Source organism: Scyliorhinus torazame, chromosome 1 (assembly GCF_047496885.1).
Source record: "Scyliorhinus torazame isolate Kashiwa2021f chromosome 1, sScyTor2.1, whole genome shotgun sequence".
In the NCBI taxonomy this organism is placed as follows: domain Eukaryota; kingdom Metazoa; phylum Chordata; class Chondrichthyes; order Carcharhiniformes; family Scyliorhinidae; genus Scyliorhinus; species Scyliorhinus torazame.
The window spans coordinates 102,856,869-102,970,896 of NC_092707.1; the positions used below are offsets into that span (position 1 = coordinate 102,856,869).

General features: G+C 50.1%; 1 protein-coding gene across 1 annotated transcript; it reads left to right on the forward strand.

The window, feature by feature from the left end:
* The first annotated feature begins 12,217 nt into the window (after positions 1-12,217).
* Positions 12,218-80,110, forward strand: LOC140410684 (protein PML-like). Its single transcript, XM_072499088.1, has 7 exons — positions 12,218-12,373; positions 22,175-22,671; positions 26,971-27,548; positions 34,635-34,708; positions 38,293-38,331; positions 47,922-48,021; positions 79,317-80,110. The coding sequence occupies exons 2-7, from the start codon at positions 22,178-22,180 to the stop codon at positions 79,352-79,354; spliced, it is 1,323 nt and encodes a 440-aa protein (XP_072355189.1). The 5' UTR covers positions 12,218-12,373; positions 22,175-22,177; the 3' UTR covers positions 79,355-80,110.
* The last annotated feature ends 33,918 nt before the right edge of the window (positions 80,111-114,028 follow it).

Sequence of the window (114,028 nt, forward strand, 5' to 3'; positions counted from 1 at the left end):
TTGAGAAACCCTGCCATATCATTTATCCAGGCTTCCACACTGGGGGGCTTCGCATCCTTCCACACTAACAAGATCCTTCGCCGGGCTACCAGGGACGCAAAGGCCAGAATGCCGGCCTCTTTCACCTCCTGCACTCCCGGCTCGTCCGCTACTCCAAATAGTGCTAGCCCCCAACTTGGCTTGACCTGGACTTTCACCACCTTAGATACTGTTCTCGCAACTCCCTTCCAGAGCCCATCCAGTGCCGGGCATGACCAAAACATGGACATGGTTCGCCGGGCTTCCTGAGCACCTCCCACATCTGTCCTCCACCCCAAAGAATCTACTCAGCCTCGCCCCCGTCATATGCACTCTGTGAACAACCTTAAATTGTATCAGGCTAAGCCTGGCACACGAGGAAGAGGAATTAACCCTACTTAGGGCATCAGCCCACAGCCCCTCCTCAATCTCCTCCCCCAACTCCTCTTCCCATTTACCCTTCAGCTCCTCTACCAAAGCCTCCCCCTCTTCTTTGATCTCCTGGTATATCGCCGACACCTTGCCCTCTCCGACCCACATGCCCAAAATCACCCTGTCTTGAATCCCCTGTGCCGGGTGCAGCGGGAATTCCCTCACCTGCCGCCTCACAAATGCCCTCACTTGCATGTACCTGAAGGCATTTCCCGGGGGTAGTCCAAATTTCTCCTCCAGTGCCCCTAAGCTCGCAAACGTCCCATCGATGAACAGGTCCCCCATCCTTCTAATCCCTCCCCGATGCCAGCTCTGAAACCCCCCGTCCATCCTTCCTGGGACAAACCGGTGGTTATCTCTGATCGGGGACCACACCGAGGCTCCCATCGCACCCCTGTGTCGTCTCCACTGCCCCCAGATCTTTAACGTTGCTGCCACCACCGGACTCGTGGTGTACCTTGTCGGCGAGAGCGGCAGCGGTGCCGTCACCAGTGCCCCCAGGCTCAAAGAACAAAGAACAAAGAAATGTACAGCACAGGAACAGGCCCTTCGGCCCTCCAAGCCCGTGCCGACCATACTGCCCGACTAAACTACAATCTTCTACACTTCCTGGGTCCGTATCCTTCTATTCCCATCCTATTCATATATTTGTCAAGATGCCCCTTAAATGTCCCTATCGTCCCTGCTTCCACTACCTCCTCCGGTAGTGAGTTCCAGGCACCCACTACCCTCTGCGTAAAAAACTTGCCTCGTACATCTACTCTAAACTTTGCCCCTCTCACCTTAAACCTATGCCCCCTAGTAATTGACCCCTCTACCCTGGGGAAAAGCCTCTGACTATCCACTCTGTCTATGCCCCTCATAATTTTGTGTACCTCTATCAGGTCGCCCCTCAACCTCCTTCGTTCCAGTGAGAACAAACCGAGTTTATTCAATCGCTCCTCATAGCTTATGCCCTCCATACCAGGCAACATTCTGGTAAATCTCTTCTGCACCCTCTCTAAAGCCTCCACATCCTTCTGGTAGTGTGGCGACCAGAATTGAACACTATACTCCAAGTGTGGCCTAACTAAGGTTCTATACAGCTGCAACATGACTTGCCAATTCTTATACTCAATGCCCCGGCCAATGAAGGCAAGCATGCCGTATGCCTTCTTGACTACCTTCTCCACCTGTGTTGCCCCTTTCAATGACCTGTGGACCTGTACTCCTAGATCTCTTTGACTTTCAATACTCTTGAGGGTTCTACCATTCACTGTATATTCCCTACCTGCATTAGCCCTTCCAAAATGCATTACCTCACATTTGTCCGGATTAAACTCCATCTGCCATCTCTCCGCCCAAGTCTCCAGACAATCTAAATCCTGCTGTATCCTCAGACAGTCCTCATCGCTATCCGCAATTCCACCAACCTTTGTGTCGTCTGCAAACTTACTAATCAGACCAGTTACATTTTCCTCCAAATCATTTATATATACTACAAAGAGCAAAGGTCCCAGCACTGATCCCTGTGGAACACCACTGGTCACAGCCCTCCAATTAGAAAAGCATCCCTCCATTGCTACCCTCTGCCTTCTATGGCCTAGCCAGTTCAGTATCCACCTTGCCAGTTCACCCCTGATCCCGTGTGACTTCACCTTTTGTACTAGTCTACCATGAGGGACCTTGTCAAAGGCCTTACTGAAGTCCATATAGACAACATCTACTGCCCTACCTGCATCAATCATCTTAGTGACCTCCTCGAAAAACTCTATCAAGTTAGTGAGACACGACCTCCCCTTCACAAAACCGTGCTGCCTCTCACTAATACGTCCATTTGCTTCCAAATGGGAGTAGATCCTGTCTCGAAGAATTCTCTCCAGTAATTTCCCTACCACTGAAGTAAGGCTCACCGGCCTGTAGTTCCCGGGATTATCCTTGCTACCCTTCTTAAACAGAGGAACAACATTGGCTATTCTCCAGTCCTCCGGGACATCCCCTGAAGACAGCGAGGATCCAAAGATTTCTGTCAAGGCCTCAGCAATTTACTCTCCAGCCTCCTTCTGGGGTAGATCCCATCAGGCCCTGGGGACTTATCTACCTTAATATTTTTTAAGACACCCAACACCTCGTCTTTTTGGATCACAATGTGACCCAGGCTATCTACACCCCCTTCTCCAGACTCAACATCTACCAATTCCTTCTCTTTGGTGAATACTGATGCAAAGTATTCATTTAGTACCTCGCCCATTTCCTCTGGCTCCACACATAGATTCCCTTGCCTATCCTTCAGTGGGCCAACCCTTTCCCTGGCTACCCTCTTGCTTTTTATGTACGTGTAAAAAGCCTTGGGATTTTCCTTAACCCTATTTGCCAATGACTTTTCATGACCCCTTCTAGCCCTCCTGACTCCTTGCTTAAGTTCCTTCCTACTTTCCTTATATGCCACACAGGCTTCGTCTGTTCCCAGCCTTTTAGCCCTGACAAATGCCTCCTTTTTCTTTTTGACGAGGCCTACAATATCACTCGTCATCCAAGGTTCCCGAAAATTGCCGTATTTATCTTTCTTCCTCACAGGAACATGCCTGTCCTGTATTCCTTTCAACTGACACTTGAAAGCCTCCCACATGTCAGATGTTGATTTGCCCTCAAACATCCGCCCCCAATCTATGTTCTTCAGTTCCCGCCTAATATTGTTATAATTAGCCTTCCCCCAATTTAGCACATTCATCCTCGGACCACTCTTATCCTTGTCCACCAGTACTTTAAAACTTACTGAATTGTGGTCACTGTTACCGAAATGCTCCCCTACTGAAACATCTACCACCTGGCCGGGCTCATTCCCCAATACCAGGTCCAGTACCGCCCCTTCCCTAGTTGGACTGTTTACATATTGTTTTAAGAAGCCCTCCTGGATGCTCCTTACAAACTCCGCCCCGTCTAAGCCCCTGGCACTAAGTGAGTCCCAGTCAATATTGGGGAAGTTGAAGTCTCCCATCACCACAACCCTGTTGTTTTTACTCTTTTCCAAAATCTGTCTACCTATCTGCTCCTCTATCTCCCGCTGGCTGTTGGGAGGCCTGTAGTATACCCCCAACATTGTGACTGCACCCTTCTTATTCCTGATCTCTACCCATATAGCCTCACTGCCCTCTGAGGTGTCCTCTCGCAGTATAGCTGTGATATTCTCCCGAACAAGTAGCGCAACTCCGCCTCCCCTTTTACATCCCCCTCTATCCCGCCTGAAACATCTAAATCCTGGAACGTTTAGCTGCCAATCCTGCCCTTCCCTCAACCAGGTCTCTGTAATGGCAACAACATCATAGTTCCAAGTAGTAATCCAAGCTCTAAGTTCATCTGCCTTACCCGTAATGCTCCTTGCATTAAAACATATGCACTTCAGGCCACCAGACCCACTGTGTTCAGCAACTTCTCCCCGTCTGCTCTGCCTCAGAGCCACACTGTCCCTATTCCCTAGTTCTCCCTCAATGCTCTCACCTTCTGACCTATTGCTCCCGTGCCCACCCCCCTGCCATACTAGTTTAAACCCTCCCGTGTGACACTAGCAAACCTCGCGGCCAGGATATTTATGCCTTTCCGGTTTAGATGCAACCCGTCCATCTTATACAGGTCACACCTGCCCCGGAAGAGCTCCCAGTGGTCCAGATAACGGAAACCCTCCCTCCTACACCAGCTGTTTAGCCACGTGTTTGTCTGCTCTATCTTCCTATTTCTAGCCTCACTGGCACGTGGCACAGGGAGTAATCCCGAGATTACAACCCTCGAGGTCCTGTCTTTTAACTTTCTGCCTAGCTCCCTGAACTCCTGCTGCAGGACCTCATGCCCCTTCCTGCCTATGTCGTTAGTACCAATATGTACAACGACCTCTGCCTGTTTGCCCTCCCCCTTCAGGATTCCCTCTACCCGTTCGGAGACATCCTGGACCCTGGCACCAGGGAGGCAACATACCATCCTGGAGTCTCTTTCACGTCCACAGAAGCGCCTATCTGTGCCCCTGACTATAGAGTCCCCTATTACTATTACTCTTCTGCGCTTTGACCCTCCCTTCTGAACATCAGAGCCAGCCGTGGTGCCACTGCTCTGGCTGCTGCTGTTTTCCCCTGATAGGCTATCCCCCCCGACAGTATCCAAAGGGGTATATCTGTTCGAGAGGGGGACAACCACAGGGGATTCCTGCACTGACTGCCTGCCCTTTCTGGTGGTCACCCATTTCTCTGCCTGCACCTTGGGTGTGACCACATTTACATAACTGCGATCTATGACGCTTTCCGCCACCTGCATGCTCCTAAGTGCATCCAATTGCTGCTCCAACCGAACCATGCGGTCTGTGAGGAGCTGCAGTTGGGTGCACTTTCTGCAGATGAAGCCATCCGGGACGCTGGAAGCCTCCCGGACCTGCCACATCTCACAGTCAGAGCACAGCACCCCTCTAACTGACATTGCGTCAATTAATTAAAATTAAAATTTGTCTTTTTTTTTTAAATACTTTTTTTTTAAATTGCAAAGTTACTGTCAACTGTCTGTTTCCTAGCACTAGATTTCTAATAGAAATGCGATAGCTAACTATAATATTCTCCGATCTCTGGCTTAGATATCCTCTAAATTATAATTAAGTTATTATGTTTAATTAGTTCCCAAATACTCAAATTTTTTATTTTTTTAAAATTTAGGTTAGAATCCCAACACACCCCGACCACACAATTTGAAAAAAGGTATAAAAGTAAAAATCACTTACTTACCTTCTTACCTTCTGAGTGTCTGAGATGTTCTCAGGTTCTCTCGCTGACAGAGACTGCTCCTCCACCTCCGATCCTTGACCTGCACAATGCTAATAATATAATATGGCACTTACCTTACACCAATGGGTCTCGGGTTTCCTCTCCACCAGAATTTATTGGTTGGGGGGGGGGGGGGGGGGGGGGGGGGGGGACTTGCCAGAGGTCGAACTTCCGGTTCCCGCCTTATATAAAAACAAATAAAACAGAAAAGAAGAACAGACACGGGACCAGGCAAGGCTTTTTAAATTCACTACTCACCTCCCAGAAGGCCCCTGCGCACCGCTGCCGCCGAAATCCAAAGGGCTGCTCCTGTAAAGGTAAGAGCTTTTAAACTCACTACTCACCTCCCAGAAGGCCCCTGCGCACCGCTGCCGCCGAAATCCAAAGGGCTGCTCCTGTAAAGGCAAGAGCTTTTAAATTCACTACTCACCTCCCAGAAGGCCCCTGCGCACCGCTGCCGCCGAAATCCAAAGGGCTGCTCCTGTAAAGGTAAGAGCTTTTAAATTCACTACTCACCTCCCAGAAGGCCCCTGCGCACCGCTGCCGCCGAAATCCAAAGGGCTGCTCCTGTAAAGGTAAGTGCTTTTAAACTCACTACTCACCTCCAAAAAGGCCCCTGCGCACCGCTGCCGCCGAAATCCAAAGGTCCTTTGCAGGACGCCATCTCCAATCTCTTCCATGCCGCCCCCTCTCCCTCCATCACCCACTTACGGATCATCGTCACATTGGCTGCCCAGTAGTAGCCACCCAGATTCGGCAATGCCAGTCCTCCTTTATCTCTGCTACGCTCCAGGAACCCCCTCCTTACCCTCGGGGTCTTACTCGCCCACACAAATCCCATAATGCTCCTGCTTACCCTCTTGAAGAAGGCCTTGGTAATCATAATTGGGAGGCATTGGAATACAAAAAGAAACCTCGGGAGGACCACCATTTTAATCGACTACCCTACCAGCTAGCGAGAGTGGCACCATGTCCCACCTTTTAAAGTCCTCCTCCATCTGTTCCACCAGCGGCGTCAAATTAAGTTTGTGCAGTGCCCCCCAGCTCCTAGCTACCTGGATCCCCAAGTATCGAAAGCTTCTTTCCGCCCTTCTCAACGGTAGGTCATCTATCCCTCTTCCCTGATCCCCCGGATGCACCACAAAGAGCTCACTCTTTCCCACGTTGAGCTTATAGCCCGAGAAGTCTCCAAACTCCCTTAGGATCTGCATAACCTCAACCATCCCCTCCACTGGATCCGCCACATACAGCAAAAGGTTGTCTGCGTACAGCGACACTCGATGCTCCTCTCCCCCTCAGACCACCCCCCTCCATTTCCCCGACTCCCTTAACGCCATGGCCAAATGCCACCGGGGCTTTATACAGGAGCTTAACCCAACTAATAAACTCTCCCCCAAACCTCTTCAACACTTCCCAGAGATACTCCCACTCTACTCGGTCAAAGGCCTTCTCCGCGTCCATAGCTGCCACTATCTCCGCCTCTCCCTCCACCGATGGCATCATAATCACATTCAGCAGCCTTTGCACATTGGTATTTTGCTGCCTGCCCTTTACAAACCCCGTCTGGTCCTCGTGAATCACCCCCGGGACACAGTCCTCAATCCTCGTAGCTAACATTTTTGCCAGCAACTTAGCATCTACGTTGAGGAGCGAGATCGGCCTATTCGACCCGCACTGCAGTGGGTCCTTATCCCGCTTCAGGATCAAAGAGATCGTCGCCTCCGACATTGTCGGGGGCAGGGTCCCCCCCTCCCTTGCTTCATTGAAGGTCCTTACCAGCAACGGGGTTAACAGGGCTACAGACTTTCTATAGAACTCCACCGGGAACCCATCCGGTCCCGGGGCCTTCCCTGCCTGCATGCTCCCCAGTCCTGTAACCAGCTCCTCTACCCCAATTGGCACCCCCAAACCAGCCACCTCCTGCTCCTCCATCCTCGGGAACCTCAGTTGGTCCAAGAATCGTCGCATCCCCTCTTTTCCCCCAGGGGGCTGGGACCTATACAGCTCCTCGTAGAAGGCCTTGAATGCCTCATTCACTTTCACCGCACTCCGCACCGTAGTTCCCCTTCCATCCTTGACTCCACCTATTTCCCTCTCTGCCATCCTCTTACGGAGCTGATGTGCCAGCATCCGGCTCGCCTTCTCCCCATATTCATACATCGCCCCCTGTGCCTTTCTCCACTGTGCCTCTGCCTTCCCTGTGGTCAACAGGTCGAACTCCGTCTGGAGACTTCGCCTCTCCCTGAGTAGTCCCTCATCAGGGGCCTCTGCATATCTCCTGTCCACTCTTAAAATCTCCCCCACTAACCACTCCCTTTCCCTGCCCTCTCTCTTCTCCCTATGAGCCCTGATGGAGATTAACTCTCCCCTGATCACCGCCTTCAGCGCCTCCCATACTACTCCCACCTGCACCTCCCCGTTGGCCTCCAGATACCTTTCAATGCACCCCCGCACCCTCCCACACACTTCCTCGTCTGCCAACAGTCCCACATCCAACTGCCACAGCGGGCGTTGGTCCCTCTCCTCCCCCAGCTCTAATTCCACCCAGTGCGGGGTGTGGTCCGAGACGGCTATGGCCGAATATTCCGTTCCCTCCACTTTCGAGATCAATGCCCTGCCCAGAACAAAAAAATCTATCCGGGAGTAGGCCTTGTGTACATGGGAGAAAAAAGAAAATTCCCTGGCCAAAGGCCTGGCAAATCTCCACGGGTCTACTCCCCCCATCTGGTCCATAAACCCCCTGAGCACCTTGGCCGCAGCCGGCCTCTTTCCGGTCCTGGATCTGGAGCGATCCAGCGCTGGGTCCAGCACCGTGTTGAAGTCCCCCCCCATTATCAAACTTCCTACCTCCAAGTCCGGGATGCGCCCCAACATACGTTTCATGAATCCAGCGTCGTCCCAGTTCGGGGCGTATACATTTATCAATACCACCCCCGTCCCCTGCAACCTACCACTCACCATCATGTACCGGCCTCCGTTATCCACCACTATGGTCTTGGCCTCAAATGACAGCCGCTTCCCCACCAGTATTGCCACCCCTCTATTCTTCGCATCCAGCCCCGAATGGACCACCTGTCCTACCCATCCCTTTCTTAACCTGACCTGATCTGCCACCTTCAGATGTGTCTCCTGAAGCATGACCACGTCTGCCTTCAGTCCCTTCAAGTGCGTGAGCACTCGGGCCCTCTTAATCGGCCCATTTAGGCCTCTCACATTCCACGTGATCAGCCGGATTGGGGGGCTATCCACTCCCCCCCCCTTGCCGACTAGCCATCTCCTATTTTAAGCCAGTCGCGTGCCTGCGTCTCCCGCACTCTCCAGTCCCCCAGACGGGGAACCCCCGCCCCGACCACCTCTTCCATTTTCAGTTCCCCATCAGCCATTGCAGCAGCAACCCTATTGTCCCCCCCTCTCCCCCCTCCCCACCCCCCCCTCCCCGCTAGATCCAAATCTAGCTCTTTTGCTCCCCCCATAATACTTCCGTAAGTCAGCTGTTCCGTCGACTTCTTGACGAGATGGCGGAGGGCCATGGTATGGGATGCCATATTGGGAATGAATTTCCCGAGGAAGTTGACCATCCCGAGGAAGCGGAGGACCGCCTTCTTGTCCTCCGAAGTCTTCATGGCGTTGATCGCCGAGACCTTGTCGGCATCTGGCAGCATGCCCTGCTGCGAGATGTGGTCACCCAGGAACTTAATGATTGACCAAATGAGCACTTGGCTCCGTTGAGCTGGAGACCATGTTCATGAATTCTCTGGAATACCTTCTTGAGGCGAACGATGTGTTCCTGGAGCGTTGTGGACCAGATAATTATGTCGTCAACGTATACTCGCACCCCTTCGATGCCCTCCATCATCTGCTCCATGATGCGGTAAAATAATTTGGAGGCAGATAAGATCCCAAAAGGCATCCGGTTGTAGCAGTAGCGACCGAACGGGGTGTTGAACGTGCACAGCTTGCGACTGGATGCGTCCCGCTGTATTTGCCAAAAACCTTTGGAGGCGTCCAGCTTAGTAAAGAATTTGGCATGAGCCATCTCACTGGTCAACTCTTCACATTTTGGTATCGGGTAATGCTCCCGCATGATGTTGCGGTTTAGATCCTTAGAGTCAATGCAAATGTGAAGCTCCCCTGACGGCTTCTTTACGCAGACCATGGAGCTGACCCAGTCTGTTGGCTCCGTGACCTTCGATATGATGCCCTGTTCTTGGAGGTCCTGTAATTGCTTCTTCAGACGATCCTTGAGGGGTGCCGGCACCCGGCGTGGTGCATGAATTACAGGGGTGGCGTTCGGCTTGAGCAGGATTTTATATCGGTATGGGAGCGTGCCCATTCCATCAAATACGCTGTGGTACTGCATGATAATGTCATCTACATTGGCTTGCAAGTTTCCATCAGGCGAGGCCGTCGCCAGTGATGATGACATGATGTGGACTCGCTGAACCAGATTCAGGAGCTTGCAGGCTCGAGCACCGAGCAGGGACCCTCTGTCAGGCCCGACGATTTCAAACCGCAGTGTTGCCTTGATCGCCTTGTTGGATACCCCTAGTTGACAGGAGCCACTGGCAGCTATGGCATTGTAGTCAAGGAGCTGGCAGGCCGGTGGAAGAATGCTTGGTGTGGCGCGGATGGTGTCGAGGTCGGATTTTGAGATGAGGTTCGCTGATGCGCCGGTGTCCAGTTTAAATCGGATGCGGGCCTTGTTAACTGTGAGGATAGCAGACTACTCATTGTCGGGATCCACTCTGAGGATCGAGAGGCGTTGTGTAGGTGTGGTGGAAGGCAGCGCATGTGTGGTTATGATGCCCATCCGGTATGTGGACTTGAGGCACTCAGCATCAGGGTCTGTTGGGCTGTCGGGATCGGAATCTAGCATGCCTTGTTGTATTGAGCGGACACTTCTGCGCCGCAGCTGGGATCGCTGGCTGCTGAGCGGTGGAGCAGATCTGCAAAGGGCTGCGTAGTGGTCAAGCTTGCCACACTGTAGACACCGGCGTCCTTTTGCCGGACATTGCCACTTTAAATGGGCGGAGTCACAATTCGGACACGTCATGACGCCAACGTCAGTGCGTTCCATGCGCCATCGCGCATGCCCAGTGCGGTCGGTCGATGTACGCACCTGCGCAGTCGGGTTGTCGGGCTCGTCGTCCACTCGGTCATGGCTTGCATGCGCAGGGACCCGGTAAAAGCGCGCGAAAGGGCCACTCTCCTTGTTGCTCAGGCCCTGCATTTGTGCAATGGCCTGCACCCGTTCCGCCTCGTGGGAGGCCAGCTTTGCAGTTTCTGCCGCCCTGATGTGGGATTGACGATTCTTAGCATGCTCATGGACAACGCACGTCTCGATAGCGACAGAGAGGGTCAACTGTTTGACTTTCAGGAGCTGCTGCCGAAGAGAGTCGGAGTGGACCCCGAAAACGATCCGATCCCGGATCATGGAATCAGCCATCGAGTCATAGTTACATGACTGCGCGAGGATGCGGAGATGGGTCACGAAGGACTGAAAAGGTTCATCCTTACCATGAAGCCCCTGCTGGAAAACGTACCTTTCAAAGCTCTCAATCACCTCAATGTCGCAGTGGCTGTCAAACTTCAGCAGGACTGTTTTGAATTTTGTTTTATCTTCGCCGTCAGCGAACGTGAGGGAGTTGTAGATGTGGATGGAGTGGTCCCCCGCGGTGGAGAGAAATATCGCGATCTTCCTGGCATCCGATGCTGCTTCGAGGTCGGAGGCCTCGATGTGCAAGAGGAACTTTTGCTTGAAGATTTTTCAATTGGCGCCGAGGCTGCCAGAGATGCGGAGGAGGCTGGATATTTTCCATTTCACCGGATGGCTGCTTGCTGGTCAATGCTGATTCACTCGAGGTAGGTCCATCAAGATCAGTATCACTCTGGTACCATGACAGGTTGGGCAGGTAGGTTCGATGTGGACTGCACTAGATGCAGGGAAGCTAGAAACAGACGCTAGAAACACCGGAGAAGATCCAACACTGTTTTATTCAATGATAGAACTGATATACATATTCAGCTGTGGGTCAACACTATACTGAACTGACTGGAGACCTTGTAGTAGCCTGACCAGACTTACTAGCTACCGCATGGTGTTTGCACTTGCTAGCTCGTGGACTCTGTCTCAGTGGCTGGGTCCAGAGAGAGCGGGAAACCTAGTGCCCTCTGGCTTTATAGTGGGAGTGTCCTGTCTGGTGATTGACTGCACTGTGCTGTGTGCTTACTGGTCATCCTGTGTGTCAATCACTGCCTGTCTGCATCTCATTATATACATGCGTGGATATTATGACAAGAGGTAGAAGTTCTGGACAGGAATTCCAGAATGATGGGAATTTCGATAAGGCAGGGAGTCAGAGAGATCGCAGGGGTGTCTGTCGGGAGAGAGCACAGGGGGCAGCCAAGATTGGAGGTGGGGAGCGTTTGTAGGGAAGTAAGTTGTGGTCAGGAGAGATGGCTGGATCGTGGGGGTGGGAGGTGTGGGTATAGGTTACCTTCCTGAGCTGTGAGGGGAAACCTCCTGTATCGCCCGAGTACCTTGGAAGGGGCCTGCAGAATAAATGATCAGTGCTGTTTCAAGTTAAACCTCAGACAGCCCAGTGCCAGTGCTGGATGTGGTCGGCAGTGTATCCTTCACAAGAAAATACGTCTCCGGGACTGCTTTACTCAGTGAATCCTAGTCCAACGGCGGACAGTAGCGTTGTTGGTATGACAATGAACCTGCAAAACGGAGGTCTGAGAGAGCTCATCAGAGATCATTAATTAATTCAAATCCTACTGTGAGAACTTGGAGCTTTGAATTCACTTGCCAGTCGTGCACCTATCCTGAAAATAAATAAAAATAATACGTCCCTTCATTCTGCCTGCATTACAGTTTCAGGGTGTATCACACTCCCCCTCCCCCTTTATTAATATCGGAAAGTGAAACTCATCCACAACTGCCACTGAATCTAATGCTTTGTTTGCTTTGCGATTTACAGGATTGGGCCCTGGTCAGGCGCACAGTGGGCTGTGCCAATCAGCAGCCAGTTTTCTGTACAGTCACCGAGTCCTACCCCTTGTCTAGTTTCACCCAGCTAAGTTTCACTTCTCCGGGCTGCAGCGAGGAACAGTCGCAGGGACCGTCAGCCACTAATCCAACTGCAAGTATTCCCAGCTAAATAGCGCTCTGGGTTTGTCTGGGCACTGCTTCAGAGATCTGAGAGATCAGGGCACCTTTTCAAACACAGAAGCAGCCACACTGCCGATTGAGAATCCTTTCCATTGCAGAAAGACGGACAGGAGAGTTTTTGGGGGGTTTGGGGTGGGATGTTCAAGTGTTAAAAATCTGATTGGGAATGCCAGTCGCTTCTGGATTTAGCTGTTGGCCAAATCACTCACAGGAAGCAGTTCGGCAATTTATATATTCTAACTAAGCTGCATGTCTCATATGAAGAAACGTTGAACGGTCGGGCCTACATTCATGGGAGTTCAGTAGAGTGAGATGAGATCTTATTGAAACATAAAAGATTCCGAGGGTGGCTTGACAGAGTAGATACTGACATATTTCTTCACGTGGAGACGTTTAGACTGAGGGGCTGTTTCAAGGTCAGGGGTTTCCTCTTTAAAACAGAGATGAAGAGGAATTTCTTCTCAGAGGGTCGTTAGTCTTAGGAATTCTCTCCTAGCAAGAAATTAAGGCTGGGTTATTGAATATATTCAAAGCTGAATTGGACAGATTTTTGCCAGTGAGTCAAGGGCTGTGGGGTTCAGGAAGGAAAATGGAGTTAAGGCCACTTCAGATCAGCCATGATCTTATGGAGCAGGCCTGATGGGATGAATGGCGTACTCACAGCCTATTTCTTATAATTCTTATGTTCTATGTCCCCATAATTAACAAGTATTATGGGGAATTGGTGGAGAGAGTTGGCACAGAGACAGTAGGCCAAATGGACCCCTTCTGTGGTGGAATAATTCCATGGTTTAAACTTAGCCCTCGCTGGCCAAATTTTCCAGGCCTTGATAAATCTGGCAGCTAACGGTAAGTGAGTAGGTAGCTGGTGGCTTCAGTGGTCAGGGCACCCGGCCATGGGGGCCAGATGGGTGCCAGCATGTGGTGCAGGTTGGGGGTTTGTCTGCCCTCCGGGTGTGGGTGGGGTTACGGGTTTGTGGGACGGGGGTTGGTGCCAGGGGCACAGTGCTGCCTATTCACCCTGGCCGCCCTGAGGAAGTTGTGCAGTTTCTTCCCGCGCAGCTGGATTGCCCATGGCGCTGACCATCTCGGTCCAGGCACGCCGAACGGCTGGCAGCCTCCTTCCCGGGCCGACGCACAGAGTCGCCCGCCTCTCCTCCACTAGTCTAGCAGGGTCTCGAGCTCAGTGTCCGTGAAATGGGGTGCCTCGCTGCCGTCTTGTTGGCTGGGATGGTGTGTGAGGGAAGTGAAGTATGTATATGCCGCTGCAGCTTGTCAGCCTCCTGAGTGTCAATCACAAACCTGCCAAATCTATGTCCTCAAAGAACTCAAGCAAGTTTCTCAAGCATGACTTACCCTTCATAAAACTATGCTGACAATGGTGGATTGTACTTTGTCTTTTCTAATGTTCAGTCATCTCCTCCTTAATGATTGACCCAGCTACTTCCGCACAACAGAGGTCAAGCTAACTGGTTTCCTACATTTTGCCTTTCTCCCTTTTTGAATAAGGAGTTACATTAGTGTGTTTCCAGTCCACCTGGGCCTTTCCAGAATCCAGTGAATTTTGAAATATCATAACCAATGCATCCACTATCTCTGCTGCCACCTCCTTTAATACCCTAGGTTGCAGGCCATCAGGTCCCGGAGACTTATCTGCCTCTAGTCCCATTAGTTTATTCAATACCCTCTCCCTAGTGATGGGTATTGCACTAAGTTCCTTTGCATTAACTGAAGTTCTTGGAACATTTTTATTATCCTCCTCTACCGTGAAGACAGAGATCTAGGGCAGCACGGTAGCATTGTGGATAGCACAATTGCTTCACAGCTCCAGGGTCCCAGGTTTGATTCCGGCTTGGGTCACTGTCTGTGCGGAGTCTGCACATCCTCCCCGTGTGTGCGTGGGTTTCCCCCGGGTGCTCCGGTTTCCTCTCACAGTCCAAAGATGTGCAGGTTAGGTGGATTGGCCATGCTAAAATTGCCCTTAGTGTCCAAAATTGCCCTTAAGTGTTGGGTGGGGTTACTGGGTTATGGGGATAGGGTGGCGGTGTGGACCTTGGGTAGGGTGCTCTTTCCAAGAGCCGGTGCAGACTCGATGGGCCGAATGGCCTCCTTTTGCACTGTAAATTCTATGATAAAAAAAATATTGGTTCAGTGCCTCCGCCATTATTACCTTGCCAGTATTGTCCTCTAAAGGGCCAACATTTACTTTAGCTATTCACTTCCTCTTTATATACTTATCAAAGCTCTTGGTGTCCTTTCATATTTCATCTTAGCCTTTTTGATTCTATTTTTAGTAGCTTTTTGCTGACCCCTAATGTTCTCACAATCGTCCAGCTTACCACTAGCTTTTGCAGTATGGTATGCCCTAATTTTTGCCTTTATGTCCTCCATGACTGCCTTGTTTGCCATGGAACATCTTTTTCCTTTTTACAATTCCTCTTCCTCTCAGAAATATACTTTAATCGAGAGGTGTTTAATATTTCCCTGAACATCTGTCATTGTTCCTCAACTGTCCGACCCTCAATTATGAGCACTGCTGCCTCACGGTGCTGAGGTCCCAGGTTCGATTCTGGCTCTGGGTCATTGTCCATGTGGAGTTTACACATTCTCCTTGTGCTTGCATGGGTTTCACCCTCACAACCCAGAGATGTGCAGGATAGGTGGATTGGCTACGCTAAATTGCCCCTTAATTGGAAAAAATGAATTGGGTACTCTAAATTTATTTTAAAAATAAAACCATGCTCTGTCCTCTCTTGCTCAATGTGAATTTGAAATTCTAGCATGCTGTGATCACTCCCCCCAAGAGGATCCTCAATGTCAAGACTATTTATCAACCCTTCTTTGTTACGTAATACTAAATCTAAAATAACCAGCTCCCTGGTTGGCTCCATTACATATTGCTCTAAGAAACAATCCCTCATGCACTCTATGAAATCTCAATCGAGGCTACCCTTGCCAATTTGATTAATCCAGTGAATATGCATGGTATAATCACCCATGATTACCGTTGTGCCTTTCTCACAAGCCCTCATTATTTCTTGCTTTGGAAGTATTGCTGTAAATTACTCCTAGCAAGGAGTTTTTCCCCTTGTTTTTATTTCCACCCTTGTTGATTCAACATCTTGGTCCTTAGTGCCAATATCATTTCTTAATGCAGCCTTGATGTAATCTTTTTAAAAATATATTTTATTCAAATTTTTTTCCGGCCAAACAAACAGTACAAAACCTTTTCCCTTTTTACAACAATAAAACAATATAAATAATAGTGACCGTTTTTTAAACAAATAAATAAATAAATAATATATAAACTAAATGGCAACTGCCAGAACAAAATATTAACTCTCCCAAATAATAAAGTCAAACAAGCCAATATACATATCCAAGTAAAAATATCCAGACAAAACCCCCCCCCCCCGGGTTGCTGCTGCTACTTTCCCAGTTCCTTTATCGTTCTGCGAGATAGTCAATGAACGGTTGCCACCGCCTGGTGAACCCTTGAGCCGAACCTCTTAGTGCAAACTTTATCCGTTCTAGTTTTATAAACCCTGCCACGTCATTTATCCAGGCCTCCACGTCTGGGGGTTTAGCTTCCTTCCACATTACCAATATCCTTCGCCGGGCTACTAGGGACGCAAAGGCCAAAACATCAGCCTCTCTCGCCTCCTGCACTCCCGGCTCTTCTGCAACCCCGAATATAGCCAACCCCCAGCTTGGCTCGACCCAGACCCCCACCACCTTCGAAAGCACATTTGCCACCCCCACCCAGAACCCATGCAGTGCCGAGCATGACCAAAACATGTGGGTGTGGTTCGCTGGGCTTCTCGCACATCTCCCGCACCTATCCTCTACCCCGAAACATTTACTGAGCCTTGCTCCGGTCATGTGCGCCCTGTGCAAGACCTTGAATTGTATCAGGCTAAGCCTGACACACGAGGACGAAGAGTTTACCCTGCGTAGGGCATCTGCCCACAGCCCCTCTTCGATCTCTTCCCCCAGCTCTTCTTCCCATTTCCCCTTCAGCTCATCCACCATGATCTCCCCCTCGTCTCTCATTTCCCTGTATATATCTGACACCCTACCATCCCCCACCCATGTCCCCGAAATCACTCTATCCTGAATCTCCTGCGTCGGGAGCTGCGGAAATTCCCTCACCTGTTGCCTCGCAAAAGCCCTCAGTTGCATGTACCGAAATGCATTCCCCTGGGGCAACCCGTATTTTTCCGTCAGCGCTCCCAGACTCGCAAACGTCCCGTCTAGGAACAGATCCCTCAGTTGCACAATCCCTGCTCTCTGCCATGTTCTAAATCCCCCATCTATTCTCCCCGGGACAAACCTATGATTATTCCTTATCGGGGACCGCACTGAGGCACCCGCCGTTCCCTTATGCCGTCTCCACTGCCCCCAAATTTTCAGCGTTGCCACCACCACTGGACCTGTGGTGTATTTCTTCGGGGAGAACGGCAACGGCACCGTCGCCAATGCTTGTAGGCTGGTTCCTTTACAGGACGCCATTTCCAGTCTCCCATCCACTTACACACCATTGAGATATTGGCGGCCCAATAATAATCACTTAGGCTCGGCAGTGCCAGTCCCCCCCCCTATCCCTGCTACGCTGCAAAAAAACCCTCCTCACTCTCGGGGTCTTCCCAGCCCACACAAAGCCCTCGTAACCATCACCGGGAGGCACTGGAACACAAAAAGAAATCTCGGGAGGACTACCATTTTGACCGCCTGCACCCTACCCACCAGTGACAGGGACACCATGTCCCATCTCTTAAAATCCTTCTCCATCTGTTCCACCAATCGTGTTAAATTAAGCCTATGTAGGGTTCCCCAGCTCCTGGCTATCTGGATCCCTAAGTACCGGAAATCTCTTATTACCCTCCTCAGCGGTAAATCATCTATTCCCCTGCTCTGCTCCCCCGGATGCACCACGAACAACTCACTCTTCCCCATATTCAATTTGTACCCTGAAAATTCCCCAAACTCCCTGAGTGTCCGCATTATCTCAGGCATCCCCTCCACTGGGTCCGCAACATACAGCAATAGATCATCTGCATATAATGATACCCGGTGTTCTTCTCCTCCCATGAGTACTCCCCTCCACTTCCTAGAGCCCCTCAGTGCTATGGCCAGCGGCTCAATTGCCAATGCAAACAGTAACGGGGACAGGAGACACCCCTGTCTTGTCCCTCTATAAAGACGGAAGTAGTCGGACCTCTGCCTGTTCGTGATCACACTTGCCACCGGGGCCCTATACAGCAGCTGTACCCATCCAATAAACCCCTCTCCAAAACCAAATCTCCTCAACACTTCCCATAAGTAGCCCCACTCCACTCTGTCAAATGCTTTCTCAGCGTCCATCGCCACCACTATCTCCGCCTCCCCCTCCGGCGGGGGCATCATCATTACCCCTAGCAGCCTCCGTATATTCGTGTTCAGCTGTTTCCCCTTAACGAACCCAGTTTGATCCTCGTGGACCACCCCCGGGACACAATCCTCTATCCTTGTCGCCATCACCTTGGCCAGGAGCTTAGCATCCACATTCAGGAGGGAAATAGGCCTGTAAGACCCGCACTGCAGCGGGTCTTTTTCCTTCTTTAAGAGTAACGATATCGTCGCCTCCGACATAGTCGGGGGCAACTTCCCCCTTTCCCTGGCCTCATTAAAGGTTCTCGTCAAAAGCGGGGCCAGTAGGTCCAAGTATTTCCTATAAAATTCCACCGGGAACCCATCTGGTCCCGGGGCCTTCCCCGCCTGCATGCTCCCAATCCCCTTTACCACCTCCTCCTCCACCTCAATCCGTGCTCCCAGTCCCGCCCTCTCCTGCTCCTCCACCTTCGGGAATTCCAGCCGATCTAGGAAATGCATCATTCCCTCCTTCCCTTCCGGGGGCTGAGCCTTATACAGCCTCTCGTAGAATGCCTTAAACACCCCGTTCACCCTCTCCGCTCCCCGTTCCATCTCACCTTCCTCATCCCTCACCCCACCTATCTCCCTCGCCGCTCCCCTCTTCCTCAGTTGTTGGGCCAGTAACCGGCTCGCCTTCTCTCCATACTCATATTGTACTCCCTGTGCCCTCCTCCACTGTGCTTCTGCCTTGCCCGTGGTCAGCAGGTCAAATTCCATATGTAGCCTTTGTCTTTCCCTGTACAGTCCCTCCTCCGGAGCCTCTGCATATTGCCTGTCCACCCTCAAAAGTTCTTTCAGCAATCGCTCCCTTTCTTTACCCTCTTGCTTCCCTTTATGTGCCCTTATGGATATCAGTTTCCCTCTAACCACTGCCTTCAACGCCTCCCAGACCACTCCCACCTGGACCTCTCCGTTATCATTAAGCTCCAGGTACCTTTTGATACACCCCCTCACCCTTAGACATACCCCCTCATCCGCCAACATCCCCATATCCAATCTCCAGAGTGGGTGCTGTTCCTTTTCCTCTCCTATCTCCAGATCTACCCAATGTGGAGCGTGGTCCGAAATGGCTATGGCCATGTACTCCGTCCCTGTCACCTTCAGAATCAGTGCCCTTCCCAGGACAAAAAAGTCTATCCATGAATACACCTTGTGAACATGGGGGAAAAATGAAAACTCCTTACTCCTAGGCCTAATAAATCTCCAGGGGTCTACCCCTCCCATCTGCTCCATGAAGTCCTTAAGCACCTTGGCCGCTGCCAGCCTCCTCCCGGTCTTAGACTTAGACCGGTCCAGCCTTGGATCAAGCACCGTATTGAAGTCTCCCCCCATTACCAGCTTTCCCGCCTCCAGGTCCGGGATACGCCCCAGCATGCTCTTAATGAAGTTTGCATCATCCCAGTTCGGGGCGTAGACGTTCACCAGAACCACCGCCTCCCCTTGCAATCTGCCACTCACCATCACATATCTACCCCCACTGTCCGCCACTATGGTCTTTGCCTCAAACTGTACCCGTTTCCCCACTAAGATAGCCACCCCCCTATTCTTCGCATCTAAGCCCGAATGGAACACCTGCCCCACCCATCCTTTACGTAGTCTGACCTGATCTACCAGTTGCAAGTGCGTCTCCTGCAACATGACCACGCCTGCCTTTAAGTTCTTTAGGTGTGCGAGTACCCGTGCCCTTTTAATCGGCCCATTCAGCCCTCTCACGTTGCACGTGATCAGCCGGGTTGGGGGGCTCTTTACCCCCCCCCCCATGTCGATTAGCCATCCCCTTTTCGAACCCAGCTCCTCACCCGGTTCCCACGTACCCGTATATCCCACCGACGGTGCTCTCCCGTCCCGACCACCCCGCCCCATAACAGCTCCCCCTTCCCCTTAGCAGCAGCAACCCAGTTAACTCCCCCCCCCCCAACTAGATCCCTTTCTAGCGTAGTTGCACCCCCCATATTGCTCCCAGAAGTCAGCAAACTCTGGCTGACCTCGGCTTCCCCCGTTTGTCCTCGGCCCCTCATTGTGCGAGGCCCCCTCCTTCCTGCGTCCCCGTTCCCGCCACAATTACCATAGCGCGGGAGCAAAGCCCGCGTTTCCCACTCGGCCCCGTCCCTGATGGCGCAGTTCCCTTCTCCTCCCCCTTTCCTTCCCACCGGCGCCCACAGTTCCCCATACTCCCCCCACCCCCCACGAGGGGAAAAGAGAAAAGTTACTAAATTGAAAAAATTCCCCCCCCCCCCTTTCCCTTCCTCGTCCCACATAATCACCCCACCACTTTATTACAGAAGCTTTTTCTCTCGCCAGACTATTCCAGCTTCTCGTCCACAATGAATGTCCACGCCTCTTCTGCCGTCTCAAAGTAGTGGTGCTTCCCTTGATGTGTGACCCACAGTCTCGCCGGCTGCAACATTCCAAATTTAACCTTCTTTTTATGGAGCACCGCCTTGGCCCGGTTGAAACTTGCCCTCCTTCTCGCCACCTCCGCACTCCAATCCTGGTACACGCGGATCACCGCGTTCTCCCACCTGCAGCTCCGAGTTTTCTTCGCCCATCTTAGAACCATCTCTCTGTCATTGTAGCGGTGAAACCTCACCACTATGGCTCGAGGTATTTCTCCTGCCTTTGGTCTTCGCGCCAGAACTCGGTAAGCTCCCTCCACCTCCAAAGGGCCCATCGGGGCCTCCGATTCCATTAGCGAGTGAAGCATCGTGCTCACATATGCCCCGACGTCTGCCCCCTCTATGCCTTCGGGAAGACCCAAGACTCTTAAATTCTTCCTCCTCGAGTTATTCTCCAGGGCTTCCAACCTCTCCACACACCTTTTGTGCTGTGCCTCGTGCGTCTCTGTCTTACCACCAGGCCCTGTATTTCATCCTCATTCTCCGCAGCCTTTGCCTTCACGACCCGAAGCTCCAACTCCTGGGTCCGCTGCGCCTCCTTTAGCCCTTCAATTGCCTGTAGCATCGGGGCCAACACCTCCTTCTTCAGCTCTTCCACACAGCGCTGCAGGAACTCTTGTTGCTCTGGGCCCCATACCGAACAGCCACCTTCCAACGCCATCTTGCTTTGAGCTTCCCTTCCTTGCCGCTGCTCCAGTGGCTCCACTGCAATCCGGCCGCTATCCCCTCCTTTATCCATATTTATACGGGGGGATTCCCTCCTATCTCACCGCACAATGATTTTGGCCGTTAAAAATTGCCGTTGGGGCTCTTAATAAGAGCCCAAAAGTCCGTTTCAACAGGAGGTGCCGAAACGTGCGACTTAGCTGGTCATCGCCGCACCCGGAAGTCTTCCCTTGATGTAATCTTTAACCAATAAAACAACTTCACCTTCTGTTCCATTCTGCCCTTCCTTTTGGAATACTGATTACCCTTGACATTTACCTCCCAGTCCCGGTCCTCCTGCAACCGTGTTTCAGTGATCCCCACAAAGTCATACCCATTTGTCTCTATTTGTGCCATCAGCCCTTATTCTGAATACTGCATGCATTTAGGTACAAGGTTTTTAAATATGTCTTACTGATTTGTCTTTCTCTTGCAGAATTTTATTGTGCACTACACTTTTCACACATTCTGATCTCCTTCAATCTCTGATAACACTCAGCCTCATTCCCAACTTTCATTCCCCAGTCACCTTACATTTACATTTTTAATGTTTTCTTACCCCTCCATAGTCGTTAGACTGGCCCTGTCTGTTCATTCTTTAACCTCTACCTTCTCCTCATATGATGACCTGCTGCTCTGGTTGCCATTCCCCCCCCCCCCCCCAAATTTGCTGGTTTAAAGTTCTTGTGACCACCCTGTTTATCCTTTCCGCTAGAACATTGGTCCCAAATCGGTTCAGGTGGAGACCGTCCCAACAGTACAGATTCCTCCCGACCCTATACTGGGCTAGTGCCCCATGAAATGGATCCTCTCTTCCCGCACCACTCCTTTAGCCACGTGTTTATTTCCCAGTTTTCTCATTCCTATACCAATTTGCACGTGGCTCGGGCAGTAATCCAGAGATTATAATCCTTGAGGACCTGTTCTTTAATTTGTTCCTAGGTCCTGATAATCCCCAAACTGGTCCTCTTTCCAATAGCACATTATTCTCTGACTAGCTATTAGTGTAATGAACTGAAAATGAAATGAAAATCGCTTATTGTTACAAGTAGGCTTCAAATGAAAAGCCCCTAGTCGCCACATTCCGGCACCTGTTCGGGGAGGCCGGTACAGGAATTGAACCGTGCTGCTGGCCTGCCTTGGTCTGCTTTCAAAGCCAGTGATTTAGCCCTGTTCTAAACCAGCCCCTGAACCAGCCATGTCACAGGCCACAAATCTTTAAACATAGATTTGTTTTACGAGGTTATTTCTTGTTTCAGATTATGGCAACTGGATCAGAACTTAAAGTGGAGGAATATTTTCAGTGTTTGATTTGCAACCAGCCGGTCACAAAACCAAAGCTGCTCCTATGTCTTCACACCTTTTGTGAAGGTTGTGTACAGAAAGAATATCACGGGAAAGGTGTCGAATGTCCCATTTGTGGGATGATGACCAATGGAGATCTCAATTCCCTGCCGGACAACGTATTTGCGGCAAATTTACAGGAAAAAGTGAAAAAACAGCAGCAAATCCTGGCAAGCAATGAGTTGTGCTGTGTCTCCTGTGAGGACAGTGCTACTCCTGAGTTCATGTGCTTGGAGTGTGATAAGCTCCTGTGTACAAAGTGCCTCCATACACATCAGGTGCTAATGACGGATCATAAGAAGTATGTTCAGACCTTGGGCACATTGAGGAAATTGGATTCTGATGAGTTCTTGAAGATCCTTAGAAGACCAAAGCATCTATTTTGCAGTACTCATGATGACCAGCAACTCAGGTAATACTGCTTCTTGAAGGATGGCCTCAATGTTTCCTTTAAAGGTTATTTTATTATCTTCTCCATGCTTTTGTCTCATTGACCTTCACTCAGAGAGTGTGTGTTAGGGAGTCACTCTGACTCTCACTCGGAGAGTGTGGGTGTGAGGGAGTCACTCTGACTCTCACTCAGAGAGTGTGGGTGATAGGGAGTCACTCTGACTCTCACTCAGAGGGTTTGGGTGTTCGGGAGTCAATCTGACCTTCACTCGGTGAGTGTGGGTGTTCGGGAGTCAATCTGACCTTCACTCGGTGAGTGTGGGTGTTAGGGAGTCACTCTGACTCTCACTCAGAGAGTGTGGGTGTGAGGGAGTCACTCTGACTCTCACTCAGAGAGTGTGGGTGTGAGGGAGTCACCCTGACCTTCACTCACAGAGTGTGGGTGTTAGGGAGTCACACTGACCTTCACTCGGAGAGTGTGGGTGTGAGGGAGTCACTCTGACTCTCACTCAGAGAGTGTGGGTGTTAGGGAATCACACTGACCTTCACCCGGAGTGTGTGGGTGTTAGGGAGTCACTCTGACCCTGACTCGGAGTGTGTGGGTGTTAGAGAGTCACTCTGACTCTCACTCAGAGAGTGTGGGTGTTAGGGAGTCACTCTGACTCTCACTCGGAGTGTGTGGGTGTTAGAGAGTCACTCTGACTCTCACTCAGAGAGTGTGGGTGTGAGGGAGTCACTCTGACTCTCACTCAGAGAGTGTGGGTGTTAGGGAGTCACTCTGACTCTCACTCAGCGAGAGTGGGTGGTAGGGAGTCACTCTGACCTTCACTCGGAGAGTTTGGGTGTTCGGGAGTCACTCTGACTCTCACTCAGAGAGTGTGGGTGATAGGGAGTCACTCTGACTCTCACTCAGAGAGTGTGGGTGTTCGGGAGTCACTCTGACCTTCACTCGGTGAGTGTGGGTGTTAGGGAGTCACTCTGACTCTCACTCAGAGAGTGTGGGTGTGAGGGAGTCACTCTGACTCTCACTCAGAGAGTGTGGGTGTGAGGGAGTCACCCTGACCTTCACTCACAGAGTGTGGGTGTTAGGGAGTCACACTGACCTTCACTCGGAGAGTGTGGGTGTGAGGGAGTCACTCTGACTCTCACTCAGAGAGTGTGGGTGTTAGGGAATCACACTGACCTTCACCCGGAGTGTGTGGGTGTTAGGGAGTCACTCTGACCCTGACTCGGAGTGTGTGGGTGTTAGAGAGTCACTCTGACTCTCACTCAGAGAGTGTGGGTGTTAGGGAGTCACTCTGACTCTCACTCGGAGTGTGTGGGTGTTAGAGAGTCACTCTGACTCTCACTCAGAGAGTGTGGGTGTTCGGGAGTCACTCTGACTCTCACTCAGAGAGTGTGGGTGTTAGGGAGTCACTCTGACTCTCACTCAGCGAGAGTGGGTGGTAGGGAGTCACTCTGACCTTCACTCGGAGAGTTTGGGTGTTCGGGAGTCACTCTGACTCTCACTCAGAGAGTGTGGGTGATAGGGAGTCACTCTGACTCTCACTTAGAGAGTGTGTGTGTTAGGGAGTCACTCTGACTCTCACTCAGAGAGTTTGGGTGTTCGGGAGTCACTCTGACGTTCACTCGGAGAGTGTGGGTGTTAGGGAGTCACTCTGACCCTCACTCAGAGAGTGTGGGTGATAGGGAGTCACTCTGACTCTCACTCAGAGAGTATGGGTGTTCGGGAGTCACACTGACCTTCACTCGGAGAGTGTGGGTGTGAGGGAGTCACTCTGACTCTCACTCAGAGAGTGTGGGTGTTAGGGAATCACACTGACCTTCACCCGGAGTGTGTGGGTGTTAGGGAGTCACTCTGACCCTGACTCGGAGTGTGTGGGTGTTAGAGAGTCACTCTGACTCTCACTCAGAGAGTGTGGGTGTTAGGGAGTCACTCTGACTCTCACTCGGAGTGTGTGGGTGTTAGAGAGTCACTCTGACTCTCACTCAGAGAGTGTGGGTGTGAGGGAGTCACTCTGACTCTCACTCAGAGAGTGTGGGTGTGAGGGAGTCACCCTGACCTTCACTCACAGAGTGTGGGTGTTAGGGAGTCACACTGACCTTCACTCGGAGAGTGTGGGTGTGAGGGAGTCACTCTGACTCTCACTCAGAGAGTGTGGGTGTTAGGGAATCACACTGACCTTCACCCGGAGTGTGTGGGTGTTAGGGAGTCACTCTGACCCTGACTCGGAGTGTGTGGGTGTTAGAGAGTCACTCTGACTCTCACTCAGAGAGTGTGGGTGATAGGGAGTCACTCTGACTCTCACTCAGAGAGTGTGGGTGTTCGGGAGTCACACTGACCTTCACTCGGAGAGTGTGGGTGTGAGGGAGTCACTCTGACTCTCACTCAGAGAGTGTGGGTGTTAGGGAATCACACTGACCTTCACCCGGAGTGTGTGGGTGCTAGGGAGTCACTCTGACCCTGACTCGGAGTGTGTGGGTGTTAGAGAGTCACTCTGACTCTCACTCAGAGAGTGTGGGTGTTAGGGAGTCACTCTGACTCTCACTTGGAGTGTGTGGGTGTTAGAGAGTCACTCTGACTCTCACTCAGAGAGTGTGGGTGTGAGGGAGTCACTCTGACTCTCACTCAGAGAGTGTGGGTGTTAGGGAATCACACTGACCTTCACCCGGAGTGTGTGGGTGTTAGGGAGTCACTCTGACCCTGACTCGGAGTGTGTGGGTGTTAGAGAGTCACTCTGACTCTCACTCAGAGAGTGTGGGTGTTCGGGAGTCACTCTGACTCTCACTCAGAGAGTGTGGGTGTTAGGGAGTCACTCTGACTCTCACTCGGAGTGTGTGGGTGTTAGAGAGTCACTCTGACCTTCACTCGGAGAGTGTGGGTGTTAGGGAGTCACTCTGACTCTCACTCAGAGAGTGTGGGTGTGAGGGAGTCACTCTGACTCTCACTCAGAGAGTGTGGGTGTGAGGGAGTCACTCTGACTCTCACTCAGAGAGTGTGTGTGTTAGGGAGTCACTCTGACTCTCACTCAGAGAGTTTGGGTGTTCGGGAGTCACTCTGACGTTCACTCGGAGAGTGTGGGTGTTAGGGAGTCACTCTGACTCTCACTCAGAGAGCGTGGGTGATAGGGAGTCACTCTGACTCTCACTCAGAGAGTGTGGGTGTTCGGGAATCACTCTGACCTTCACTCGGAGAGTGTGGGTGTTAGGGAGTCACTCTGACTCTCACTCAGAGAGTGTGGGTGTGAGGGAGTCACTCTGACTCTCACTCAGAGAGTGTGGGTGTGAGGGAGTCACTCTGACTCTCACTCAGAGAGTGTGTGTGTTAGGGAGTCACTCTGACTCTCACTCAGAGAGTGTGGGTGTGAGGGAGTCACTCTGTCTCTCACTCAGAGAGCGTGGGTGATAGGGAGTCACTCTGACTCTCACTCAGAGAGTGTGGGTGTTCGGGAGTCACTCTGACCTTCACTCGGAGAGTGTGGGTGTTAGGGAGTCACTCTGACTCTCACTCAGAGAGTGTGGGTGTGAGGGAGTCACTCTGACTCTCACTCAGAGAGTGTGGGTGTTAGGGAGTCACTCTGACTCTCACTCAGAGAGTGTGTGTGTTAGGGAGTCACTCTGACTCTCACTCAGAGAGTGTGTGTGTTAGGGAGTCACTCTGACTCTCACTCAGAGAGTGTGTGTGTTAGGGAGTCACTCTGACTCTCACTCTGAGAGTTTGGGTGTTCGGGTGTCACTCTGACTCTCAGTCTAAGTTTGGGTGTTGAGGAATCACACTGACCTTCATTCGGAGAGTTTGGGTGTTCGGTGGTCTGACTCATTTGGGGAATGTGAACTCCTGTGAGTGACTACCTGTATCCTTTTGTAGAATTATCCTTCAACATAGTCAAGTCATGAGTGGCGGCACGGTGACACAGTGGTTAGCACTGATGCCTCACGGCGCCGAGGACTCGGGTTCGATCCCAGTCGCAGGTCACTGTCCGTGTGGAATTTGCACATTCTCTCCCTGTCTGCGTAGGTCTCACCCCCGCAACCTGAAGATGTGCAGGGTAGGTGGATTGATTGGCCATGATAAATTGCCCCTTAATTCAAAAAAAAAAAATAATTTGGTACTCATAATCAATTAAAAGAAACATAGACCTGACTATGTGTTCCTAGCTGAGGGAATGTGCCTGGCTGAGGGCATACCAGCTCGTCACTGAGGGAACGTATGTAATGTAGAGTACCAAAGCTCAGGACAGTGATAGCAGACAAACGTTGAATTGATCTTTTGTTTGGATGCAATTGTCTGAATGACCTTTTAATTTTACTTTCTGTTCAGTCTCTACTGCACCACCTGCTCAGTGTGGTTGTGTGTCCTGTGTCTGGTGCTGGAACACAAGGACCACAATTGCTGTGGCATCAGGAAACAGATTGCCACACAGAAGAATGAGTTCCGAGAGATGCTGGGTACAGTGGAAGAGAATGAAAGAAAGTTCAGCAAAACACAGGGAGACCTGGAGTTGCTCATAGACAAGCTGAACAGTGGCAAGTATAACATGGAAGAACTGATCAGAGCAAGAGTTACTGCTGCCATTGAAAAGGTGAAGGAGGAGGAGGACAGGCTACTGAATGAGCTGAAGGAACTTCACTCAGCCAGAATCCAGAAGCTGCAGGAAGATTTGATGAGAACTGAAAATGTGTTAAAAAGAATGTCTGCGAGCAAAAGCCTTGTGTCCCAGCTGCTTCGCTATGCTACAGAGCAGGAGGTCTTGGAGCTGCAAGGATCAATTAAATCAGCACTCAACAGCCTCCGGGAAGAGAAACCCCTGAATGTACAAATGGCGAACACGGTGATAGATTTTCAGGAGTGTTGGGTTTATCCAGAGAAGTTGCTGGGCAACCTGATCATCACGAAATGTGAGTAATCCCCTGAATTGCCCATGTGTCTCCTGTTTTCTTTCATTGGAAATTTGTTAAAGGTAGTTATATCCCTGAATTCAAACAGAGTATTTGCTGAGGATGCTGGTCCAAAACACTTTTGGTTTTGAGTCTCCCACCATGTCACCAACAGGAAGAGTCAGTAGGATGCTCCCTTAGGTCACATGGCTATAGTATCATCCAACAGCCAGTCATGACTGAGCCTGATGCCCCTTTGAGGAGCATTTACCTCAATCTGTGCAGCTTCAGTAAGTGACCCAGACACCCTCTCCGTCCATTCCAGTAAGTGACCCAGACAACCCCCTGTCCATCCGTGTAAGTGACCCTGACACCTCCTTGTCCATTTAGTAAATTACCCCACTATCCATTCCAGTGAGTGACCCAGACAGTCACTCCTGTCCATTCCAGTAAGTGACCCAGACACCTCTGCCCTGTCCATTTCTGTAAGTGACCCACATTCCCCCCATCCATTCCAGTAAGTGACACAGATACTCATTCCCGCCATTCCAGTAAGTGACACAGATACTCATTCCCGCCATTCCAGTAAGTGACACAGATACTCATTCCCGCCATTCCAGTAAGTGACACAGATACTCACTCCCGTCCATTCCAGTAAGTGACACAGATACTCACTCCCGTCCATTCCAGTAAGTGACACAGATACTCACTCCCGTCCATTCCAGTAAGTGACACAGATACTCATTCCCGTCCATTCCAGTAAGTGACACAGATACTCATTCCCGTCCATTCCAGTAAGTGACACAGATACTCACTCCCGTCCATTCCAGTAAGTGACACAGATACTCATTCCCGCCATTCCAGTAAGTGACACAGATACTCATTCCCGTCCATTCCAGTAAGTGACACAGATACTCACTCCCGTCCATTCCAGTAAGTGACACAGATACTCACTCCCGTCCATTCCAGTAAGTGACACAGATACTCATCCCCGTCCATTCCAGTAAGTGACACAGATACTCACTCCCGTCCATTCCAGTAAGTGACACAGATACTCATTCCCGCCATTCCAGTAAGTGACACAGATACTCATTCCCGCCATTCCAGTAAGTGACACAGATACTCATTCCCGTCCATTCCAGTAAGTGACACAGATACTCATTCCCGTCCATTCCAGTAAGTGACACAGATACTCACTCCCGTCCATTCCAGTAAGTGACACAGATACTCATTCCCGCCATTCCAGTAAGTGACACAGATACTCATTCCCGCCATTCCAGTAAGTGACACAGATACTCATTCCCGTCCATTCCAGTAAGTGACACAGATACTCATTCCCGTCCATTCCAGTAAGTAACACAGATACTCATTCCCGTCCATTCCAGTAAGTGACACAGATACTCATTCCCGCCATTCCAGTAAGTGACACAGATACTCATTCCCGCCATTCCAGTAAGTGACACAGATACTCATTCCCGTCCATTCCAGTAAGTGACACAGATACTCATTCCCGCCATTCCAGTAAGTGACACAGATACTCACTCCCGTCCATTCCAGTAAGTGACACAGATACTCACTCCCGTCCATTCCAGTAAGTGACACAGATACTCATTCCCGCCATTCCAGTAAGTGACACAGATACTCATTCCCGTCCATTCCAGTAAGTGACACAGATACTCACTCCCGTCCATTCCAGTAAGTGACACAGATACTCATTCCCGTCCATTCCAGTAAGTGACACAGATACTCATTCCCGTCCATTCCAGTAAGTGACACAGATACTCACTCCCGTCCATTCCAGTAAGTGACACAGATACTCATTCCCGTCCATTCCAGTAAGTGACACAGATACTCATTCCCGTCCATTCCAGTAAGTGACACAGATACTCATTCCCGTCCATTCCAGTAAGTGACACAGATACTCATTCCCGCCATTCCAGTAAGTGACACAGATACTCATTCCCGCCATTCCAGTAAGTGACACAGATACTCATTCCCGTCCATTCCAGTAAGTGACACAGATACTCATTCCCGCCATTCCAGTAAGTGACACAGATACTCACTCCCGTCCATTCCAGTAAGTGACACAGATACTCACTCCCGTCCATTCCAGTAAGTGACACAGATACTCATTCCCGCCATTCCAGTAAGTGACACAGATACTCATTCCCGTCCATTCCAGTAAGTGACACAGATACTCACTCCCGTCCATTCCAGTAAGTGACACAGATACTCATTCCCGTCCATTCCAGTAAGTGACACAGATACTCATTCCCGTCCATTCCAGTAAGTGACACAGATACTCACTCCCGTCCATTCCAGTAAGTGACACAGATACTCATTCCCGTCCATTCCAGTAAGTGACACAGATACTCATTCCCGTCCATTCCAGTAAGTGACACAGATACTCATTCCCGTCCATTCCAGTAAGTGACACAGATACTCATTCCCGCCATTCCAGTAAGTGACACAGATACTCATTCCCGTCCCTTCCAGTAAGTGACACAGATACTCATTCCCGTCCATTCCAGTAAGTGACACAGATACTCATTCCCGTCCATTCCAGTAAGTGACACAGATACTCATTCCCGCCATTCCAGTAAGTGACACAGATACTCACTCCCGTCCATTCCAATAAGTGACACAGATACTCATTCCCACCATTCCAGTAAGTGACACAGATACTCATTCCCGTCCATTCCAGTAAGTGATACAGATACTCATTCCCACCATTCCAGTAAGTGACACAGATACTCACTCCCGTCCATTCCAATAAGTGACACAGATACTCATTCCCGCCATTCCAGTAAGTGACACAGATACTCATTCCCGTCCATTCCAGTAAGTGACACAGATACTCATTCCCGCCATTCCAGTAAGTGACACAGATACTCATTCCCGTCCATTCCAGTAAGTGACACAGATACTCATTCCCGTCCATTCCAGTAAGTGACACAGATACTCATTCCCGCCATTCCAGTAAGTGACACAGATACTCATTCCCGCCATTCCAGTAAGTGACACAGATACTCACTCCCGTCCATTCCAGTAAGTGACACAGATACTCATTCCCGCCATTCCAGTAAGTGACACAGATACTCATTCCCGTCCATTCCAGTAAGTGACACAGATACTCATTCCCGCCATTCCAGTAAGTGACACAGATACTCATTCCCGTCCATTCCAGTAAGTGACACAGATACTCATTCCCGTCCATTCCAATAAGTGACACAGATACTCATTCCCGTCCATTCCAGTAAGTGACACAGATACTCATTCCCGCCATTCCAGTAAGTGACACAGGTACTCACTCCCGTCCATTCCAGTAAGTGACACAGATACTCACTCCCGTCCATTCCAGTAAGTGACACAGATACTCATTCCCGCCATTCCAGTCAGTGACACAGATACTCACTCCCGTCCATTCCAGTAAGTGACACAGATACTCATTCCCGCCATTCCAGTAAGTGACACAGATACTCATTCCCGTCCATTCCAGTAAATGACACAGATACTCATTCCCGTCCATTCCAGTAAGTGACACAGATACTCACTCCCGTCCATTCCAGTAAGTGACACAGATACTCACTCCCGTCCATTCCAGTAAGTGACACAGATACTCACTCCCGTCCATTCCAGTAAGTGACACAGATACTCAGTCCCGTCCATTCCAATAAGTGACACAGATACTCATTCCCGTCCATTCCAGTAAGTGACACAGATACTCATTCCCGCCATTCCAGTAAGTGACACAGATACTCATTCCCGTCCATTCCAGTAAGTGACACAGATACTCATTCCCGTCCATTCCAGTAAGTGACACAGATACTCACTCCCGTCCATTCCAGTAAGTGACACAGATACTCATTCCCGCCCATTCCAGTAAGTGACACAGATACTCATTCCCGTCCATTCCAGTAAGTGACACAGATACTCATTCCCGCCATTCCAGTAAGTGACACAGATACTCATTCCCGCCATTCCAGTAAGTGACACAGATACTCACTCCCGTCCATTCCAGTAAGTGACACAGATACTCACTCCCGTCCATTCCAGTAAGTGACACAGATACTCATTCCCGCCATTCCAATAAGTGACACAGATACTCATTCCCGTCCATTCCAGTAAGTGACACAGATACTCATTCCCGTCCATTCCAGTAAGTGACACAGATACTCATTCCCGCCATTCCAGTAAGTGACACAGATACTCATTCCCGCCATTCCAGTAAGTGACACAGATACTCATTCCCGTCCATTCCAGTAAGTGACACAGATACTCATTCCCGTCCATTCCAGTAAGTGACACAGATACTCACTCCCGTCCATTCCAGTAAGTGACACAGATACTCACTCCCGTCCATTCCAGTAAGTGACACAGATACTCATTCCCGTCCATTCCAGTAAGTGACACAGATACTCACTCCCGTCCATTCCAGTAAGTGACACAGATACTCATTCCCGTCCATTCCAGTAAGTGACACAGATACTCACTCCCGTCCATTCCAGTAAGTGACACAGATACTCACTCCCGTCCATTCCAGTAAGTGACACAGATACTCATTCCCGTCCATTCCAGTAAGTGACACAGATACTCTCTCCCGTCCATTCCAGTAAGTGACACAGATACTCACTCCCGTCCATTCCAGTAAGTGACACAGATACTCACTCCCGTCCATTCCAGTAAGTGACACAGATACTCATTCCCACCATTCCAGTAAGTGACACAGATACTCATTCCCGTCCATTCCAGTCAGTGACACAGATACTCACTCCCGTCCATTCCAGTAAGTGACACAGATACTCATTCCCGCCATTCCAGTAAGTGACACAGATACTCATTCCCGCCCATTCCAGTAAGTGACACAGATACTCATTCCCGCCATTCCAGTAAGTGACACAGATACTCATTCCCGCCATTCCAGTAAGTGACACAGATACTCATTCCCGTCCATTCCAGTAAGTGACACAGATACTCACTCCCGTCCATTCCAATAAGTGACACAGATACTCACTCCCGCCATTCCAGTAAGTGACACAGATACTCATTCCCGTCCATTCCAGTAAGTGACACAGATACTCATTCCCGCCATTCCAGTAAGTGACACAGATACTCATTCCCGCCATTCCAGTAAGTGACACAGATACTCATTCCCGCCATTCCAGTAAGTGACACAGATACTCATTCCCGCCATTCCAGTAAGTGACACAGATACTCACTCCCGTCCATTCCAGTAAGTGACACAGATACTCATTCCCGCCATTCCAGTAAGTGACACAGATACTCACTCCCGTCCATTCCAGTAAGTGACACAGATACTCATTCCCGCCATTCCAGTAAGTGACACAGATACTCATTCCCGCCATTCCAGTAAGTGACACAGATACTCATTCCCGTCCATTCCAGTAAGTGACACAGATACTCATTCCCGCCATTCCAGTAAGTGACACAGATACTCATTCCCGCCATTCCAGTAAGTGACACAGATACTCATTCCCGCCATTCCAGTAAGTGACACAGATACTCATTCCCGCCATTCCAGTAAGTGACACAGATACTCACTCCCGTCCATTCCAGTAAGTGACACAGATACTCATTCCCGTCCATTCCAGTAAGTGACACAGATACTCATTCCCGCCATTCCAGTAAGTGACACAGATACTCATTCCCGTCCATTCCAGTAAGTGACACAGATACTCATTACCGCCATTCCAGTAAGTGACACAGATACTCATTCCCGCCATTCCAGTAAGTGACACAGATACTCATTCCCGCCATTCCAGTAAGTGACACAGATACTCACTCCCGTCCATTCCAGTAAGTGACACAGATACTCATTCCCGCCATTCCAGTAAGTGACACAGATACTCATTCCCGTCCATTCCAGTAAGTGACACAGATACTCATTACCGCCATTCCAGTAAGTGACACAGATACTCATTCCCGCCATTCCAGTAAGTGACACAGATACTCATTCCCGCCATTCCAGTAAGTGACACAGATACTCATTCCCGTCCATTCCAGTAAGTGACACAGATACTCATTCCCGCCATTCCAGTAAGTGACACAGATACTCACTCCCGTCCATTCCAGTAAGTGACACAGATACTCATTCCCGCCATTCCAGTAAGTGACACAGATACTCATTCCCGTCCATTCCAGTAAGTGACACAGATACTCATTACCACCATTCCAGTAAGTGACACAGATACTCATTCCCGCCATTCCAGTAAGTGACACAGATACTCACTCCCGTCCATTCCAGTAAGTGACACAGATACTCATTACCGCCATTCCAGTAAGTGACACAGATACTCATTCCCGTCCATTCCAGTAAGTGACACAGATACTCATTACCGCCATTCCAGTAAGTGACACAGATACTCATTCCCGCCATTCCAGTAAGTGACACAGATACTCATTCCCGCCATTCCAGTAAGTGACACAGATACTCACTCCCGTCCATTCCAGTAAGTGACACAGATACTCATTCCCGCCATTCCAGTAAGTGACACAGATACTCATTCCCGTCCATTCCAGTAAGTGACACAGATACTCATTCCCGTCCATTCCAGTAAGTGACACAGATACTCATTCCCGCCATTCCAGTAAGTGACACAGATACTCACTCCCGTCCATTCCAGTAAATGGCCCAGACATCTCCATGTCCATTCCAGCAAAAAATGACCCAGATATCATCCGTCCATTGCGGTGATGACTCAGACACCCACCCTGTACAGGGGTGAGCAGTGTCTCTCAGCAACCTCTCACCTCTTATCCATAGTGTTTGGCTTTCAATGAAGGCTACAGTCTGAAGGTAACATAAACACTTAAGAGTAAGATATCTGTTGGTGAAAAAAATCTAATGCTAAATTGAGAACAGTACAGACGTGTACATACATTCTCAATCTATAGTTATTGTGTAAGAAACTTTGTACTCCCTATGTTTGTGTGTTTCTACTTTGTGCTTCAGTTAGGTAACATGGTCCACTGCAAGAACAGTTTTGAATGAATTATATAATTAAATAGATATTAATCAGTTTGTTGATGTGTTTGTCTTGATTTATTAATATCATTGATACATCTGTTTAAACTATTCCTTTCCAGTGAGACCAGAAGCAGTTCCAGATGGGAAGTTAAGATTGTCTGGACACAAGACACCGAACCTGTATGTTAAAGAGGTGAATATATATCATTATTACAGAGTTTGGAAAGAGGTGAATATTATTATTAGAGAGTTTGGTAAAGAGGTGAATATCATTATTAAAGAGTTTGGTGAAGAGGTGAATATCATTATTACAGAGTTTGGTGAAGAGGTGAATATCATTATTACAGAGTTTGGTGAAGAGGTGAGTCTCATTATTACAGAGTTTGGTAAAGAGGTGAATATCATTATTACAGAGTTTGGTAAAGAGGTGAATATCATTATTACAGAGTTTGGTAAAGAGGTGAATATCATTATTAAAGAGTTTGGTGAAGAGGTGAGTCTCATTATTGAAGAGTTTGGTGAAGAGGTGAGTCATTATTACAGAGTTTGGTAAAGAGGTGAGTCTCATTATTACAGAGTTTGGTAAAGAGGTGAATATCATTATTACAGAGTTTGGTAAAGAGGTGAATATCATTATTACAGAGTTTGGTAAAGAGGTGAATATCATTATTACAGAGTTTGGTAAAGAGGTGAATATTAAAGAGGTGTTTACTGTGTTCATTGTGTTTATTACGTTTGGGGAATGTTCTTTTGGTTTGAGTGCTGGGTGGCGATGGGTGAATGGATTTGATGTGGGGGCTGTGGGAGAGTGTGGGCATCGGTGTTGGAGGGACAGGCCCCCACGGAGGAAGAGGGGGAGTGGAGGCCCGGGGATGGGGAGTTGGGGTAAGGCCGCAAAAAGGAGCTGTGCCAGAGGGGGCGGGGCCGGCTCAGGAAAGCGCGGGCTTTTTCCCGCGTTAGGGAAGGTGGGGGTGGGGCTGGGGGGGGGGAGGGCGGTGCTGGAGAGGAGACACGCTGACTGCCAAGGGGAGGGGGGATTCTCACACTGGGGGTCGATGGAATGGCGGGATGGCCGGGGTCAGCAGGAGTCAGCTGACTTACGGGAGTGTCATGGGGGGAGCAAAATGGCTAGATGTGGATCTATCAGGGGGGAGGGGGGAGGGGGGGGAACAGGGTTGCTGCTGCATTGGCCAAAGGGGAGCTGGAGTAGGAGAGGTAGTCGGGGCGGGGGTCCGCTGCCTGGGGGACTGAAGGGTGCAGAAGGCGCGGGCACGTGGCTGGCCTAGAAAAGGAGATGGCTAGTCGGCAGGGGAGGGGGGCGGTGAGTAGCCCCCCAATCCGGCTGATAACTTGGAATGTGAGGGGCTTGAACGGGCCGGTCAAGAGGGCCCAGGTGTTCGCGCACTTAAAGGGACTGAAGGCAGACGTGGTTATGCTCCAGGAGACACATCTGAAGGTGGCAGATCAGGTTGGGCTGAGAAAGGGATGGGTAGGGCAGGTCTTTCATTCAGGGCAGTATGCGAAGAACAGAGGGGTTGCAATACTGGTGGGGAAGCGAGTGTCGTTTGAGGCAATGAATATTGTAGTGGATAATGGAGGTTGATATGTGATGGTGAGCGGTAGGTTGCAGGGGGTGCGGGTGGTACTAGTGAACGTATATGCCCCGAATTGGGATGATGCCGGATTTATGAAACGCATGCTGGGTCGGATTCCGGATCTGGAGGTAGGAAGCTTGATAATAGGGGGGGACTTCAACATGGTGCTGGACCCAGCACTGGACCGCTCTAGGTCCAGGACGGGTAAGAGGCCGGCTGCGGCCAAGGTGCTCAGGGGGTTTATGGACCAGATGGGGGGGAGTGGATCCATGGAGGCTTGTCAAGCCGCTGGCCAGGGAGTTTTCCTTCTCCTCCCACGTCCATAGAGCCTACTCCCGGATAGATTTTTTCATTTTGAGTAGGGCGCTAATCCCGAAAGTGGAGGGAACGGAATATTCGGCCATAGCCATCTCGGAACACGCCCCGCATTGGGTGGAGCTGGAGTTGGGGAGGAGAGGGACCAGCGCCCGCTGTGGCGCCTTGATGTGGGACGATTGGCGGATGAGGAGGTGTGCGGGCGGGTGCGGGGGTGCATTGAAACATATTTGGAGGCCAACGACAACGGGGAGGTGCAGGTGGGGTTAGTTTGTGAGGCGGTGGTCAGGAGAGAGCTAATCTCCATTAGGGCCCACAGGGAGAAGAGAGAGGGGAGGGAGAGGTTGGTGGGGGAGATTTTAAGGGTGGATAGGAGGTATGCAGAGGCCCCCGAGGAGGGGATACTCAGGGAGCGACGGAACCTCCAGACGGAGTTCGACCTGTTGACCACAGGGAAAGCAGAGGCACAGTGGAGGAAAACGCAGGGGGCGACGTATGAGTATGGGGAGAAGGCGAGTCGGATGCTGGCACACCAGCTTCGTAAGAGGGAGACAGTGAGGGAGATTGGTGGAGTTAAGGAAAGAGGGGGGAATACGGTGCGGAGTGTGGTGAGAATAAACAAGGTATTTAGGGACTTCTATGGGGATCTGTACAGGTCTGAGCCCCCAGCGGGGGAAGGAGGGGATGCGACGATTCTTAGATCAGCTGAGGTTCCCGAGGGTAGAGGAGGAGGAGGTGGCTGGTCTGGGGGCGCCGGTTGGGCTGGAGGAGCTGGTTAAAGGATTGGGGAGCATGCAGGCGGGGAAGGCCCCGGGGCCGGATGGGTTCCCGGTTGAATTCTACAGGAAATACGTGGACCTGCTGGGCCCGTTGCTAGTGAGGACTTTCAATAAGGTGAGGGAGGGGGGGACCTTGCCCCCAACAATGTCTAGGGCACTGATCTCTTTGATCCTGAAGCAGGACAAGGATCCACTGCAATGTGGGTCGTATAGACCGATCTCGCTCCTCAATGCTGATGCTAAGTTGCTGGCAAAGGTGCTGGCTACGGGAATTGAGGACTGTGACCCAGGGGTGATCCATGAGGAGCAGACGGGATTTGTGAAGGTAGGCAATTAAATACAAATGTGCGGAGGCTCCTCAATGTGATTATGATGCCCCCGGTGAAGGGGGAAGCGGAGGTAGTGGCAGCTATGGACACGGAGAAGGCCTTGGACTGGGTGGAGTGGGAGTATCTTTGGGAAGTGTTGCGGAGGTTTGGGTTCGGGGAGGGGTTTAGCAGCTGGGTCAGGCTGCTATATAGAGCCCCGGTGGCGAGTGTGGCTATGAATCGGCGGAGGTCAGAGTACTTTCGACTGTACCGGGGGACGAGGCAGGGGTGCCCCCTGTCCCCCTTGTTGTTTGCACTGGCAATTGAGCCTCTGGCCATGGCACTAAGGGAGTCCAGGAAATGGTGGGGACTGGTCCGGGGGGGAGAGGAACACCGGATGTCGTTGTATGCTGACGACCTGTTGCTGTATGTGGCAGATCCAGTGGAGGGGATGGCGGAGGTCATGCGGATTCTAAGAGAGTTTGTGGACTTTTCGGGGTATAAACTCAACGTGGGAAAGATGAGCTCTTCGTGGTGCATTCAGGGGACCGGGGAAGGGGGATAGACGAGCTACCGCTGAAGAGGGCGGAAAGGAGCTTTCGGTACCTAGGGATCCAAGTAGCTAGGAGTTGGGGGGCCCTGCACAAGCTCAATCTGACGCGGTTGGTGGAGCAGATGGAGGAGGATTTTAAAAGATGGGATATGCTGCCACTCTCACTAGCGGGTAGGGTGCAGTCGGTCAAAATGACGGTCCTCCCGAGGTTTCTCTTTGTGTTCCAGTGCCTTCCTATTATGATCCCCAAGGCCTTTTTCAAACGGGTAAGTAGGAGCATCATGAGTTTTGTGTGGACGAATAAGACCCCGAGGGTGAAGAGAGTGTTTCTGGAGCGTAGCAGGGACAGGGGGAGGGCTGGCGCTGCCAAATTTGTGCGGCTATTATTGGGCAGCCAATGTGGCGATGATCCATAAGTGGGTAATGGAGGAAGAGGGGGCGGCGTGGAAGAGGTTAGAGATGGCGTCCTGTGTGGGCACGAGCCTGAGGGCGCTGGCGACGGCACCGCTGCCATTCTCGCCGACAAGGTACACCACAAGTCCGGTGGTGGCAGCGACGTTGAAGATCTGGGGAGAGTGGAGGCGACACAGGGGCGAGGTGGGAGCCTCGGTTTGGTCCCCGATTCGGGAGAATCATCGGTTCGTCCCGGGAATGATGGATGGGGGGTTTCGGAGCTGGCATCGGGCAGGGATTAGAAGAATGGTGGACCTGTTCATCGATGGGACGTTTGCAAGCCTAGGGGCGCTGGAGGAGAAGTTTGGGCTACCCCCGGGAAACGCTTTCAGGTACATGCAAGTGAGGGCTTTTGTGAGGCGGCAGGTGAGGGAATTCCCGCTGCTTCCGGCACAGGGGATTCAGGACAGGGTGATTTTGGGTGTATGGGTTGGAGAAGGCAAAGTTTCGGCGATTTACCAGGAGCTGAAGGAAGAGGAGGAGGCCTCGGTGGAGGAGTTAAAGGGCAAATGGGAGGAGGAGCTTGGGGAGGAGATAGATGAGGGTTTGTGGGCTGATGCCCTAAGTAGGGTTAATTCTTCCTCCTCTTGCGCCAGGCTCAGCCTAATCCAGTTCAAAGTGGAGGACAGGTGTGGGAGGTGCTCGGGAAGCCCGGCAAATCACGTCCATATGTTCTGGTCGTGCCCGGCACTGGATGGGTTTTGGAGGGGTTTTACGAGGACTATGTCCAAGGTGGTGAAAGGCCGGGTCAAGCCGAGCTGGGGGTTGGCATTACTTGGGGCAACGGACGAGCCGGGAGTGCAGGAGGCGAAAGAGGCCGGTATTCTGGCCTTTGTGTCCCTGGTAGCCCGGCGGAGGATTTTGCTATTATGGAAAGATGCGAAGCCCCCTAGTGTGGAAGCTTGGATCAATGACATGGCAGGGTTCATCGAACTGGAGAGGACAAAGTTTGCCTTGCGAGGGTCTGTGCAGGGGTTCCTCAGGCGGTGGCAACCGCTCCTAAACTATCTCGCGGAGCATTAGGAGGAGGTCAGCAGCTGCGCGGGGGAGGGGGGGTGGGTTCTTTTGGGGGGCGTTTGGGTGGGTGGGGGGGGGGCTTCCCTATTGGTGCTTTTAAATGTCATATGGGGGGTTATTGTATATGGGGGAAATCCAATGTATAATTTTTGTATAATTTTTGATTGTTGTGTTCTTGTTTTTTTCTTTTTGTTGGGGGGGGGTCTGTTGAAAATCTGTTGAAAAATATGAATAAATATATATTTTTAAAAAAGTTACAGAGTATGTTAAAGAGGGGAATGTGGTATCAATGTTACACAATATGGTAAAGAGATGATTATATATCATTATTAGAATATATTATGTTATTTTGCAATATGATCTTATAAAATAGATTTAAGAGTAGCAAAATTGGTGATTGCTCTAACAGCAAAAAACAAGATGATGACATCGTGGCACTGTCACTGAAATAGTAATCCACAGGCTCTTTCTGAGACACGAGTCCAAATCCCACTGTGGTGGAGTTTAAATTCAATTAACAAATAAAATCTGCTATTGAAAGCTAGTCTCAGTAATAGTGACCATATCATCAATTGTCATAAAAACCTACTTGGTTCACGAATGCAATTTAGAGAAGGAAATCTGCCATCTTTTATAGGGTGTTGGCATCACTAATTACCCTTTTCAGAGGGCAGTTAAGAACCTGGAGTCACATGTAAGCCAGACCAAGTAAGGATGGCAGATTTCCTTCCCCCCCCATAAACTTGTAATATGATTGAAGTGATCAGAGACAGTACATGGACCCAATCCTTACTGAAGAAAAACAAACCAAGTGAAGAAAAAACAATAATTGGGAAGCCCTAACACTGCCTCCTCCTCCAATGCACTTTGCCCTGGAAAGGCTTTCCCATTTTGTTTTTAAATTCAGAGTATCAAATTCTTTTTTTTCCAATTTAGGGGCAATTTTGTGTGGCCAATCCGCCTACCTTGCACAAATTTTGGGTTGTGGGGGTGAGACCCATGCAGACACTGGGAGAATGCACAAACTCCACACAGACAGTGACCCGGGGCAGGGATCGAACCCAGGTCCTCGGTACCGTGAGGTAATAGTGTTACCACTGTGCCACCCGGCTTTCCCATTGTTGATGGAAGAAAATGCAGGCTCTCCATAGCTGGCTCTCTGGAAACTGACATTCTGGCCCACAGTCTTGTACTCCCAGTTTTCTATATTCCTTCAGGGGATGTGGGTGTTGTTGAAAGCCCAGAAATTATTGCCCATCCCTAACCGAATGTCAGGATAGGCAGTTAAGAGTCAATCATTGCCTGAAGTCACATGTAGGCCAGACTGGGTAAGGATGGTAGATTTCCTTTCCTAACTGGTGTTAGTTTTTTTACATCAATAAATAGTTGCCATGGTCACCATTACTGAGACCAGCTTTATATTTGATTTTTTAACTGAGCTCAAATTTCACCAGCTGCGTGGTGGGACTTGAACCTGTGTCGCCAGACCATTAGCCTGGATTACTAGTCCAGTGACATTGGACTGGATTTAACTCTCATTCCGCTGTCTGTTCTGCAGCGGCAGAGGTCGGCTCGTCAGTGGCTGGCGGCAGGATCTCCTGGTCCTGCCGTTGTCAACAGGGTTTCCAGTTGAACCGCACCCCTTGTTGCCGCAAAACTTGTGGCGGGGGTGCACTGAAAGCGGGACCATATAATCCCGCCGGCATGAAGGCCAGAAAATTCGCCCATTATGACTATTTTGCCATCTCCCCTGTAGATAATCCTTAAATGTGCTGGTCTCAACAACAATTACAACTTGTATTTATATAGTAAAAATGCTGCAAATTGCTTCACAGGAGCATTATCAAACTAAGGGCATGATTTAATGGCTGCGTTATGCCCGCTACGAATACGAGCGAGTCAGTTAGATCGCAGCAGAGTCTGAAATCGGGAACCGCGGCAGAGTCTTATATCGGGAGCCGATCAACTTCCAATCTAACCAGCCAGCTCCCGTTGGCGAGATCCGCATCCCGCTGCGGCGAGAAACCAACTATCACCAGTTAAGGTCAATCTCCAGCCCATTTACAGGAAGGACCCCCTATCTAATGGCCTCCCATCATCTAACTGGCTCCCCAGAGAGCTATCATGCGGGCTCTGATTAGTACTGGAACACACAAACATAGACCAGGCGTCATGGCACCTGGGGGTCTCCTGGGCCATCGGGGGTCCCTTGGTGGTCAGGGATAGGGCAGTGTGGGCCCTGGCCCTCCCCCTGGAATGTGAGCACCTCGGCACTCCTCGGATGACACCGTGGCACTGCCACCCAGGCACTGCCAAGGTGCCCGGATAGCATTGCAAAGCCAGTAGGAGCACTCCCAGGGTGCCAATGCCTGGGTGGCACTGCCAAGGCTCAGCCCCTGAGGGGGCCTGTTCCCATCAAAGGAGGGTGGAGGCCGGTATGAAAGGTGGGAGGGGGTGCAGGATGGGTATGAAGGGGCCTCTGCAAAGGGGAGGGGTGAAGGGTGTGGGTCCTGGAAGGGGGGGAGACCCGAAAAAGTGTGTGGGAAGGCCTGAAAAGGGGAGCTCTCAGCGGGGTGCCATCACTTAGAAGGTGTAGGGAGTGCTCATGTTTGTGAGGGTGACATTCCCCATGGACTCACAAGCCCACTTAGAGACTGGGGTACCCTTTCAAAGTGGTGGCCTGATCTCTGAGGAGCCGGTCTGGCCAGTTCAGCTGCCAGTGATGAAAATAATTCTAAGTGTAGGTTAAATCAGTGAGAAACCCCCCCAGCGCCCAAAAAGTGACTACGTGTGCAATTTTACGGCTGTGTTGCGTTTGAGCCACAACGCGACCGTTAGATGAGAATGAAAATCGCTTATTGTCACAAGTAGGCTTCAAATGAAGTTACTGTGAAAAGTTCTTCGTCGCCACATTCCGGTCGGTGTCTGTTCGGGGAGGCTGGTACGGGAATTGAACCATGCTGCTGGCCTGCCTTGGTCTGCTTTAAAGGCCAGCTCTTTAGCCCTGTGCTAAACCAGCACAGATTGCGGGAGAGGTTAAAATCAGGAACCAGGACGGGCACTGATTGGTTTGTGATCTAACTGGCCCGTTCCCGTTGACGAAATCAGGATCCCGCCGTGGTGTGGCGAACCAATAATCACCAGTTTTTTTTAAATTTAGAGTATCCAATTATTTTTTTGCAATTAAGGGGCAATTTAGCGTGGCCAATCCACCTATCCTGCACATTGTTTTCCGTTGTGGGGGTGAGATTCACACGCACACGGGAAAATGTGCAAACTCCATACGGACAGTGACCTGGGGTCGGGATCAAACCCAGGTCCTCAGTGCCATGAGGCAGCAATGCTAACCACTGCACCACCGTGCTGCCCCAATAATCACCACTTAAAGCCAATCTCCATACAATTAATGGGAACAAACCCTATCTCATGGCGTCCTTTTTAAAAAAGTGAAGCTGGCGGAACGACTGCTGTCGGGATCCGAGGAGGTGAGCCTTCTTCACTCCCGGGCATTGAGCGCCTGTGGGGCCACCATGCCACCCCCTGGATCTTGTGTACCCATTACAGGGGCAGTCCCTGCCCCTTCCTGTCTGTCCCACCGACCACCCATCGCTCCCACTGACTGTGGAGGCCTCTGGCTGCACGACTGAAGGATATTGCTTATTGGGAATTGGCAATCGTAGTTAAGTGAGCACTTCACAGCTCCCAAGTGGATTCCCGTGGGTAGGCGTGCCTTGTAGCATGGGGGAGTTATTGCCCAGCATCCCAATCAGACCGGGATACCTGGACACTGTGCCTGAACACTGCAGGAAGCAACACCACGGATGCAGCAGCCAACATCTGAACGCCCAGGGGCTGAGCTCCAGCACTGGGGACATTTCTGCGACCAGAAGGTGGGTGTGTGCACCGGGGAGGGGACCAGCGTTTGGTCCAGGTAAAGTTACGTGCGGGATACAGGGTCTGGAGTCCGGTGACCAGGGGCCCCCGCTGCGACCGGGGGTCCGTGGGCTTGATATGTTGAATGGGGGGTTTGGAGGGGGTGGGGGGGGTGGAGAGAGAGAGAGTAATGGGGGAATGGAGGGGACACCGCTGGTTGTCAGTCTCCCACTCTCTGCAATTCCGGATATTACACGGGATGGAATGATATCCTGGACCTCCAGGAAGCTGTTCTCACTGTGCTCTTGGCAAGCCAGGCGGCCTGTGCCATGTCCTCGTGGGACTTGACACCACGTGGAGGAGGAGGACACCTACTCCCGGTGGCCGTCAATGTCGCTGCAGCCCTGACCTTTGACACCTCATGATCATTCTAGGGCTCGAGTGGGGACTTGTGTGGTATCTCACAAGCTGCAGCCCAGAAGTGCACCTGTGAGGTCACGGATGCCCTGTCTGCCCGGGCAGCAAACTATATAAATGTTGACATGGACTAGGCCCAAAAGATGCCCGGGCAGCAGGATTCTCCACCATCTACAGGAAGCCACAGGTGCAGGGGGTAATAGATGGCATGCATATCGCCCGCGTGCACCGGGATGTCAGGGAATGCTCTGCATCAACAGGAAGGGGTTCCACATCCTGAATGTCCAGCTTGTGTGCGACCACATGACGATCATGCACGGATGTGCACGCTTCCCAGGGAGTGTGCACGACGGCTACATCCTGGAGCAGTCGGACACCCCAGCCTCTTCAAGGACCACCCCAGGATGGCTGGTTGGCTCTTGGGGGATAAGGGGCACCTGCTGAGGACCTGGCTAATGACACCAGTACGGAGGCTGGTGACCGATGTGGAGACCCGATACTACGAGGCCCATGCAGCCATCTGGGCTGTAATTGAGCAGTGCCTCAGACTCCTCAAAATGCGGTTCCGATGCCTCAGCCGCTCTGGTGGTGCTCTGCAGTACACCCCCCAGAGGGTTTCCCACTTTGTGGTGGTTTGCTGTGCCACCCACATCCTGGCACAGCAGCGGGGCGACGTGCTGGAGGTGGAGGGCCATGCAGCTAACTCCGAGGAGGAGGACGAGGATGCGCCGGACCAGGAGGGGCTGGAGGATGAGCCCGAGGAGGACCCACAGGACCAGCCGGAGGTGGGTCTGGCAAGCCCGGAGGACCACCAACGCCCTCATCCCTGCCCGCTTCACATAGGATGTGGCTTTGTCTGTCATCTCACTCCCTTCCCCCCTCCTCCCCCCCCCCCCCCACACCAATGTCCCCCCCCCCCCCCCCACCACCAATGTCCCCCCCCCCCCCCCCCCCCCCCACTCCTCCCCTCCCCCAACCATGTTCTACCCTCCCAGGGTCTGTGTAACATCACCCCAGGGTGTGGGGACTGTATTGGTGCTGTCAACGCGTCACTGTCAAAGGCAGGGGGGTGACATTGACCCACTGAGAGCTGATCGTTGGTGAGCCTCAATCTATGCCATAACCTAACTCCTGCATGTCTGCTGACTGCTCGCTCACACCCACCACCTGCATGTGGTGTGCCCGGGGGGTGGACACAGGACCAACATGCCCGACGGACTGGGGCAGGGAATTAGAGATTGGCCCGCATTGCGGAAGAAAGTGGCATAGGCATCATACTTCTCGGGTGCAACCTTTTTAAAAATAAATTTAGAGTACCCGATTCATTTTTTCCAATTAAGGGGCAATTTAATGTGGCCAATCCACCGCCCCTGCACATCTTTGGGTTGTGGGGGCGAAACCCACGCAAACACGGGTAGAACTCCACACGGACAGTGACCCAGAGCCGGGATCGAACTTGGGACCTCGGCGCCGTGAAGCAGCAGTGCTAACCACTGTGCCACCTTGCAGCTCCTGGGTGCAACCTTTTTTAATGCTGTACATATATGTCCCCAATTGTCCCTTGCCCACAATGGTGCCACCCCCTTCCCTACCCCTTCCAACCTTTCCCCCCACCCCTTCCCCCTCACCCCACCCTACCCTCGTTTCCCCCACATCCCCTTCTCCCCCCAGTGCCCTCTCAGTGACCCCGACCTGCTTAGCCTTCCATGTTCTACTGCTGCATCTAGATGTGTCCCCAGGATTCACACCAGAGGTGGAGGCAGTCTGCTGCTTACCACTTCCTGTGGCCTTCTTTGCCCCTAGCGGGTGTCCTCTGGAGGCCCTGGGGCCAGAGGGCCTTGGCCCACATGCCGGTGGCACATGCCTCGCCGTGCCACCCTGTTCCGGTGGCTGACTCCGAGATACACCATTGGCAGGAAGGGGATGCTCGGGGGAACTGGTGGCTGCCGCCGCCACACCATAGGGTGGCTCCAGGTTGGCACCCAGTGCCCTCTGCTCCGGGTTGGTGCCAGAGGGCCCTGGAGGTCACATCGGGAGGGAAGGGCAGCTGGATTGAGTCCCGACGCTACCACCCCTGTCGGCTCCCGAATGTCTGCATAATGTTATCAATGCCCTCGGCGCTGCTCCTTGGTGACTGGGACATTTCTGGAGTGCCCCGGCAATGCCCGCCTGCAACAGGAACATGCTCTGCAGCTCCTCAGAAAGGTGCACCTGGGATTCAGTTACTTCCCCCAGCGACAGGGTTATGCTCTGGAGTGCTTCGGCAATGTCCGCATGATACTGGGACATGCTCCGCAGCACCTCAGGGTCAATAGTTTTGTTTTGGTGTGAGGAGACAAATGAAACCCCAGTGAGAATAAATAGCCCTGTTATTGTATAACAATTATTAAAGATTATATATTAAAGTAAAGAAAAGACAAATATAAACGAACAACACAACTCTACTCTCATGCAATTAAGATGTAGAAATTACTAAATACACTGTTTATATAGAATGTACTCCTTGTTCCAAAATATCTCTACAACATCCAAATTAAATAACCAGCTTAGAGTTACCGCACAATACAGGGATAATATTTAAGTCTGGGAAACATCTTCTCCTGGTCCAGCAAAGATATTTAAAATTGCTGTTATGAAGGTTTTCTGCACTGCCTTGGCTCTAAGACTTAGAGGTTTTTTCATTTAAAGTTGACCTCTCGGCTACTAGCTGGAAAACTAGCTTTCAGGCTCAGTGGCTGGAATCTGGCTTGTCTGCGTTCCGAGACTGCTGGATGTTAACTGCCTCCCTGGCTTTTGATTGTCAGGCCAATTATACAGTTGCTCCTCTTTGATTATGCATTCTGTGTATCTGGCTCTAACAACTTCCTTAACTATACATTAACATTTACACAACGTATTCCTTATTGACTTTCCCAATCGTCAATAAGCTATTTCTCCTCATAAGATATTCACATCTGATTATCATCTAAATGACCTTCTAATCTCGTTATTGTGAGAGACGCATATCAAAGGGGCCTTTTGAATGTTTACTGCTGTCTCTAGGCAGATTTCTACATGTTGCTGGACATCTCCCATCCTATTATGTTTTATTCACTTTGTTTTACTGCTGTTGCTAGGCAGATTCACGACACCTGAGAGGAAAATATTACCTTCCCCGATTTCCCTTTGTCCCTTCACCCCTTCTCATTTCTCCCTTCCTTACAGATCCTCTCTTTACCCCCTTTCCTCCTATCCTGTTCTTTTCCACTCCCATCATCCCTCCAGAACTTCCATACTTATTCCCATCTTCCTCGTTTTCGACTTGTGCTCCCTGGGATTTGAAACCGTTACTACGACGCATAATTTGTAAATTTTATACTGCCTTTGACTTTAGGATGTGACATAGAACATTACAGCACAGTACAGGCCCTTCGGCCCTCGATGTTGCGCCGACCTGTGAAACCACTCTAAAGCCCATATACACTATTCCCTTATCGTCCATATGTCTACCCAATGACCATTTGAATGCCCTTAGTGTTGGTGAGTCCACTACTGTTGCAGGCAGGGCATTCCACGCCCTTACTACTCTCTGAGTAAAGAACCTACCTTTGACATCTGTCCTATATCTATCTCCCCTCAATTTGAAGCTATGTCCCCTCGTGCTAGACATCACCATCCGAGGAAGAAGGCTCTCACTGTCCACCCTATCTAATCCACCCTATCTAATCCTCTGATCATCTTGTATGCCTCAATTAAGCCACCTCTTAACCTTCTCTCTAACAAAAACAGCCTCAAGTCCCTCAACCTTCCCTCATAAGAACTTCCCTCCATGCCAGGCAACATTCTGGTAAACCTCCTCTGCACCCTTTCCAATGCTTCCACATCCTTCCTATAATGCGGCGACCAGAATCGCACGCAATACTCCAAATGCGGCCGCACCAGAATTTTGTACAGCTGCAACATGACCTCATGGCTCCGAAACTCAAGTGGTTATGATATTTCTAAATGGAAAAGGCAAAAGGTGAGGTTTGGCTGTCAATACCGGGCCTGGGAAAGTTGCTGATTCCACATGAATGTTCTGTCCATAACACACTGAAACAATCACCCATTTTTTCAGGATATGGAGCAGACTTCTCGAAAATGCTGCGACAAAAGGAAACGAGATGCAGATACGGAAACACAACCTCCTACAAAACAGTGTGTGAAAGAGGAGGCAGGTAAGAGTGTAGAGGGAACTTCCAGCACTTCTTCCAACTCTTGGGTCCACAGCCCTACCCCTCGCATAGAAAATGTCATTTCGTGCATCGAGGATGATGGAAATCAAACGGGGTCCTTTGTTCTTGATACAATAGGTAAGCTGACATTCTTAACCTTTTCAGAAATACTTTAACACGATCAATAAAGTGATTCCATATTCTTTCCTCCAATCTTATTTACTTCTGGGTGATTTTTACAATATTTTTTCATGAAATAAGGAGCTTACATTTAGAACTGTCAATGTCACAGGATGTTTTGATACACCACACAGTGAATTAGGTTTTTAAAAAAAAATATTTTTTAATTCTCCTTTTTCACATTTTCTCGCAAATTTACACCCAGCAATAAACAATGATCAGTAACGAACGTAATGTCAATCTCCATATCAATAACAACGATTCCATCCTCCCACCAAACCCCAAACATTGGCCCGCATGTTAACATAAACAAATGACAAAAAGGAATCAGGAATCACCCATAGTCACCATTAACTCAGATAGTCCCTCTCCCCCAACCCCCCCCAGACCCCAACCCCCCTAATGTTCGATGTGATCCAATTCTCGAAAGTGCATAATGAATAACGCCCATGAATTGTAGAACCCCTCCATCCTTCCTTTCAGTTCAAATTTGACCTTTTCAAGCATTAAGAATTCCAGCAGCTCCCCCCGCCACGCCAAGGCACAGGGTGGAGAGGTTGATCTCCACCCCAACAGGATCCGCCTTGGGGCGATCAACAAGCGAAGTCTACAACATCTGCCTCCGCGCCCGTTTCCAACCCCGGCTGGTCCGACACCCCGAATATGGCCTCCCTAGGGTCCAGTTTCACGTGCAGCACTTTCGAGATTACCCTAAAAACCTCCTTCCAGTAATCCTCCAGCTTTGGACAGTATCAGTGCATATGAATGTGATTGCCCCCCCCCCCCGCCCCGGCAACCTTTACACACATCTTCTACCCCCTCAAAGTGCCGGCTCATCCTCGCCCTTGTGAGGTGCGCTCTATACACCACCTTCAGCTGTATCAGCCCCAACCTCGCACACGTGGTGAAGGCGTTCACCCTCCGGAGCACCTCACACCAGAACCCCTCCTCCATACCCTCTCCCAACTCTTCCTCCCACTTTGCCTTTATCCCTTCTAGTGGCACCTTCTTCTCCTCCAAAATATCCCCGTAAACCGCCGATACTACCCCCTTCTCCAGTCCCCCTGTCGTCAGCACCTCCTCCAGCAATGTGGAAGCCGGCTCTGCTGGGAAGCTCTGTATCTCCTTTCTGGCAAAGTCTCAAACCTGCATGTATCTAAATATTTCCCTCTGCTCCAGCCCATACTTCGCTCCCAGTTCCTTCAATCCCGCAAAACGATCCACAAGAAATAAATCTTTTAGTGTTCTAATTCCTTTCTCCTCCCATCTCCGAAAATTTCCATCCCACTTCCCTGGTTCAAATCTGTGGTTCCCCCGAATCGGCATTTCCCTTGACCCTGCCCCCAACCCGAAGTGCTGTCGAAACTGCCTCCAAATTCTCAACGAAGCTATTACTACAGCACTCCCCGAGTATCTCCCCGGGGCCGTCGGGAGCGGCGCTGTCGCTAGTGCCTTCAATCCCGACCCGCTACCCAAACTCTCCTCCATTCTGACCCATTGGGAATCAACCCCTCTGACCCAGCTCCGTACCTTCTCCACATTCGCCAGCCAGTAATAATACATCAGGTTCGGAAGACCCAAACCCCCTGCCTGCCTTCCTCTCTGTAGTAGCTCATTTTTAATTCTGGCCACCTTCCCTCCCCATATGAACGAGGTAAACATCCCTACAATCTCTCTAAAAATTGCCTTTGGCAGGAAAATTGGCAGGCATTGAAAAATAAACAGGAATCGCGGCAGCACATTCATTTTAACCGCCTGTACCCGACCCGCCAGTGATAGAGGGAGACCATCCCACCTTGCCAGATCAGCTTTCACCCTCCCCACCAAACTAGAAATGTTGTACCTACGGAGCCCCCCCCAATCTCGGGCAATCTGCATCCCCAGGTACCTAAAGTGAGTCCCTGTCCTAAGGAATGGCAGCCCCCCCGCCCCTGCCCCCACCCCTGGCCGAGACACCACAAAATATTCACTCTTGTCTAGATTTAATTTGTACCCTGAGAAAGACCCAAACACCCGAAGCAGCTTCAGTATTCCCCCTATTGACACACTTGGTTTCGAATCGTATAATAACAAGTCATCGGCATATAAGGGCACCCTATGCTCTATCCCCCCTGCACTATCCCTTGCCATACCCCCGAACTTCTTAATGTGATGGCCAATGGCTCAATCGCGAGTGCAAACAGCAGGAGGGACATAGGACATCCCTGCCTAGTTCCACGGTGGAGAGAAAAATATTCTGAGCTGATGTTATTTGTGCGGACGCTGGCCCTCGGCTCCTGATATAATAGCTTTACCCAGTCCACGAATCTGGGTCAAATTCTAAACCGCTCTGGAACTGCCATCAAGTACCCCCATTCTACCCGGCCAAACGCTTTCTCGGCGTCCAATGCCACAACCACCTGTTTCCTTCCCCTCCGCCGGTATCATAACCACTTTCAATACCCTCCTAATGTTCGAAAAGAGCTGCCTCCCTCTCACAAACCCTATCTGATCTTCACCTATCACCTTCGGGAGGCACTCCTCTAGCCTACCTGCCAGTACCTTCGCCAATATCTTTGCATCCACGTTTAAAAGTGATATGGGCCTATACGACCCACACTCCGTCGGATCCTTATCTTTCTGAAGTAACATGGAAATCGATGCCTGCCCCAAAGTTTGTGGTAACCACCTCCTCAAACATCCCCACCATCAGCGGTACCAGCTTATTTTTGAATTTTTTATAATATTCCACCAGAAACCCATCCGGCCCTGCCACCTTCCCCGACTGCATCCTCCCAATTGCATCTTTTATCTCCTGCTCCATTATCGTCCCCTCTAATGTAGCCCTGTCCCCTTCCCCTAACCTCGGGTACTCCATCCCATCTAGAAATTCCTGCATCTCCCGGCCTCTCCCAGGTGGCTCTGACTTGTACAATCTCTCATAGAATTCCTTAAAGACCTTGTTAATCTGATCTGGAGCTACCATCAACTTCCCTGCCCTGTCCCGCATCTGGACAATTTCCCTTGCCACAGCCTCCCTACGGAGCTGACCCGCCAACATACGGCCCGCCTTCTCACCATACTCGTAAACTGCCCCCCTTGCTCGCCTCAATTGGCGTACTGCCTTCCTGGTAGATAGTCGGTCAAAGCTCGCCTGGAGTTCCTTCCTCTTTTCCAACTGCGCTGGGTCCCTATTGTCTGCATACATCCTGTCTATCTCCAGCATCTCATCTATTACCCTCTGACATTCCAACCTCTCCTCTTTGTCCAGCCTACCCTTGAACGAGATTACCTCACCCCTCACCACCGCCTTTAAGCCTCCCAGACAACCGCCTTTGGCACCTCACCCGTGCAGTTAAAACGTACATATTCCTCGATTACTTTTTCACTTTTGTCACAGAACCCTCGGTCCCCCAACAATCCCGCATCTAACTTCCACCCTGTTCTCTGTACCATCCCCTTCTCCAGTACCATATCCACCCAATGTGGTACATGATCTGATATTTCAATTGCCAAGTACTCCGATCCTTTAACCCCAGCCAGCAGCACCTTCCCCACCATGAAAAAGCCAATCCGCGAGTACACCTTATGGACTGCTGAGAAAAACGAGTACACCCGCTCCCTCAGGTGCAGAAACCGCCAAGGGTCCACCCCTCACCCATTTCCACCAGTAGCCCAGCCAGCGCCTTCGTCCCCCCCTGACAGGACCAGCGAGCACGGCCGTGACCTGTCCAATTTTGGCTCCTGCACCAAGTTCCAGTCCCCCCCCCACTATCAGTTTGTGTGTGTCCAAGTCAGGCATGGCCCCACACACCTTCTTCGCGAATCCCACATCGTCTCAATTGGGACCATATACACTTACCAGCCCCACTAGCCTCCACTCCAGCGCCCCAGTCACAATCACATACCTACCTCCCTGATCTGCAACCACCTTCTCCATCTGGAACCGTACCCTTTTGCTGACCATTACCGCTACCCCTCGAGCCCTTCCGTCAAATCCAGAGTGAAACGCCTGACTAACCCAGCCCTTTTTAAGTCTCACTTGGCCCTTCACCCTCAAGTGAGTCTCCTGCAGCATTGCTACATTGGCCTTCAAACTTTTAAGATGCGCAAGCAGCCTTGACCTCTTGACTGGGCCTCCCAGCCCCCTCACATTCCATGTGACTATCCTAACTCGGGGTCTCTCACCCCCCCCCCCCCACCTTCTTATACACCATCATCAGGCGTCAGAATGTAGGGACTAGGGGCTTTTCACAGTAACTTCATTTGAAGCCTGCTTGTGACAATAAGCGATTTTCATTTCATTTTTCATACCACCGGGCCCTGCCCCATGAGCCTGACCCGCGCCTATCCATTGTTTTTTTAAAAAAAAATATTTTATTGAAAATTTTTGGTCAACCATCACAGTACATTGTGTATCCTTTACACAATAATATAACAGTATAAATAACAATGACCTGTTTTATAAACAAAGAAAGAATAAATAATATATAACAAAAACGAAAACTAAATCTAAATGGCAACTGCCTTGTCTCAGATAAACACTCTCCAAAAATATGATTTAACAGTCCAATATACAATTATTTATAGCAACGACCTATACATATTATACATATATATTAATAACCCTGAGACTCCTTCTGGTTCCTCCCCCCCCCCCCCCCCCCCCGGGTTGCTGCTGCTGCCTTCTTCTTTTCCATTCCCTCTATCTTTCTGTGAGGTATTCGACGAACTGTTGCCACCGCCTGGTGAACCCTTGAGCTGATCCCCTTAGGACGAACTTAATCCGTTCCAGCTTGATAAACCCTGCCATGTCATTTATCCAGGTCTCCACCCCCGGGGGCTTGGCTTCCTTCCACATCAACAGTATCCTGCACCGGGTGGCTACTAGGGACGCAAAGGCCAAAACATCGGCCTCTCTCGCCTCCTGCACTCCCGGCTCTTCTGCAACCCCAAATATAGCCAACCCCCAGCTTGGTTCGACCTGGACCCCCACTACTTTTGAAAGCACCTTTGTCACCCCCACCCAGAACCCCTGTAGTGCCGGACATGACCAGAACATGTGGGTGTGATTCGCTGGGCTTCTCGAGCATCTCGCACCCCAAAAAAGTTACTGAGCCGTGCTCCAGTCATATGTGCCCTGCGTAACACCTTAAATTGAATCAGGCTTAGCCTGGCACACGAGGACGATGAGTTTACCCTACTTAGGGCATCCGCCCACAGCCCCTCCTCAATCTTCTCCCCAAGCTCTTCTTCCCATTTCCCTTTCAGCTCATCTACCATAATCTCCCCCTCGTACCCTCATTTCCGTATATATATCTGACACCTTACCGTCCCCCACCCATGTCTTTGAGATTACTCTGTCCTGCACCTCATGCGTCGGGAGCTGCGGGAATTCCCTCACCTGCTGCCTCGCAAAAGCCCTCAGTTGCATATACCGGAATGCATTCCCTTGGGGCAACCCATATTTCTCGGTCAGCGCTCCCAGACTTGCGAACTTCCCCACTACAAACAGATCTTTCAGTTGCGTTACTCCTGCTCTTTGCCATATTCCAAATCCCCCATCCATTCTCCCCGGGGCAAACCTATGGTTATTTCTTATCGGGGACCCCACCAAGGCTCCCGTCTTTCCCCTATGTCGTCTCCACTGTCCCCAAACTTTCAAAGTCGCCACCACCACCGGGCTTGTGGTGTATTTCTTCGGTGAGAACGGCAATGGGGCCATCACCATAGCTTGTAGGCTAGTCCCCCTACAGGACGACCTCTCCAATCTCTTCCACGCCGCTCCCTCCTCTTCTCCCATCCACTTACTCACCATTGAGATATTGGCGGCCCAGTAGTACTCACTTAGGCTCGGTAGTGCCAGCCCCCCCCTATCCCTACTACGCTGTAAGAATCCCTTCCTCACTCTCGGGGTCTTCCCGGCCCACACAAAACTCATGATACTCTTTTCGATCCTTTTGAAAAAAGCCTTCGTGATCACCACCGGGAGGCACTGAAACACAAAGAGGAATCTCGGGAGGACTACCATTTTAACCGCCTGCACCCTCCCTGCCAGTGGCAGGGATACCATGTCCCATCTCTTGAAGTCCTCCATTTGTTCCACCAATCGCGTTAAATTTAACCTATGCAATGTACCCCAATTCTTGGCTATCTGGATCCCCAAGTAACGAAAGTCCCTTGTTACCTTCCTCAGCGGAAAGTCCTCTATTTCTCTGCTCTGCTCCCCTGGATGCACCACAAACAACTCACTTTTCCCCATGTTCAGTTTATATCCTGAGAATTCTCCAAACTCCCGAAGTGTCCGCATTATCTCTGGCATCCCCTCTGCTGGGTCCGCTACATATAACAACAAATCATCTGCATACAGAGATACCCGGTGTTCTTCTCCTCCTCTAAGTACTCCCCTCCACTTCTTGGAACCCCTCAATGCTATTGCCAGGGGCTCAATCGCCAGTGCAAACAGTAATGGGGACAGAGGGCATCCCTGCCTTGTCCCTTTATGGAGCCGAAAGTATGCAGATCCCCGTCCATTCGTGACCACACGCGCCACTGGGGCCCTATACAACAGCTGCACCCATCCAACATACTCATCTCCAAAACCAAATCTCCTCAGCACCTCCCACAAATAATCCCACTCCACTCTATCAAATGCTTTCTCGGCATCCATCGCCACCACTATCTCCGCTTCCCCCTCTGGTGGGGGCATCATCATTACCCCTAGCAGCCTCCGTATATTCGTATTCAGCTGTCTCCCCTTCACAAACCCAGTTTGGTCCTCATGGACCACCCTTGGGACACAATCCTCTATCCTCATTGCCATTACCTTGGCCAGAATCTTAGCGTCTACATTTAGGAGGGAAATAGGTCTATAGGACCCGCATTGCAGCGGGTCCTTTTCCTTCTTTAGGAGAAGCGATATCGTTGCCTCAGACATAGTCGGGGGCAGCTGTCCCCTTTCCTTTGCCTCATTAAAGGTCCTCATCAGTAGCGGGGCGAGCAAGTCCACATATTTCCTGTAAAATTTGACTGGGAATCCATCCGGTCCCGGAGCCTTCCCCGCCTGCATGCCTTTCACTACTTCCTCTATTTCAATCTGTGCTCCCAGTCCCACCCTTTCCTGCTCCTCCACCTTGGGAAATTCCAGCCGGTCCATAAAGCCCATCATTCTCTCCCTCCCATCCGGGGGTTGAGCTTCAAATAATTTTTTATAAAATGCCTTGAACACTCCATTCACTCTCTCCGCTCCCCGCTCCATCTCTCCTTCCTCATCCCTCACTCCCCCTATTTCCCTCGCTGCTCCCCTTTTACTCAATTGGTGGGCCAGCAACCTGCTCGCTTTCTCCCCATATTCGTACTGTACACCCTGTGCCTTCCTCCACTGTGCCTCTGCAGTACCCGTTGTCAGCAAGTCAAATTCTACGTGTAGCCTTTGCCTTTCCCTGTACAGTCCCTCCTCCGGTGCCTCCGCATATTGCCTGTCCACCCTCAGAAGTTCTTGCAGCAACCGCTCCCGTTCCCTACTCTCCTGCTTTCCTTTATGTGCCCTTATTGATATCAACTCCCCTCAAACCACTGCCTTCAGCGCCTCCCAGACCACTCCCACCTGGACCTCCCCATTATCATTGAGTTCCAAGTACTTTTCAATGCACCCCCTCACCCTTAGACACACACCCTCATCTGCCATTAGTCCCATGTCCATTCTCCAGGGTGGGCGCCCTTCTGTTTCCTCCCCTATCTCCAAGTCCACCCAATGTGGAGCGTGATCCGAAATGGCTATAGCCGTATACTCCGTCCCCCTCACCTTTGGGATCAACGCCCTTCCCAAAACAAAAAAGTCTATTCGCGAATAGACTTTGTGGACATAGGAGAAAAATGAAAACTCCTTGCTCCTAGGTTTGCTAAATCTCCACGGGTCTACTCCTCCCATCTGCTCCATAAAATCTTTAAGCACCTTGGCTGCTGCCGGCCTCCTTCCAGTCCTGGACCTCGACCTGTCCAGCCCTGGTTCCAACACCGTATTGAAATCTCCCCCCATTACCAACTTTCCCACCTCTAGGTCCGGGATGCGTCCTAGCATACGCCTCATAAAATTGGCATCATCCCAGTTCGGGGCATATACGTTTACCAAAACCACCGTCTTCCCCCTGTAGTTTGCCACTCACCATCACGTATCTGCCCCTGCTATCCGCCACTATAGTCTTTGCCTCAAACATTACCCGCTTCCCCACTAATATAGCCACCCCCCTGTTTTTCGCATCTAGCCCCGAATGGAACACCTGCCCCACCCAACCTTTGCGTAGTCTCACCTGGTCTATCAGTTTCAAGTGCGTTTCCTGTAACATAACCACGTCTGCCTTAAGTTTCTTAAGGTGTGCGAGTACCCGTGCCCTCTTTATCGGCCCGTTCAGCCCTCTCACGTTCCACGTGATCAGCCGGGTTGGGGGGCTTTTTACACCCCCCCCTTGTCGATTAGCCATCCCCTTTTTCCAGCTCCTCACCCGGTTCCCACGCAGCTGTGTCCCCCCCCAGGCGGTGCCCCCCCCGCCCATCCCACCCCATACCAGCTCCCCCCTCTCCCCAGCAGCAGCAGCCCAATAATTCCCCCCTCCCACCCCCCCCGCTAGATCCCCCACTAGCGTAGTTACACCCCCCATGTTGCTCCCAGAAGTCAGCAAACTCTGGCCGACCTCGGCTTCCCCCCGTGACCTCGGCTCGCACCGTGCGACGCCCCCTCCTTCCTGCTTCCCTATTCCCGCCATGATTATCATAGCGCGGGAACCGAGCCCGCACTTCCCCCTTGGCCCCGCCCCCAATGGCCAACGCCCCATCTCTTCCACCTCCTTTCCTCCCCCCACCACCTCCTGTGGAAGAGAGAAAAGTTACCACATCGCAGGATTAATAACATAAAACTCCTCTTTCCCCCCTTTTTACCCCATACTCGCCCCACCACTTTGTTTCAAACGTTCTTTTTTTAATAACCCGCTCATTCCAATTTTTCTTCCACGATAAAAGTCCACGCCTCATCCGCCGTCTCAAAGTAGTGGTGCCTCCCTTGATATGTGACCCACAGTCTTGCCGGCTGCAGCATTCCGAATTTTATCTTCTTTTTGTGAAGCACCGCCTTGGCCCGATTAAAGCTCGCCCTCCTTCTCGCCACCTCCGCACTCCAGTCTTGGTATACGCGGATCACCGCGTTCTCCCACTTACTACTCCGAGTTTTCTTTGCCAATCTAAGGACCATCTCTCTGTCCTTAAAACGGAGGAATCTCACCACTATGGCTCTAGGAATTTCTCCTGCTCTCGGTCCTCGCGCCATCACTCGGTATGCTCCCTCCACCTCCAACGGACCCGCCGGGGCCTCCGCTCCCATTAACGAGTGCAGCATCGTGCTCACCTATGCCCCGACGTCCGCTCCCTCCGCACCTTCAGGAAAACCAAGAATCCTCAGGTTGTTCCTCCTCGCGTTGTTCTCCAGCGCCTCCAGCCTTTCCACACATCGTTTATGGTGTGCTTCGTGCATCTCCGTCTTCACCTCCAGGCCCTGTATGTCGTCCTCATTCTCGGCAGCCTTTGCCTTCACGTCCCGAAGTTCCCGCTCCTGGGTCTTTTGCTCCTCCTTTAGCCCTTCGATCGCCTGTAGTATCGGGGCCAACTGCTCCTTCTTCAATTCCTTTTTGAGTTCTTCCACGCAGCGTTTCAAAAACTCGTGTTGTTCAGGGCCCCATATTAAACTGCCACCTTCCGACGCCATCTTGGTTTTTGCTTGCCTTCCTTGCCGCTGCTCTAAAGGATCCACCGCAATCCGGCCACCTTCCTCTCCTTTTTTCATCCGTATCCAGGGGGGATTCCCTTCTGGTTCACCGCACAGTACTTTTAGCCGTTAAAATTGCCGTTGGGGCTCCTATTAAGAGCCCAAATGTCCGTTCCACCGGGAGCTGCCGAAACGTGCGACTCAGCTGGTCATCGCTGCACCCGGAAGTGCGCCTATCCATTGTTAACATCAAACCCGCTCCCTCCCTCCCAGAATCCCCCCTGTACTTCCTCTCGAAGAAACCTCACCCAGTATCGACCCCCCCCCCTCGTAGGCCCATCGAAACCTGCTAACCAGGCTTCAATGCCCGCAGTCCTCCTCCCACCTCATCTCCGTTCACTCGCCGACTTTAGTTAGCTAGTGCGGGCAGTCCCCCTCTCCCCCAAAAAAGCATACTGTCCCCTCCCACCCAGTCCCAGAAGAAAACAAAAAACAATCTAACCCATGAAATTCAATGAAATAACATATAGGCGTTGCAACAAAAAGAAAAGGAGCAAAAATGCCAATCAAACCAAACAAAAACTTAAACTCTATAACAATGTGAAGTCAAGTAAGTTACAATGCAGGTCAGTGAAAAGAAAGTTTTCACATTTATACATTTTCCAGCTCCCCAATCACAGTCCACGACCTCTCTTCCAGCTCCACTCCTCACTTCTGTCCCAAGCCTTCTGCCTTCATGAACGCCTCAGCCGCCTCCACCATTTCAAAACAAAAATCTTTGCCGTTGTGCGTCACCCTCAGCTTTGCCGGGTATACCATACCAAATCGCAGTCCCTTGTTGTACAGCATCGCCTTCACTCAGCTGAACGCCGCTCGTCTCTTTGCCAACTTGACCGTCAAGTCCTGGTAAATCCGAACTCCAGCACCATCCCACTGCGCCTCCCGCTTCTGCTTCGCCCAGCTTAACACCTTCTCCTTCATGTGGTATTTATGGAAGCAGACAATTACTGCTCTTGGCGGCTCGTTTACTTTGGGTTTCGGCCTTAAAGACCGATGAGCTCAGTCCAGTTCATATCGGGAGGGGTCTTCATCCTCCCCCATCAACTCCGCCAGCCTCTTGGCAAAATACTCAGTTGGCCTTGAACCCTCTTCCTCTTCAGGTAAGCCCACAATTCTCAGATTTTGCCGCCTCAAGCGGATTTCCAAGACCTCGAGCTTTGTTCGGAGTCGTCTGATGACCTCCACCACCCTCTGTAGTTCGTCTCCCATCGAGGTGAGCTGGTCGCTGTGCTGCGACATGGTCTCCTGCACTTCCTTCATCTTTTCACCCTGCTCTCTCACCTCGGCCAATGTCTGCCACGTCCACCCTCACTGGGGCGATTGCCTCCTCCACCAGTGATCTCAGTGCGACCGCCATCTCCTTCTTCAACACCACCATGTGCCTCGCAAACTGCTTCTCCAGCTCCACAGCCATCACCTCGGTCATCCTTTCCACTGTAAGTAGTGCGGCCCCACCACGCGGTCCGGCATCCGCCATCTTGTCAGCGCTTTTACTGGTCCTCTCCTTTGGCGGCGAGCCCGTGTTTCCTCCCTCCTTCACAGCTGATTTTGGCATCCCTTAACCACTTAATATTTTTCTTCCTCTTTCTTCAATCTCGAGATAAATAATAAAATATTAAAATAAATAAAAAATTTAAAACTTGAAAAATTACATTAAAATTCTTTTTAAAAACTTTTTTTTTTAAATAAAAAAAAATTCCAAAAATCAAGGTTCAAAACATCTCTTGACCTGGGACCGAACTTCAAACATCCCAAACATGCATTTTCAGCGGGGGGGCCACCCGGTGTGCACTGCTCCCCCTCTACATTCACGCTGGATTCAGGCCTCGCCTCAGGCCACGCTCCTCCCCCCGCCGCTTGCTTCGGGCTCGATGCCCCTGCTCCAACCCGCCGCCCGTCCCTCAGGCCCCAGCGGCCGAAGAAATCCCGACCGGCAAAACCACGGGGAGACCCCCGGAAAACGGCGAAATGCCGTAGACCAACACCCTATACAATTGCAGCATAACCTCCCTAGTCTTGTACTCCATCCCTCTAGCAATGAAAGACAAAACTCAATTAGCCTTCTTAATCACCTGTGGCACCTGCACACCAACTTTTTGCGACTCGTGCACCAGCACACCCAGGTCCCTCTGCACAGCAGCATGTTTTAGCATCTTACTGTTTAAATAATAATCTATTCTGCTGTTATTCCTCCCAAAGTGGATAGCCTCACACTTGGCAACATTGAATTCCTAGCCCATTCACCTAACCTATCCAAATCCTTCTGCAGACTTCCAGTATCCTCTGCACTTTTTGCTTTACCACTCATCTTAGTGTCGTCTGCAAACTTTGACACATTGCACTTGGTCCCCAACTCCAAATCGGTCTATGTAAATTGTGAACAACTGCAGGCCCAACACTGATCCTTGAGGGACCCCACTAGTTACAGGTTGCCAACCAGAGAAACACCCATTTATCCCCACTCTCTGCTTTCTGTTAGTTAACCAATCCTCTACCCATGCTACCACTTTACCCTCAATGCCATGCATCTTTAGTTTATGCAGCAACTTTTTGTATGGCACCTTGTCAAGAGCTTTCTGGAAATCCAGATATACCACATCCAGATAGAATTGTGCGGTGGAATCTTTTATGTCCACTGAATGAACAGCGGCGACCAGACAGCTTAATGTCTCATCCAGATGTTGCCACCTCTGACAATGTGTTGGCATAACTTGTGCCCTGAATTTGGGGAATGCAGTCTGAACTCATAACTTGCTGACCCAGGGGCAGCATGGTGGCGCAGTGGATAGCACTGCTGCCTCACGGCGCCGAGGTCCCAGGTTCGATCCCGGCTCTGGGTCACTGTCCGTGTGGAGTTTGCACATTCTCCCCGTGTTGCGTGGGTTTCGCCCCCACAACCCAAAGATGTGCAGGGTAGGTGGATTGGCCATGCTAAATTGCCCCTTAATTGGAAAAAATCAATTGGGTACTCTAAATTTATTTTTAAAAATACTTGCTGACCCAAACAAGAGTTCATCCACTGAGCCAAGCTGACACGATGAGCTGAAATAAAAGCAAAATACTGCAGATGAGGGAGATATGAAATAAAAACAGAAAGAGCTGGGAAAACTGGTACCTTCTGTTTGGAGAGAAATAGAGATAATGAGGTGGGATCCACTGGTCTCCCAACCGCGTGTTTCTTGGAGGCAGGAGGCAGCGTGCCGTCCGATTCTCTGCTCCTGCCGCTGTCAATGGAAATTTCCATTCAAACCACCCCACGCTGCTGGGAAACCCACGTGCGGGGGGTGTTGCTGACAGGACCAAAGAATCCCGCTGCCATCAAACAGCCAAAGAATTACAGCCAATGTTTTCTAAACTGAATAGCGATAGGAATGTGATGGGTTTTATGCTGTTGAAAAAGGAGGGGAATGACAGATGGAGCAAAAGAAAAGGTCAGAGATAGGTGAGAGGGTGGAGGAGAGTAAATGACAAAGGTGTCATGGAAGTGGTAATTTTAGTTTTAAAGAAACAAAGGATTAGTTTAGATGTGAATAACAGTATAATGTCAATGCTGTCTGATAGCAAAAACAGAACAACATGATGCAGACTGGCTCTATGGGGGAAACAATTTGAAATATCCACAATGAGCTAATGAGTGTGCCGGTTTGCCTCAGCTGGTAGCCCTCCAAGTTAGAAGTTTGTGTTTTCAAGCCCCGTTCCAGTTTTTGACTATGTTATCTGAAGCAGGACCTGAAGGTGTGCTGCAGCCAAGAGTAACATTTTTTCAGATTGGATGTTAAATCAAGGGCAGATCATGCAATCAAGTGTTAGTAAAGAATCTCTGTCGTTGTGTGATGCAGAGCAGAGAGTTCTCTGTGTGCTGGCTAAACTTCCTCCCTCAACCACTATCACCAATCGCTGATTCCCTACTCGTTTGGCTGGCGTGCTGCTTGTGGGACCCTGTTAATTTCAAATTGATTGAAGTGTGTGTCTACAAAGTAATAATGTTAGCATTTTGTTTGTGAAGTGCTTTGGGTTGTCAGAGATTGTGAAAGGGGCAAGATAAACTCCACTTCTTTCTTTCAATGTAAATTTCTGGTGCAGGGCACGAGCAGGTTTTTTTGAACTCAACATTAGCATTGAGCACACCAGCTGAAGTTCTGAGTGAGCCCGTTTGAAAGGTTCATCATTATCAATGGCATTCCCTCATGTCGAGTATGCTTCTTCGTTGCAAATGTCCGGGTGGAAGTGCAATGTCAGTGTTGGCTATGGATTTTCAGATGGCTGAGGAGCCCTGTCATACCCTTGCTTGCTCTCCCACACTGATGGTTCATTGAGTGATCCCAGCTCAGAAAACTGCTGGAACCACTCAGCAACAGCTAGCTGGTGACGAGGTGTAATCAATGCATAAAATAAATAAATAATCTTTATTGGCACAAGTAGGCTTACATTAACACTGCAATGAAGTTACTGTGAAAAGCCTCTAGTCACTGCATTCAGGCGCCTGTTCGGGTGCACAGAGGGAGAATTCAGAACTCTCAGCTGGTACAGGAATTGAACCTACGCTGCTGGCCTTGTTCTGCATTACAAACCAGCTGTCTAGCCTACTGAGCTCAACCAGCCCCGTGAGTATCATCTGAATAAGTTCACTGTGCATCTCAATCCTTGCACGGAGAATGTGATGAATATCAGGACAGGAGCAGCTTTTACGTTTGCGTCCGATGCCAGAAAAATCGCGCTGCTCCTATCGACTGCGGGGGACCAGGCCATCCAAATCTTCAATTCGCTCATTGTTGCCGACGGCGAGGACAAGACCAAGTTACAGACCGTGTTAGCCAAATTCGACAGTCACTGTGAAGTCGAAACGAACAAGAGCTTTGAGCGCTATGTCTTCCAGCAATGCCTTCAGGGTAAGGATGAGCCTTTCCAACCCTTTCTAACTCATCTCCGTATATTAGCACAGTCCTGCAACTATGGTGACACTGCTGATTCCCTCATCAGGGATCAGATCATGTTTGGGGTCCACTCCGATGCCCTGCGGGAGCAGCTCCTAAAAATAAAAACATGACCCTGCCAGTCACCATCGAGACGAGTAAAGTGCATGAACAGTCTCTACTCCCGCCTTAAATCAGCAGAACAGGACCAACTTGCCTCCCATGAGGCAGAGAGTGTACAGGCCATCGCCCGAATGCGGCGCCTCAGCATCGATGAAGGCGGCCATTTCGCACGCTTTTCCCGGGGTCCCACGAATGCGCACCACGGACGGGAGAACGAGGTGGCCGAAGACTATACCGCGCAGGTGCGAACAGCGGCTGACCGCACTGCACATGTGCGACGACGCACAGAGCGTTACGACGTCAACGTCATGACGTTATGGGCGAGGCTTTTTCAGAACCCCAAAATGTATCATGGAGTTCAACCAACCTCTCCCTTTAATGTATTTGTTGCTTTTCTGAGCACGCGGCTTGTTCCCTCGGTGTGGGATTACAATTATGGACACATGGGTGTTTAAACACAAAACACTGTTTATTCCATGAACTCAACTTAACATCTTAAATAAACATTGGATCTCTTAACACCCCTTACTTCAAAGATAACTCAGAAAATATTGCAACAGTAAATAACTCCTTAAAATCTTCCTTCAAACTTCCAAGAGACTTAACATCTTTAAACAAAATCACATCAGGTTAAAGGCTTTACTTTAAATCACCCAAATGATGCAGAGATAGTCTTTCATGGCAGAGATCACACAAGCTGTTTTCAAATTGCAAAACCAAAACTGCAAAATGGCTGAACTGAGCTGAGCTCCACCCACTCTATGACATCACTGTTTTCTTAAAGGTACATTGCTTAAACATCCAGTTCTTAAAGGCACTCTCGCATGACAACGTGCCCGAACTGCGGCACCGCCCACTTAAAGCGATAATGCCCTGCAAGTGGCAGGCAATGTTTAAATTGTGGGAAGCCTGGACATTATGCAGCCTTGTGCAGGTCTGCACCACTGGTCGTGGGCCAGCGATCCCAGTTCCAACGCAAACGCGTTTGATGTGTGCAGCAAGGGCTGCTGGATTCTGATCCTGGTAGCACCACGTATCCAGAGAACAAAGAACAAACAAAGAACAAAGAAATGTACAGCACAGGAACAGGCCCTTCGGCCCTCCAAGCCCGTGCCGACCATACTGCCCGACTAAACTACAATCTTCTACACTTCCTGGGTCCGTATCCTTCTATTCCCATCCTATTCATATATTTGTCAAGATGCCCCTTAAATGTCCCTATCGTCCCTGCTTCTACTACCTCCTCCGGTAGTGAGTTCCAGGCACCCACTACCCTCTGCGTAAAAAACTTGCCTCGTACATCTACTCTAAACCTTGCCCCTCTCACCTTAAACCTATGCCCCCTAGTAATTGACCCCTCTACCCTGGGGAAAAGCCTCTGACTATCCACTCTGTCTATGCCCCTCATAATTTTGTATACCTCTATCAGGTCGCCCCTCAACCTCCTTCGTTCCAGTGAGAACAAACCGAGTTTATTCAATCGCTCCTCATAGCTTATGCCCTCCATACCAGGCAACATTCTGGTAAATCTCTTCTGCACCCTCTCTAAAGCCTCCACATCCTTCTGGTAGTGTGGCGACCAGAATTGAACACTATACTCCAAGTGTGGCCTAACTAAGGTTCTATACAGCTGCAACATGACTTGCCAATTCTAATACTCAATGCCCCGGCCAATGAAGGCAAGCATGCCGTATGCCTTCTTGACTACCTTCTCCACCTGTGTTGCCCCTTTCAATGACCTGTGGACCTGTACTCCTAGATCTCTTTGACTTTCAATACTCTTGAGGGTTCTACCATTCACTGTATATTCCCTACCTGCATTAGCCCTTCCAAAATGCATTACCTCACATTTGTCCGGATTAAACTCCATCTGCCATCTCTCCGCCCAAGTCTCCAGACAATCTAAATCCTGCTGTATCCTCAGACAGTCCTCATCGCTATCCGCAATTCCACCAACCTTTGTGTCGTCTGCAAACTTACTAATCAGACCAGTTACATTTTCCTCCAAATCATTTATATATACTACAAACAGCAAAGGTCCCAACACTGATCCCTGTGGAACACCACTGGTCACAGCCCTCCAATTAGAAAAGCATCCCTCCATTGCTACCCTCTGCCTTCTATGGCCTAGCCAGTTCTGTATCCACCTTGCCAGTTCACCCCTGATCCCGTGTGACTTCACCTTTTGTACTAGTCTACCATGAGGGACCTTGTCAAAGGCCTTACTGAAGTCCATATAGACAACATCTACTGCCCTACCTGCATCAATCATCTTAGTGACCTCCTCGAAAAACTCTATCAAGTTAGTGAGACACGACCTCCCCTTCACAAAACCGTGCTGCCTCTCACTAATACGTCCATTTGCTTCCAAATGGGAGTATATCCTGTCTCGAAGAATTCTCTCCAGTAATTTCCCTACCACTGAAGTAAGGCTCACCGGCCTGTGGTTCCCGGGATTATCCTTGCTACCCTTCTTAAACAGAGGAACAACATTGGCTATTCTCCAGTCCTCCAGGACATCCCCTGAAGACAGCGAGGATCCAAAGATTTCTGTCAAGGCCTCAGCAATTTCCTCTCCAGCCTCCTTCAGTATTCTGGGGTAGATCCCATCAGGCCCTGGGGACTTATCTACCTTAATATTTTTTAAGACACCCAACACCTCGTCTTTTTGGATCACAATGTGACCCAGGCTATCTACACCCCCTTCTCCAGACTCAACATCTACCAATTCCTTCTCTTTGGTGAATACTGATGCAAAGTATTCATTTAGTACCTCGCCCATTTCCTCTGGCTCCACACATAGATTCCCTTGCCTCTCCTTCAGTGGGCCAACCCTTTCCCTGGCTACCCTCTTGCTTTTTATGTACGTGTAAAAAGCCTTGGGATTTTCCTTAACCCTATTTGCCAATGACTTTTCGTGACCCCTTCTAGCCCTCCTGACTCCTTGCTTAAGTTCCTTCCTACTTTCCTTATATGCCACACAGGCTTCGTCTGTTCCCAGCCTTTTAGCCCTGACAAATGCCTCCTTTTTCTTTTTGACGAGGCCTACAATATCACTCGTCATCCAAGGTTCCCGAAAATTGCCGTATTTATCTTTCTTCCTCACAGGAACATGCCTGTCCTGTATTCCTTTCAACTGACACTTGAAAGCCTCCCACATGTCAGATGTTGATTTGCCCTCAAACATCCGCCCCCAATCTATGTTCTTCAGTTCCCGCCTAATATTGTTATAATTAGCCTTCCCCCAATTTAGCACATTCATCCTCGGACCACTCTTATCCTTGTCCACCAGTACTTTAAAACTTACTGAATTGTGGTCACTGTTACCGAAATGCTCCCCTACTGAAACATCTACCACCTGGCCGGGCTCATTCCCCAATACCAGGTCCAGTACCGCCCCTTCCCTAGTTGGACTGTTTACATGTTGTTTTAAGAAGCCCTCCTGGATGCTCCTTACAAACTCCGCCCCGTCTAAGCCCCTGGCACTAAGTGAGTCCCAGTCAATATTGGGGAAGTTGAAGTCTCCCATCACCACAACCCTGTTGTTTTTACTCTTTTCCAAAATCTGTCTACCTATCTGCTCCTCTATCTCCCGCTGGCTGTTGGGAGGCCTGTAGTATACCCCCAACATTGTGACTGCACCCTTCTTATTCCTGATCTCTACCCATATAGCCTCACTGCCCTCTGAGGTGTCCTCTCGCAGTATAGCTGTGATATTCTCCCGAACAAGTAGCGCAACTCCGCCTCCCCTTTTACATCCCCCTCTATCCCGCCTGAAACATCTAAATCCTGGAACGTTTAGCTGCCAATCCTGCCCTTCCCTCAACCAGGTCTCTGTAATGGCAACAACATCATAGTTCCAAGTAGTAATCCAAGCTCTAAGTTCATCTGCCTTACCCGTAATGCTCCTTGCATTAAAACATATGCACTTCAGGCCACCAGGCCCGCTGTGTTCAGCAACTTCTCCCCGTCTGCTCTGCCTCAGAGCCACACTGTCCCTATTCCCTAGTTCTCCCTCAATGCTCTCACCTTCTGACCTATTGCTCCTGTGCCCACCCCACGACTGCCTGGAGTCCCCATATCGTGTGGGCATCATTACTACATGTGACAAGGCCTCCTCAAATTCAGCAACATGTCTATCTATCCTCAACGTGGATTCTGCGGACGAATGGCGTGCTGTCGTACACGTTAACCAATGCAGCATCCAGTTCAAGCTGGACACTGGTGCTTCAACCAATCTCATATCTCAAGCAGATCTTGATCGCATCAAAAGGCAGCCAAAAATTCTTCCGCCAGCCCGCCAGCTTCTTGATCAGAATGACAATGCCATTACTGCGTTAGGGTCTCGTCACCTGCATGTCTCCAACAAGACCATCAATGCCACACTGCGATTCGAAATTGTCAAGCCTGACAAGGCTTCCCTGCTTGGTGCTCATGCATGCAAGCTACTCAATCTCGTGCAGCGCGTACATGCCATGTCCTCTGCCAAGTGAATCTTCAGGCTGACATTGATGAAATCCTGTCACAATACCCGGATGTGTTCAGTGGGATGGGCATGCTGCCGTACTGCTACAAAATCTTACTCAGGCCTGATGCCACACCTGTGATCCATGCACCACGCCGTGCTGGCTCCTCTGAAGGAACGTTTAAAGGCACAGCTACAGGAGCTCCAAGACCAGGGCATCATCTCCAAAGTGACAGAACCGACCGACTGGGTCAGCTCGATGGTCTGTGTGAAGAAGCCCTCAGGAGAATTGCGCATATGTATAGATCCCAAAGATCTTAACCGGAAAATAATGCGGGAACACTACACAATTCCGAAGCGGGAGGAGCTAACCAGTGAGATGGCACACGCCAAATTCTTCACGAAGCTAGATGCATCGCATGGCTTCTGGCAGGTACAACTGGACGAGTCCAGCAGAAAGCTCTGCACGTTTAATACACCTTTCGGAAGGTACTGTTACAACCGCATGCCGTTCGGTATTGTTTCAGCCTCTGAAATCTTTCACAGGATCATGGATCAGATGCTGGAGGGCATTGAGGGTGTGCGGGTCTACGTCGATGATGTAATTATATGGTCCACGACCCCCGAGGAACACATATCTCGTCTCAAACAAGTCTTTCGACGCATCCATGCAAACGGCCTCAAGTTGAACAAGGCCAAGTGCTCCTTTGGCATGTCATTAATCAGGTTTTTAGGCGATCAAATATCCCAGCAGGGTGTGCAACCAGACTCTGACAAACTCAAGGCCATCAACACCACGAAGACCCCGGAAGACAAAAAGGCGGTACTGCGCTTCCTCGGTATGGTTAACGCCTTGGGAAAGTTCATTCCCAACCTCGCATTACACACCACGGCTCTCAGGCATCTGGTGAAGAAATCCACTGCCTTCCAGTGGCTACCCACACACCAAGCAGAGTGGCATGAGTTAAAGGCAAAGCTCACCACTGCTCCGGTACTAGCGTTTTTTGACTCAGAGCAGGAGACAAAAATCTCCACGGACGCCAGCCAGGGCGGCATTGGTGCGGTGTTCCTCCAGAAGGATGACTCCTCGTCCTGGGCTCCAGTGGCCTATGCGTCCAGGGCCATGACTCCCACTGAGCAGTGGTATGCTCAGATAGAAAAAGAGTGCCTGGGCCTCCTAACCGGCATTGTAAAATTCCATGACTACGTCTACGGTCTACCAACCTTCACAGCAGAGATTGACCACAGAATCTTAGTCTATATCATTCATAAGGACTTGAATTTCATGACGCCCAGGCTTCAGCGCATTCTCCTTCGACTCCGCAGGTATGATTTCGAATTGGTATACACACCGGGCAAGGAGCTAATCATTGCGGATGCCCTGTCGCGCGCCATCACCTCGCCCTGTGAACAGGTCAACTTCATCTGCCAAATTGAGGCACAGGTGCAACTGTGTGCCAGCAACCTCCCGGCCTCAGATGAAAGGGTGGTCAACATTCGGGAAGAGATTGCCAAGGATTCTCTTCTGCAGCGTGTCATGCATCACCTTGCAAATGGTTGGCAGAAATGGCAATGCCCCCAGTTCTTTAATGTTAAGGACGACCTAACAGTCGTCGAGGGGATCCTCCTCAAGCTAGATCATATCGTTATTCCTCGCAGCCTCCAGAGCTTAGTGCTCAAACAGGTCCACGAGGGACACCTCGGTGTCGAGAAATGCAGGCGCAGGGCCCGGCAGGCTGTCTATTGGCCTGGAATCAACCAGGACATATCCAACATGGTCCTCAATTGTGCGACCTGCCAGCGTTTCCAGCCTGCTCAGCCCAAAGAAACGCTCCAGCAGCACGAGATCATGACCTTTCCGTGGTCTAAGGTGGGAATCAACCTTTTTCACGCCAAGGGGGTGACTATGTGCTCATCATAAATTACTTCTCGAGTTACCTGGAAGTGGTGAAACTGTCTGACCTCACATGAAGGACAGTCATCAAGGCCTGCAAGGAGACATTTGCCAGGCCATGGTATTCCGCTCACTGTCATGAGTGACAATGGTCCCTGCTTCCACAGCCAAGAGTGGTCCAACTTTACAAAGCTGTATCAGTTCAAGCACATTACCTCCAGCCCGCATTACCCGCAACCTAACGGGAAGGTCGAAAAAGGGGCCCATATAGCGAAGCAACTGCTCTGCAAGGCTGCGGACTCTGCTTCTGACTTTAACCTTGCGCTGCTGACGTACAGGGCAACCCCTCTGTCCACCGGTATGTCTCCGGCACAACTCCTTATGAATCGAGACCGGAGGATGACTGTTCCAACCATTCATTTACCAGACCTGGATCACCTCCCAGTGCTGCAAAAGGTGCAGCAACTCCGAAACCGGCAAAAGCTGACTTACGATGCTCATGCTACTGATTTTGCCTGTGCTTTCTCCGGAAGATGCTGTTCGGATCAAGTTACCTGATGGAGGCTGGTCAGCTCCAGCTGTTTTGTTCGACAGGCTGCTCCCCGGTCGTTCATGGTTCGCATGGCTGATGGCTCCAATGTCAGGCGCAACAGAAAGGGCACTACGCAAACTTGCCTGCCCACCACCGAATCTCACTTTTCCAGCTGTCGTTATGCCTTCTCCGGACACCTCGCTCCACGAGGCCACCAATCTGGCTGCAATCCCGCCTGTCAAGGCGCCGTCGTCCCCACCTCCACCTCTCAGGCGATCGACAAGGATCTGACGCCAGCCCCAGAGATTGGACTTATAGACATTTCTTTTGTACATATTGTTCTGAATCTGCACGCTAGACACCTTCCATGTACATATGCATTCACTCGCCATTCGCTGTAAATAGTTATATCTGTATATATGTCGTGTATGCCCTAAGCAACCAACAATTTTTTTTTAAAAAGGGGGATGTCATAATATGCACCATGCACATCATGAGGTAAAGACAGGCAGTGACAGACACCCAGGTTAGCCAATCAACACACAGGACAGAACACAACCAATCACCAGACAGAACACTAGAGGGGGGCTTCCAACTATAAAACACACGAGGCATCAGCACTCCTCCTCTTTCCACTGATGACAACTGTAGTGACAGTCAGGGTGTATATATCAGTTAGCACCTTCTACACGTGGATCAGAGCTAGTCTGTTCTAGTTCTAGTTAGTTACAGTTAGTACACTTAGAGTAGTAGAGTGTCAACCCACAGCAAGCTGTGTGCATTGTTACAGAAGTTCAATAAATCGTATTGAACCAACGCCTACGTTTGGTGTATGCTTTACAGTCCATCTGCATCCAGTTGCAGTCCGTGTTACCCCAGGGTGAATAACACAACATCCGCCTTAGCCGAGATGGCGCTGTGCTATTGCCACCAATCCGATCCATACTGGCTGTCCAGCCAACTGAGCCAATCGGCCCCTTAAGGAACCATAGTATGTCTACAGTGCAGAAGAAGGCCATTTGGCCCATTGAGTCTGTACCGACCCTCTGAAAGAGCACCCTACCTTGTCCCACTCCCCTGCCTTATCCCTGGAACCACACCTAACCTGCACATCTTTAGACACTAAGGGCCAATTTACAATGGCTAATTCACCTAACCTGTATATCTTTGGACTGTGGGAGGAACAGGAGCACCTGGAGAAAACCCACGCAGCCACGGGGAGAAAGTGCAAAATCTACACAGACAGTCACCCAAGGACGGAATTCAACCGGGACCTGGGCACTGTGAAGCAGGAGTGCTAACCAGTGTGCCACCGTGCTGCCTGAGTCTTGAGTTGCTGTGGCCACATCCATTTTTACATGCATAGTGTAGCCTGCAAGTATGGATAGTGATGGTCGAGTCTCCAGTTTTCTTTCCATCACACAGCTGACCAGGAATAGCTCCCACTCTTACTGCCTGCCATTGGTGTATGTTGGAAGGACTTCCATGTTAATGCTCTACCAGTGTGGCCACATTATGAACACACCTTCCTTGGTCATCAAAAACTGAGGTGGGACTCGAACCTGGAGCTTTTTAGCTTAGAGGCAAGGACACTACCCACTGCACCAAAATACCTCCTTTTATACAGTCAGACTTTAATTTGCACATTTTCCTCTCACATTGATAACTGTACTTTACACATCAGTTCCATTTTATGTAGTATTTAATATGATCATTTATCCTCTGTGATATTACTTCATGCAAATTATAAATCAGCTGCAAATTTAGCTGACATGACGTGATGGAAGTCTGAAAACTATTGTCAGTTGGCAGGGCTTCAATTTTAACACAGGGCAGTGGTGGGATAGGTTCAAATACTGGAATCGTGGAACTTCTGGTGGTGGCCATGAGCTGATCAGTCGCACACAAGGTGGCTCTCGCTTTGGAGCCTTGGTTTTTGGCTAATTTTATCCGGTAAACAGGTGTTGTGGTGGGAAGAAAGAGAAAGCAAGTGGAGTTTGTTGGTTTCTTCTCCGGTGTTGGATGTCTCTGGGTATAACACGAGGCAAAAATCGAACAAAGCCCCTGCTCCAGATTCAGAGGACCCTCGTGGTGGAGTGAAGAGGAACATGGTGGTGAATTCCAGAAGCACAGGCAGGAGATGTGGGAAGACCTGTCTAAGGCGATTGAGGTAGCAGTAGCTCCTCTTCGTGCGGCAATGGAAAGGATGGAGTAGCAACTGGAGTCGCAGGGCGTGATGGTTCAGGAGGTGGAGAGAGTGATCTCGGACTACAGCGACTGGATTGTCTCTTTAGAGAGAAATAGCATGCTGTCGGTGGCCAACATGTTTTGAGGGCCAGCGTGAACGACCAGGGGAATCGATCTAGGGATCAAAACCTGAGGTTAAAATCATACAGCACAGAAAATGCTCTTGAAATGAAAAAATGAAAATCGCTTATTGTCACAAGTAGGCTTCAAATGAAGTTACTGTGAAAAGCTCCTAGTCGCCACATTCCGGCACCTGTTCGGGGAGGCTGGTACGGCTCTTCGGCCCATCACGTGTGCGCCAGTCAAAAACAACCACCTAACTCTTTTAATTACATTTCCCAGCACTTGGCCCATAGTCTTGTACGCCTTGGGATCGCAAGTGCACATCTAAATAGTTCTTAAATGTTATGAGGGTCTCTGCCTCCAACACCCTTTCAGACAGCGAGTTCCAGACACCCACCACCCTCTGGGTAAAAAGGCTTTTCCTCACGTCTCCTCTGATCCTCCTGCCCCTTACCTTAAATCTATGCCCTCCGGTCATTGATCCCTCCACCAAGGGAAACGCTTCTTCCTGTATTCTCTATCTATGCCCCTCATAATTTTATACTTTTCAATCATGTCCCCCTCAGTCTCCTCTGCTCCAAGGAAAACAATCCAAGTCCATCCAATCTCTCATCATAACTAAAACTCTCCAGCCCAGGCAACATCCTGGTAAATCTCCTCTGCACCCTTTCCAGTGCTATCACATCCCTCCTATAATGTGGATTCCAGAACTGCACACAATACTCTAGCTGTGGCCTAACCAATATTTTATACAGTTCCATATGCCATAAACTCTATGCCTCGGCTAATAAAGACAAGTATTCCATATGCCACCTTAACCACTGTATCCACCGTGCTCACTACCTTAAGGGACCGGTGTACATGCACACCAAGATCCCTCTGATCCTGGGTGCTTCCCAGGGTCCTGCAATTTATCATGTATTCCCTTGCTTTGTCTGTCCTGCCCAAGTGCATCACCTCACACTTACCTGGATTGAATTCCATTTGTCACTGATCAGCCCATCTGACCAGCCCGTCTATATCGTCTTGTAATCGAAGGCTATCCCCTTCACTATTTACCACCTACCAATTTTCGTATCATCTGCAAACTTACTGATTAACCCTCCTACATTCATATCTAAATTATTCATATAAATGATGGTTGGACTCCCGGAGGGAATCGAAGATACGAGCGCCACCAAATACGTGGTGAAGATGTTCGGGAAGCTGGTTGGGGAGGGGGTCTTCACAAAACCCCCCAAGGTGGATCCGGCCCACAGGTTGCTGCGCCAGATGCCGAGAGTCGAGGATCAGCCACGGGCGGTAATCATTCGGTTGCATAAATATTTGGAGAAGGAGCAAATCTTGAAGTGGGCGAAGACCACGTGAGACTGTAGCTGGGTGGGTAACTCCATATAAATCTACCAGGACATTAGGGGCTTTAACAAGGCCAAGACGGCACTCTTTAGGAGCAAAGTTCAATTTGGAATGTACCTGGCAAAACTTTGGGTCACGTTCAAGAACAGAGAACACTTTTAATATGCTGGAGGAGGCGAATGACTTTGTGAGAAAGAATAGTTGGGGGAGATGGTGATTGTGTACAGTTATTATGTTGTTATTTAAATGTTTGGAGGTTTCATATGTTCATATGTTGGTTCTTCACAGTGGTTGATGTTGTGGATACTTTGTGTCCCGCTTTTTTTTCTCAATGGGAGTTTGGGTTAATGGGTCCCATCAAGGGGGAGGCATGGGTTCGCTTGTCCCAGTTTCACAAGTTTGGATGGGGGAATGGGGTCTGGGGTAGTTTGGGCTGTTTGGGTTGGGTTCTTTTTGTTGTTCTCCAAGTAGGGGGGGGGCAGTCATCATGCTAGTGGGGATGCTAGTAAATGGGAACAGCGTGAGGGAGGGGGCTGCAGCAGGTAGCGTGGGCGTGGGGGAGGAGTTGGTGAGGTTGGTGAGAGGAGGCAACATGCCGTGGGTGGTTGGGATTTTATTGTTGGGGGGGTGGGGTGTTTTTGAGAGTTGGTTGGGTGGGGTGACTGTTCAAAGGGGAGAGGTGACGGTGGGAGGGGTGGTGGATAGGAAGCCGAGGGAGGGGAAGAATGCTCGTGACGCAGATTTCTTTGTGGTTGTATTTGAGTGCAGGCGGTGATGGCGGCCATTTTCGGTGGGCCTGGAACCAAGGTGACCTGGATTTGGCTGGATCTCCTCATGAAGTGGATATGGCGGATCCTAATAGAAGGGGGTTCCAAAGACCCCCTGTCAGGCTGGTTATGTGGAACGTGAGGGGGTAAATAGTCTGGTCAAAAGATCCCAGGTGTTTGTCCATTTGAAGAGCTTGAAAGTTGATGTAATCTTCTTGCAGGAGACGTATTTGAGGTTTTGGGATCAGGCGAGGCTAAGGGGTGAATGGGTGGGCCAGGCGTTCCACTCAAATTTTGATGCAAAGTTGAGTGGGAAAGCGATCTTGTTTTTCAAGAGGGTGGCCTTTACGGCAACCAGTATTGTGCCAGATCTGGAGGGATGATTTGTGATGGTGAGTCATGTAGTCTTAGTCAACATATACACTCCGAATTGGGACAACACGGATTTCATGAACATGGTATCGACATCCATCCCCGGTCTTGACTCTCATCAGTTGATCATGGGGGTGATTTCAACTGCGTGTTGGAGCCAAGGATGGACAGGTTGAGCCCCAAGTCCTCAGTAACTTTGGGGATGGCGAATTAATTGGTAGTGTTTATGGAGCAGACCGGTGGACTCGTAGAGGTCTGGTCATCCGGGAGAGAGGGAATTTTCCTTCTTCTCCCACGTGCATCAGGTATACTCCCGAATAAACTTTTTTGTGGTGGGGAAATTGGTACTCCCAGGGGTTGTGGGGGCTGAGTACACTGCAATAGTGATATCGGATCATGCTCCACATTATGTGGATGTGAGGCTAGAGACAGGTTGAGTCCAGCGGCCCCCATAGAGGTAGATGCGGCGCTCCTGGCAGACAAGGAGCTTTGTGAGAAGGTAGCCTTGGCCATAGGGAACTGTGCAGAGTTCAACCAGAATGGGGAAGTCTCGCCCTCTTCGTTTTAGGAAGCGCTAAAGGCAGATTTCAGAGAGAGGTATTTTCATATAAGGCCCACAGGAATAAGGTTGGAAGGGTGGACAGGCAGAGGTTGGTCGACTCAATTCTCCAAGTGGACCGGCTGTACTCCATGGCCGCGGCAAAGGAGCTGTTAGTGGAGAGAAAGAGGTTACAGATAGAATTTGATTCGGTATCGAGTGGGAAGGCGGTGAACCAACTGTGTCACTCACGGGGAGTATTCTATGAGTATGGGGAGAAGGCCAGCCATCTATTGGCTCACCAGCTGAAACAACAGGCAGTTGGATGAGAGATAGCCCAGGTTAAGGACGAAGGGGGAGGGCTGGTCATGGCTCTGGACAAAATTAATGAAGCATTTGGTGTATTTTATTGGGTGCTGTATAGGTCAGAACCGTGGAGGAGGGCTCAGAGATGGAGCAATTCCTATATGGGCTGGATGCCCTGGTGGTAGAGAAGGGGAGGAGACAGGGGTTGGAGATGCCGTTGGGACTCGAGAAAGTAATGGAGTGTATCAGTTCCATGCAATCAGGAAAGAACCCGGGCCGGATGGTTTCCCGGTGGAATTTTACAAGCAGTTTGCTGCACCACTGGCACCGCATTTATTGGGGATGTACAATGGCTCTTAGTCATGGGGGAATTTCTGGACACGTTGGCACAGGCGTCGTCGACCTCCTTGATCCCAAAGAAAGACAAGGATCCGGTTGATTGTGGGTCATTTAGGCCTATTACGTTACTGAACATCGATGCAAAGGTGTTAGCTAAGTGTTGGCGAGGCGTCTGGAGGGTTGTTTGCTGGAGGTGGCCTCCGAGGACCAGACTGGGTTTCTTAAGGGGCGACAGTTGTCGGCCAATATCAGGCGACTCTTGAATGTGGTCATGTTCCCAGATGGATGCAGAGAAAGCCTTCGATCAGGTGAAGTGAGGACACCTCTTCAAGGTTCTGGGACGATTTGGATTTGGGCTAACGTTTATCCCCTGGATGAGACTGTTATATACTGCTCCCACGGCGAGTGTCAAGACTAATGAGGTGACTTCAGGATATTTACAGCTATGTAGGGGCATGAGACAAGGGTGTCCATTGTCTCCATTGTTTGCGCTAGCAATTGAACCCTTGGCCATCGCATGTCGGTCATCGAATGAGTGGAGAGGTATTGAGAGAGGGGTAAGGAGCATAGGGTGTCCCTTTATGTGGGCGACCTATCGTACGTTTCGGACACTCTATCATGTATGGGGCTGTTGAGGAAGTTTGGAACCTTCTCAGGGTACAATGTGAACCAGAGTGAAGTATTTCTGGTAAACCCCCTGGGTAGGGGAACAGATTTGGGTATGCTGCCGTTCAAGCTGGCCAAGACAGAATTTAGATTTCTAGGGATTCAGGTGACTCATGATTGGGCCCTGCTGCACAAATTGAACTTGGCCAGTCTGGTGGAGGGGGTGAAAGGGGCTTGAAGAGGCGGGATGCCTTCCCGCTTTCCCAGGCGGGGAGAGTGCAGACGGTCAAAATGAAAATCCTGCTGAGATTCTTAATTGTGTTCCAGTTCCTCCTGCTCTTTCTCCCCAAGTCTTCTTTTGTTAGGGTGGACAAGTTACTCTCTGCATTTGTGTGGGCAGGTAAGACACCCAGGATTCGGAGAGCCTTTCTGCAGAGGATGGCGTTCGGGAGGGCTAGCGTTACCATGCTTAATGTTCGACTATTGGGTGGCGAACATTGAGACGGTGCGAAGGTAGTGAGGGAGGAGTGGTCAGGGTGGGGGAAAAAGGAAGAGGCCTCCTGTGTAGGGTCATGTTTAAGGGCATTGATCACTGCCCCTCTCCCGTTTTCCCTGGCCAAATTCACAACAAACCCGGTACTGGTGGCATCTCTTAAAATCTGGAATTAGTTTAGGCGGCATTTCAAATTCGGGACATATCAGTACTGTCATCAATCTGCAGAAATCATGGGCTGGATGCTCTGTCGGCAAGATCCTCTGTTTTGCCAGCAGTGCACATATGCCCGCGGATTTCCCGATGATGTGGGGTTGCCCACAATGGGAAATCCCATTGGCTGGCTGCCGGGACGGGGAATCGCACCGCACCAGAAAACGATGCTGCGGGATGGAGAATTACGTCCCATAGATTTGCACATCTGGGATACTCGCAATGTACAGGATTTGGAAGAGGGTGGGTGGTCAGAGGATTAAGGATCTGTTTATGGAGGATAGGTTTGCGGGACTGGAGGAGTTGAAGGAAAAATACCAATTTACGAGGGGAGCGAGTTTAGATATATGCGGGACTTTGTTCGCAAAGAACTCTCTTCGTTCCTCCAGCTGCTGAGTCACACGCTGTTGGATAGGATGTTATCTAGTGATGAGCTGGGGGAAGGGAAGATCTCGGATATATATGGGGTTTTTCTGGAGATGGGGAAGGTTCCGTTAGAAGAGATAAATGGGAAGTGGGAAGAATTGGGCTTGACGCTGGAGAAAAGGAGCCTGTAGTGAGATATTATATAGGATAAACTCTACTTCCTCTTGCGCCAGCTTGATACAATTTGAAGTAGTCCATAGGGTGCACATGACTAGAACGAGCATGAGTGGGTTCTTCCCTGATGTGGAGGATAGGTGTGAGCGGTGTTTAAGGGGGCCGGCAAACCACACGCACGTGTTCGGGTCCTGCCCAAAATTGGTTGAGCTCTGGTTCTTATTTTTTGAGACCATGTCAGTAATCGTGGAGGTGAGGTTGGAGGCCTGACCACTGGTGCTGATTTTTGGGGTGTCGGACTTGCCGGAGCTTCCAGAGGGGAAGGGGGCCAACGTCTTGGCCTTCGCCTCTCCTATTGTCCGGCAACGAGTCCTGCCTGGATGGAGGTTGGTTGTGCCACATAGGGCCTCTGCATGGCTGGGGGACGTGGCAGAATTTCTGTGACTAGAAAAGATCAAACATGCCCTTAGGGGGTCGGAGGAAGGGTTTACTCAAGGAGGAGGAGGTTCATCCAATTGTTGGCAGCAATTGGGAATGAGGTGTGGGGGAAGGGCGGGCGGGATGGAGGGAGGGACAGGTTGAGGGGGTTGGGGTCTGGGGACTTCGGGGTTATATTAGTTTGCAGAAATAAAAAATGACAAACTAATATATCTGAGTGATATAATAATAATAATCGCTTATTGTCACAAGTAGGCTTCAATGAAGTTACTGTGAAAAGCCCCTAGTCGCCACATTCCGGCGCCTGTTTGGGGAGGCTGGTACGGGAATTGAACCCGTGCTGCTGGCATTGTTCTGCATTGCAAGCCAGCTGTTTAGCCCACTGTGCTAAACTAGCCCCTTTTATATGTTTGTGTAATTTTTGCATTGTTTGGAATAAAATATATTTTTTAAAAACTGGAATCATGTAATACACCCTCAATCTGCAGCATTCCTAACTGGTGTAAAATTGACAGCAGCAATTCCATCACTGGATGAGATTCTTGCTAAAAGCAGGCAGGGGCCTATAATTAGGATTCAAATTCACGGCCTAATAATATCATTATCACAGTCATACATTCTTACCCACCTAGTGGGTGCAGTCTCGTGCTGTTGCTTGCCAGGCAAGAGAAACATGTCGGGAGGAACGAATTGGAAAGAAAAGATCGAGTTAATTCTGTAAATCAGCCTGTTTTGAAGTTTCTTAGGGCCTGGAGGAGCAGAAATATTTTCAAGAGCCTCAAAGGGAAACCTTTGGTTTTCAGGTGAAAATGCCAAGACCTTCTCCATCCTGATTGCTCATGTGACCTGAGTTCTCCATCCATCGCCCCCACCCCTCTCCACTGACCCAACTGCTGGGGACCATCCCCACAGCTTCCTACTACTAAATGACTACTCCGTGTTTATTTAAGTAAGGCCCTATAGGGCCTCCATGTCCTTCCATCACCAGGTTCCCCATTACCCTTGTCATCTCCCCATTAGTATTGGTGCCGTTGCATGTTCAGTTGGTATTTTGTGATGTATTTGAGTGTCCATTCTCACACAATGTTCAATTTTGACCCTTCTTTCCTTCCTTTTTCAGTGGAGCTGATACAAATAGATTCAGAGAATTCCAACTAGTCGGAGATGAATGTCCTGATGCGCCTGGACATATTGGAGCAGAGACACAGACAGCAGTTTTCTTCAGCAAGCAGTGCAAACGTTTGTGATATTTGTTATGATTTGGAATGCACTGCCTGAAAGAGAGGTGGAAGTAGATTCAAAAAACAATTTGATATAAGCAGAAGGCGGGTTGCGGGATTAAATGTGATAGCTCTGGATTCTGTGTTTCTCATTCTTAGTGAAGTACATATTGTTATTGGTTATGGAAAGCAAGAGTATGCTCTCAAAACCAGATAAAGATATCTATTTACATTAATAATGAATAATCCTTATTATTATTATCTAGCCCAAGTCAAAAAGTCATATTGGAGTTGAAACATTGGGCATGATCAAATTGCCACACTGCACCTGAAGGTCAGGTCTCCGCAGTGCAGCGTGGCCGATAAAAGTCAGGAGACCCCACTCCCGAGATCTAACCAGGGAGCAGATGGAATGGCACTCGTGGGGGTCGCCCAGAGATCGGAGGCCGCCAGCTGCATGCCCTTTGGGCAGGGTGTTGCCCTGACATTGGTGTCACCTGGGCACCCTGGCAGTGCCACCTAGGTGACAGCCTAGTACTGCCAAGGTGCCCAGGTGTCACTGCCAGTTGGCATTGGGACCTGCCAGGTTGGCACTGCCAAGGTGCCAGGCTGGTATGTTGTGTGCATGCGTGATCGGGCTGGGGTGCCCTGCGTGAGTCTTGGGGGGGGTCTGGAGACCTTCCCATAGTGCATTTGGGCTCTGGGGGGTGGGGGAGATGGGGGCAAAGCTTTGGGGGCCATTTTTAAATGGTGCCCTGATCTTTCACTACACAAGGAAATTCCGGCGAGTGGAGCTCCTCAGTGTACAAAATGTGGCCATGTGCGGCCTCGGCTGCATGTTCCCCGCTGAGGCCCCTTACACAATGCGAGTTGCGAGCGCTAGGAAACACGCGGCTAAAAGTGCTCGCTATGGGACTTTGTTCCCAATTAGTTGAATCGCGCACCTAAACTGTTTCTCTCACCACAGATGCTGCCAGACCTGCTCAGTATTTCCAGATGTTATTATTTCAGATCTCCAGCATTCACATTATTTTACTTTTGTTTTAATGGATAATCCCTCGTTTGGATATGGGTCTGTGGAGCATATCTTGGCAAATTATATCACACAAAATACTCAGACTGGTCATGTCCTCAGGGATTCTCCCAAGCAGTCGCCCTAACCTTTATGACAGGTTGGCTGAAACCCTATTTACAGTGTGTAAATGGGATTTCTGACAGTCATCTGCCAAATTTATTGTGGCTAGTCGAGAGGAAACTCCTGTGGATGAACCGTCCGGTCTTGCTTGCTGTAGGAATTGTAGCGGGTAGGTCTGAAAATTTGACGGACCATTCCTTTGACCGTGGGCAGGAATATCCGGTCTCGGGGTGGCCGCGAGTGGAAATTCCCGCCCTCGATATCTGTTTATGTTATATGCTGCACTACAATTTGAGAATGTATAATTCTTTGTAGGTATGGAGGAAAACTCACGAAGAGAGAGGGGAGGGAGAGGTTGGTGGGGGAGATTCTAAGGGTAGACAGGAGGTATGCAGAGGCCCCCGAGGAGGGGCTACTTATGGAGCGACGGAACCTCCAGACGGAATTCGACCTGTTGACCGCGGGGAAAGCAGAGGCACAGTGGGGGAAAGCGCAGGGGGCGACGTATGAGTACGGGGAGAAGGCGAGTCGGATGCTGGCACATCAGCCTTGTAAGAGGGAGGCAGCGAGGGAGATTGGTGGAGTTAAGGATAGAGGGGGGAATATGGTGCGGAGTGCAGTGAGACTAAACAAGGTATTAAGGGACTTCTATGGGGATCTGTACAGGTCTGAGCCCCCAGCGGGGAGGAGGGGATGCGACGATTCCTAGATCAGCTGAAGTTCCCGAGGGTGGAGGAGGAGGAGGTGGCTGGTTTGGGGGCGCCGATTGGGCTGGAGGAGCTGGTTAAAGGATTGGGGAGCATGCAGGCGGGGAAGGCCCCGGGGCCGGATGGGTTCCCGGTTGAATTCTACAGGAAATACGTGGACCTGCTGGGCCCGTTGCTAGTGAGGACTTTGAATAAGGCGAGGGAGAGGGGGGGGGGCGGGGACCTTGCCCCTGACAATGTCCAGGGCGCTGATTTCTTTGATCTTGAAGCGGGACAAGGATCCATTGCAACGTGGGTCGTATAGACCGATCTCGCTCCTCAATGTTGATGCTAAGTTGCTGGCGAAGGTGCTGGCTACGAGAATTGAGGACTGTGTCCCGGGGGTGATTCATGAGGACCAGACGGGATTTGTGAAGGGTAGGCAGCTAAACACAAATGTGTGGAGGCTCCTCAATGTGATTATGATGCCCTCGGTGGAGGGGGAAGCGGAGGTAATGTCAGCTATGGACGCGGAGAAGGCCTTTGATCGGGTGGAGTGGGAGTATCTTTGGGAAGTGTTGCGGAGGTTTGGGTTCGGGGAGAGGTTCATCAGTTGGGTCAGGCTGCTATATAGAGCCCCAGTGACGAGTATAGCTACGAACCGGCAGAGGTCGGAGTACTTTCGGCTGTACCGGGGGACGAGGCAGGGGTGCCCCTTATCCCGCTTGTTGTTTGCACTGGCAATTGAGCCGTGGGCCATGGCACTAAGGGGGTCCAGGAAATGGAAGGGACTGGTCCGGGAGGGAGAGGAACACCGGGTGTCGTTGTATGCCGATGACCTGTTGTTGTATGTGGCGGATCCAGTGGAGGGGATGGCGGAGGTCATGCGGATCCTTAGGGAGTTTGGGGACTTTTCGGGGTATAAACGCAACGTAGGGAAGAGTGAGCTCTTTGTGGTCATTCAGGGGACCATGGAAGGGGGATGGATGAGCTGCCGCTGAAGAGGGCGGAAAGGAGCTTTCAGTACCGAGGTATCCAGGTAGCTAGGAGTTGGGGGGCCCTGCACAAGCTCAATCTGACGCGGTTGATGGAACAGATGGATGAGGATTTTAAAAGATGGGATATGCTGCCACTCTCACTAGCGGGTAGGGTGCAGTCGGTCAAAATGACGGTCCTCCCGAGGTTTCTCTTTGTGTTCCAGTGCCTTCCCATTATGATCCCCAAGGCCTTTTTCAAACGGGTAAGCAGGAGCATCATGGGATTTGTGTGGGCGAATAAGACCCCAAGGATGAAGAGGGTGTTTCTGGAGCGTAGCAGGGACAGGGGGAGGGCTGGTGCTGCCGAATTTGTGTGGCTATTATTGGGCAACCAATGTGGCAATGATCCGTAAGTGGGTAATGGAGGGAGAGGGGGCGGCGTGGAAGAGGTTAGAGATGGTGTCCTGCGTGGGCACGAGCCTGAGGGCGCTGGTGACGGCACCGCTGCCGCTCTCGCCGACAAGGTACACCACGGGTCCGGTGGTGGTGGCGACGCTGAAGATCTGGGGGCAGTGGAGGCGACACAGGGGCGAGGTGGGAGCCTCGGTTTGGTCCCCGATTCGGGAGAACCATCGGTTCGTCCCGGGAAGAGTGGATGGGGACCTCGATGGGACGTTTGCGAGCCTAGGGGCACTGGAGGAGAAGTTTGGGCTACCCCCGGGAAACGCTTTCAGGTACATGCAAGTGAGGGCGTTTGTGAGGCGGCAGGTGAGAGAATTCCCGCTGCTTCCGGCACGTGGGATTCAGGACAGGGTGACTTCGGGTGTATGAGTTGGAGAAGGCAAGGTTTCGGCGATATACCAGGAGCTGAAGGAAGAGGAGGAGGCCTCGGTGGAGGAGTTAAAGGGCAAGTGTGAGGAGGAGCTTGGGGAGGAGATAGATGAGGGTCTGTGGGCTGATGCCCTGAGTAGGGTTAATTCTTCCTCCTCTTGCACCAGGCTCAGCCTAATACAGTTCAAAGTTACTCACATAGCGCATATGACAGGGGCGAGGTTGAGTAGGTTCTTTGGGGTGGAGGACAGATGTGGGAGGTGCTCGGGAGCCCCGGCAAATCACGTCCATATGCTCTGGTCTTGCCCGGCGCTGGATGGGTTTTGGAGGAATTTTGCGAGGATTATGTCCAAGGTGGTGAACGCCCGGGTCAAGCCGAGCTGGGGATTGGCATTATTTGGGGTATCGGACGAGCCGGGAGTGCAGGAGACGAAAGAGGCCAGTATTCTGGCCTTTGCGTCCCTGGTAGCCCGGCGGAGGATTTTGCTACTATGGAAAGATGCGAAGCCCCCGAGTGTGGAAACTTGGATCAATGACATGGCAGGGTTCATCAAGCTGGAGAGGATAAAGTTTGCCTTGCGAGGGTCTGTGCAAGGGTTCTCCAGGCGGTGGCAACCGTTCCTAGACTATCTCGCGGAGGTGGCGTTTGGGTGAAGGTGTTTTTTTTCTTCCCGTATTTGTGTTTTTAAATGTTATATGGGGGTTTATTGTATATGGGGGAAATCCAATGTATAATTTCTGATTGTTGTGTTCTTGTTTCTTTCTTTTTGTAGGGGGGGTGTTTTGTTGAAAATGTGTTGAAAAATTTGAATAAACATATTAAAAATAAATGGAGGAAAACTCACTGTGAGGATATTTGATTCCTCATATTAAAATATAACAGTGGGACAGTCCTACGCTCCCCACATTATAAAATGTGTGCCTAGTCAAATCCTATCCTGATTATATTGTGAAGAAATAAAGACCAGGGACAGTCCCAGACCAAATCTATTTCGAGAAATTGGGAAGAGGGAGACAGCCACCTACATCCCCAGATTTAAGTATATTTATGCATGTCTCACTTTGAACAGTTTCCCAATTTTGCAAATATGTATTCAGATATTCTCCAGGGTACATAGACAAATGCACTATTTTTAACTTTTCAGTCCATAATTTGAGAAATGCAAGCCGTGAAGAATACAATATTTTCCCACTTGTTGGACCCATTGTTGGCATTGAACGCTCTAGGTCAAAATAAGTACAAAGTAAAGCTCCCTTTACACTTCTCATGATATATTCTGAGGCCAGGTACATCACTGTTTACTTTTACAGTAGTGTAGCCTCCATTACTGGAGGCCTCCTGGGAAGCACTGAGTGTCCACGTACATGATCTATTCGTTGCAGAATTCTGAAATGACACTTACCAAAGTCACAAATGACATCCTGTATGACTGTGACAAAGGTAAACCATCCTTCCTCATCCTTCTTGACTTGTCTGCAGCCTCTGACGCAGTTTGACCACACCACCCTTCTCCACTGTTGTCCAGTTGGGTGGGATTGCTCTCCCCTGGTTCCATTCTTACCATCTAATTAAACATAGCCAGAGATTCACTTACAAAGGCTTCTCCCAAAGATCTAGTCTTGACCTCTTCCTATTTCTCACCTACACGCTGCTTTTTGGAGACTACATCCAAAGGCATAGCATTAGCCTTTACATGTTTACTGATGACACCATCTCTCACTACAATCTTCCCTGACTTCTCTGTTGCTAAATTATCAGATTACTTATTTGACAACCCCTTATCTTGAGCATCCCCAATTTTAATCACTCCACCATTTTTGACCGTGCCTTCAGTTGCCTAGGCCCTAAACTCTGGAATATCCTCCATAACCTCTCTCTGCCTTTCTATCTCTCTTTCCTCCTTCTTAAAAGCTACCTCTGTGAGCAAGCTTTTGGCCACCTGACCTAATATCTCCTTATGGGGCTCTGGTGTGAGACCTTGTTTTATAAAGTTCCTGTGAAGCACTTTAGTTAATGTTTCACTACATTAAAGTGCTATATAAATATAAGTTGTTGTTTGATGATGTGGCGATGCCGGTGTTGGACTGGGGTGGGCACAGTAAGAAGTCTTACAACACCAGGTTAAAGTCCAACAGGTTTGTTTGGAATCACTAGCTTTTGCGACATAGCTCCTCCATCAGGTGAGTCGCCTGCTGAAGGAGCTGCACTCCGAAAGCTAGTGATTCCAAACAAGCCTGTTGGACTTTAACCTGGTGTTGTAAGACTTGTTTTCAATTGTTCCGCTCAGATCCAAAGTCTGGCACAGTCTATGTCGTCTCATGATGGCATCATACATATAGTTCCAACCAGTCACTGGGTAGTGAGTAGGAGTAGGAACCCAAGCTGACTTTTCTCTCCCTGGTAGGACAAACCTGGATGGGCAATCTCAGTTCATCCCACCACCCAGAAACTCCATTAACTGCAGCGGGACCGGAGAATCCCACCGCTACGAACGGAGAATTCCATCCACTGCGACTAACTTCAGAATCTGTGTGTCACCCTGGCCCACTGAGCACAGACTAGACCAGCCTGGCTCAGCAACCCGAAGAACAGCCTGGGATGAGAAACTCATTTGACTGTCAAAGTCAACTTTCCAGGCAACTAGCCAATTGCCTTTTGACTGTATTTAATTCTGAACCTTATCTGACAGCTTATTCCAAACATTTCTTAAACTTAAACAAAGTTTCAAAATTTCAACAAAGCCATAGGCAAAGGGAGAGCTGATTAAGGTTAATAGGGTAAATAGACTATGAAGTATGGAAGTAAAGGTGGGAAACATTTAAAGAAAGAATTCAAAATGTTCAACAAAAATATATTCTATTGGAGAACAAAAACCCAGCAAGAAGGGCCCATCTGTGGCTCACTCAGTGAGTCAAGGATAGTGTTCGACTACAAGAAGAGGCTTATAATGTTGTAAAAAATTAGCAAGTCTGAGGTTTGGGATGTTTTAGAAACCAGCAGAGGACCACCAAAACGTTGATAAAAGGGAAGAAATAAAATAGGAGGGTAAACCAGCTAGGGATATAAAAACAGACTGCAAGAGCTTCTCAGTATATAAAAGTGAAGGGAGTAACTAAAGTAAATGTTCACACCTTAGAAGTGGAGGCAGGAGACATTACCACGGAGGATGAGGAAGTGGCAGAGGCATTGAACAAATATTTTGTGCCTTTCTTCACAATAGAAGATACAACTTCCATACCAGAAGTAGAGAGTAAGCTGTGAGCTAAAATGAGGAAATTAGGGAAATTAATATCAGAAGGAATAAAGTATTGGAGAAAATTAAGGGACTAAAATCCGACAAATCTCCACAACTTGATGGCCTAAGAGATTGTTTGTGCTGATTGCGGAATCAGCTCAAAGGGACACAGTTTCAGCATAATAATAATCTTTATTATTGTCACAAGTTGGCTTACAAGGAGCAGATCATTTAGGATTGAGATGTAGAGAAATTACTTTACTCAAAGGGTTGTGACTGTTTGGAATTCTCTGCCCCACAGGATTGTGGATGCTCCATCATTGAATATATTAAAGTCTGGGTTAGACAGGTTTCTGGTCTCATGAAATGAAGGGATATGGGGAAAAGGCGGGAAAATTGAGGTAGAGCCCAAGATCAACCATGATTGTATTAAATATTGTAGCAGGCTCAATGGGCCACACACTCTTATCTCATGAAATAATTTTAAAATCTTATGCTTAAAACAACTGCAGGAAGAGAGAAGTGAACTTCGGAAAAGTAGTAGAAATATCAGGGACAACAGATAGAAAATAGTTAGAGAGAAAGAAAGTAAGTTAGAAAACATAAAGAGGTAAAGGGGAGAAAAGTAGTAAACAATCTGGTTGGCGGGAGATAAAACATTTGAAAGAAATAGCCAACGGAAGGTGGCGAGGGAGCAGAAGAGCGAAATGGCAAGAAACCTGCCAGGGAACTAAACAATAGAAAATAGTTGCTCGGAGAGGCAGGGAACAAGATTGATAAATCCTCAGTGAAATAAAAAACAAGTTAAGTAGAGAGAGAAAGAGAAAATGAGACATCCTGCGAGCAGGTCAATAAACTGCCAGAAAGCAACATGTGGGTTTAAGAGCAAGGAGTGAGAGATGAAAATAATTAAGAGGAAATGGGAAAGGAAGAAAAAACAGGTGGGGAGCAAGACATAAAGCCTATGCGTGAGAAAGCAGCAGGAGGTTGGGTAGGGAGAGTTAGAGATGGATAGAAAACTGCCCTGCAATTGATACAGGTGGAAACGAGCAAGAGGAGAGAGGGAAATAAAACAGCCAGAGGAGGAATGAGGAAGTTATAAGAACTGGGGAGGGTAAACAAAGAACACAATCTTTGTTGTGTGGGAGAGCAAAATAATAAGCTTTGTTAGTATGTCATGGGAGTGTCTTTTAAGAAAGATTTTTGTCTTATCACATGGCCTCAGTGATGTCACTGTGTGGGTGGAGCTGGGCTGTGGCTCTGTGAGCTATTTTTGGTTTCACTTTCACATTTGGACTGTTGTGACTCAGACAGGAGAACGAAGTGTTTAGGCCCGTCTCTCTCTATTTTCATTTTAAATATCTGTTCCAGTTAAAAAAAAAACATTGATTATAGCTACCTGCTGTTTTGGTAACTTAAAAGATAAGGTTTGCTTTCCGAAAGGATTTACACCTGCTGGTGAGACGAGATCAGAATCTCAGGAAAAGCCAGTCTTATTCAAGTGAGAATGCAGAGTGCTGGGTCACGCCCTTAAAAAGGGGTTTTTAGTTTATGGGATTTTGTTTTTGAATTGGTACAGTTAAGGGGGAATTCATTAAGTGTTATACATAGATTACTGTAGCTGTGGGGTGTCTTTGTTTGTAATTGATAAAAATTCTTGCTGTGTGCTTATATAAATGTCAACTAAGTTCTTAGAATAAAGCTTGTTTGATTAAAGTGTCTGAGAAGACTTGAATCACCCCTGAAGGAAAGGCTCTTGTGCTCATCCTAGCCAAATTCAACAAACAGTTATAGGTCAGGTGAACTCCATAATACATTTTGGAGTTTTAAACCCTGGCCCAGAACAATTGTCACAAGTATGCTTACATTAACACTGCAATGAAGTTACTGCGAAAATCCCCTGGTCCCCACACTCCGGCGCCTGTTCAGGTACACAGAGGGAGAATTCTGAATTTCCAATTCACCTAACAAGCACATCTTTCAGGACTTGTGGGAGGAAACCGGAGCACCCGGAGGAAACCCAGGCAGACACGGGGAGAACATGCAGACTCCACACAGACAGTGACCCAAGTGGGAATTGAACCCGGGACCCTGGCGCGGTGAAGCAACAGTGCTAACCACTGTGCTACCGTCATCTGGGGATAAAAATATACAATTGGGGAAAGAGGATCATTTGGGAAATCTCTGATGGCTTCCTTCCAAGGATGAAAAAGGAAGTTGGGGAGCATATTGTAGATGCCCTAACTATAATCTTTCATGATGTGGAGATGCCAGCGTTGTACTGGGATGAGCACAGTACGAAGTCTTACAACACCAGGTTAAAGTCCAACAGGTTTGTTTCGATGTCACTAGCTTTCGGAGCGCTGCTCCTTCCTCAGGTGAATGAAGAGGTATGTTCCAGAAACACATATAGACAAATTCAAAGATGCCAAACAATGCTTGGAATGCGACCATTAGCAGGTGATTAAATCTTTACAAATCCTGAGATGGGGTAACCCCAGGTTAAAGAGGTGTGAATTGTATCAAGCCAGGACAGTTGGTAGGATTTCGCAGGCCAGATGGTGGGGGATGAATGTAATGCGACATGAATCCCAGGTTCCGGTTGAGGCCGCACTCATGTGTGCGGAACCTGGCTATAAGTTTCTGCTCGGCGATTCTGCGTTGTCGCGCTTCCTGAAGGCCGCCTTGGAGAACGCGTACCCGGAGATCAGAGGCTGAATGCCCTTGACTGCTGAAGTGTTCCCCGACTGGAAGCGAACATTCCTGCCTGGTGATTGTTGCGCGATGTCCGTTCATTCGTTGTCGCAGCGTCTGCATGGTCTCGCCATGAGTCGCATGAGACATCAGTTGCATTCACAAGACAGCCCCGAACGTCACCCAAGCACAACGCAATGCCATCCGCGCTCTCAAGACCAACCGCAGCATCGTCATCAAACCAGCAGACAAAGGAGGGGCCACTGTCGTACTGAACAGAACGGACTACTGCAAAGAAGAATACCGACAACTGAACAACCAAGGACACTGCAGACAGTTACCCGCAGATCCGACCAAGGAATACATCCACCAACTTAGCAGACTGATCAAGACCTTGGATCCAGATCTTCAGAGCACCCTACGTGCTCTCATCCCACGTACTCCCCTCATTGGAGATCTCTACTGCCTCCCGAAAATACATAAGGCCAACACACCAGGCCGCCCTATCGTTTCAGGCAATGGGACCTTGTGTGAGAACCTCTCTGGCTACATCGAGGGCATCTTGAAACCCATCGTACAAGGTACACCCAGCTTCTGTCGCGACACGACGGACTTCCTACAGAAACTCAGCACCCATGGACCAGTTGAACCAGGAACATTCCTCGTCACAATGGATGCCTCGGCACTCTACACCAGCATCCCCCATGACGACGGCATTGCTGCAACAGCCTCAGTACTCAACACCGACAACTGCCAATCTCCAGACGCAATTCTGCAACTCAACCGCTTCATTCTGGATCACAACGTCTTCACCTTCGATTCAGCGCGGCAAGATTAAGATCGACAAGATCTTGCGGTGGAGGATAGAACTCTCCACCTACAACTACGAGATCTTGTACCGTCCGGGGAAGCTCAATGAGCCTCCTGATGCCCTGTCCCACGGCACTTGTGCCACTGCACAAGTGGACCGTTTCCTTGCCCTCCACGAGGACCTCTGCCACCCGGGGGTCACTCGTTTCTTCCACTTCGTTAAGACCCGCAACCTGCCCTACTCCATCGAGGAGGTCAGGACAGTCACCAGGGACTGCCAAACCTGCACGGAGTGCAAACCGCACTTCTACCGGCCAGAGAGGGTGCACCTGATAAAGGCTTCCCGTCCCTTTGAACGCCTCAGCATGGATTTCAAAGGTCCCCTCCCCTCCACTGACCGCAACACGTATTTCCTGAACGTGGCTGACGAGTACTCCCGGTTTCCATTCGCCATACCCTGCCCAGACATGACCACAACCACCGTCATCAAGACCCTCCAGGGTGTCTTTACACTGTTCGCTTTCCCCACGTACATACACAGTGATTAGGGGGTCCTCCTTTATGAGCGACGAACTGCGTCAATTCCTGCTCAGCAAAGGCATCGCCTCGAGCAGGACGACCAGTTACAACCCCCGGGGAAACGGGCAGGTAGAGAGGGAGAACGGAACGTCCTACTGGCCCTCCGGTCTAGGAATCTCCCAGTCTCCCGCTGGCAAGAAGTCCTCCCGGTGGCCCTTCATGCCATCCGGTCACTGCTCTGTACAGCCACAAATCAGACACCTCACGAGCGTCCTCTTGTCTTCCCCAGGAAGTCCTCCTCCGGGACCTCGCTCCCAACCTGGCTAGCAACACCCGGACCCATCCTGCTTCGGAAGCACGTGCGAGTGCACAAGTTGGACCCGTTGGCCGAGAGGGTCCACCTGCTGCACGCTAACCCGCAGTACGCCTACGTGGCGTTCCCCGACGGCAGGCAAGATGCGGTCTCCCTTCAGGACCTAGCGCCCGCCGGAACCCCACGCGCTCCCGACCCATTACCCCCACCTCCACCACCCCCGCAGCAGTGGGAGGGCTCAGTACTCCCGCCACTCCGGCCCTGGCCCGGCCACTCATTGGCGCCCCCTACAGGTCCCCCCCCCAGGCCAACCGCTTGCCCCAACAGCGCCGCCCAGTGGTGACAAAGCTGCCGAGGAGGCCGAAACTATGCTCCCGAAGTCGCAACCACCGAGACCTACACCAGGATAACCACCGAAGCTCCAGGTGGACGATCAGGCCACCAGAGCGACTTATTGCTTCATCCTGACTCTCACAATAAATGAACATTTTGATCGAATCCTCGATTGTACGGTGCCTCAATACCTGGTCCTACCATGTGAAGGGCTATTTTTTTTTTCACTGGCCACCCCCCCCCCGCCGGACTCCTTCTTAACAGGGGGTGAATGTGGTAATACCAGGTATTGCGGTATCTGAGAGGCTGACGCCATTGGTTGAGACCCTGGAGTCTACCATTGGCTGTGTGAAGTAGCTCCGCCCTGAAGGCGGGGTATAAGAGATGATGCCATCCCAGCAGCCTTCACTTTCTGTTACGAAGCTGCTGGGGATCAGTTCTAGTGCATTAAAGCCTCAGTTACTGAATACCTTCGTCTCGTGTATATTGATTGCTCATCAACTAGTTCAACCTAGATAAATGTGAAGTGATTCATTTTGGAAGATTGAATTTGAATGCTGAATACAGGGTTAATGGCAGGATTCTTGAACGTGTGGGGGAACAGAGGGATCTTGGGTCCACGTACATAGATCCCTCAAAGTTGCCACCCAGGTTGATAGGGTTGTTAAGAAGGCATATGGTGTGTTGGCTTTCATTAACAGAGGGATTGAGTTTAAGAACCGCGAGGTTTTGCTGCAGCTTTATAAAACTCTAGTTAGACCACACTTGGAATATTGTGTCCAGTTCTGGTTGCCTCATTATAGGAAGGATGTGGATGCTTTGGAGAGGGTACAGAGAAGATTTACCAGGATGCTGCCTGGACTGGAGGGCATGTCTTATGAAGCAAGGTTGAGGGAGCTAGGGCTTTTCTCACTGGAGCAAAGAAGGGTGACTTGATAGAGGTGTACAAGGTGATGAGAGGCATGGATAGAGTGGATAGCCAGAGACTTTCCCCCAGGGCGGAAATGGCTGTCACAAGGTGACATAATTTTAAGGTGATTGGAGGAAGGTATGGGGGAGATGTCAGAGGTCAGTTCTTTACACAGAGAGTGGTGGGTGTGTGGACTGCACTGCCAGCAGAGGTGGTGGAGTCAGAGTCATTAGGGACATTTAAGCGACTCTTGGACAGGCACATGGATAGCAATAAATTGAAGGGGTGTAGGTTAGGTTGATCTTAGATTAGGATAGCCGAAGGGGCTGTCCTGTTCTATGTTCTATATTAGGAGAATTTGGCCGGTTTTCGAGGTATAAATTGAATATGGGGAAAAGTGAGATATTCGTGATCCAGACGAGGGGGCAGGAGAGGAGACTGGGAGAGCTGCCGTTTAGAGTGGTGGGAGGGAGCTTCCGCTGTTTGGGAATTCAGGTGGAATGGGAATGGGAGACATTACATAAGCTAAATCTGACCCGGCTAGTAGAGCAAATGAAGGAGGACTTTAGAAGGTGTGACATGCTCCCACTGTCACTGGCGGGGAGGGTACAGACCGTGAAAATGTCAGCCTCCCCAGAATTCTGTTTAATTTCCAGTACCACTCGATCTTTATCCCAAGGGCCTTTTTTAAAATGGGTAAACAAGGTGATTTCGGGTTTTGTGTGAGCCGATAAAACCCTGCGAGTGAAGAAAGTGTTGCTGGGGCGAAGTCGAGGGGAGGGTGGGCTGCCGCTGCCGAACTTTAGCAACTATTATTAGGCGGCAAATATAGCCATGATTAGGAAGTGGGTAGTGGGGGGTCAGTGTGGGAGCGAGTGGAGGCGGCATTGTGTAAGGACACAATGGGGGCATTGATAGTAGCACCTCTGCCGTTCTCGCCGGCCCGGTACTCCTCAAACCCGGTGGTAGTGGCGGCCCTGAGAGCCTGGGGACAGTGGAAGAAGCAGATGAGAGTGGCGGGAGCATCGGTCTGGGTCCCGATTTGTAACAATCATCGGTTTGTACCGAGAAGACTGGATGGGGGGTTTCGGAGGTGGTAGAGAGCAGGGATCGAGAGGATGGGGGATTTATTCATTGATGGGAGCTTCCCCTGTTTGAAGGATTTAAAGGAGAAATTTGAACTGCCAGCAGGAAATGGATTCAGTTACCTGCAGGCACAGACTTTTTTGCAAAGGCAGGTTTCGACCTTTCCGCTCCTACCGCCACGGGGGATACAGGACAGGGCAGTTTCCAGAACGGGGGCGGGAGAGGGGAAGGTCTCGGATATCATGGAGTTGGAGGTAACTCAGACAGAGGAGCTAAAGGGAAAATGGGAAGATGAGCTAGGGGGAGAGATAGAGGCGGGTCTGTGCGCGGATGCCTTGAGTAGAGTCAACACGTCCTCATCATGTGCCAGGCTCAGCCTGATACAATTTAAGGTAGTCCACCAGGCACACATGACGGTGGCCCAGATGAGTAATGTTTTTGGGGTAGAGGACAGGTGTGCGGGGGGAGGGGGGGAGGCAGCAAATCATGTCCATATGTTTTGGGCATGCCCGAAGCTCAAATGATTCTGGCAGGGTTTTGCAGATGTCATGTCTATGGTCCTAAAACCACGGGTGGTGCCGAGTCCAGAGGTGGCGATTTATGGAGTGTCGGAAGATTCGGGAGTCCAGGGGGCGAGAGAGGCTGACATCTTGGCCTTTGCCTCCCTGGTAGCCGGGAGACGGATATTGCTAGCGTGGAGACTCTTGAAGCCCCTGGAATCAGAGACCTGGGTTAGCGACATGGCTGGTATTCTCTTTTTTTTAATAAATATATTTTATTCAAAATTTTTTTGGACAAACAAAACAATACAAAGGTTTTCCTTTTTATAAGAATAAAACAGTATAAATAACAGTGGCCGTTTTAACAAATAAATAAATAATATATAAACTAAATGGCAACTGCCATATCAAAAATAATAACTCTCCAAAAATAAAATCAAGCAATCCAATATACATAACCTGGTACAAATATCTATACACAAACATCCCTGAGGACCCGCCCGGCCCCACCCCCCCCCCCCCCCCCCCCTCCCCCTTCCCCCCTGAGTTGCTGCTGCTACCTTCCCATTTCCTTTATCGTTCTGCGAGGTAGTCAATGAACGGTTGCCACCGCCTGGTGAACCCTTGAGCCGAACCCCTTAGTGCGAACTTTATCCGTTCTAGTTTTATAAACCCTACCATGTCATTTATCCAGGTCTCCACGCCCAGGGGTTTGGCTTCCTTCCACATAAGCAATATCCTTCGCCGGGCTACTAGGGACGCAAAGGCCAAGACATCAGCCTCTTTCGCCTCCTGCACTCCCGGCTCTTCTGCAACCCCAAATATAGCCAACCCCCAGCCTGGCTCGACCCGGACCCCCACCACCTTCGAAAGCACCTTTGCCACCCCCACCCAGAACCCCTGCAGTGCCGGACACGACCAAAACATGTGGGTGTGGTTTGCTGGGCTTCTCGAGCATCTCCCACACCTATCCTCTACCCCGAAAAATTTACTGAGCCTTGCTCCGGTCATATGCGCCCTGTGCAAAACCTTGAATTGTATCAGGCTTAGCCTGGCGCACGAGGACGACGAGTTTACCATACGTAGGGCATCAGCCCACAGCCCCTCCTCAATCTCTTCCCCGAGCTTTTCTTCCCATTTCCCCTTCAGCTCATCCACCATGATCTCCCCCTCGTCCCTCATTTCCCTGTATATATCCAACACCCTACCATATCCCACCCATGTCCCTGAGATCACTCTATCCTGAATCTCCTGCATCGGGAGCTGCGGGAATTCCCTCACCTGCTGCCTCGCAAAAGCCCTCAGTTGCATGTATCGAAATTCATTCCCTTGGGGCAACCCATATTTTTCCGTCAGCGCTCCCAGACTCGCAAACGTCCCGTCTACGACCAGATCTCTCAGTTGCACAACCCCAGCTCTCTGCCATGCTCCAAATCCCCCATGATTCTCCCCGGGACAAACCTATGGTTATTTCTTATCGGGGACCGCACCGAGGCTCCCGTCCTTCCCCTATGTCGTCTCCACTGCCCCCAAATTTTTAGTGTTGCCACCACCACTGGACTTGTGGTGTATTTCTTTGGGGAGAACGGCAACGGTGCCGTCACCATTGCTTGTAGGCTGGTTCCCTTGCAGGACGCCATCTCCAATCTCTTCCACGCCGCTCCCTCCCCTTCTCCCATCCACTTACACACCATTGAGATATTGGCGGCCCAGTAGTATTCACTTAGGCTCGGTAGTGCCAGCCCCCCCCAATCCCTGCTACGCTGCAAGAACCCCCTCCTCACTCTCGGGGTCTTCCTGGCCCACACAAAACTCATGACACTTTTCTCAATTCTCTTGAAAAAAGCCTTCGTGACCATCACCGGAAGGCATTGAAACACAAAGAGGAATCTCGGGAGGACTACCATTTTGACCGCCTGCACCCTACCCACCAGTGACAGGGGCACCATGTCCCATCTCTTAAAATCCTCCTCCATCTGTTCCACCAATCTTGTTAAATTAAGCCTATGTAAGGTTCCCCAACCTCTGGCTATCTGAATCCCTAAGTACCGGAAATCTCTTGTTACCTTCCTCAGCGGGAAGTCATCTATTCCCCTGCTCTGCTCCCCCGGATGCACCACAAACAACTCACTCTTACCCATATTCAATTTGTACCCCGAGAATTCCCCAAACTCCCTGAGTGTCTGCATTATCTCAGGCATCCCCTCCACTGGGTCCGCAACATACAGCAATAAATCATCTGCATACAAGGATACCCGGTGTTCTTCTCCTCCCCTGAGTACTCCCCTCCACTTCCTGGAGCCCCTCAGTGCTATGGCCAGGGGCTCTATCGCCAATGCAAACAGTAACGGAGACAGGGGACACCCCTGCCTCGTTCCTCTATGAAGACGGAAGTAATCAGACCTCTGTCTGTTCGTGACCACGCTCGCCACCGGGGCCCTATACAGCAGCTGTACCCATCCGATATACCCTTCTCCAAAACCAAATCTCCTCAGCACCTCCCACAGATAATACCACTCCACTCTGTCGAATGCTTTCTCGCCGTCCATCGCCGCCACCTCTATCTCCGCCTCCCCCTCTGGTGGGGGCATCATCATTACCTCTAGCAACCTCCGTATGTTTGTGTTCAGCTGTCTCCCCTTAACGAACCCAGTTTGATCCTCGTGGACCACCCCCGGGACACAGTCCTCTATCCTCGTCGCCATCACCTTGGCCAGGAGCTTAGCATCTACATTTAAAAGGGAAATGGGCCTGTAGGACCCACACTGCAGCGTGTCTTTTTCCTTCTTCAAAAGGAGCGATATCGTTGCCTCCGACATAGTCGGGGGCAGCTGCCCCCTTTCCCTAGCCTCATTAAAGGTTCTCGTCAAAAGCGGGGCCAGTAAGTCCATATACTTCCTATAAAATTCCACCGGGAATCCGTCCGGTCCCGGGGCCTTCCCCGCCTGCATGCTCCCAATCCCTTTTACCACCTCCTCCATCTCAATCTGTGCTCCCAGTCCCGCCCTCTCCTGCTCCACCACCTTGGGGAATTCCAGCTGATCCAAGAAACACATCATTCCCTCCTTCCCTTCCGGGGGCTGAGCCTTATATAACCTCTCATAAAATGCCTTGAACACCCCGTTCACTCTCTCTGCTCCACGTTCCATCTCTCCCTCCTCATCTCTTACCCCACCTATCTCCCTCACTGCTCCCTCCTTCCCAGGCCACTCCCACCTGAACCTCTCCATTGTCATTAAGCTCCATGTACCTTTCGATGCACCCCCTCACCCTTAAACATACCCCCTCATCCGCCAATAAGCCCATATCCGTTCTCCAGAGTGGGTGCTGTTCTTTTTCCTCTCCTACCTCCAGGTCTACCCAATGTGGAGCGTGGTCTGAGACAGCTATGGCCGTTTATTCCCTCCCTGTCACCTTCGGAATCAGTGCCCTTCCCAAGACAAAAAAAGTCTATCCGTGAGTATACTTTGTGAACATGGGAGAAAAATGAGAACTCCTTACTCCTAGGCCTACTAAATCTCCAGGGGTCTACTCCTCCCATCTGCTCCATGAAGTCCTAGAGCACCCTGGCCGCTGCCGGCCACCTCCCGGTCCTGGACCTCGACCGGTCCAGCCCTGGATCAAGCACCGTATTGAAGTCTCCCCCATTACCAACTTTCCCGCCTCCAGGTCCGGGATACGTCCCAACATACGCCTCATAAAATTTGCCTCATCCCAGTTCGGGGCGTATACGTTCACCAGAACCACTGCCTCCCCTTGCAATCTGCCACTCACCATCACATATCTACCCCCACTATCCGCCACTATGGTCTTTGCCTCAAACAGTACCCGTTTCCCCACTAAGATAGCCACCCCCCTGTTCTTCGCATCCAAACCCAAATGAAACACCTGCCCCACCCATCCTTTATGTAGTATGACCTGGTCTATCAGTTTCAGATGCGTCTCCTGCAACATAACCACATCTGCCTTTAATTTCTTTAGGTGTGCGAGTACCCGTGCCCTTTTAATTGGCCCGTTCAGCCCTCTCACGTTCCACGTGATCAGCTGGGTTGGGGGGCTCTTTACCCCCCCCTTGTCGACTAGCCATCCCCTTTTTTAACCCAGCTCCTCACCCGGTTCCCACGTACCCGTGTATCTCCCCGACGGCGCCCTCCCGCCTCGACCACCCCATCCCATAACAGCTCCCCCTTCTCCTTTGCAGCAGCAACCCAGTTAACACCTCCCTCACCCCCCCGCCACTAGATCCCCCTCTAGCGTAGTTGCACCCCCCATATTGCTCCCAGAAGTCAGCGAACTCTGGCTGACCTCGGCTTCCCCCCTTATCCTCGGCCCCCACTGTGCGAGGCCCCCTCCTTCCTGCGTCCCTGTTCCCGCCATTATTACCATAGCCCGGGAACAAAGCCCGCGTTTCCCACTCGGCCCCGCCCCTAATGGCCGGCGCCCACAGTTCCTCATCCCCCCCACCCCCACCCCCCACCATGGGGGAGAGAGAAAAGTTACAGGATTGCAAGATTAACAAATTGAAAAATCATCCCCGCCCCCCTTTTTCCTCGCCCCACATAATCACCCCACCACTTTGTCCCAAAAGTTCTTTCTCTCGCCAGACTATTCCAGCTTCTCGTCCACAATGAATGTCCACGCCTCTTCTGCCGTCTCAAAGTAGTGGTGCTTCCCTTGGTGTGTGACCCACAATCTCGCCGGTTGCAACATTCCAAACTGGATCTTCTTTTTGTGAAGCACCGCCTTAGCCCGATTGAAACTTGCCCTCCTTCTCGCCACCTCCGCACTCCAATCCTGGTACACGCGGATCACCGCGTTCTCCCACCTACAGCTCTGAGTTTTCTTCGCCCATCTGAGGACCGTCTCTATGTCATTATAGCGGAGAAACCTCACCACTATAGCTCGAGGTATTTCTCCAGCCTTCGGTCTTCGCGCCAAAACTCGATAGGCTCCCTCCACCTCCAAAGGGTCCGTCGGGGCCTCCAATCCCATTAGCGAGTGAAGCATCGTGCTCACATATGTCCCGACGTCCGCCCCGTCTACGCCTTCGGGAAGACCCAGAACTCTTAAATTCTTCCTCCTCGAATTATTCTCCAGTACTTCCAGCCTTTCCACACACCTTTTGTGCTGTGCCTCGTGCGTCTCTGTCTTCACCACCAGGCCCTGTATTTCGTCTTCATTTTCAGCAGCCTTTGCCTTCACGACCCGAAGCTCCAGCTCTTGGGTCTTCTGCTCCTCCTTTAGCCCTTTAATCGCCTGTAATATCGGGGCCAACAGCTCCTTCTTCAACTCCTTTTTCAGCTCTTCCACACAGCGCCGCAAGAACTCTTGTTGGTCCGGGCCCCATAACAAACGGCCACCTTCCGACGCCATCTTGCTTTGAGCTTGCCTTCCTTGCCGCTGCTCCAGAGATTCCTCCGCAATCCGGCCGCTATCCTCTCCCTTATCCATGCGTGTCCGGGGGGATTCCTTTCTGGTTTACCGCACAGTGTTTTTGTCCGTTTAAATTGCCGTTGGGGCTCCTATCAAGAGCCCAAAAGTCCGTTCCAACGGGAGCTGCCGAAACGTGCGACTTAGCTGGTCATCGCCGCACCCGGAAGTCATGGCTGGGATTCTCAGTCGAAAAAAATCAAGTTCACCCTAAGAGGGTCAATGCTAGGGTTCGTCCGGAGGAGCAGCCATTTGTCGACTTCTTCGGGGGAAATTAACTGTCAGCAAAGGCAAAAAATTGAAAGCGGGGGTGGGGTGGGGGGAAAGTTAGGCTATTTTCTGTTTATGGTAGGAGGGACTTGTTAGGGATGGAGATGATTTATGCAATATGTTTATATTTAGATTTGCCCTTGTGAGGCCTTTTCAGAACCCCAAAATGTATCATGGAGTTCAACCAACCTCTCCCTTTAATGGATTTGTTGCTTTTCCTAGCACACGGCTTGTTCCCTAGGTGTGGGATTACAATTATGGACACGTGGTTTTTAAACACAAAACACTGTTTATTCCATGAACTCAACTTAACATCTTAAATAAACATTGGATCTCTTAACACCCTTACTTCAAAGATAACTCAGAAAATATTGCAACATTAAATAATTCCAAAAAATGTTCCTTCAAACTTCCAAAAGACTTCACACCTTTAAACAAAATCACATCAGGTTAAAGGCTTCACTATTATAAGTTTAAATCACCCAAATGATCCAGAGATAGTCTTTCATGGCAGAGATCTAGCTCTTTTCCTCCAAACTGCAAAACTAAACTGCAAAATGGCTGACCTGACCTCAGCTCCACCCATTCTCTGACATCACTGTATTCTTAAAGGTACATTGCTTAAACATCCATGTCTTACAGGTACCCTCACATGACACCCCCCCCCAAGAAAAAAAACCCCATCAACTTCAAGATGGTTTCATTTTTCACTTTTGCACCATCCGCTAAGAAATGTACACAGTAAATATACCTTTTTGTTTAAAAAAAAACAACACATGCAAACAGGTATAATAATATAGTCCATTTTTCTTTGTTCTTCTTCCTCCAACCGAGATCCTTCTCGATTGACAGTCTCTTTGAACAAAGTCTCTGCACGATCCATCCATTCCTTTACTCCTCGGCATTTCTCTTTAGAATCAGATACTTTAGTTCAATCTGACCACAGAGTCCCTTGCAATTCTCCAATACAGGAACATTGGTGATCACAGCTTTCAGGCAGTCAAATGCCTGTTGAAACTCCGCTGTCCATTGAAATTTTTTTCGGTTTCTTTAGCAAGTCCATCAGCGGAGTAATCACGCCACAAAACTTTTGCACAACTGTTCGATCAAATCCATTCATGCTAAGAAATCGCATTATTTCCCTTCGTCTTGAGGGTATCAGGAACTCCGCAAGGAAAGTGATTCAGGCTTCTCCAAATTCACTTTCGGCTAGGTTCATCACCAAACCCGCCACCTGACGTCGATCGAAGAACTCCATACAAGATTGTTGCATCAACATGAGTGGACCAGGACAGACTGTTGGTGATGGCACTTGCGGCCAGGTACAGGGTCCGTCCCGAAAGGCGGGAAGCCCCTGGGAACTATAAGAGTTAAGCCCCAAGTTCAAATCTCTCTCTTCACCTCTGTGTCCTGCCCGGGTCACCCAGCAACACAACCCAACATTGACCGTGACCGGTGCAGTGACCCCCAAACACAGTAAGTCTTAATTCAACGCTCGCTACGAGATAGGCGCTCCGAGCTACCAATCCGTACCAACTTCGAATCCTGCAGACTCAGAACCCGAATGAAAGGCCATTTGTTCCCCTGACCTGGTGGGCCAGTCCGAAGTTAAGTATAGGCCTGTTAGTTGTAGAAGTAGCTTAGACGTAGAATTTGTGCATGAGTAGGGATTACTGTGTATAATAAATGTGTTTTGATTTAAATCTTACTAATCGGTGTATTGGGTTATTGATCATTACTCGGACTTGAACCTCATGGCGGTATCATAAAGATACCTGGCGACTCAAGAGCAAAGGTAATAAAACAGAGCAATTGAACCAAGGAGAAAGTTAGCAACAATCACCAAACCCGCCACCTGACGTCGATCGAAGAACTCTATATGCTTTAAATGTTCTTTCCATATCTGGAAGTTGAAAATAAAAGCAGATTGTCCCACTTTCTCCATGCAATCCTCCAAACGTGGGGTAGGATAAGAGTCCGTTCTTGTAACTGTATTCACCTTTCTATAGACCACACACAACCGTTGGGTACCATATGGTTGAGGTACCATCACTATGGGTGAGCTCCATTGGCTGCAACCCACTTCAATTATGCCATTCTTCAGCATACTCTCAATCTCTCTGTTAACCTGTGCCAATTTTAAAGGATTAAGTCTATATGGATGCTGTTTGATGGGAACAGCATTTCCCACATCTACATCATGTATAGCCATTTTAGTACTTCCCAATTTATCTCTACAAACTTGCCCATGTGATATCAATAACTCTTTCAGGTCAGTAGGTTTTTCCTCTGGAAGGCAACTTAACAATTCATGCCAATTTTTAAGAACATCCTCATTTTCCAACTTAATTTGAAGTATGTCAAATTCACAGTCATCTGGATTTGGTTCGTCACTTCGAGTTAGAATCATTAAAACCTCCTTTTTCTCTCCTTCCCTTTCAAAGTACCTTTTAAGCATATTCACAAGACACACTCGGTGAGTCTTCCTTCTATCTGGTGTTTTTACCACATAATTCACCTCACTTAATTTCCTTTCAATCTGATACGGTCCACAAAACCTAGCTTTTAAAGGCTCCCCTACCACTGGTAACAACACTAAAACTTTATCCCCACTGGCAAAACTACAAACTTTGGCTTTCTTGTCTGCTACCCGTTTCATCACATTTTGTGCAACTTTCAAATGTTGTCTAGCCAATTCACCTGCTCTATTAAATCGTTCCCTAAAATTTGACACGTAATCCAATAGTGTAATTTCCAATTTCTCACCCACCAATTTTTCCTTAATCAATTTAAGTGGTCCTCTTACCTCATGACTAAAAATTAGTTCAAAAGGACTAAGTTTGGTAGACTCATTAGGTGCATCCCTAATTGCAAACAATACGAATGGGATTCCTTTATCCCAATCCTCTGGATAACCTTGACAATACACCCTCAACATTGTCTTTAATGTCTGATGTCACCTTTCCAACGCTCCCTACGATTCTGGATGGTTTGCAGTTGATTTAAATTGTTTTATTCCGAAGATATCCATACCTTCTTTGAATAACTTTGAAGTAAAATTTGTTCCTTGACTCTATTGAATTTCTCTGAGTAGTCCATATCGAGTAAAGAATTTAAGTAACTCCTCCACAATCCTTTTAGTTGTAATATTATGTACTGGAATGGCCTCTGGAAACCTAGTAGACACATCCATTACAGTCAAAAGATATTGATTCCCACTTTTTGTTTTAGGAAGCGGTCCTACACAATCGATTAGGACTCTTGAAAAAGGTTCCTCAAATGCTGGAATGGGTATTAAGGGCGCTGGTTTTATCACTGCTTGAGGTTTTCCTATCACTTGACATGTGTGACATGATTGACAAAATGTAACTACATCTTTATGTAGTCCAGGCCAATAAAAATGTTTCTGGATTTTAGCTTGAGTTTTGCTTATTCCCAAATGACCTCCCACTGGTACCTCATGTGCAACTCGCAACACCTCCTTTCTATACCCTACCAGCAACACTACTTGATGAACTTCTGCCCACTTATCATCCACCTGCATATGTACAGGTCTCCATTTTCTCATCAAGACATCACTTTTACGGTAATAACACTCTGGTATACTCTCAGATTCCTCTTCCGTATATGCTTTCTGATATATCCGTTTTATTTCTACATCTTTCTGTTGTAACTCTGCCAATTTTCCTGAACTAAAAATATCCGCCTCATCCTCCACCGGTTCTTGTTCTTTTTCAACCATCTGATTAAAAATCGTTTCTGATGATTGCACTTCAACTTCACTCTTTGATTTCTCCTCTTGTCTTAACCTGTGACTTTGCGACCTTGTTACTACACAATCCGGAAAAATCCCAGGATATTCGTCCTTCAACACTTCAGTTGACTGATTTTCCACTGGCTTATCAACCACAGTAGGCATCACTCCCACCTGCGATACAGCTATGTCATTACCAAAGATAAACTGTATTCCTGGACAAGATAGTATATCTATTACTCCTACTACCACTTCACCACTCTTCACTGGACTTTCGAACCTTACCTTATATAATGGAACGCTACTTCTCTCACCCTGAATTCCACATATCACCACCTTTTCTGACAACATTCTTCCCAAACTACATAATTCCTCATCTCATACCATTAAAGATTGATTAGCCCCTGTATCTCTAAAATTGTGACTTCTTTACCTGCTCCACTTGATACACGAGTAAACTTTACCCACACAAGTAAATTCTTTAAAGACACCTTCTTCACAATTACTTCTTGAACAGGCTGTACAATCGTTTGCATCTCCTTTGCTTCCCTTGGGCTTTCCTTTACCACTCTAATAAACCCCACTGTCTTATCCTGTTTTACCACATCAGCCTTCCCAGTGCTTTTCTTCAACCACCAACACTGTGACTTTACATGGCCTAGTTTATTACAGTGAAAACATCTGAAACTTTTCATTTATTTTCCACCCTCGTGGATTTCTTTTTTAATCTGAGGCACACTCTCTTTATTGTCTCCCATCAGATCACCTTTACCTTTACCACTTGAGTATTTCTCATGTCCCCAGTTTCTCTCCCTCACCGGCTGAAACTGATGTCGGAAACCAATCTTTGTTTTATGAACTAATTCATAATCATCTGCCATTTCCGCTGCTAATCTCGCAGTTTTAACCCTCTGTTCTTCCACATGAGTTCTCACTACATCAGAAATTTAATTTTTAAACTCCTCCAAAAGTATAATTTCTCTGAGAGCTTCATACATTTTGTCTATTTTCAAAGCCCTTATCCACCTATCAAAATTACTCTGTTTGAGCCTTTCAAACTCCATGTATGTTTGACCAAATTCTTTCCTTAAATTTCTAAACCTTTGTCTGTAAGCTTCAGGCACTAGCTCATATGCACTTAAGATGGATTTCTTCACCTCCTCATACATAGAACATTACAGCGCAGTACAGGCCCTTCGGTACTCGATGTTGCGCCGACCCGTGAAACCACTCTAAAACCCATCTACACTATTCCCTTATCATCCATATGTCTATCCAATGACCATTTGAATGCCCTTAGTGTTGGCGAGTCCACTACTGTTGCAGGCAGGGCATTCCACGCCCTTACTACTCTCTGAGTAAAGAACCTACCCCTGACATCTGTCTTATATCTAACTCCCCTCAATTTAAAGCTATGTCCCCTCGTGCTAGACATCGCCACCCGAGGAAGAAGGCTCTCACTGTCCACCCTATCCAATCCTCTGATCATCTTGTATGCCTCAATTAAGTCACCTCTTAACCTTCTTCTTCTCCTCTAACGAAAACAGCCTCAAGTCCCTCAGCCTTTCCTCATAAGATCTTCCCTCCATACCAGGCAACATTCTGGTAAATCGCCTCTGCACCCTTTCTAATGTTTCCACATCCTTCCTATAATGTGACGACCAGAATTGCACGCAATACTCCAAATGCGGCCGCACCAGAGTTTTGTACAGCTGCAACATGACCTCATGGCTCCGAAACTCAATCCCTCTACCAATAAAAGCTAACACACCATATGCCTTAACAACCCTCACACCCTGGGTGGCAACTTTCAGGGATCTATGTACATGGACACCGAGATCTCTGCTCATCCACACTGCCAAGAATCTTACCATTAGCCCAGTACTCTGTCTTCCTGTTATTTCTTCCAAAATGAATCACCTCACACTTTTCTGCATTAAACTCCATTTGCCACCTCTCAGCCCAGCGCTGCAGCTTATCTATGTCCCTCTGTAACCTGTAACATCCTTCCGCACTGTCCACAACTCCACCGACTTTAGTGTCATCTGCAAATTTACTCACCCATCCTTCTACGTCCTCCTCCAGGTCATTTATAAAAATGACAAACAGCAGTGGCCCCAAAACAGATCCTTGTGGTACACCACAAGTAACTGGACTCCAGTCTGAACATTTCCCATCAACCACCACCCTTTGTCTTCTTCCAGCTAGCCAATTTCTGATCCAAACTGCAAAATCACCCTGAATCCCATGCCTCCGTATTTTCTGCAGTAGCCTACCGTGGGGAACCTTATCAAACGCTTTACTGAAATCCATATACACCACATCAACTGCTTTACCCTCATCCACCTGTTTGGTCACCTTCTCAAAGAACTCAATCATACGTTCCAGATATCTCCTCCGGTAGTGATGCAAACACTTCACTAGCTCTACCTACCAGCTTTATTTGAATCAGTAACACCCACATGTCCTGTGGCCATTTCATTTGTTTAGCTACCTTCTCCATTGAAATGAAAAAGGCTCCCACTTCCTTCTTGTCAAACCTTGGCAATGCTTGGACATATTTAAATAGGTTCCCACCAAGCCTTAGACTATGACGCTCTTTCTCACTATCCTCATCACTATCATCCAACTGTACGTTTCCCTTTACGTCTGCCAATTTTAACAGATTGTCATGTTTCATGGCCATTTTCTGAAGTTCAAACTCCCTCTCTTTATCTTTTTCCCTGATCTGTATCTCCCTTTCTTTTTCTATTTGTTCTGCTAGGGCTATTCTTTCTTTTCTCCTTTATTCTCTCTCCTTTTCTTTTTCCTCTCTCTCTCTCTTTCTTTATCCTCTCTCTCACTCTCGTATGCAAGCCGCTTTAATTCTTTCACATGTTCCATTTGTTTAATTTGCAACTGAATTTTTGCCATTTCCAATGAGTCGAACTCTATCTCAGGCAACTTTCAATGCTTAACCACCGCCATAACTAGCTCATCTTTTCGCATTTTGTCAGGTAATGTTAATCATAGAATTTACAGTGCAGAAGGAGGCCATTCGGCCCATCGAGTCTGCACCGGCTCTTGGAAAGAGCACCCTACCCAAGATCCACACCTCCACCCTATCCCCATAACCCAGTAACCCCACCCTACACTAAGGGCAATTTTGGACACTATGGGCAATTTAGCATGGCCAATCCACCTAACCCGCACATCTTTGGACTGTGGGAGGAAACCGGAGCACCCGGAGGAAACCCACGCACACACGGGGAGGATGTGCAGACTCCGCACAGACAGTGACCCAAGCCGGAATCGACCCTGGAGCTGTGAAGCATTTGTGCTATCCACAATGCTACCGTGCTGCCCTGCAATGTTAACTGCAATGTTCTCGCCAAATCTAACAGTCTGCTTTTCGTTTCTGTCCGTAAAGTACTACGTGTAACATTCTCCACCCCCAAAAACTTCTGATCTTCTGAAACAGCCATCGTTCACAACAATCTCCCCATTTAAACTAAAATATCACACCGGAAAAGCAACAATCCTTCACTGTCTTTAAATTCACAAAAGCCAATCCAATAGATAGACTTTTATCCCACTCGAGCCTCCAATTGTTATGGGCGAGGCGTTTTCAGAACCCCAAAATGTATCATGGAGTTCAACCAACCTCTCCCTTTAATGGTTTTGTTGCTTTTCCTAGCACACGGCTTTTTCCCTAGGTGTGGGATTACAATTATGGACACGTGGGTTTTTAAACACAAAACACTGTTTATTCCATGAACTCAACTTAACATCTTAAATAAACATTGGATCTCTTAACACCCCTTACTTCAAAGATAACTCAGAAAATATTGCAACAGTAAATAATTCCTCAAAATGTTCCTTCAAACTTCCAAAAGACTTAACACCTTTAAACAAAATCACATCAGGTTAAAGACTTCACGATTATGAGTTTAAATCATCCAAATGATCCAGAGATAGTCTTTCATGGCAGAGATCCAGCTCTTTTCCTCCAAACTGCAAAACTAAACTGCAAAATGGCTGACCTGACCTCAGCTCCACCCACTCTTTGACATCACTGTTTTCTTAAAGGTACATTGCTTAAATATCCATGTCTTAAAGGTACCCTCACATGACACACTGTTTACTGTTGTTGTTACTGTTATTATTACAAATTACAAATACCTGAATAAAATGTTTTTAAAATACATAAAAAAGTCAAGCACATGGCATAAAGCACAAATGGAAATCACTTGAACACAAACAGATAGCTGATTCAGGAACAAAGACCTCGACATCGAAGTCCTACTTTTAAGGGAATTCTTATCTCTGGTTACCCCCTCATTTACTTTCATTGGCTTCTAATTCTCTTTTAAAAAAATTTGGAGTATCCAATGCATTTTTTCTAATTAAGGGGCAATTTACTGTGGCCAATCCACCTAGCCTGCACATCTTTGGGTTGTGGGAGCGAAACCCACGCAAACACGGGGAGAATGTGCAAATTCCACATGGACAGTGATCCAGAGCCGGGATCAAACCCAAGACCTCGGTGACGTGAGGCAGCAGTGCTAACCACTGCGCCACCATGCTGCCCTGGCTTCTAATTCTCAGCTGAGACTTCCTAGTTTCTTCGAATGAATGTCTGTACTTAGAGGATAATTTGTAAATCAAACATTGGACATTACTTAATATTGACTGGTGCCTATCAAAACTAGGTTTGCATCTGCATGCGCAGTCTTAGGAAAATTACTGGATATGTTTTCTTGCACCTGCCATGTTACTCAACTTGGCGGAGACCTTGCTAGAACTGATTAGTTGATTAGACAGACAAGAATACATTCTCAGTGCTGAATACACTGGAACACAATGGTTAATTCATTATCATAGAGTATCATAGAATTTACAGTGCGAGAGGCCATTCGGCCCATCGAGTCTGCACCGGCCCTTGGAAAGAGCACCATACCTACGCCCACACCCCTACCCTATCCTGTAAGCCAGTAACCCCACCCAACCCAATTTTTCTGTACACTAAGGGCAATTTAGCATAGCCAATCCACCTAACGTGCACATTTGTGGACTGTGGGAGGAAACTGGAGCACCCGGTGGAAACTCACGCAGACATGGGGAGAAAGTGGAAACTCCGCACAACGGATTAGACAATGGCTGAGTTCCCACAGTCAAGACACTTTTAATATTCAGCTTATATGCATTCAATTAGCCCCTGTATGAATAAAACTATGAATAAAACTAGACTCCATCAGAAAGTTTATAGGATTCTTGGGTTTATAAATAGAGGAATAGAGTATAAAAGCAAGGAAATGATTCTGTACCTCTATAAATCATTGGTCAGACCACATTTGGAATATTGTGTTCAGTTTTGGGCACCTTATTTAAGGAAGGGTATTAAAGCCCTAGAGAGTGCAGAGGATAATAATAATCTTTATTAGTTTCACAAAATTTACTACAACGATACCAGGATTGAGGATTTTTAGAGACAATAAAAGATTAGAGAAATTGGACTTGTCCTTAGAGCAGAGAAGATTAAGAGGTGACCCTATGGAGGTATTAAAATTATGAACAATTTTGACAGGTAAAGAAGGGTATTCTGTTTCCACTAGTTGGTAAGTCATTGACTAGGGGTCACAATTTCAAGATGTTCAGCAAGAGAGCTAGGAGTGAAATGGGGAGGAACGTCTTTACTCAAGAGAGTTGTTGGGGTTTGGAATGCGTTGCGTGGGAGAGTGTTGGAGATGGATTCCGTTGGAGGTTTCAACAGAGAGCTGAATATACATTTGAAAGTGATTAATTTAGAGGATTACGGAGTTGGGGTGGGGAATGGAAACCAACTGGATAGCTCTTTCAGGAGCCGCTGCAGACATGGTCCCCTTTTGTGCTGAATGTCGTTCTTCTGTGCTGTAAAATTCTATGATTCTATGAAAGACATTAACTGGAAGCCATCCTAGTGCATCAAAAATCCTTTATCCTTTAATTTTTATTTATTCGCTCTCAACCACCCTTTTCCCTCGGTGTTGCTTGTCTGTGTAAGTTTAGAGAGTGAGGGTAGTTAGAAAGAGGGAGGGGTTGGGAAAGGGGCATTTATCAGTTATATTCTTCTGTCAGTTAAATCATATTACTGTTAAATAATAAAAGGTTATTGGTGTTTAAATTTTAAAAACCTGCTGACTGCAGATTATTGGGCTCAGCCAAGGATCTCAGGTATTTTAAAATAACATCTAATGTATCAACTTGAGTGGACCAGGAGAGACTGTTGGTGGTGGTGACCTCTAGGTCCTTCAAGTTATCGACCATCTCCACTTCGGAGCCATTGATGTAGACGGGCGTGTGTGTGTCGTGCTGCGCTTCCTGAAGTCGATGATTGGTTCCTTGGTCTTTCTGACATTTAGAGAGAGGTTGTTTTCGGTACACCATGCTCTGGCTCGGAAGTAGAGATGGTCGATAACTTTAAGTTCCTGGAGGTCACCATCACCAACAGTCTGTCCTGGTCCACTCACGTTGATACAACAGTCAAGAAAGCCCGTACGTCTCTAATTCCTACGGAAGCTAAAGAAATTTGGCATGTCTGCATCGACTCTCACAAACTTCTACAGATGTGCAATAGAGAGCATCCTATCCGGCTGCATCACAGCTTGGTGTGGCAACTGCTCGGTCCAAGATCGCAAGAAACTGCAGAGTGTGGTGAACTCAGCCCAACGCATCACACAAGCTTGCCACCCCCACATTAATTCTGTATACACCTCCCGCTGCCTCAGGAAGGCAGAGACCCCTCCCACCCAGGCATTGCCTTCTTCCAGACCCTTCCATCAGGCAGGAGCTACAGAAATCTGAAGACCGCACATCCAGACATAGGAACAGCTTCTTCCTCATAGCTACAAGACTCCTCAACGACCCCCCCTCGGATTGATCTGTGCCCTGTAAGAACACTATTCACGATGCCCTATGCTGCTCTTGCTCATGTATTTGCTTTGTTTGGCCCCTTGTTCTGCACTGTAACCAATCACTGTTTGTCGATGGACCATTTGCCAATGTTCTCTGTTGATTATTTGTTTGTCTACGATGTACGTACTGTGTACGTTCCCTTGGCCACAAAAAAATACTTTTCACTGAACTTTGGTACATTTGACAATAAATCAAATCAAATTCAATAATGAATAAATGATTAAACAAACTTCTAAAATATTAAATGCAATTAAGGAGCACTGCAGTGTCATGGCGTTGAGGACCCGGGTTCAATCCAGGCACTGTGATTTTCCTGGAAAGGGATCACACAGTGTCCTAAGGGCACTATCAAGGCCTTCTGTGCCCGGTGAGCACCGCAGGGGGTGGGGTGCTTTATTGCTCCTTGATCTTTGTCTTTTGTTTGGGCAGCATCCCTATCAGGAGTGGCCCCTTTTACTTTGTCCCTGAGTTTGTTTCATTTCGCCCAATTGGTTGAACCTCAGAAGAGACGAAGGACAACTCCGGCCTCGTGCTTATCTCCTGCCCACCCCTGGCGTGGCGGGCGGGTTTTGGCGCCTATTTATGAAGACTTGCCGCTGCGCTTCTCTGGGCACGTGAGGTACGCAGCATCGGCCCAACCATCAAAGGCGGCGCTGCGAGTGGTGGAGCGCGGGGCACGCGCTTCCACCGCCGTGTGCCTGTTGGTTCTCTAACTGAAGTTGTTGCCGGGCCACCGCAGGAGGGAGGGGGTGGCAGAGGCTGGGGGGAGTGGGTGGCAGGGGCTGGGGGAGTGGGTGGCAGGGGCTGGGGGGGAGTGGGTGGCAGGGGCTGGGGGGGAGTGGGTGGCAGAGGCTGGGGGGGAGTGGGTGGCAGAGGCTGGGGGGGAGTGGGTGGCAGAGGCTGGGGGGGAGTGGGTGGCAGAGGCTGGGGGGGAGTGGGTGGCAGAGGCTGGGGGGGAGTGGGTGGCAGAGGCTGGGGGGGAGTGGGTGGCAGAGGCTGGGGGGGAGTGGGTGGCAGAGGCTGGGGGGAGTGGGTGGCAGAGGCTGGGGGGGAGTGGGTGGCAGAGGCTGGGGGGGAGTGGGTGGCAGAGGCTGGGGGGAGTGGGTGGCAGAGGCTGGGGGGAGTGGGTGGCAGAGGCTGGGGGGAGTGGGTGGCAGAGGCTGGGGGGAGTGGGTGGCAGAGGCTGGGGGGGAGTGGGTGGCAGAGGCTAGGGGGGAGTGGGTGGCAGAGGCTGGGGGGAGTGGGTGGCAGAGGCTGGGGGAGTGGGTGGCAGGGGCTGGGGGGAGTGGGTGGCAGGGGCTTGGGGAGTGGGTGGCAGGGGCTGGGGAGTGGGTGGCAGGGGCTGGGGGAGTGGGTGGCAGGGGCTGGGGGAGTGGGTGGCAGGGGCTGGGAGGAGTGGGTGGCAGGGGCTGGGGGGAGTGGGTGGCAGGGGCTGGGGGGAGGGGGGTGGCAGAGGGTGGGGAGGGGGTGGCAGAGGCTGGGAAGGTAGTGGCAGAGGCTGGGGGCGGGGGTGGCAGAGGCTGGTGGGAGGTGGCAGAGGCTGGGACGAGGGGGTGGCAGAGGCTGGGACGAGGGGGTGGCAGAGGCTGAGGGGTGGCAGAGGCTGGCGGGAGGGGGTGGCAGAGGCTGGGGGGTGGGGGTGGCAGAGGCTGGGGGAGGGGTTGTCAGTGAGGCTGGGGGGAGGGGTTGTCAGTGAGGCTGGGGGAGGGGTTGTCAGTGAGGCTGGGGGAGGGGATGTCAGTGAGGGTGGGGGGAGGGGATGTCAGTGAGGCTGGGGGGAGGGGATGTCAGTGAGGCTGGGGGGAGGGGATGTCAGTGAGGCTGGGGGGAGGGGATGTCAGTGAGGCTGGGGGGAGGGGATGTCAGTGAGGCTGGGGGGAGGGGATGTAAGTGAGGCTGGGGGGAGGGGGGTGTCAGTGAGGCTGGGGGAGGGGGTGTCAGTGAGGCTGGGGGAGGGGGTGTCAGTGAGGCTGGGGGGAGGGGGGTGTCAGTGAGGCTGGGGGGAGGGGGGTGTCAGTGAGGCTGGGGGGGGTGTCTGAGGCTAGGGGAGGGGGGTGTCAGTGAGGCTGGGGGGAGGGGAGGTGTCAGTGAGGCTGGGGGAGGGGGGTGTCTGAGGCTAGGGGAGGGGGTGTCAGTGAGGCTGGGGGAGGGGGGTGTCAGTGAGGCTGGGAGGGGGGTTGTCAGTGAGGCTGGGGGAGGGGGGTGTCAGTGAGGCTGGGGGGGAGGGGGGTGTCAGTGAGGCTGGGGGGGAGGGGGTGTCAGTGAGGCTGGTGGGGGGGAAGGGTGACAAGTGAGGCTGGGGGGGAGGGGGGTGTCAGTGAGGCTGGGGGGGTCAGTGAGGCTGGGGGGGTCAGTGAGGCTGGGGGGGGGGGTCAGTGAGGCTGGGGGGGTCAGTGAGGCTGGGGGGGGTCAGTGAGGCTGGGGGGGGGGTCAGTGAGGCTGGGGGGGTCAGTGAGGCTGGGGGGGGGAGGGGTGTCAGTGAGGCTGGGGGGGGGTGTCAGTGAGGCTGGGGGGAGGGGGTGTCAGTGAGGCTGGGGGGGAGGGGTGTCAGTGAGGCTGGGGGGAGGGGCTGTCAGTGAGGCTGGGGGGGAGGGGGTGTCAGTGAGGCTGGGGGGGAGGGGGTGTCAGTGAGGCTGGGGGGGGGGGGTGTCAGTGAGGCTGGGGGGGGTGTCAGTGAGGCTGGGGGGTGTCAGTGAGGCTGGGGGGGGAGGGGGTGTCAGTGAGGCTGGGGGGGAGGGGGTGTCAGTGAGGCTGGGGGGGAGGGGGTGTCAGTGAGGCTGGGGGGGAGGGGGTGTCAGTGAGGCTGGGGGGGTGTCAGTGAGGTTGGGGGGGAGGGGGTGTCAGTGAGGCTGGGGGGGAGGGGGTGTCAGTGAGGCTGGGGGGGAGGGGGGTGTCAGTGAGGCTGGGGGGGAGGGGGTGTCAGTGAGGCTGGGGGGTGTCAGTGAGGCTGGGGGGGAGGGGGTGTCAGTGAGGCTGGGGGGGAGGGGGTGTCAGTGAGGCTGGGGGGGAGGGGGTGTCAGTGAGGCTGGGGGGTGTCAGTGAGGCTGGGGGGGAGGGGGTGTCAGTGAGGCTGGGGGGGAGGGGGTGTCAGTGAGGCTGGGGGGTGTCAGTGAGGCTGGGGGGGGAGGGGGTGTCAGTGAGGCTGGGGGGTGTCAGTGAGGCTGGGGGGGGAGGGGGTGTCAGTGAGGCTGGGGGGTGTCAGTGAGGCTGGGGGGGGAGGGGGGTGTCAGTGAGGCTGGGGGGTGTCAGTGAGGCTGGGGGAGGGGGTGTCAGTGAGGCTGGGGGGTGTCAGTGAGGCTGGGGGAGGGGGGGGTGTCAGTGAGGGAGGGGGGTGACAAGTGAGGCTTCCTCCCTGCGTCTCTTCACCTCGGCCACTTTCTTATCGGTACCGACTTCCTTCACCTCAAGATTGAAAATGTATCCAGTGACTTCCGCGCTTGATAGACAGGGAGAAATAGACACAGTCCCGCATCTCCCCACAAAATCCCTTGAGCTCCCTTCCCCGCCCACTGGAGATCCCGCCCACTGGAACCCCACGTCCCGCCCAGTTGAGCTCCCGACCCCGCCTACGAGATCACGACCTCGCCCACTGGAGCTACAGGCCCCGCCCACTGGAACTCCCTGTCCCGCCCACTGGAGCTACAGGCCCCGCCCACTGGAGCTTCCGGCCACGCCCACTGGTAATCCCGGCCACGCCCATTATTAATAGCGCGATGACTGGTTTCCTGGCTGGAACCCTGTAAACTGATTGGATGTATTTATTGGACTGTGAGCGAGTAGGGAGACCGATTATTGAGGTGTGGAGAGGGGGGGGAGATGCCCTATGGCAACCGAAAAGGGCAGAGACAACGATCTGCCAGCGTGCCCCGTCAGTGAGGGTCCATCACCACCACCCCCCTCAGTGAAGGTCTGTGAGTCCTCCCTGACAGAAGGTCCATCACAGCCCTCCCCCAGTCAGTGAGGGTCCATCACTCCCGCCCCCAGTCAGTGAGGGTCCATCACTCCCTCCCCCCAGACAGTGAGGGTCCATCACTCCCTCCCCCAGTCAGTGAGGGCCCATCACTCCCTCCCCCAGTCAGTGAGGGCCCATCACAGCCCTCCCCCCCAGACAGTGAGGGGTCCATCACTCCCTCCCCCAGTCAGTGAGGGTCCATCACTCCCGCCCCCAGTCAGTGAGGGCCCATCACAGCCCCTC

Bases quoted from the DNA above. Each gene is read 5' to 3' on its own strand.
- LOC140410684 (XM_072499088.1), top strand. From the start codon at position 22,178: ATGGCAACTGGATCAGAACTTAAAGTGGAGGAATATTTTCAGTGTTTG. The intron at 22,672-26,970 runs GTAATACTGCTT...CTTTCTGTTCAG, and splicing joins CATGATGACCAGCAACTCAG to TCTCTACTGCACCACCTGCT. The intron at 34,709-38,292 runs GTGAATATATAT...TTTGTGTTCCAG, and splicing joins CGAACCTGTATGTTAAAGAG to TGCCTTCCTATTATGATCCC.